Source organism: Mirounga angustirostris, unplaced genomic scaffold (genome assembly GCF_029215605.1).
Source record: "Mirounga angustirostris isolate CCGP_5_RB_7025 unplaced genomic scaffold, mMirAng1.0.hap1 SCAF_7, whole genome shotgun sequence".
NCBI lineage: Eukaryota > Metazoa > Chordata > Mammalia > Carnivora > Phocidae > Mirounga > Mirounga angustirostris.
The window spans coordinates 112,258,673-112,399,275 of NW_026991715.1; the positions used below are offsets into that span (position 1 = coordinate 112,258,673).

Genomic DNA, 140,603 nt, shown 5'->3' on the forward strand with positions numbered 1-140,603 from the left:
TTCAGGTATGTTGGCCATTTTCATTGGCTTTCTGTCTTTTTTTTAACTAGCTATAGGAGTTTAAAATATAGATATTAGTCCTCTGTCAGATATATGTTTGCAAATACTTTCTTCGAATCTACCTATTAAGTTTCCTAATGCGCAGATGATGACCAATTTTCTTGATGGTCAGAGATTTCTCATTTAATGAAGTCCAATTTATTGTCCAGCATACCAAAATTTGTATCAGTTTGCCAAGGCTGCTGTAACAAAGTATCATAAACTGGGTGGCTTAACCAACAGAAATGTAGCGTCTCCTCTTTCTGGAGGTTAGATATCCAAGATCAAGGTGTTGGCAGGGTTGATTCTTTTTAAGGCTGTGAGAATGTGTTCCGGGTCCCTCTCCTAGCTTCTGGTGTTTGCCGGCAAGCTTTGGCATTCCTTGGCTTATAGAAATATCACCCCCGTATCTGCCTTTGTTTCCACATGGTGTTCTCCCTGTGTATATGTCTCTGTTTCCAAATATCCCCTTTTATATCAGGACGCCAGTCAGATTGGATTCAAGCTCATCCCAGTGACTTCATTTCTTGTTTGTTGAAAAGATATTCCTTTATTAGGTCTTTTGCATTTCCATATACATTTTAAAATCAATCTGTCAATGTCTACAAAAACATAGGACTGTGATTGGGATTGCGTTGGATTTGTAGATCAGTTTGAGAAGAACTGACATCTTGACACTACTGAGTCCTCCAGTTTATGAGCATGGTATATGTCTCCATTGCACCAAGTCTTCTGTAATTTCTCTCAGCAGTATTTTATCCTTTCAGCATGCAGGTCTTGCATGACATTTGTTAACTATTGCTGAGAATTTTGTGATTTGTTCCTATTGTAAATGGAATTTTTAAAAAATGTACTTTCTAATTGTTGCAGCTAATATATAAAAATATAATGATTTTTGTGTATCCACCCTGTATCCTGTGACCTTGCGAATTCAGTTTTTCTAGTCCTTGCTTTATAGATTCTAGCAATAATACCATCTGCAGATAGAGACTATTTTACTTATTCATTCCCAATCTTTACGCCTTTTATTTCTTTTTCTTGCCTTGCTGAACTGGCTGGGACCTTGAATAATATATTAAACAGAACTGGTGAGAGTGGACATCTTTGTCTTGTTCCCAATCTTGGGGGGATACCTTCAGTATTTCAACATTAAGTAGGATATTAGCTATAGATTTTTTTTTTTTGTAGCTGCCTTTTATCAGACTGAAGAAGCTACCTTCCAAATTCTCTGAGAATTTTCACCATAAAATGGTGTTGAAGTTTGTCAGCACTTTTTTGGCCTCATATGGTTTTCTCTTTCACTATGTTAATGTGGCAAATTACATTGATTGATTTTTTTTTTAAGTTTTTATTTAAATTCTATTTAGTTAACATATAGTGTAATATTGATTTCTGGAGTAGAATTCAGAGATTTGTCACTTGAAACACCCAGTGCTCATCACAAGTGCCCTCCTTAATACCCATCACCCATCTAGCCCCTCCCCTACCCACTTCCCACCGGCGGCCCTCAGTTTGTTAAGAGTCTATAGTAAAGAGTCTCTTATGGTTTGCTTCCCTCTCTTTTTTTTTCCCCCTTCCCCTATGTTCATCTGTTTTGTTTCTTAAATTCCACATATGAGTGAAATCATATGGTATTTGTCTTTCTATGATACACTGATTTTTAAATGTCAAAGCAACCTTGCATTTCTGGGATAAGCCTAACTTAGTCATTTATTTCTTTTTAAAATTTTTTTATTGTATTTTTTCCACTCTTATTGAGATATAATTGGCACATAGCATTGGATTAGCTTAAGGTGTACAATGTGATTTGATACTTGTATGTATAGCAAAATAATTACAAAATAACTAGTTCACATCCATCACCTCACATAGTTACACTTTCCTCTTGTGATGAGAACTTTTAAGATCTATTCTCTTAACTTTCGAATATGTCATACAGTTTTGTTGACTGTAATCACCATACTGTACATTACATCCCTAGAACTTATTTATCTTACAGCAAGAAATTTGTGCCTTTTGACCACCTCCACCATTTGAAGCCTATCACCCAACACAGTCATAATGTATTTTATATATGTATTTATATATCATATATCTTTATATTTATGAATTACATATATATCACTTGGTTTTTTGTGTTTATGTTTATGAGAAGTATTGATCTTGAATTTTCTGTAACATCTTTGTGAGGTTTCTTCTGGCTTTATCAAATATCTTTGGAAATGTTACCTCTTCCTGTATATTCTGAAAGAGTTTGTGTAACATTGCTATTATTTTTTTCTTAAATATTTGATACAATTCACTGGTGAAGCCATCTGGGCCTGGAGTTTTCTTTGTGGGGATTGTTTTTTCTTTAGTTTTAAAACTTTATTTTGGAATAACTTGAGATTTACAAAAAAGTTGCACAGATGTACAGAGAGTTGTTACTGTTCACCCAGCTTTCCCAATGTTAACATCTAACATAGCCATGGTATTTTTGTCAAAACTAAGAAATTAACATTCATATAATACTATTAATTAAACAAAGTCTTTATTTGAATTTCGCCATTTTTTTCCCCCTCTGATATCCCTTTCTGTTCCAGAACCCAACACAGTCTACCACATTACCAACGAGTACTGGTAAGCTATTTTGTAGACTGTCTCTCGACTTGAATTTGTCTGATGTTTTCTCATGATTCGCCTGGGCTTATGGATTTGGGGAAAATATCTCAAAGGGCAGTGCCCTTCTTACCATGTTATGTCAGGGATCTGAATATCATTGATGATGTTAACCTTGATCCCTTGATGTCTTCCAGGTTTCTCCTTCATAAATTTACTGTTTTTCCCTTCCTGTGTTCTATTTTTTGGAAGCAAGTCAGTAAGGCCAATCTACAATCAATAGGATGGGAATTACATTTCATCTCCTGAAGAGGAAGTTTCTACATACATTATTTGGAAATCTTTTGTGAGGAAGAAAGAAGGTTTGTCTTTTCTCCCCCATTTATTTGTTTGTTCAATGATTTATTTACATCACTGTGAATTCATGGATATTTACTTTATTCTTTGAGTTATAATCTTTTATTCTGTAGATTGTCCTTTTGCTGTCTTGATCTTACACTGTTGGTGGGAATGCAAGCTAGTACAGCCACTCTGGTAAACAGTGTGGAGGTTCCTCAAGATGTTAAAAATAGAGCTACCCTATGACCCAGGAATTGCACTACTAGGTATTTACCCCAAAGATACAGACGTAGTGAAAAGAAGGGGCACATGCACCCCAGTGTTCATAGCAGCAATGTCCGCAATAACCAAACTGTGGAAAGAGCCGAGATGCCCTTCAACAGATGAATGGGTAAAGAAGATGTGGTTCATATATACAATGGAATATTACTCAGCCATCAGAAAGGATGAATACCCAACTTTTACATCAACATGGACAGAACTGGAGGGGATTATGCTAAGTGAAATAAGTCAAGCAGAGAAAGACAATTATATGGTTTCACTCATATGTGGAACATAAGGAATAGCGTGGAGGACCACAGGGGAAGGAGGGAAAGCTGAGGGGAAGAAATCAGAGAGGGAGACAAACCACGAGAGACTCTGGACTCCGGGAACCAAACTGAGGGTTACAGAAAGGAGGGAGGTGGGGGGATGGGGTAACCGGGTGATGGGTATTAAGGAGGGCACGTGTTGTGATGAGCACTTGGTGTTATATGCAACTAATGAATTGTTGAACACTCTATCAAAAACTGATGATGTACTATATGTTGACTAATTGAACATAATAAAAAAAAGGATCCTTTGATGCATAAAAGTTTTTAAATTTTTTTATTGTTGTTAATCACCATACATTACATCATTAGTTTTAGATGTAGTGTTCCATGATTCATTGTTTGTGATGCATAAAAGTTTTAAGTTTTGTGTGTTCATTTTATGAAGTGTTTCATAGTAGTTGAAAATAACGAGTATTCTCTAATTTGGTGGTGCAAGATTCCACATTTTCCTTTCATTGTACAAATTTCCTATATCCTTACTCTGATGACTGATCAGTAATTCAAAGAAATGTGTTAAATCTTCCACAATGACTATGGGCTTATCATTATGTTAGGATCCTCTTTATCACAATAATGCTTTTTGCCAGGAAGTCTCCTTGTCTGATGTTAATATAACTAGATCACATTTCTTCCGGACAACATCTAACTGCTTTATCCTTTTCCATTTCTTTAGTTTGCCTCCATGTCATATTTTTAGGAGTGCTATTTGTGAAAGGCATAGAGCTGGAATTACTTTTTACCCAAACTGTGAGTATCTTTAAATTGGTGAGTTGTATACATTTACATTTATTGTGATAACTGATATATTTAAATGTATTTATACTTTAATTCATGTCCCTTTAATTGCTTCTTTTTCATCCTTCCTGCTGTCTATTGAATTGATTGATCTCTGTGCTCACCATTGCTTCTTAGATTCTATACTTTTTTTCTGGATCCTTCCTAAAGTGTCTGACAGTACTAAAGCATGTTCTTTTGTTCTTTCCGGGGTTAGTGGGAAATTCTCATACTACTTATTTGTCTGAAAATGAGTTTATTTTGCTCTCACTTCTTGAAAATATTTTTGTGTTATTGCTGTCATTGTAAATGTCCATCTTTTGTAGATAATCTAGCTTTTTCATCTGGGTAATTTGTAGGTAATTTAAGCTTTCTTGAAATTTCTCTGTGACTTTGGAGTTCTGCAATTTCAATACAGTGGGTTTTTTTAAAAAGATTTTATTTGAGAGAGAGAGAAAGAGAACGTGAGTGCTCCACAAGTGGGGGAGGCGGGGGGAGAGGGAGGCGCAGACTCCCTGCTGAGCAGGGAGCCCTCAGGGCTTGATCCCAAGACCCTGAGATTATGATCTGAGCTGAAGGCTGATGCTCAACCGCTCAACCGGCTGAGCCACAGAGGCGCCCCTCAATACAGTGGTTCTTAAGTGTAGATTTAATATCCCTTCTCATGACAGGGTGAGGATGGTGTGAATTTATGTCTTTTATCAAATCTGGAGAAAACCCAGTCATTTTAAAGCATTTTCTGGAATTCCTATCAGTACTGTCAGACACTTCCATTTTATTCTCCGTGTCTTTTTAATTTTTCTCTCATACTCTCTGTCTTTTCACCTCTCTTTGAAACATTATGGGCACTTCTAGTTCACTAATTCTTTCATCAGGTACGTCTGATCTGTTACTGATTTGTCCATTCACTTTTTGAAAGAAGGAATTGTTTTGGTAAAATATAACACATGTACAGAACAAGTGCATAAAATACGGATGTACAACTAAATTTAATATTCTAGAGTGAACACTCGTGTAACGGTCACCTGAATCCAGCAACGGAAATTGTCCAGCTTTCCCCAGAAGCCTTTTATCCCTTCACAATCACCAGCCTTTCCTTCCTCCCAAAGTTAACCCCATCCCGACTTTCATATGAACACTTCCTTGCAAGAGCACACATACATGTTTGTATCCGCCTTCCTTTGCTTGCTAATTTGTGTCTGCGCCCACGCCCAAGGAACCCAGCTCCTCTCCACTCATCCCTGCCATAGCTCATGTCCACTTTCCCAATGTCCTGGCTGGTCTCAGTCCTTTTCATTTCCATATCACCGGATGATTTCATTTAGGTAAGGAATAGAACAGGCAAAAGCATAGAATTTTCTTTTCTTTTTTTTTTTTTTTAAAGATTTTATTTATTTATTTATTTGAGAGAGAGAGAGAGAGAGAAACAGCATGAGAGGGGAGAGGGTCAGAGGGAGAAGCAGGCTCCCCGCTGAGCCGGGAGCCCGATGTGGGACTCGATCCCAGGACTCTGGGACCAAAAAGCATAGAATTTTCTATGAACAGGCAAAGAATAGGATTTTATATGAAGGGCTCACTAAACCCACAAATTACATGAAAAGTTAATGGCCTGCTTTTTCAGGATCCAAATTTTACTTATTGTTGAATAAAGATGCAAAATACAAAATAGTACATACGGTATGATCCCATTAAACAAAGACATATTTTCGCCCCATGCACCTTTCCACACTACATATTTATCTAGTCAAATAATTCTAGAATTCTTGAAGGTCCAAACTGTTACTCATGGTTACCTCCAGTATGTGGGGATGAGGCAGAATGCAGGAGGCTGGGAAAGTCTATGAGCATGGGAGATACTATGAGCATGGGAGATGGGCCAGTCTTTCCACATTTTACTTATTTATTTAGATAATAAGCATTCCTTTTTTTTTTTTTTTTTTAAACAATGTCAGTGAAAGTCACATCATCAGAAGAAAGAATGCGGATTCGCTTTCGGGTGTAGCAGCCCCTCCTCTCCTGTAGCTAGGGGCAGCCATCACCATCCGGAACACAGCAGAGCTAAGCCAAGGTAGTCCAGATCCTCTCTTCTATGTGTCAGACACTTTCACGGTTGGTTTTCAGCTCACGCAGACATGGCCTTCAATAGCAGCCCCCCAATTCAAAACAACACATCAATGGCAGGCAAGTCTAATAGGCTGCTGGCCCCTCAAGATGGTGTGGGGTGCAGTGAAAGTCCAGAACAAAAGGAAAATGTAACCACTATCCCACACACCCTGGGAACTAGCTGGATTTCTCACCTTCTCATGTTCCCAAGAGAGGGAGTCAGGGAGGAGGCAGAGGGAGGTAATTCCATGTCCATGTCCATGTCCACAGGGAGCCCTACAGTAATCAGAGGCTCTCCTTCCAGCTTAAGCTTTGCTGACCCCAATGACATCTTGCAGCCAGCTTCTCAAGAACAAGAACGTCTCTTCTAGTCAAGAGCAGTAGCTTCATGAAATCTAATAATGACTGAGGGCTTCTTAAGTATGTGTCCATCACTGTGCTCACAACAGCCCTATCCAGGAGGTTCTGGCCTTGTCCTCGTCTTACAGGTATAGAGACAGAAAAATGACTTGCTCAAGTTCACACAGCCAGCAGTAGCTGTTAGAGCCCAACCCATCCATTCTGACTTCCCAACCTGCACTTTTCACCCCTAAGCCCGAAGGCAGGACACCATGCTTAGATGGTTCCAGAGTGAGTGGGCATTGGTCTGGCCACCCAGTGCAGTGAAAAGGGACAGCCAGTGGAATTAGACATTCTCATTTTGGCTCTGTACCTGGATAAGCCACTTCCTTTGAGCCTGGATATCCACATCTGTAAAATGGGACAATACCTTTCCCTTAGGGTTGAACTGCAAATAAGAAATAGGATATGTGGAGAATCTACTAGCAGCCCAAGCACTGACGCACCCAATAAAAAGCAGCCACCACCATCATCATTTTCATTGTCTTCCTCATCACCAGTTGAACTAAGAGGCATTCCTTTCTCTCCTTTTCCTAGTGAAAGGGATATAGCCTTGAATAGCCCTGGTGGAGACTAGGACGAGATTTACCCTGAGGCTTGCACAGGATGGTGAGTGGAAGGAGAAAAGAAAGAAGGGGGCCTTACAGGTACTCCACATTGTACCTGACCTGTAAGGTGCACAGAGGGGTGCCCCTTCATTCCATCCCCATGGCCATCTCCCTAGTCTAGACCTTGTTCCCTGCAGGATTCCTGGCTTCTGGCCTTAGTCCTTGCCACTCTGTGCCCCACATAGCAAGACCCATCACTCCTCAGCTTAAAAACTGCCCCCATCTCCTTAGTAAAGTCCCCCCAGTGCTGGCCCTCACTGACCCCTCTAGCACAGCGCCCTCCTTTTTCCAGAACACACCTCTTCCTGTGCACAATTCCACACTTCGCACATGCCGGTCCACTTGGCAGGAGTGCCCTCCCCATCACTCCCTCTGCCCTTGATGGCTCTCCGTCCTCCTCTGGGGTCCCACCCAAAGTCTCTGAGAAGCTTCATGGAATCCCGCCCCAGCCCCAGGGCTAGGGACCCCCTCTTCTGCCTCAAGCCCCCTTTCTTCCTCTGTTGTCAGTCAGTGTGCTGTAGGGAAAAGGAACATGATTTCCTGCTTTACAAATGTGTCTTCCCTACTGTCCTTTGTTCCTCTAGGCCAGGGCCTGGGCGTGTTCGCCACACACTCTCCCTGGGCTGGCAGAGGGTGTCTACACACAGTCGCCACTTAGCAGATGTTTAGAGCTGCGTCTCAATAAAAGGAAAAGCTTTCTGATTATCAGAGTTATCCGTAGGTAGATGGGCTGCTAGTGAGCTCCCTGCCAGGGGAGTGTAAGCTAGAGTCCACAGCAGGGAGGAGCGGAGGCGTGCATGTGAATTCACTGGTGGCTTGGATGTCTAAAGACGCAAACCATGAGCAAGTTTCCCTGGAATCAGCTCGGAGTGTTGGTTACTGATAGAAATTCCCCAGCTCAGGAGATCTGAATGCTGCGAGTCTGGGGCAGGCCCGAAATCCGTGTGCAAAACATCATCCCCAGGAAATTTGGGGACTACTGAACTCTGTGGCCTTCGAGGCCACTTGCAGTAAGGTGTTGTGTGTGAAGACCCTTCAGAAACTGTGACGTGCTGCCCGGAAGTCTTGACTGCAAGATGTTCCCCGAACACCAAGACGGGGGAACTGAATATTCAGGCTGGGGCTACAGCTCCTCGGACTCGGGGAGGTTGCGGACCCAGCCCTGGGCCACTCTGTTGAAGCTGGGTCTGAGACGAAGGAGCTCCAAGCCACTGATGAGCTCCGGGACACAGGGGGTGCCTGCCCTGGGAATGGTCTCTCCCACCAGGGGTCCTCCAAAGGGCACCGGGGTCCTGTGGAGAGAAGAGCAGCAGGAGAGGTGGGCTGTGTGGGAGACCACTGGATGGCAGAGCACTGATATGCGGGTCACCATGTAGGGCCCCCTCCCTGCCTCCCTCTGGGCCTCAGTGTCACCACCTGTACAGCAAGGCTTTGTATTATCCTTAACAGGTTTCTCCAGCTCTGCCCATCCCCCGATCTGCCTCTGGTGGGGATGGCTTGGTGCTTGGGAATAGGAATGAAATTTTCAAAGCTAGAATTGGCTTGTCCTAGGCAAAACTCTAGGTTCCCCTTAAGTAAGCTCCAGAGGCAGTGGAGCTGGAATGGGGTTTTTCCTTCCTCTGCTCATCTCTCCTCAGAACAATATACCCGCAGGCCAGAGAGGGAAGAGGGGTTAGAAAGAGCACCGAGAATCAGGAAATGCAAATGATAACAGAGACATGCCACTTCTCACCTGTAAAACTGGTGAAAAGAAATAATTTGATAATGGGGCAAAGTTGGTGAGATGGTGGGGCAAATTTTCACTCAGATACTGCTGGTTGGAGGGTAAATTATGCTGCTACCTTGGACAACTTGCAGGATCTTTTTAATTTAAAAATGTGCAAACTCTGTGAACCAGCAATTGCACCCGTAAGCATAGGGCTTAGGGGAGCACGTGCATGTACACACAAAGACACGGGTATGAGCAGCGAGTGGTGACAAACCAGAAACAGCCCAGATGTCCATTAGCAGAGACCCAGACAAGACAGATGTACTGTATTCGCATGGTGGAATACCATACAGCCGCTTAAAGGGAATGAAAAGATCTGTGTACAATAAGTAGGATAGATTTCAAAACGTCCAAAAGGCAAGCAAGTTACAGAATGAGATACAAAGTATCAAAACGCACACATACACCCCAAACAATGCCATCCACTATAGGACTGGAGTTGCTGGGAGAAAATGATCTGAAAACATACACACCAACCTGACCAGTGTTACCTTTGAGAATTTGGGAAGGGAACTGGGATTGGAGGATGCTGAACAAAGGGCTCTCTCTTTATTTGTAGTTGCCTCTGTGTGTGTGTGTGTGTGTGTGTGTGTATAAGAGAATATAAGTATGTTATTTTTAAACTATTTTTTCATCTTAAGAAAACTTAAAAAGCACCGCTCATGTAGTGTTTTCCTCGAAGCCTGGGAACAGTGGGAATGAGGGCGTGCTTGCCTCTGGGGTAGAAAGGCAGGCCTCGGGCCAGGGCCTGGGCTCCAGCCAGGAGAACGGGTCTGCCTGGACCACCCTGGCTGTGGCGGCAACAGCCAGGCCCTGCGGGAATAGGCTGGGCAATTTCCAAGCTGCACAGGCCTCACGATCCAGCCCTTGACTAGAAGCCCAGAGCCCTGGATCCTTAGCACAGCTTGGCCACTAACACTGCTGCTCACCCCCGCTTTGGCATCAGTTGGCTCTTGGGTCTCAACGGGGGCCTGGGCTTAGGGCCCCCTAAGGCCCTCCTCCAACAGTTGGTAGGAATGTGCTTCGTCCTGTCCTAGCTGCAGCGTGAGATGGATGGGGCCAGCCTGGAAGCCAGCGCTCAGGACTGAATGTCTACCGAGGGTCTGAACTAGCTGGGCGGGTAAGGGCTGAGGGCCCCAGGAGCAGAGAGAACACGGTCTGGCCTGGCAGAAACCCCAGAATGCCTGCCAATGGCTCGTGGCTCCCGTGGTGCCTGTTGGGCACAGTTCTTCCCGTCGGGGCCCTCCCTGGCTATCAGCTGTGTGAGGGAGGTCACCTCTCTTCTGAGCAGTCTCTTCTCAGGGCTGATCGCCCCCGGCTGTCAGACAGTCTCGCATGTGGTCTGAGCAGGTGCCAGAAGAGCTGGACCGTGGCCTCCTCCCGTGGACCCTCGTCTTTCTCACTTAATGCCGCCCAGGCCAGAGGAGCATTTTTCAGAAATCGCATCAGCCTGAGGAAGCCAACTGCAGTTGAAAGGCATCCCCTAGCCCAAGGCCTCCCTCCTGTGCCAGGCTCCTGTCTTGATGCCTGTGATTTGTCTTTGGGCCCCTGGGGCAGAACACTAAATTTATCCCTTTCCAGTTCTCTCTATTAGCTTTTCCAACCATTATTTCAGCCTGCAACTAATACTAGTACGAATACTAATACTAATAGCTACTGTTTATTGAGAGCTTATTACTTACTAGAAACTTTGCCTACAGCTTCTCATGCCACCCTCACAACAGTCTTACAAAGTAGATACTGTAATAGTCTCATTTTACAGATGGGGAAATAGAGGCTCAGAGAGGTTAAGTCACTTGCCCAAGGTCACACAGCGAAGCAAGGAGTCTGCATGTAAGCCCACGTTGAGGCCCCATGCTCTAAATAGTACAAGCCACTCCTCTGCGGCTCTCAACATCTGGCGTCCAACATTTCACTGCCACTCCCCACTTTGATACACCCCAAAGCCATCTCTAGGCCTCTTCCAGACCTTTGAGGAAAGTGAGGAAAAGGCTGAGCTGATCTAGGACTAGTGAGATTGGGGCCCCACCCAGGGAGGAACGTGCGTCAAAGGGATGGCACACAACAGGGAGGAAACAAGAAACCGGGCTCTGGAGTCAGACAAATGCAGACTTGGATCCCACACCCGCTGCTTCCTTGCTTTGTGACCTTGGGCAGGTTGTTGATGTTCCTGAGTGGGTCCCTTCACTCGCAGAATAGGAAAAACTGTAGCACCTCCCTGCCCTGTTGTGTGGAGAAACCAAGATGTGTGGCACATTCACCCATTCATTCCCTGTGCATTTCTTGAGCACCTACTATGGGCCGAGGCAAGAGTGTGGAAGTGCTCAGATAGAGCTTGGCCTGTGAGAGGGCTCAGGAACTGCCACCACGGGCACCTGCACACCCCAGCCATCTCTCCCCAAGCCGCCCCCCCGCCCCCGGCCTTACTTGTTGAAATTTCGATACTGGGCCACGCTGGGGGTGTCACTTCTGCCATCCCTCTGGTAGTCCCGGTAGCTGATGAACTCCTGCCAAGGACAGCGGTAGCCCTTGGGGATGGCTGTGTGGTTGAACTTCTCTGGCGGGACACCCTTCAGTGGCTCGGCATAGCCTGGAGATGGAGCAGGGCTCATGGGGGGCAGGCAGATGGGGGGGCAGCTCGGTTCTTTTCTCCCTCAGCTCCCACTCCTGCCCACCCCACAGATATGGTTGGGGGAGGGAAGCCTGGAGCTGGGATGGGGGGTGTGGGGGGAATATAACGCCAGAGTTGTTCCAGCAAAGGGGACCGATCCTTCCCCATCCCTGGAAGCAAGGAGGACTGGAGCAGGGGAATTGTGAGTTGGGGCGCAGACTCTGGCTCAGTGTGTGACCTTGGGTGCATTGCTGCACCTCTCTGGGCTTGTGTTAGGTCTGTGGAGGGGGATGGGGGATGTAGACCAGACACTCTCTGGGCGCTGGTTCCCGCCCCACAGTGGAGCATGGCCTGGGCTCTGGTCCCCCAGCCCTGGTCCCAGGACCCGGGGAGGCACTCACCGGGTGCCAGGGCGCTGGGGCTGCGGGCACGCACTGTGGGGAAGGCTGCAGAATGGGCATCCTCGGGGCCCTGGGATGAGGCTGGGAAGATGTGGAGCTCAGAGCGGCAGTTCTGCCCCTCGGGGCCATTGGCAACCTGGGCACAGGGGCGGGTGCTCAGAGGCCATGGACTGCCACACAGAGCTGCCTGGCCCCTTCCCCCAGCTTCCCCTCTTGCGGGGGTTCCCTGCATACTCACCGTCCCCAGCTCTGCTGTTCCTGTCACCTTCGATCCTGTTACCTTCCCCTTGGCACTTCCATCCACGATCTGTGGGGGCAAATAGACCACAGGGAGGCTCAGTGCAGCAAGGGGCCAGGGTTCTCCTTCCAACAAAAAAGGGGGGTGCATAATCTTAGTGCCTACATCCCAGGGATATTGGGGGGATGAATTAATAGCATAGGGTGCTAATCCCAGTTCCTGGAACAGAGAAATGCTCTCTGTATGTTAATTGCTATTCTAATATTGACCTTGGGCAGATAACCATCCCGAGTCTCAGTTTCCTTATCTATAAAATGGGAGTAGTGTTGATAATTTCTAGCTTATAGGGCTCTATGGGCATTAAATGAGATGATACACATGAAGTGCTTGGCTAGCAAAGGTAGGTGTTTTGTTGTCTTTACTATTCTGCATTCTGCCACATCATCGCCTCTTAGTCACCCCCTTTTTAGTCCAGACATTGAGTGGAGTATGAGTGGAATGACCCCAAGTTCATTCCAAGTAACTGAAACTGCCTGCTGACTTTCTGAAGCCTGAGGATAAGCCATTCTTGTCTCTACCAGCAGACTGTTTTCTGGCCTTTAAGTTCTTATAGGGGCAAGAAGAGAGAGTTTTGTGTTTTCTCACTTAGGTCAAGCTCAATGTCTAATCTAAATCCTGCTCACTGCAAAGTCAGCCAAGAGCACTTTTTGTAGGAGCTAGAATCCCTTCACCTACAGCTCGCCGTGCCCATTCCACTTTATGTTTTGTATCTGGGGAGAGATGCCTAAAGAGATACCACTTTTCTAAGATCACAGAGCAAGTCAGGGGCTCAATTTGATGGGAACATCACAGCCTTTCCAGCTGGAGCTAGAGGGATTCCCCAGGGGCCAGATGTCCTCATCTGGCTCACTGTTTGGCTTTAGGCTAACCACTGGCCCTCTCTGGGCCTCAATTCCCCTATAAGCACAATGGGACTAACTCACCACTCGTGGGCTGGCTGCAAACTCAAAGGTGAATCTCTGCACCCGGCGCTGTCTCTTCTGGAAGAGGAGGGATCCTCTGTTGTTTCGCAGCGAGAGCTCCTCCATCATCAAGTCCTGGGGCACGCTCAGCTTCTTGCCCAGGTCCAGCAAAGGGACTGCCCAGAGAGGCCAGAGTGAGCTCTTACCGCCAAACCCTCGGGGCCCTCGGGGCTGCCAGCTTCTAAGGGTGCCCGCCTCCGAGCACTCTCCAGGGTGTAGGAGAATGCCGCTTTCTCCCCACAGCTGCTGACACTGGGTGTCACCATTCTGTGGGATCTTTGCCTACCTGGTGGGCAGAAATGACACCTCCACCTAATTTGCATGTGTTTGTCACTCAGTGAAATTGAACTCCATTTCAGATGTTCTTTGGCCATTTGTATTTATTCCATGAATTTCCTCTGCAGTTCTTTGCCCATAGCGGTAGGAGTCGTGAGAAATGGTCAGATTCTAGATTAATCTTCTAACAGTGAGCCATGGGTGTGAGCCCTGCCACGGGAGGAGGGGAGGCTTTTGGCCTGAGCCACTCCGTCCTCGTCCTGGGAGCAGCCACTCACTGAGATAGGAAGGGCAGGAGGAGGTTGAGATGGGAAAGATCAGGAGCTCAGTGTTAGACATGTGTTCTTTCCATTTTAAAATAGCCTTTTCTTATAAAAATAGCATATATATATGTGCACTGAAGGAATTTAGAAAATACAGATATAAGGGGAAAAGAGAAAAATACCATTTCTATCTCCCAGAGGTTGCTACTTTTAACACCTTAGTGTATATCCGTTCATATCCTTTTCAAAGACTATATATTCCTGTATGAGGGGCGCCTGGGTGGCTCAGTCAGTTAAGTGTCTGACTCCTGATTTCAGCTCAGGTCATGATCTCAGCATCCTGGCGTTGAGCCCCACCAGGAATCTACGCACACCTGGGTGTCCGCTGGAGGATTCTCCCTCTCCCTCTCCCCCTGCTCATGTGCTCGCTCGCTCTCTCTCTTCTAAAATAAAATAAATAAATCTTATAAGAAAAAGACTATATATTCATTGGGGCGCCTGAGTGGCTCAGTTGTTAAGCGTCTGCCTTCGGCTCAGGTCATGATCCCAGGGTTCTGGGATCAAGCCCCGCATCGGGCTCCCTCCTTCGCGGGAAGCCTGCTTCTCCCTCTCCCACTCCTCCGGCTTGTGTTTGTTCTCTCGCTGTGTCTCTCTCTGTCAAATAAAATATTTAAAAAATAAAAGAAAAGAAAAGAAAAAAAAGAAAAAGACTATATATTCATGTAAGAGTTTTCAGCCAAAACGAAGTCATAGTTAATACATGCTTTGTGGGTGCCTGGGTGGCTCAGTTGGTTAAGCGACTGCCTTTGGCTCAGGTCATGATCCTGGAGTCCCGGGATCGAGTCCCACGTCGGGCTCCCTGCTCAGCAGGGAGTCTGCCTCTCTCTCTGACCCTCCCCCCTCTCATGCTCTCTATCTCATTCTCTCTCTCAAATAAATAAATAAAATCTTTAAAAAAAAATACATGCTTTGTAACTTGCTTTTTATCAAAGATCTCCACCTGTGCAAGTGGACACATTTTTTGTTTTGTTTTGTTTTATTCAATGCCTAATCCCTATTCAAATTCCCCTAATTGCCTGCAGAACTGGGCATATAAGGTTTGAAGAGCCTTGCAGATGTCTAAGTAGAGAAGCTGAGAAGGAGAGAGCCAGATATGGGAGCCTAGTGCTCATGGGAGAAACTGACCTGAGGTGAAAGTTGGGGCATCGTGAGCTGACAAATGGTGTTTGCTGTTGTTTGATGAAGACCATTACATTTCTTTCTTTTTTCAGAGTTAGGACTCATCGTGATAGCCACATAGAGGGTTTCCAGGGCTGATGGCTGTCCTTAATAGTCTGGAGCCCATCCATATCCTTTGTGTTTCCCCCACTGGCAAAACACCCTCTTTGACACACTTCCCAACAAGGAGAGGCTTTGGGAGGAAAGGGGTGACGGAGGGGTGAGGACACCGGTAGGAAAAGGATAAGTATGGACAGCATGGCCAGAGTTGTCCACCTCTAAAATTGGATACACGGAGGTTCATGTTCCAGCTCTATAAATGGTGTTTAGAGTCGGGAGGCTGGGTAAGATCACCAGGGGTGTGAGGGGGAAAGAGATCCAAAGCCTGAGCCCCGGACTGGCTGCTGGCATCCAGACCGAGGAGGTGAGGAACCAGTCACGGAGCCTGGGAAGGGGCGCCCCGTGAGGCAGGAGGAGAGCGTGGTGCCCTGGAAACCAAGGGATAACAGCGTTTCAGGGAAGATGGAGTGCTCACGGAGCCGAAAACTGACCATCCTCTTTAGTGTCGGGGCATTGTTATTGGTCATCTTCATAAAAGTAGTTTCTGTGGAGTGTTTGGGTGTGAAAACTGTATTGGAAAGTGTTAAGAGAAAATGGACAGAGGAGCATTTTAACCACACCTCGAGGAAGCAGTGAACCAAATTGAGAATGTGAGATATTTTATAGGGCAGCTGGCCTGGGTTCTTCAAAGGAGGGAATGACCTGGGAAAAAAACCCAAAACGATAGGGCAGGGCAGGAGTGGGGCTTATAGATTCAGGGAGATTGAAGAGCCGTGGCCACCAGATAAACAGTGGTCCTTCTTGGAGCCTCATTAACACAAACTGGAGAAAGTTGACTGTGGGACTGGTCATTAGGTGGTATTAAATCAAAGTTGCTAATTTTGTTCAGTGTGCTACCGTCTTTGTGGCGTGTAAGGAAATGTCTTCTTTGTTATTTTTGGTGCATCCTGAAGTATGGAGGGGATGAAATGACACGCTCTTTGGGTTTTGCCTTGGACTCCAGGAACAAAAGGAGGGCCATGAGGATTTGCACTCCCTATTTTTGTGTGTTTGGAAGTGAGCTTAATAAAAAGAGAGAGAGAGGAGGTGAGAAAGTATAGACAACAGCTTTGAGAGTTGTGCTCCATAGGACCCAAGCAGCAAGAGAATCAGGAGGTGTTTGTTTTTAAAAGGGAGAAATAAAAGCATGTTTTTTAGCTGACGGGAAATTTTGACAATACAGTAGAGAGGGAAGACTGCCTGGAAGAATGTCCTTGAGCAGGACAGAGGGGAGGGGAGGGGAGGGTGTGGACCGGAAGAGGTCATCCTCCACATGGGGAATGCGGACACAGATGCGAGCACAGGGCCAGGTATGGAGGAGGGAGCTGGCAGAGGTGCTCTTTTGGTTCCTTCACTGTCCTCAGTGCAACAGGAAGCAAGGTCATCAGCTGAGAAGGAGGACAGGGGAGGAGGCATCGGGAGTTTGGGGCCAGAGTTTGCCACCATCGTCTAAGCGAGTCCTATGGGACAGGGAGATGGACGGGGCTGCCAGGCAGCATCTGGGGACCATGCAGGTGCTGTGATTCATTCCAGTCAATGGAATCCAAACAGGCTTTTAAAAAAGGACGCTGATGGTTTTTTAATTCTTTCAGCAAATATAGAGAGAAGACCTCCTACATGTTAGGAATAGAAAGAGATACATTGTAGGTTAAGAGGGGAAAAAAGTAAGTTTCAGAAGAATCTGTATTCTAAGATCCCACTCATTTATTTAAAAAAGTAAGTACTATATGTTTATGCATGCATTGAAAAATCTGCACGGAGGCATGCCGAATATCAGTAGTGACTATAGGATATAGGAAGAGGAGGGCTGGAAATTGCACTGTTTTTTTTTTTTAACAAGAAAAGGTACTGCATACTAAAAGCATGAAAGACTATTTATATCTAAATACATAATAAAAAGTCCCCTGGCATCATATTATCAAATACTACCAGATGAATTGAGCTCAATATTTTTAAAAAAGTTATAGATAAAATCTATTTGATGAAACTTTTCTATTTCTAGGCATTCATTCTTAGGGAGAAAAGTTGAATAAACACACCTGAAGACAGACATACAAGGATGTTGAGTGCACTGAGGTTTCAGATTGTGAAAACCGGGCATCCATGTTGTGGGGGTGCTGCCCAGATGCCCTTCATCAGCGGCTCAGGGTCACAACTGCCCCATTTCTGCAGAGGGCTGCCCTGCTGAGCAGAAGCGTTCATGGCCTCCTCGCTGAAGACAGGGTGAATTCTGTGGAGCCATTCCTGCTCTGGAGCTCCCACGGGATCAGACTGAACCTGGGCTAACAGCTGAGCCCACATCCTTGCTTAGCAATTTCCCCTGCCCTATCCTGCTTCTGTCATTTCCCTCTTCCTGAGGGCGTGACCTCAATCAGTCACTTGTGTTGGTGACCAACCACTTGTGGTTGGTCCTAACGGTCCAACCTGAGATGAACCTTCCTGACCACCAATATGGTGTGTGTGTGTATCAATACACTTAATATATTACATGCTGGGGGAGCAGGGGGAGGGGCGGAGAGATACATCATACCAGGATGGAAAGAAGTCTGTGGTAGGCTGCTAAATGAAAAAAAAAGCAAGCTGAAGAACACAGCGTAGAGTACTTAGCCCACATATATATGGGTTTTTATAAATATGTTTATATATGAACGGAAGATGACTTTACACAAATATGTTAATAGTGGTTATCTCCAGATGGTCCCATTATGAGGAACTTTCACTTTCAAAGTCATTCATGTCTGTTTTGTCTGAATATCTTATAAAAGGGATGTATTATTTGTACAACCGTGTAGTAAAGAAGTAGCTCTGGAGACAAAGAGATCTGGAGTCCAATCTCAGCTCTACCAACAATTAGCTATGTGACCACCGAGCTCCTCTGAACCTCGGCTTTCTCGTCAACAAAACAGGGGCAACAATATCTAACTTAGAGAGTTGTTGTGAGGGTTATATAACATAAAGCACAGAAGCTCTTAGCACAGGATCTGACACCGATTAAGTACATAATAATGGTGTTTGTATTATTATTACAGTGGCTGTCTTTTCATGGTAAGACCATGAGAGTTTTTTTCTTTCTACTTTTCTTTAGTTTCAAAACTGTCTTGAGTTAATATCCTAGCAACAGCCAACAATTTATGTATTTCCAGTCTGGCATAAATGATATGTGCCCACATTTGGGGGACTGTAATTAATTAATTACTTAGCCAAGGGAAAAGAGAATGCATTGCCTGGTTCTTCTAGTTAGAGCATCAATATCTCACCAAGTTGTTGTATGTTAGCACCCAAAATCATGAAATTAAAAAAAAAAAAGAAACTTGACATCCACAAAAGGCGGCAAGAACACACAAAATAGGTTAGCACCACTCCCATATAAAGTCATACAAGAGGGTAAAATACTTAGAAGCTGCATGGGGCAAAACCTCAGTGGTGTCCTTACGGGATGGTTTGTCAGAGCTCGGGTCACGGTCCCTGTGCTCCAGAATCCCCCGGGACACTTGTCTCAAAGGCACATGTCCGGCCCCCTCTCCAGGTCCACTGAATTAGGATCCTGGGGGTGGAAGCTGGGAATCTGCATTTTTAGCCAACAGCACCTCTCACTATCATTTGCACTATAGGATGAGAGCCCTGACCTAGTTGAATTTGTTTTTTAAATACTTGAAATCCCCATTTCAAGTCTGAGTGGCTCAGTCAGTTAAGCGTCTGCCTTCAGCTCAGGTCATAATCTCGAGGTCCTGGGATCGAGCCCCACTCGGGCTCCACACTCAGTGGGGAATCTGCTTCTCCCTCTCCCTCTGTGTGCACACTCATTCTATCACCCTCTCAAATAAATAAATAACATCTTTTTTAAAAATAAAATACTTGCAATGCTCTGAAGTAGGCCAAATTAACAGACTCCAAAATTATGCCGAGAGTTCTGGAGGAGGTCTTATATGGTGATAAACATGTATTTTAGCTGATTTCTTCATTGGGTGAGCCTACTTTTAAGTGAAATGGTCTGAGTCACACTGGGGAGTCTGCTCTGGCCAGCCTGTCCCCACGCCCCCCCGACAATTGTCTCCTGCCACGGGGGCTCTGGGAGACCCACAGTGACAGGAAGCAAGGGCAAGTGTGGGAGGGAGCTTGAGGCCAGTTAGGGCTGGAACTGGGACCAGAGCCCTCAGTATTCAATCTGGGGCTGAGGTAAGGACTTAGTTAGGCCCAGGGCCCAGTGTAAGGCATTCAGTCTCAGCCTCTGGGTGTGTGGGCATCAGGGCAAGGCCCCTCGCAATCCTTCGGGAAGTGACCCAACCCAAGTGGCAGATTCCACAATGCTCCCTCAGGGCTGGCCTGGAACTCACACCTGTTTGCCCAGGCCTCAGGCCAACAGGCCCGAGTGGCTACACTTTGGGACCAGGAAAGGATGGGGTCTGAGGACCGCACAAGGGCTGAGTCCACCTTACCTGGTCCAGTGAGGTCCCCCATGGCAGCCATCACTGGCCCCTTCTGCTCCTCAGGGATCATCCTGTGGAAGAGAGATGCCTGCAAATAGCCAGCCCCCCTTCATCCCTCCCCAGATGTCCTCCCAGTCCCTGGTCCACCCAGCCTCAGCCCTGAACTGCCTTGGCCCACCCCAGTCTCAAGGAAGGGCTCTGAGCTGGACAGGGCTTTGGGGTCTCTTTGTACTGAGGAGGAGACTGAGGTCCAGGGAAGGCAAGGGAGGTGCTAGAAGCCACACAAATCTGCTTCCCATGTTGCCAGGGAGGCACTCTTTCTTCAGGGGGCAATCTCTGGGACACGGGGGGTAAGGGGGGTGGGGGTCTCAGACGACCGTCATCTGCTCACGCAGATGAACTCTAATCAGAGGCTGAAGGAGGTTTAAGTCAGGGAGAGGGGGATATGGATGGGTTGTTAGCCTGGGGCTACACTGGGGTCTACGAGGCTGATCCTGTCCTTCTGTCCCCAGTACTTGGCTCTGAGGCTTGAGGGCACAGGCTGGTCCAAGGAGGCCGAGAGACCCATCACCCCCTTCCCTATGCCCCATTCCCCAGCTGACTTGCAGGGTGCTCTCCTTCACCCTTCTCTACCTCCCCTTTTATCCCCCCTCCCCATTTGCACCCCACGGCACTTTCCAGCGATCTTGGAAGAGATTTACAAACAAAATGAGGTCCAGAGCCCCAGAGAATCCCTGTAGGTTCCAAATCCAGATTCCCTAACTTGCCCCCAGGAGAGAAGGCGGAGCTCTTGAGTCTCCTTACAGACTACCCCTGTGTTTTGCTTCCAGGTTTTCCGACACTCCTTCCTTTAGAAAAAACAGCCCACCTCCATCTATAGCCCACACCCACACATGGCCCCGCGTCAGTGGGCACTGAGATGGGCAACCTGGAGTCTAGTCCATGTCCTTGACTTCCTCTGTAACTGTGAGCAAGTAGCTCTCCCGCTTTGAGCCTCAGTTCCTCTCATGTGTCTCTGTTACATAAGGAGGTTGGGCCCCATCATGGGCTCCACAGATGGGCTTCAGGGCATCCACAGTCCCCCACCCGGCAAACCGTATCAGATCTGAGCATGTCTGCTCGCATTTGGGATGAGGGCCATGAATTGACGGAGAATGCTCCAACTGTGACCACTCAGGAGTCCACAGTGCATGGGTCTGTTCCGTGATAAACACTCCCCTTACAGACCTTTACAGACACTGGGAAGGGCTCTCATCTTACGGACAGGGGCCCTGCTTCCCTCTGCAGCCTAAAGACCTTGAAATCCTATGCAGAGCCATTACCTCTGCCCACCTTGAATCCCAGCCACCCCTTCCCATTTAACCGAGAGTGACCTAGAATTTAGAATCCCTCCCATCCCAAATCAGGCACCTGGCTTCCTTGAGGCCCCATGCTCCCCAGACCCTTGGCAGGGCCCTTCCTCTGCTTGGGGGCTGGGGCTCTGGCAGCTGGCTCATCTCCTCGGCCCCCACCCCATAGCTCCTCAAGCTCCCCTAGGATCCTGGTACCTGAGTGGCAGGACCACAGTGTGCAGGAGGGAGTGTCAGACCCTCAAAATTAACACCTCTGTCGGGAAGCTGAGAGCAGGGTAGTCGTGTAGGTGCTAGTGGTCCTTGGTCCAGTCTGAGCGGGTGCGTCCTTGCAGCCAGCTCTGGCCTCAGCTGACAAGAATCAAGAATCTTTCCTGCTTTGTCGTGGCTCACAGCCTTATTTTGGGCTGCAACAGGATCCAGGGACAGATGTTAAAAGCACCAGGCCCCAGGGAAGACAGGTGCCCCGGCAGCAGGCCCTTGCAGACAGAAGGGCTTACACACACACACACACACACACACACACACACAAGTCACCTGGAAATGCCGAGGGTCAGTTGCCAGTCATTTGAGCTTGCCGATTGTATCCTTAGTGCCTAAAACGGGGCCTGATAGGAATTCAATAGATATTTGTTGAATGAATGAATGGATGGATGCATGAATCAGTGAATTTTCCCCTGATATCCTTGTTTGGCTTATTCATTTCTTCTTTCCTCTTTTCTTTCCTGCCTTTCTTCCTTCTGCTCCCTCTCTCCCTCCCTTCCTCCACCTTCTCACACCGTCTGAGTCTCTATGGACAGAAGATAAATAAGGCAGGGCTCTGTCCTCAAGGAGCTCAGCCAGGCCCAAGTCAGACCCGTAAATAAGCCTTTGCGATGCATGATGGGAAATACTCTGGGCGTACCCAGGGGAGGGTGCCACCAGCTCTGCCTGGGGGTGGGGTGGGGGACGGGGAAGGCGCTTCCCAGAGGAGACATTTGATCTGGGCCTGGAAGGCTAGTAGGAGTTCACTGGGCAGAGAGGCATAGGCCTTGCGGGCAGAGGCCACGTTGGGTTTAACAGTGCCAGGGGTCCGCAAGCAGAGCCAGAACTTGCCCGCAGAGCTGAGAGATGGGGCCGGACAGGTGAGCCAGATCACAGCAGGCTCTCCCAGAGGGACGTATGCTTTAGAAAGGACTGTTGAAGCGTTTAAAGCGGTAGAATGGAGGGGTCACGTTGGCATTTTTCAAATATATCTCTGGGCTGCCAGGTGAAAAATGAGTTGGAGGGGGCCAGACTGGAGGCAGGAAGATTTGCTGGGTCAGGTGAGAGATGGAGAGCCCGCACAGGGGCAGGGGTAGAGGCCATGGAGAGCATGGAGAGGAGGAGGACCCGAGCAGCAGTAGCGGGGGGCTCACCAGGTCCTGCTCTGAGATTGGATGTGGGGAGTTCGGGAAAGGCCACTGTGCCCTGAGTGACTGAGGAAGGTAAAGGCGGAACAGCTTGGGGCGGGCACAGCTACTCAGCTCAGTTTGGAATGAACTTGATTTGCGGTGTCAGGGATGGGAATCACCAGTAGGCAGGGGGACGTTGTGCTCAGGAGGGGTTCTGGCTGGAGATAAAGACTGGGTCACTTGCAGGGAAGGGTGGGCTGGCAAGGACGCGCTGGGTCCAGGGCGGGCAGTACCTGTTCCCGTGTGCAGGGACAGAATGTCCAAGGGCGGGTTTCTGACATGCCCTTAGGAAGGAGCCGGGGCTCTGAGGACTCCAGGAGCTCCACGTTCTGCCCCTTAGGTTCCTGCCCCCAGCCTCTGCTGGGCCTGCGCTTTTAGAGAGGAAGGTGAGGGGTGTTCCCAAGGCAGGCTTGGCCTCACCTGGGAGTGGGGCCACAGTCCCCTTCTCTGGACAAAGGACACCGCCACCAGGTGAGGAGCACTCCTGATAGCCTGGGTCCCGAGCTCACTAGGGTTACCTGGACTCAGATGGGACCCTTATAGGGGCTTCTCCTGCTGCATGGAGCCCCAACCTGCCATGAGGAACCCGCCCCACAGCCCTGGGCCCTGACCCAGCTTGGCCCTACCTGCCCCAGTGATAGTGGCCTGTGGTGAGGGGCAATACCACCTCGCCCAGCTCACTCTGCACAGATAGGGAAGCTGAGGCTGGCTAAGCAGGGAGCTTACTCAGGGTCACCCAGCTGGTAGGAGACAGGATCAGGACCTCAACCCTGGGACCTCATCTATGGCCTGGAGTTGTCCCATTGTTCCCCGTCTCTCTCCATGGTTGCTACGCCCCAAGCTCCCATCCCACCTGTGTCAAACATTCTCGTCCCCGCAGAATCCCTCGGACTGTTCCATGGGGAGAAGGGAGGGGCTTTAGACGAAGCTTTTGAAAATGACACAGGAGGCAGAAGTATGCAGGAAGCATTTATTGAGGGCCAGAGATGAATTCTGCAGGAGGCAAGAGGCAGAACACAGGCAGTCTCTAGTGGGCTAGAGGGGAGGATGGGGGGAGAAGACAGTGACAGGAACAGCCAGGCAGAAACGCAGCTTTCCAGGGCTGCCTTCTGCTGGCTCTTTGGGGAAATGCAAGCAGAAGTGGATTTTCTATGGCACTGCATCAACCAGTGGCCTGAGAGCGTCTCTTCTGTGAAAGGGGCCCTTAGCCCCAGTCTCCCGTGCTACAAAGGAACCCTGAAGCAGATGGGGACTTCATCATCAACCATCATCGACCAAGCAGGAATACTCCCTTATCTTCCCTCTGTCAGGGCCTGTGTTCCCAATCCTTTGGCCCTAGGCACCCTCTGGGATCACTCCTTAATTTCAAAGACCCCCATCTGACTCTCTCCCACCCCGACCCCAGCTTTCCCTAGCCTTCTGTGGGGGTTTCAGGTCTAACATCACCTGATGTTACCCACCTGGGTGGGTAAGTCTACCCCTAACCCCAAATCACACTCAGTCCCTCACCGTTAGCAACATCCTGGTATCCTTTCTCTTAATCTTTTATCCTACATCTCTTTGATCCTCAGTCAAGTCCAGTGCCCCATCCCCACCCTCCTCTGTGCTTAGTATCCTGAAGCTGGTATTCTGAACCTCTAGAGGGCACCACCAGCCAACTTTGGAAGCTATAGAATTTAGCCGCATTCTTCCCATGTCCCTCCTGGGGATTGGAATGAGAACCACCCAGGTCTAAGGGACAGGCCAGAGTCTGCAGCCAGGCTCCTCAAGGTCACTGGGCACCAGGCACTAGCTAGGCCAGAGTGTAACAGGAAAGAGATGGGGCAGAACAGTGCCCACTCATCTGGGCATGATATGGATACTGAGGCCTAAAACTGAAGCATGGGGTATTTCCCAAGGAGCCAGAAACACAGGCGGACTAGTCTAACCCCTCCCTCACCCACCCATGCTCATCTGCCCCCAAATTCTGCCCAATCAGTCCTCCACCACCAACTGCCTCCCTTCCTAACCCCATGCAATGCATTTCAGGACTGGAAGAGCCCTCAGAGGTCATCTGAGCCAATCCACTTCCTACTAGAATCTCCTCTATGCATCCTGGCTACTGCTTGAATACCTCCCATAACAAGGAACTCTTGCCTCCCCTTTTCCAAGTGGCCAACCTCAAACTCAGGACCATTAGGTAAAGTCACAGGCGAGCAGATAGCTCCATATCAACTCTTCTCCCCCCAGCTCAGCGTTGAGCCTGGAACCTGCCATGAAAGGGCTGAGAAGAGATAGATGGGTTGGAGGCACCTACAGTATTCCTGGAGGCCCAAGTCCTGGGGCCGGGGCCATAAGTCATCACCTTCCAGCTTTCCCCTCTGGTGGCAGATAAGCGGCCCTGACACCCTAAGCCAGAGCTGGAAAAGCGTGAGAGGGACCTGGGAGGAGGAATCTTTCCACCTCTTGTCTCCCGAGGGGCCAGCAGGGCACCTTGAGCTGGCCTGGGAGACCTCTCTAAAGGTCACCATGGTAAAAATAGAGCTTGTCTGGGAAGGGGTGGCAAGCAGCTGCTCCTGCCTGGGACTTGGTGCCAGGGAGGCAGGCGGTCAAGCCAGGGCCCAGGCAGGGGACTGAGGCCTAGGATCTTGTGAACACACCCCTCATTTGCCAGACTCCAGAGAGCAGAGCCAGGAAGGGAGGGAGGACTGTGGAACCCTGAACCAGAGCGAGTCTAGGGGTCCATACACACAATACCCTGACTCTTTCAGGGCAGGTGTGTGTGGGTGCGTGTGTGCGTGTGTGTATTGATGGGGAGGGGAGGGGAAATTTAGACCTGTGAAGATGGCCTTGCTCCAAGTCTTATTAAACGGATGGGAAGGCTGAGGGTCGGACAGAGGAAGGGTCTTGCCCAGGGCCACACAATGACTGAATGAAAGAATAAGGGCTAGAACCCAAGCTTGGATCACTACCCCAGCCCCAAGCCCAGAGCACGCCTCCCCTTACCCCTTGTCCAAAGCGGCCAGACCTCACCGCCCCCCACCCCCACCCCTCCACCCCCCGGACGTGGTGCTGGGATCTACCAAGCCCCACAACTCTTCTTCTGGCTCAGCCCTCCCGGGGTGGGGACGGAGCGGGAGCGGGCGAGGCTTTAGGTGGTGCAGGAGGCCTCGGCGGGGAGGCTGCCACGCTTGAGCCTCAGGCTGCCGTTCCACCCGCGGGGACAGATGTTGTAGCCGAGGATGCCGGGCGACTTAGCCCCGGAGTCCTCGGAGTCGAGGGACACGTCGGAGTCCGTGGGCGACCGGCGGTAGGCGAAGGGCCTGGGCGTCGCGGGCAGCGGGCTCCGGGGGCTGGCGCAGGGCGAGGGGCCGGCGGGCAGCGGGCTCCGCGGGATCGGGGCGAACGTGGCCCCGGGGGCGGCGGCGGCGGCGGCGGCGGGGCCGGGCCGGGAGGGCTGCGGCGAGCGCAGGCGCGGCGGCGGCGGCGGCGGCGGCGGCGGCCCGGGCGGGGAGAAGGGCCGCAGGCTCTCGGCGCCCGCCGGCCGCGGGGAGGCGCTCTTGCGCCGGGCGGCGTTGATGATGTTTCGCGCCAGGAGGGCCTGCAGCTGACGGCTGGGAGGCCGCGCCTCGGCCTCGGGTCGCAGCGGGGATACGGAGCGCTCGCTCCACGAGGGAGACATGGGCGGCGGCGGCGGGAGCGGCGGGGGGCTGCTCATGCTGCTCCCCCGGCCCGGCTCCCACGGCCCCGGGCTCACCCAGCCGTCCAGGCTGCTGGGGGGCCGGGAGGCGCCCGGCGTCCAGGGCGGGGAGGTGGGCAGGCTCTCCCGGCGGTCCTGGGGAGAGAGCACAGAGGGCGGGGCAGGCGTTAGTGCTGGGGTCCTCCAGCCCGGGGCTCCGGGAGGGACTGGTCTGCTTTGTCCACCCGACTCAGCGAAGTATTGCCTGCGGTAAAACGCAGGGCGCCCCAGCTCTCAGCCCCCATCCTCGGATCAGCCCGAGCTGCCTGCTCCTGAGCTTAACAGGGAGGCAGGTGACTAGTGGTTAAGAACGCTCGCTTCGGGGAGAGCCGGCTGCTTACTGAACGAACTTGGGCAAGTTGTTGCAGCAACGGAAGCCTCTGGGCTTCAGTTTCCTCCTCTGTGAAATGGGGGTGTAATAGCAGCACCTACTCTTTGGGGGCTGTTGTGAGGATTAAATGAGATGACTCATGTAGAAGAACATTACGTGGATTGAAAGATTCCCTGGAGGAGAGTGGGTGCTCAGTAGATGTTAGTTACCATAAAGAAATACTGGAAGGATACACATGAAACTAGCCGAAGTGGGTCGCTGTTAGGAAATGGGGCCAACAGGGCAAGGTATGCAGCCACAGGAGTGGGAATGAAGCTTTCATGTATTAGTTTTTATATTAGTTTAGGTTTTTGAAAGATATGGACGTATTATCTATTTTAAAAATTTTAAACGAGGGGTCCCTGGGTGGCTCAGTCGGGTTGGCGTCTGCCTTCGGCTCAGGTCATGATCCTGGGGTCCTGGGATCCAGCCCAGTGTGGGGCTCCCTGCTCAGCAGGGAACCTGCTTCTCTTTCTCCCTCTGCTGCTCCCCCTGCTTGTGCTCCCTCTCTCTCTCTCAATAAATAAAATCTTTAAAAATAAATAAATAAAAATGTAAAACGATAATATTGATCATTATTACGAAGCACTTCGGGAAAGGCCCTCTTAGCCCCAACCCCCTTGCCATGTTGCCACGGTCACCTCCTAATTTTTGCTTGCATACCCTGAGCAGAGAGGAAGTTCCCACTGACAGGTGGGCACACAGAAGGAAGTTGGGTCCTTGTGCCTTAGGCAGCACACTCTCCGGACTGGACCTCTCGCCAGCAGGGGGTAGGGAGTGTGGCTTCGGTCAAGCCAAGTTGGTGAACGTCGTCGAGGTGATAAAGCACTGCTCTGCTCTACACTACTGTACCTGTTTCCTACCTATTTAGGGATTTTCCAGTCCACAAATTTCCGTGTCATCCTTTATGTCTCATTAGATCCTCACAACACACTGATGAGGTAGCTGGCATTATCACACCCATTTTACAAGGATGAACATGAAGTTCAGAGGTGTAAATAACTATCTGGTGTGTTCTACCCCACCAGGATGTGTGTGTGTGTGTGTGTGTGTGTGTGTGTGTGTGTGTGTGTGTGTGACTACCTCCTGCTCAAGGGCTACACCATGCTAAAGCAGTGTGGAGAACTGGTTTGAAAGTGCAGGGCTTGGGAATCATGGCCAGCCTGTATCTGCTAAACCGCCCAACTCTTCATCCAATCAGATCCCAGCAGTAAACCAGTCCACTCAGCCTTCAATTCAATACAGATTCACCAGCAGTCATTCCTCAGAGTCCAGAACTAGCCAGTCCATTCAGCGTCTTCTACCTAATCAACATCTAGAACCATTCATGAGATCCGTTCTTTCATCCAATCAGTAATCAGCCACAGTCAAGCCAGTCTGCCTCTCATCCAATGAGAATCTGATTTCTCCCAATCAAAAGGAAGTAGCAAAGTGTTATGCTTTCTCCCTACAAGGCAGCTAGCTACTAGATGAGCTGACTCAGAATGGGGTCCCTTAAACAGCAGTCCGGATAGGAGATTTTTCATGGGATGGTAATGCTGGAGGGACCCCTAGGGGCCTCCTGGGGACATCCAAGACCCCAATCATCCATTTGAAAAGTTAAAGCTCAGCATAGGATCCACCCCTTTCACTCCAGGATCAGAACTGTGTCTATGTGAGCCAGAGACCCTGGGAGCTACTCTGTGACACATCCCAGGAAGCTTTCAGTCAGCCCAGCTGTGGGAAATGGGGGCAAGAGTTCATGATCCCAGCCCATCAACAAGCATGGGCACACAAGGACCCGGGCTCTGCAGCCAGGAAAATGGCAGGCTGGGGCAGGAAGCGTTATGATACCTGTCTGAAATCTCTAAGGGTTATCTCTGCCCTTGGTGGCCACGAGGGGAAGGCTAGGGCCAGCCAGTTCCCAAGCCTGGGGTGGAATGTTAGGCAGTGGTAAGCAGTTCCTCATCATTTGGAGGTGGGCCAGAGCGTGACCTCATCGGAACTGCCATGTCTGGGTACTGACTCTGTGTGCAGTGAGGGAGGTGGGGTGCACAGTACAAAAAAGCTGTGAGAAATCAGGACTGTTCACTTTCTGACAAAGCTCTTAATGTCTTATATAAGCCAGAACTCCCTGGCAATGCACATGGGTGAAAATTCAGAAAGCAGCACCCACTTACCCCAGCACCAGCCCCATTGCAGGGCACGTGCGTGGGGTGAAGGCTTGGGCAGAACAGTCAGACAGGAACTGTCAAAGACCAAACGGAGCTAGCTCCCAGATGGCCTTCTGCAACCCTTCCCTTGTAGGGAAGAGAAACTGAGGCCCAGAGGTGAGAAGGGGTTGTCTAAGGTCACACAAGGAGTCAGGTGCAGATCTGGGACTACAACCCACTTGTGACACTTGATGGCAGTTTGTTCCTCTCCACCAGGGGCAGAAACTCTTTTCAGGAGCCCGGAGGTGACGAATATGGGAAATTGCCGGATGAAGATAACAGGGAGAGGGGGAGGGGGGCCTGAGGGAACCAGAAAGTATATGCTCTGGCTGAAGAGGCATTTACATTCCACTTTTAAAGAATTCAAACAAACCCGGACTGTAAGGGGCTGTGGGTTTTCCCCATGCTCTCTAGCCTTTTTGGCCAAAATCTGGAAGAAGGAGAAAACAGAAGAAGGATTTACGCAGGATTATGGATGGTTTCCTACGTGCTGACCCAGGGAAGAGCGAGGGCAGCCCTCACTTCCAGGCCACCACATCCCTGTACCCACGGCAGATCCAGACGCACAGAGGTCGCAAACAGCACGCAGGGACACGCCACACGTTCACACACAGTAACGGAGTTGTCCTCCCCCACTTCCCAGGCCAGAATCAGCAAGGAAGGCGGGGGAGAGCCTGGACCACCAACCAGGGAGCGAGGAAGAAAGAAAAAAGCAAGACAGATTTGAGGCTGAGTGTATTGAGAACAGGAGAGAAAACAAAGTTGGAGGACGAGTTCGGCCAGCCTGGCCACAGGAGCTGCAGGATGGAGGGTGGGCTCTTCTGTTGCTGGCCCTCAGGGGTCGAAGGGATCAGAGGTCTGGGGCAGGGGCCTCACTCTGTCCTGGGAGGGGCCTGGCATGAAGAAGCTGAGCTCACTTACGACTCCCCCACGCATGCCCCCAAGTTCCGGGCAGAATGAACTCACTAGGAAGGCACCCCCCGTTCCCATGGAGACGAGCCCAGAGCTCACGAAAACTGCAGGCTCAGCCCAGCATGGGCACCGCCTCCACCACCCCTCGCCCCGCTGGGGAGCCCAGAAATAGGGCTGGGGAAGAGAAAGTGGGTGGTGCTCGGCCCCCAGCCTTGGGAAGCTTCCATCTGAATTCTGCCTCTTGCGTCTGTATCCTCTCACACTCCCCCCCCCCCAAGCCTGGTTTGGGGGCTGCATCACATCACACATGTCAGAGGTGGTGAGGATCTCACACCACCTGACTCAACACCCTCACTGTATGGGGAAACTGAGAACCAAGGATACACATGGAATTAATCTGTTGGAATCCAGATCTCTTAAATCCCAGGCTCTTGCTCCAAACCTAAAGGTCTCCTCCTCTGTCCCACCAAGCTGCTGTGCTCCTGCCCTGGCTTCCTATGGTCTACGGTCTCCAGGCCCTCCCGGCCTGCAGCCTCCCAGCCTGGGCTCCTGAGCCTCTGGCCTCCTGCAGCAGCTCGTTCCAGCCACACCCTCCCAGGGACACCCTCACAGACCTCTCATCTCCAACAGTTCTATGGCAACAGCCTGTTGCCTCCCCCTTTTTCCCCCCAGGGGACTGTCTTATCACTTCCAAGGCCTTTCTCCCGAAGCTCCAGCCCTATCCCCTCAATCCTCACAGACGGTCACAGCTAGAAGGGCACTGACTGTTTAGATAAGAAAACCGAGGCCCAGAAAGGGAAAGTGACTTGGCCAGACTCACCCAGCAAAGGGGAGGCTGGGATGGGGCCACACACCCCTCTCCGGCCTCTCTCCCCGTGGCCCCCTCCATTGCACAGAGAGAGCTGCTTTCACGGGGCAGATCTCGGCTGAGGCTGAAGCCAAGCTAGCCGATGGATACACTGCCGGGGCCTCTCTCACTGCACGCCCGCACCTGCACCTCCTTCTACGGGGCCCCCCTCCTCTCGGGGACTCCCTGGGACCTCGCACGCCCCAGCACATGGAGGGCCAGCCAGGTGGAACCGGGACCGAGGTCTGGTCCCCAAAGTGCAGCCAGGTGTTTGGAGAGGACAGGGAGGCAGGGCAGCAGAGGGGCAGGAAGGAAAGCGTCAGACAGCCGTGGCGGGCTGAGTCCTCATCCAGCGGAAGAACCCGCGAGAGGAGAAAACGTGGCGGCCGAGGCGAAGCTCTCTGAAGCAGCGGAGAGGAAACGGTGTCCAGAAGGCAGAGGTGGAGGAGACAGACCAGTGCAGGTAAGAAGCCAGCGACAGGCGGAAGGATGCCAGGAGCTGGGGCGGCTGAGAAGGCGGACCCTTGGCTGGCTGGCTACACGGAGGCACTGGCCGGCTCTCTTTGTTCCAGAAGCCCATGTTGGGGTCCCCTTCTAGGCCATTCCCCAGCAAGACGCTGGCATCCCTACAGCTCACAAAGGCCCGAGGAAGCCCCCCAGCCTCACTTCGGCCTGCTGAGGGAGTTCTCGCTTCGTGACCCTCCCCCCGGCCCGGTATGGGACGGCAGATCCCTCAGACATGGAGTCTAATGACCCTTGCGCAGCCACAGCCCAGAGAGCGGAGGTGACTTGGCCAGAGTCACAAAGCTAGCTGGTGGCAGCATCACCCTTTGAGCCCCGAGGCCCCATACTCCTGACCCTCCTCAGCTCGGTGCCATTTCCAGCCACATCTGCTGTCCATCCAGCCCTCAGAGAGGGGGTCCTGCCAGGCAGTGGGATCCCTGCGGGGTCCTCTACTTGAAGCAGAAGGAAGGCTTCCACACCTGAGCCTCGATCCCAGCATTCCGGGTGGAGAAGGAGGGCCTGGGGGCCTGCCTGGCGCGGGGAGACCACGCCCTGGAGGGCGACACGGGGGAGATATCACTGCTGTAGGTCGGGCTCACGGCTGTGGGCTGGAGGCCGTCCTGGCCGGGGGAGCTGTAGAGGCCCGGTGAGGAGCGGGAGGGCCGAGGCAGGGCCGGGGATGCCGGGAGGGCCCCCTTGGGGAGGCTGGGCACCAGGTCCAGGGAGCTCGGCTTGGCAGGAGAGGCGGCTCTCGGTGAGGGCTTGACAGGCTCCTTGATGGGCGAGAGGACGAAGAGCGAGGGCCGCAGCTGGTAGGCCGGCTGCTTGGTGGGCTCAGGGCGCAGGACCCCGTTCTCAGGCAGGTAGCCGTGGTAGAGGGAGGCGGGCGGGGTCCGAGCTGGGCTCCGGGATGCCACTCGGAAGGCGCCAGGAGCATTGGTGGAATATTTCCAGGATGAAGGCAGGGACATGGTGGGCGAAGGGCAGCGGGCCAGTTCGGCGTGGCCCGAGGACTCGATGACATACTTCTCCATCCGGGACTGGCGGCGGGCGTAGAGCTCAGCCCCCTTCCCGGAGGCCTCGGACAGGTTCTGGTTGGGCTTGGGCTTGGGCTTGGCCTGGATGCGCGGTGACTTGAGGCACGAGGCCCACTCCGGGAGGATCTCCTCGGCCGCCGCAGGGCCGGCCCTGTCCCGGGGTGCTGACTCCTGCTGAAAGTTGGAGGCCTCGGCCCCCAGCGCGAAGGGCTCGTCCTCCACGCCTGCCTCCCCCTGGTCCCTCTGCCTCCGCTTCTCATCGGCCGTCTGTACCAGATCCAGCAGGTCTGGATTTGGGGTCACCTTGGGCTTCTCCACGAAGGTGAACATGGATTTCCGGCTGCCCCTGCGGGCCATCGACTCCTCCAAAATGCCCGTCTTGCTGGCAGGAACTGCCTGGCCCTTCAGAGGAGAAGGCTTGGGGTCAGAGCTGGGGTAAAGGGCAGAGTAGGACGGGGGAGACCTAACCCGGGAAGCCAGGGGGGCCGTGGACAAGGTCTCGGCATAGGTGGGGGGTGGGGTGAAGTTCCCCAAGGGGCGTCTCTCCAAGGCAGGGCTTCGCTGTGCCACAGACCTCCTTTCCACCATGGGGCTATGGGACATCACGTGTCTCTGTGGCCGAGGGCTCCTGTCTGCCATGCTGGAGGGCTGGGGAGCCAGGGCCTTCTCCCCGAGATGTCGTCTCTCTACCATGGGGCTCCGCTCCATCTGGCTGGTGCTCCCTGGCGCCTGGATCCCGAAGGGTCTGGCGGTCCTGTTGACCACTGATGGGGGCTTGGCCAGTGTGAAGTGGACCTCACTGTATAGCTTGGCGGGCGTGGGCGTGGCCGCCCACCCAGACGTCTCTTGTTCTGCTGACACCGCTGGGGCACTGGGCTGTATATCGATGAGCAGGGAGCTAGACATGAAATCTGGGGCTGGGGTCCCGGAGCTGGAGAGGGGAGTCGTTTCTTTGGAGAAGGTGCTGGTGGTGGTCGGTGGAGCTGACACCTTATCAATTAGGAGCGTGCTGCATCTCACCTCCGCAGCCGGCTCCGGGGGCTGCCCGCCGGAACACAGGGTGCCGGGTTTGGGATCTGACACCGTGCCATTGGGAGGGAGCTGTGCCTCCGAGGGCTGCTCGCTGTTTGGAAGCGGCAGGCTCTGTGGGGTGACAGGTGCCGGGGGGTTCTGGTTGTTGTCTGTGGCCGGCAGGCTGTGGGTGCTGTTAGAGGCTGGCACGATGAGGGTGGCACTGAGTGAGGAAACGTTTTTGTTGACATCTGCAGCCGGGCTGTGGACCTCAGCCGTCGGCGGGCTTGCTGGGCTCTGCTGGGCTTCTCGGTTCTGGGACAGGTGCAGTCCGTTGGCCGTCAGCAGGGCTGCGTTCTCCTTCAAATAAACCACCAGGGGTACCTCCTCCTCCTCGCTGGCCACCTTCTCCAGGTGCCGCAGCAAGTTGGCCTTCTCCGAGCATCCCTCCATGCTGTGAGCAGGGACCCCTACGTCAGGGCTCTGGCTGTCGGCGTTCCTCGGAGGGCCTGGTTCAGGGAGTGAGGTGGGACTCAAGCTGAGCCCTGAGGCATAGCCTGTGGGGCTGGCAGGGGGCACTCGGAGGGACTCCTGGCTGGGCTTCTGTCCCCTCCGGCCGTGGTTCTCCAAGGTGAACTCGTTCACCCTCTGCCGCCGCCTGTTGAAGAGCTGGACGCCGCGGGAGCTGGAGCTGGGAGGGGTGGTCAGCTGGGCTGCGATCTGCTGACTCCGGGCCTTCGCCTCTTTCAGATCTCTCTCAGTGAGGCTAGTGCTCGGGCCCAAGGCTGTAGGGAGGGACAGAGGTCCAGTTAGCAAATGGGAATGCTGAGCCACACGGGTACAGAGACAGACAGATGGCCACCGTGTCCCTCCTACCGATGATCTTTTCCTCTGGAATTTGATCTTTACTCACTGTTTCCTGGAATTCCCTCTCCTCATAAAGATCCCTGACCCAACAATCATGGCCCAACTCAAATGCCACCACCTGTGTAAAACCTCCCCTGATTACCCTTTCAGGATAAACTGGCCCCTCATTTGGCTTCCCCCTGAAGGTTGTCAATACTGCACTTTATCAAACTCAGCAAGCACACCTCATCCTAGCAGTAGAGGCCCACTATACCCTGACTCATCCCCTACCACCCTTCTCCACTCACTAGGCTCTGCCCTGCTGGCATCCTTTCAATTCCTTGAAAATGCCAAGTTTTTTTCCTGCCCCAGGACCTTTACACTTGCTCTTTTCTCTGGTTGGCATTCGATATTGGTTCCTTCTTGCCATATGGGACTCTCTGGAGGGATCTTCTTCTGTAATAAGTCCTCCCCCCTCCTATCCCACCATCTCTTTGTTATATTTTCTTCATGGCATTCACCATAATTTGGAATTATCGTTTCCTTGTTTATCATCAATCACCCCACCTAGAATATAAGCTCTAAGGGGGCAATAACCTTGTTTGACTGGTCATCCTGCTGTTCCTGGCCTCTAGAATAGTGCTTGGCATAAAGTGGGCACCCAGTAGGCATTACTGAAGGCATGAATGAACTCCCAGGACATTTTCTATGTGCCTGTCTTGGGGCCCTTTACACTTTCAAACTCACAGTGTGATCATTTGCTAATACTAACAGTAACACTTCCTCTTTTTAGAATAGGTCATGCATTCACATGGCCTAAAAATTCAAAAATTTAAAAAAGCAAAAAGTATTTACTAAAAAATGTCCCTGCACCCCTGAGCACCCCTACCACAAATCAGTAACAACTGTGACCAGTTTCTTCTCGCAGAGTTTCTTCTTACTTTTATTTAAATAATCGTTTTTAAATTCTCATATTTTAATATCATGACAGTAAGGCATTGGGCTAAATTCAGCAGCGACTATCCTAGAACATTGCATTACTTGATATTGTCCTCACAAGGACACTGGGAGACAAACATTGCCCGTCTCTGTTTTACAGAAGTGGAAAATGAGGTCCAGAGGCTTTTAAGTAACTCATCGACAGTCACACAACAAACAGCGGCAAGGCCGGGGTCAAAACCAGTTCTCTCTGGGTTCACAACCCAAGCTCAAGTTGCCCATTTGTCCCAAAAGGTCCCTTTGGGATGTACAGAAGACAGAATCAGTGGTGGGGGGCGGGTTCAGTCGAGGGCTGTGGAGTCTGGGGCCTGAGGTCGGTGATCAGGCTGGTGTCAGACCCCTGTTAATCTGTAAGTTCACTGTAGGCAACCACTTCTCTCTATATCCCCGGTGCCCAGCTGGTACACCGTTGGTGCTCAATTTATGCTTATTGAACAACGAATGAACGAAAGGACCAGTGGACAGATGGATGAGATAGCCTGTGTCCACGGCTAACAGCTCAGTCAGTGGCTGGGAAAATTCTTCCCTGTCATCCTCCCCCCGCCCCTCTCTACTGTGGGAAGCTAATTAGTTCTTGAGGAATCTGACCCTGCCCTCCCTCCTACCATGCCCTCATTAGCACTGGCCATGACATGCTGAATGGGTCTCCAGGGACAGTCTTTCCAGGCATCCTGCCAGCGAGGCTCAGAATTCATGGACTCCCAGAGCTGGAAGGGCCCTTACAAAGGAGCCATTTGAACACCACCCCCATTGTATAGATGAGGAAACTGAGGCCCAGAGAGTCACACTAGGGTCAGCAGGGAGGCCCACACATAGCAGAAGCTCTCTGGTCCCCACCTCCTCCTCCCATCCTCCCATCAAGATCTGGCTTCGCACCCCCATACACCTATGCCCACCTGTCCAGAAGAGCCTGCCCCGTGCACCCCGACACTTGTTCCCTCCTGGTAGGGCTCCTCTCCTGCCTGGATCCCCCCCCTCTGTAAAAGATGAAGGATTTGTGGGTTTGGCCAGGCTGCTGCCCAGGGGTGGGGTCTCAGGTAGGGGCGAACCGGCCACACAGGAGGGACCTGAGAGGTTTGCCGGGCTCATGCAATGCTTGCCTCCTCTGCTCTGCTTAGAAACCAGGACTCCTGGCCCGAATCTGGGCTCTGCTGTTTGCTGCTTGTGTGACCTTGGCAAGTCAGCACACCTCTCGAAGCCAGTTTCCTTAACTGAGGAGAAGTGATAAACGCACTGCCATTAGGGTTGAGAGGCTGCGATGAGGTCATGCATTGTCATGAAGCCCAGGGGACAGCGCAGAGGGCTCATGCTCCCCGGGGAGGAGCTGCTCAGTGGTGACCCTACTCTCGTCCCTGGAAGGGGTCAGAGCCTCTTCTGGCAAGGGAGATTCACTCCCAAGATCAGGATCCTGAGGGGGAATGTGACTCTCTTAAGGTCACACCTGCAGGGGATTCCAGCATCGTGGAGAGGCAGGGATTACTGCCCCCAACCACACAGCCTCAGAGTCTCGGGGATGGCTGCCACTGGGTCCGACTGCCCCCATAATTCCCGTGTCCCTAAGACCACGCCCCTGAGTTACAAGCCTCTGTTTACACACCCCACTGACAGGGAGCTCACGGCCCTAAAGAGCTGCCTTTCACTAATGAACGCTCCTTTGCTATAAAGTTACTCCTTACATTAACTCCCAACCTCTACTGCCACGTATATTGACACATAGATAAAAAGCTTTTTCTTTCCAACCTGAGAGCCCTGCAGAGATTCACAGACACAAATCACATCCCCCTGGGGCGTGGTCAGGATACACGTCCGTCGTCCCACCAGGGTTTCTTATGACACAATTGCTAACATTGATTAAACATATTGTCTTATTTAATTCCCACAACAACTCTACGGAACATGAACTATTATCCACTTTGTAGTGATGAGAAAACCAAGGCTCGGAGAGGTACAGTGAGTTGCCCAAGGTCACAGAGCCAGAAAGTAGTGGGGCTGGCTCCCCGCTGGCTCTGCACGACTCCGGAGAGCAACAGGCTTTCTGGGAAACACATTCCCACAGTGTAAGGCTCTCAGAAGGTCCCTCAAGGGTTGAATAATCCAGACCTTCCAATTCCCTGCACTTGCCTGTTTTTCTCCTTGCTTCTCTGCTTCCATCCTATCCCCAGACTGGTTCTAAAGGCCATGGGTTTTGAAAATGCTCAAAATGTCAGAGCATGAAGGGCTCTCGGGGGCTAAATGAGCCTGGGAGGCTGCGAGAGGGAAAGAGTGGCAGAGTAGGCCTCTGGGCCAGGACTCTGTCTGCTGACCCCCAGCTGGGCTTGGACCCCCCCCCAACCTCCCACTGCTGTTCTGAGACAAGAAGAGGGCAGGGGAAAAGGCCAAGGGGTGAGAGAGCCCTGCCTCCGAGGGAGCTCCTGGGCCCCCACCCCCAGCCCGCAGTGACTCCACGGAAAAGGAATCCGGCAGGAGGCTTGGGCAAGACCCTGCCAGCAATTCAGCCGATTTCTGCCACCCTCACAAACAAAGCTGAGAGAAGGGGGGCTGGGCCAGCCACAGGCAACCCACAGTCCCACACTTGAGGGCACCAGGGGAGGTGGTTCTGTCCAACATCCCCCAGACTCAGGAATTGGTGCCCCTGGCCATGCCCCAGCCAGCCAGGACCAAGATGGTGCTCCCTGATGCCGGTACCTCGACCGAGTCCCCCCTCTGCACGGCTGGGGCCTGTGCCTGTGTAAGCCAGAATGCCCCCTCTTTTCAGGGCGGGGTGCTGGCCCTTGAAAGATCTGCTCTGGACAATGGATCAGGAGCTCCGAAGACAGGCGTTCAAGAGAGGAAGAGGTGAGGGCAGACACAAGGAAGAGCTGCCCGGGCTCAGGAGACCTGGGTCCAACAGGGCTAACTCCCTAAGCAGGCAGGAAGACAAGAAGCCCCAAGTTCAGCTGGCAGAGTGAGGACTACATTGGATGCTGCAATCGGGCAGGGGCCGCGCTGTGCACTTTACACGCATCAGCCCCCTCAGTTCTTCCCCCAAACTCTGAGAGGTCAGCACTACTATTCTCCCCAGTTTGCAAATTAAAGGGGAGCTCAGAGAGACCTGTCCAAGGCCATACAACTTGCAAGTAGCAGAGCTGGGATGCAAAACTCTAAGTCTGGCTGCTGAGTCTCATTTCCTAACCATTTTGCCTTCTAGACCCAGACTTTGGAGGGACGGACACCAATAGAAATTCCAGAGCTCTTGGACGAGGCTCTGCAGAACAGCCTGTTTCTTTGTCTCATGGTCCATGTCCCCAGCAGTGCCCTCTCCCCTCTCAGCTGCCTAGAACAACCCATGCATTCTTTCCCTTCTTCCTCTCAGGAGAAGAACTGATAGAACTCATTCTTACTACGGTAGAAATGACTGCTAGGAGATGAAAGCCCAGTGGAGTGGAAAGAGCATGGTATCAGGAGTCACGATACCTGAGTTCCAGTTGTGCTTAGGCAAGGATAAGCCCTTTCTCCCACCCCGATTACCCCTGTAGGCAGTTGCCTGGTCTGCTGACCATCAGGCCTGTCTGGACGGAGGAACTGAAGGAAGGAGGTGGGGCAGGGGAAGGGAGGCCAGAGCAGAAGGTCAGGACAGGGAGAGAATTCAAGGAAATGCTTCTTCACACGGCTGCCGTCAATGGGAGTGCCCAGGCCCCATGTAGGATGGAGTGGGACAGGGAGCCAGAGGTGGGACTAGAGACTGGCTGGAGGCAGCCCATTGTGGCCGCCTGGGAGTCTTGGCAATGGGACAGGTAAACAGGCTGGGTAAACTGCCCCCCTGCCGGGGTCAGGAAGGAACCAATGGCTGGCCGCTGCATAACCTCTGGCTCGGCTGGGGGCAGGAAGATGAACTGGGCCTGAGTAATGGCCTGGCCGCCTTGCCATCCCCTGCCCCATATCCTCCCGGCTGCAAGGAGGAAATGACACAGCCTCCATTCCCTAGGGAGTTCTCCATCCACACCAAAGTCCCAGGGAGCGCAACCTGACTGAATCTCAGCAGGCTGCCAGCCCTCCTCTCAGGAGAATACTTCATACTAAGGTGAGGAGGACTGCCAGGACATGGGCGATGCATAAGGACAGAAATGGGGAGCCTCAGACCTAGCTCCAGCCTTGCCACTAACAGGCTGGCAGAAGGCATCACATGCTTCTTCTCTTGATGCCCAGAGGGGAACTGAGACCAGAGAGGGAGGCCATATGCCCTAAGTCACACACCCCAAACCACAAAGGCACTGCCGCGCTCTCCTCTTACTCACTGCAGCTGGGTCCTCCCTGCAGCCCAGCTTCCCCCTGGATGCTGAGCCGGCCTCGGTTTCAAAGCCTCCGGGAAAGGCAGCCAATTGCCGCGCCGACAAAGAGAGGAAAATCCCACTTCGAAGGCAACGGAGGAGCTGGACGAGACTGCTCTCCTCCACAGATGACTCAGCCCCGCTCTTTATCAGGAAAACCGATTTTGCAACAGTTTTTCTAAATGGCCCCTCCGCCCCCAGTCTCTCCTCCGCCAATCCACCCGCCCCATGCTGCCAGATTCATCTTCCTCGGCCTGGCTCCGCTCACTTCTCTCTCCTGCCTCCCCAGGACGTGGACGATCCAGCAGCTAGTCCTCAGCCTGGCATTCAGGGCCTCTGACACCACAGCCTGCCCGAGAGCTGGCTAACCCGCTCTCTGTGCCCTCACCAGCGGCCAGAGAAAACCCAATGGTTCGCGCTTCCCACACGCCCCCTGTGAGTTCCCGCCTCCCGTGTGGTCTGCCCCCGACCCCTCTCTGTGGAACCCGGCCCCCATCCTTTCTACATACCCCAGCCTGCCCACCTAACTTGAATGCCACTATTCCCTCCGAAAAGCCTCACCAGCATTTTATCTGCACCACTTCGTAATACCCTCATCGCTTTGCACATTCTTCATATGAGTGAGGATTACCCTTCAGGGCATGCTCACCACATGCCAGGTCCTTGCTTCATTTGTAACAACCCTTGTGGTCAGCAGTACCCTCATATCCATGTTAGAGGAGACACGAGCTCGGAGGGGTGAAGTGACTTGCTCAAGGCCGCACAGCTAGACGGAGGCAGAGCTGGAATTCAAACAGGGTCGCCCAGCGCCCGGTCCAGGGCCCATCCTATGGGCCACACTGCCTCCTCCCAAGGTCTTGTTCCGCAGCAATCACGGTCTAGGTCTTATTTCCCCCCCACCCACACGGCAGGAGCCCCCCCTCCCACCAGGGCAGGGGCCTCAAAGGCTTCCTTTCTGTATTCTCCCCTATCCCCAACACCTTCCACGCGTGCTTGCAGAATAACAATGAATTCAATGAGGATGACAATAGCCAACATGTGAGGAGCACCAGCTGCTGCTAAGCAAAGGGGTGAGCATGTATTTTCTCATTGAAACCTCACAGTAACTCATAAGGGAGGCTCCCTGGCCTGTGTTGAGGGAAAAGAGACCCACAGAATTAGAGAGCTCCCCCCAGGTCTCACAGCCAGCAGGGGGCAGGCAGAGCAGAGTTGGAGCTGGGAGTCTGATTCCAAGCCTGGGCCCCCTCCTTCTGAGGAGCTCATTTTCCCCAACCACTGTTCCAGGCCCAGCCCAACTGCCATTTCTTCCAGGAAGCCCTCATCAATCCATCCAGACTCCTAAGATCAATGCTCCACCCCTGCTCAAGCTGGCCCCGGGGCCTCAGAGCAGAAGGGGGTCAGAGGAAACAATGGGTTGAGAAAGTTTAGGAGCCAAGGCCTGAGGGGAAGCAGGCCTGGCCCAACTCCTGGTCTCTCTGCTGGAAGTGGGTTAGGATCAGGCAGGTGGGTGGGTTGGGGGGAACCTAAGAAGAGGGCTCTCAAGTCGGCGTGGGCCTTAGCGGGCAGCATCCCTTTAGGCCACAAGCCCTGCTCATCACTAGGCCTCTGCTGTAGGGTCCTTCTCTGCCAAGGACCAGGAGCCACCACCTCTCTCCTGCCTGCTCTGCTGGCCTAAACACTAATCTACAATTAGATTTCCAGGGACTTGAACATGGTGACCCAGAGAGAGGCAGGCTCAGCCCCAGGTGCACAGCAAACTGGAAAGGACTGGTTCACAGAGAACCACACTCAGACTTGGGCCTCCACTTCCCAGTCCAGCCCTGGTAAGCCAGGCCTGCCAGCCAAGTCCTCTCCTGTTGCACCAGCCTCCATCACCCCAGCCCTGGGAGCCTCGGGAGTACAGAAAGGACTGCCACACCCTGCCCTTCTAGACAGAATGTTTCATCCAGGAGACAAAAGGTGGGGAGCCAGTGTGGGGAGAGATGGCTTCCCCTAAACTGCCGCTGCCGGGGGTGTAGGTGGGCCTAGTCCATCTCTGGGGCTCGGGCTCCAGCACCCAGCCCAGGGCCTGGCACGCTGGGCCCTCCACAAAGATGCAGCCCTTTCTCTTGGCCAGGTCTCCATGCTCTCTAAATGCCCCCACACTCAGCAGAGGCCAGCACTCGCTCAGTAAGTGGGGAGGAAATTAATGACTGAAGGATGAGCCCTCCCACAATCCAAATCCACCTTCACACTTTGCCCCACCATTCGTCCTGGGAGACAACTTCTAGGTACCTCTAGATCTCAGATTCATCTAGATTCTAGATCAGAGATCTAGAGGATACTTCCTAGAAGAAGAGGGGAGAAGGAAGAAGGGAGGGAGCAACATGGGTCTGTGGGTGAAGAGGGAGATGAAACCTCAAATCACAGTGTTAGACCTAAGAGGCAGAATATTCCATTAAGCACCGAGAGAATAAAGGGCCTAAAAGAGAGATTAATTAGGATAAAGGAATCCTGGAAGGCTTCCTGGAGGGGGTGGCATCTACGCTAGGTCTTGAAAGATGGAGCTGTGGAGGCATTCCAAGCAACAGGGCCAGCCCAGCAGAGGCCAGAAGGCTCAAGGCAATCCCCACCCCATTCCCCTCCATCGCCCCTACCCCAAATCAAGACCAGCTGGAGAGGAAGGAACCTCTGAGAAGAACACAGCCCTTGGGCTGGCCCCGAGACTGAGGGTGAGTGGGGTGTTCCAGGGAGGGTGCCACCGGAGCTGTGTACATTACGTGGCACATGCCCGGGGACCAGTGGCACCGTGGTACCAGCCCGGGGCCTCCGGGTGGGTTACATAACCGTCCCACCGTCCCCGACTGGGCCGCGCACTCGGCCCGGACCCTCCTCCGCCTCCGCTCGGCCTCCTCAGCCATCTGTCTGGGCCGCTTCCCTCTTACAGAAGAGGCCGCTGCAGCGAAAGTGAAGGCCAGCGCCCTGTGGTAAATTCCCCACATTCCTTCCTCACAGAAAAATAAATAGCCCCGGAGAAAGAACGCAGGAGGAATGATAATGACGGCCGGCAGAGTCCTGGCGGGCCCGGGGTAAACAGCGCAGGCAGCCTGAGCGCCCGCAGAGTCCCTGGCCCTGGGGGACCACTGCCTGTCCCTGGAGGCTGCCGGACTCAGGAGGCTGCCTGACCCTGGAGGCTGCCTGTCCCCTGGAGGCTGCCTGTCCCCGAGGTTGCCTGACCCTGGAGGCTGCCTCTCCCTGGAGGCTGCCTGTCCCTGGAGGCTGCCTCACCCTGGAGGCTGCCGGTCCCCTGGAGGCTGCTGGTCCTCAGGAGGCTGCCTGTGCCCGGGAGGCTGCCTGTCCCTGGCGGCTCCCTGGGCCATGCCAACTCTCTCAGGTCTCAGGCTTGCTCACATCTGCCCAAGAAGGCTCTGGGAATCCCTTGGTCGGGGAGATGACTTCGGAGGGCAAACGTGTCAAGGGCGGGACACACTTCACTTCTATCACTCAAGCTGCTGTTTACTGGGAACTTCTTAAGTTCCAGGCATTCGGTTTAAGTATTATCATTATGTTATTATGTTGCTTCATTTTCTCTTTGCAAGCTGTGGCCTGGGGGTGCCGTTATACCCACTTGACAGATGAGAAAACAGGCTCAGGAAGGTTTGGGGGTTTTGCCAAGGTTATTTGGCCAGTTAGTGGTACGCGGTCTCCGCTCCTGCCTCTCACTCGCACGTCCGTTCAGCCCACCTGCCCTTCCCAGAAAGCCTTCCTCCACCAAGTCCAGCCCGAGGCGCCGCCTGTTCTCCTCCCATGCCCTGTTCAACCAGGCGTCCTGTACCACTTGCGGGCTACCTTTAGTAAATCACCTCACCTCTCCGGGCCTCGCCTTCCTTATCAGCGCAACTGGGAGGATAATACCTGCTTTGCAGAGTCACCGCAGGGTAAATGAGATGTGGAAATGGTTCCTACAGTATAAAGTACTATGCACGCCTGAGGGGGACTTAACTCAGCCGTTTGCACAAACCCACCTCTGCATAACTCTGCGGGGCTCAGGCTCTGTCTGTCTCTCTTCCTCCTTTCTCTGGCCCTCTCTGGGTCTGGTCTCGCTCTTGTGCTCAGCCAGGCACAGCCCAACTTCCCCTCACTCAGACCCCCCCTCCCCCAGCATCCTCTCTGCAAGGGCACCCCAGCGTCAATCTCTAGCCAACGTGCTGCAGCAGAGAGAACCAGGTTTGAACCCCAGGTCTGCCCCTTGCTAGATGTGAGTACCCAGGCCCCTCTGGTCCAAGAGTGCTAGGAGGCAAGGTGCCGCCCAGGCTGGCTCCCACCTCTCGGCGCACCGCCCTACAGGGTACCGCGGCCTGGGGCATTCTGGAGGCTGCCGACCCTGCCATGCCCCCAGGGACCAGGCCTATCTGGCTCCCCTCCAGCAGGACCACCCAGCCCCACCCGCCCCTTGTCCCTCACACTGCAAAAGAACAGAAGACTAGAGGCCAGGATATTTGGCCCCAGTATCTGTCCTGTCACAGTTTGGGTGAGACATTGGACTAGTTCCTGACCCTGTTTGGGCTTATTTGTCCATGTGTTGAAAGAAGGGATTGGACTGGAACAGTGATTCCTAGAGTATGGTGCCCCCACACCTCTAGTGGAAGCCAAAGGATTTAAGTGGGACCCTGAGACCTGAAATTGTAATAGGTAAGTTTCACACGTGTAGTGGCAAAGGAGTATAATGAACACATCAAACCTGTGAAGGGCATATTACTGCTTAGGGAAAAGTAGATATTTCAGTAATGAAAGTTAAACACTTTAAAGGAAATAAGGAAATATAGGTGGTGCATGGACTCATTCATTCACCCGATATTTATTGCACCCCAACTAAGGGCCAGGCACCGTTCACAGCCACGAAGAGTAACAAAGATCCCTGCTTGCATTCGAGTAGGGGGGCAAGATAATAAATATATGAGTAATGACACCAGTAAGTCAGAAGACAAATGTTAAAGAAAGAGATAAAGCAGGGACAAGACTTATACTGACTGCATGGGGTGGGGGTGGGGGGTCTGCAAAGTAAATACGGTAATCAAAGTCCCGAAGAAGTCACGCCTGAGTAAAGAAGCGAAGCAGGTGAGGGAGTGAGGCCTGTGCATGTCCAGGAAACGAGAAACCAGGCAGAGGGAAGAGCTGGTGTTAAGGTCCTGAGGCAGGCTCGCACCTGGCCCGTCTGAGGATGGTGCACGTAAGGTGGAGGTGGGGCACGGATGAAGAAACCGAGTTCTCTAACGGCCCTTCTCCTGCTGCCCTTCTGGATCTTAGGGATCCCCCTGCATCACAGCCATTTGCGCACGCGCACACCCACACGTGCACACGCACACACACCCTGCAACACACACACATTCTCAGTAGCTTCTCAGTGCTGCCCAGAGCCTCGCCTGCAGCAGCACCTCCTCCTCTGCGCGCACACCAACACACGAAGGTGTTGCTTGCTTCACACCTGCAGTACCCGGAGGCTGGCCTGCACACCCACAGAGGGGCAGAGCCTACGTGCGAATGTGTATGCCCTGAGCACATGCACGTACGCAAGCGAGACGCACAGGTCCTCGGGGGGCCGAGCGGCCCAGGCGCGCATGCAGCCGGCATACACCCTGTGGCAGGTGCATTTCTCGCCCGCCGGCCTGCCCTGTCTGCAGGGAACTAAGCGACCACACAGCCCTTGCCTGGAGGGCACATGCTACTGTAGAATGTTACATGTGCTGCGGGCGTGACTCCAAATTCGCCTCTCCAGCCTCTCTGCCCCTCGGCCATGGTTTCCTCTTTCCAGGGATACGTAAAAATCTACCGCCTGATACTCAAATGTGCCGGTGCGTCTTGTCCTTGTGGAGAATGTCCCCTTTTCTACCCATACTGTGATTAAATGGCAAAGCCGTGTAAAATGCCTTGCGCAGCACGTAAATGTTAACCAGCTGCCACCAGCATCACTGCATGTCATAATCCTCGCCCCCGGCTTCATCCCTTCAGGTTGCTGCGGGGAGAGGGGGGGTGGAGCAGCTGATGAGTAGGAGCAAAGGGCCAGACAGGGAGCAGGAGGTCTGGCTTTTAGTTTCAGTCTGGTCCCCAACTCATCGTGAGGCCTCGAGCAAGTCCCATCCCCTCTCTGGCCCAGAGCAGAAACCTGCAGGTGCTCTAGGATCCCTCAGGGAGTGTGTCCCAAATGCACATTCCTGGGCTCCACCCCGGCCCCGGACCACGATTACCCACCTTAACAGTCCCCCCTGAGGGGTTCTGGAGCACTGCCAAGCTGGGGACCCACTGGGCTTTAGAGCGCATGCTTTTATTAATGTGTTTATAAGTGAATTAACGTATGGGAAAATGCTGGAACATAGTGTGGTACATAGTAAGACCCCATAATGTTAACAAAAAATACACTTAAGAAAATATATTTATTTACGTAGTGAGCCATCCCTTGGTATGCATGCTTTTATAGTCTTACCAGCACCTTCACATCCATCAGAGAGAGAAGCAGGGCAGGGGTTGCTACACTAGATTACTGACTAAACAACCGAAGCAGAGAGAGACCAAGGAGCCTGGCCAGGATCTCCCAGGATGCAGCCAGAGACCTCGGCTCAGCTTCATGGGAGGTGCCACCCCGGGGCCTTGTCACCTCACCCCCAATGGCTCTGACTTCTGGCCCACAGAGTACCTGTCCTTCCCCTGTAGGCTTACAAAAACTCTGGACACACATGACTTCTCCAGTAACTCAGGGTTCACTGAGAACAGGACAACCGCAGTTAAGTTCCTGCTAGCCATAATATCCCTCTCACTGGGCAGTGCAGGGGCTCCCCAAATTCCTAACATTTCATGCTACCATTTGATCCAAAGTGATCCTTTGTTCCAGTCAACCTGGATTCAAACGCCAGCTGAGCAGATCACTACCTTGAGCGCGTCTTATAAATGCTATGCCCAGCTCCCCGCTTTGTAAAGGGTGATCCCTACTCTGCAGGGTGATTGTGAGGACTAGGTCTCAGATGTGCAAAGCACCCAGCATCAGGCCTGGCATGGATGCTCCTGCGAGGACACAGCACCATGAACTCACAGGCTCAAGTGGGAGATTCTGGAAGGCAGGGATTCTGTCTCATTCACCTGTGTACCCACACCTACTGCGTGTAATACGTGCTCAATAAATACGTGCTGAATGAACGCAGAAATGAAATGATATCTCCAAAGCAACTCTGTCCTAGTCCTAGCGTACCATTCTATTTCATGACCCATTTCCCAGCTTGGAGGCTGGAGGCTCTGAGCAGGAATGGTCAGGGCCAGAAGGGATGGGTTATGGGGAATGGGAAGTGCCCCCCCCCCCCCATCTGCCAAGGCAGTGACAATGACGGCCATCCAGGGAAGGTGGTGCTCTTGGAGCTTTGAGTGTAATCCTGTTGACTCAGAGCCATAAATAATGCACCAGCATGTTCTCTCCTCACTCTTCTGTCGCGCTGAGAATAGCCCTGGCTACCCTTGCAGGAATTCCACAGGGAAGAGAACAGGACACCAAGATGGGAACAAGCAGGGAACGAGGTTGCTAGGCTGCGGACGGTCAAGTGCCTTCCCTCCAAGGCCATCTTTCCAAACCCGTGAGACAAAGGACCCTGGATGTCAGAGCTGAAAATGCTTTTCGAGGCACCTGCCAGGAGCTCTCCAGGGAAAAGGAAGAAGGCTGAGAAGATGCGGCACCACCCCCACCCTCTTCCTGTTATCTTTTCCTCCTCCCTTCCGATGCCCATCCTAATACGCCCAGGCCTCAACCACCCCTCCACACTCCTCCCTCTCCCTATTCATGCGATGAATAAATATAGAGTGGGTGGTTCCCCTCTTATGCGTTTCGTATGTAAAACTTCAGAGAGAGAGGAAGCTTCTATAGCTTTTAATTTAAAAAAAATGTTTAAGTTTAAAAGTGGCCGACCTAGAACAGGGCCTCTCCAACTCTAACGTACACGTAATGTCATTGTTCGGGGATGTTGTTAAAATGCAGATTCAGATGCAGGAGGCTGAGGGTGAGGCCTGAGAGTCTGCCTTTCTAAGAAGCTTCCAGGGGATACTGATAGTGTATGCATGGGCCAGACACTGAGCACAGAAAACTAGAGTATTTCCCTACAAGACAGATGGAGAGGCTGAGGCCCAGAGAGGAGAAGGGATGTGCCCAAGAGCACACAGCGGACCTGGGCTCAGAATACAGGCCCCCCGACTCCTCCTAGGGTTTGGCCCTAAGGGGCTTTGGAGTTGAATGGTGCTGCTTGGTGTGGGGAGGGGACAGGTGACAGTGACAGGCAGTGGTAGGCAGTCCTGGGGCAGGCCTTCATTCAGCCACAGGCCAAACCTCCTTGGGTCCACAGGCTCTCACAGGAATAAAAGGAAGTAAGGACTATCCTGAACAGAGGCACTCAACCGAGTGAGTAGCTAAGAACATGCCCTCACCAGCCTGCATTTGAGGCCTGATGGACCACCAGAACCTCCTGGAAGGTGGGGTGCATCAAGTGGCCATTAAACTGCAAACAAAGATCCAGACGTTGGGTAAGGAGGCTGGGGGAGTGCGGAAGGACCCCGTGGCAGCTCTATCAGGGTGCAGATCCAAGGGAAAGAAGAGAGGAAGGCAAGACTGCCTCCCAGACCAGCCCTGGGAGCCACTCCTCCTTCCCAGGATGGATCTCAAACCCCTTCGCAGGCTCCAGGCCTTGCGTGACCAGCCCCACTGCCCGTGTTTCCCCGCTGCAGCCCCCCCTCCCCCACCACGGTGCCTCACCGCCCTACCCTCCAGCCTTGCTGGCCCTCCTTCAAGCGCTCAGACAGGGCCCAAGCACCTCCTAACCCCAGGGCCTTGGCATCGGCTGCTGCTTAGAAAGCCTAGAATGCTTTCTTCCTTACCCCCTGGGTTGTCCCTTTCTGACCACACTTCTCACCCTTCAGGTCTGTTTCTGGGTCTCAGGGAGGGCTGCCTGCCCTCGGAGGTCACATTCCTCTGCCTCTCCTCTAAACTCTCATTAGATCTGTAATTCCATCATATTTTTCTAAGCGTCAGTCTGCACTGACTGACGACAGTAAGCAGCCCTGAAGGGCAGGGACCTTGGCTGTCATTCCTCTGTTCTGTCCCTGCCTCTGTGCGTAGGCCATGGCTGGGGCTCAGTAAACCTTTGTCGACTGAATGAAGGAATAAATGGATAAAAACACGGCTCACATCAGTACTGCAAAGCCTCCTACCTCCGTGGTTTCTGGCCCTGCTCACCCTGAAGAAGTTGTACGGGACCGGGGTTTGCAAGATTCTCTGGGTCCAGTCCTCTGCTCCGCTACCCTCCAGCTGAGTGGGCTTCGCAGGGCACATCGCGCTCTGAGGTGGGTCTCCAGCGCGGGCCGCTGGGTTAAAAGGAGCCATGGAATCTGGCAAAGACTTTGGAAGCGGTCAAGAGCTTTCAGCGGTAGCATTACTCTGGTGTGTTTGAGGCCCAGAGAGGGAAAGAGCCTCACTCAAGATCACACAGCCAGCGTGTGCTGACACCAGCTCCCACGGGCACAGCTTAAACCTACGGCTGAGCTTCGGGCCCACCCAGGCTCAGTGAGAGCGCCATCTGCCTGGCGGCTGGGCAGGGGTGGAGGAGGGAGAGCATTCAGCCTCAGGCCCAGTGCCAGGGTGGGTGGGCGGAGCCCCCAGCGGGAGCCCTGAGTGGGGCCGGGCAGCCGGGCCTGGGGGAGCCAACTGGAGCCCGCTGGGTGGTGGCATACTTGTTCCCCATGCGCGTGACAGTCTATTTTTTGTCAGCGCCCTCCCCCCAACTCCATGTACCCTCCCAAAGGGCCCCGTATCAGGAATCATGTCCTGGCTGAGACCAGGGCCACCTTGGGGATCAGGGGGAGTGTCCCCAAGTCCCATTGCCTCACGGAGCCCACAAGTACTAAGCATCCCATAAGGCAGGGCAGGAGGGCTGGGGAGAAAGAGCACCTCCTACCTGTGTGAACTTGGGCTGGTCCCTGGACCCTCTGACCTCAGTTTCCCCCATCTGTACAGTGAGGGGAGGCATGCCAGACTCCATAGGAGTTCATTACAACTCAAGCTCTTGGGATCCGCTCAAGCTCTATGACACTAATGATACCACTCGCCAGGCCCTGGCAGAGCCTCCGTGCCCACAGCCCTCCCAGGGTACGCTTGATCCTCCCTGACCTACTCCCAGGGGAGGAGGGGGGTAGGGAGAAAAAAGGCTGAGCTGGCTCAGGGGCCAACCTCAGAACCGCAGACTCCAGACCTCAGGTTCCTCTTTCCAAGACCTGAGGGATAGAGGTGAAGAAGATCAAAGAGGAATGCTGTGTGTTCTTAAGCAGGTGGCCTGGCCTCTCTGAGCTTCTGGCACACCATCTAAAGTAGAAGAGATTGTGCAGAAGTTAAGCTCACAGGCTCTGGAGCCAAACTGCCTGGGTTTGAATCTAGCCACTTACCAGCTGTGTGACCTTGGGAAGCTCACTTAACCTCTCTGTGCCGAAGTTTCCCATCTGTAAAATGTTGATAATAACAGCACTTACTTCATGGAGTTGTTGACATGTAAAGAACTTAGGATACCCTTGGCACATAGTAAGTAACCATAAATATTAACTTTTTTTCAAGAACTTTGGTTTTTATCTCTCGAACACTCTTAGTCTCCAAGAGATTTTATTCCAGAAGATTAGATGTGTGAGTCTCAGGTCAGCCTACTCTCTTGTCTGTGGGGCTCATCTAGCCTGCCCTTTCCTAGCTGGCCCCAAGTTTTTAGTGTCTGCTGAGATCTTTCACTTCCATGATCCTCTCACATCCTTCCTACCCCATTTCATCGCAGCTCAGAACCGAAGCCTGAGCCCCAGAGGAAACAAATGATTTGTCCCAGACCACCAGCCAGTTAGCTAAGACTAGAGGTTCAAGTATTTGTTCCTGAAGTGCAGTCCAGGCCCTTTCCCACTGCGCTGTGCCCATCCTCCCGCCATCAAAACCTGTTCCTGGCCAAACATCAAAAAGCTCAAGATGTGAGTCTTGAGCTAGGGTCCATCTCCTCAAAGCCTTGCTATTTTAACAGATCAAAACACGACAATACTATTTAAGAAGTAAGAGTTATCTCTTTTAGCATTTATCATCATTTAACTTCAAAACAACAGTAAAGATAGGGTTTATTATTATTTCTATTTATAGATGAGGAAACGCAAGCCCAGAGAGGTTATATAATATGCTTCAGATCTCCCAGCTAGCCAGGAGGACCCAGGGGTCCAGCCACAGAATCTGCGGGTTAGCCACGCAGGAAGCTGGTCACACAGGAGTAGACTGAACTTTGCTTCACCTGCAGTGGGCCTGGGAGGCTGAGCGGGGGAGTAGAGGGTTGCCACAGACCTATACTATCCTGCCTCACCAAGTGGAAAAGATGAAGCTAGGATGGTGGAATTTCAGGCAGTGGCCAGTTGGTAAAGATTTCATTCTGGAGAGAGAGGGCTTTTGTAAGCCTCTGGAATTACAGGCCCTGGAGGCTGTCCCCACACTGATTCCTCCTCTGGCCACACTAGGTAGAGACTGAGCCCCAGTGTCCAGGGACAGTTCACAAAGGACTATGAGCTCACACACATACACGCAGGCCTAACTCAGCAAAGCCCAGCCACTCCTCTGACCAGATCACAGGCCTGGGGCTCCTTTGGGTCTGCAGCCTGAAGCCATGGGGGATGAAGGCATTTTCATAATCTATAGCCAATGGCCGCCCCCAACCGTACTCCCACCCCAGCTCCTAGTTTAAACCATTTATTGTCCTCTGAAATACCCTTCCTCCCAACCAAATCCCTCTCATTCTTCTAGACCCAGGTCCTGGACATGCCTCCTCCATGAAGCCAGCCATGACCACTCTTCCAAATAATATTCAGGTCTCCACTCCAATGGAGTAAGAGAGGCCTTCCTTAACCACCAACACAAAGTATCCCCTCCAAATTGTTCTCCATCTTAGCAGCATGGCATATATATATATTCTATCTGAAAATATTTTGTGTTTTTCTCTGCCCTCCTTTTTCTTGTCTATTTCTCCAATCAAAATGCAAGCTCCTTGAGGACAGGGATCCATCTCTCTTGTTCATTACTGTAACCCTAGTGCCTAAGGACCCACCTCATCCTGTAGCTAGCCAGGGACACTGAGGTCCATAAAGAGCAAGGGTTTCACCCAAGGTCACAGAGCAAGCAAGCAGCAGAGATCAGCTTAACACCCAGGTCCCTGCCCTGCAGCCGAGGGCACTTGGCCATCCTCATCCCCACCCCCGTTGACCCTCTGCTGGCCAAGCTTGTCCCTGCCTCCACACAACAGTGAGGGCCAGAGCCTACAAATCCTCCACAATGGAGGCACCTTTCCACTTCCCTGGGGGCCTGCAGTGCCCCGAGCTGGGCAGCCCTGCCTGCTTCCCGGCCTCGGTCCCTCCCTTCCTGGCATCAGCAGCTCTGATGAGCTCATGTCTGGAAGCCTGGGAGCTGCCCTGAAGGAAAAGGTGCCTCCCAGGCCAGGCCCATGGGACAGCAGCGCGGCAGGTGGAGGGACTCCTAGGCTCAGGGTGACATGTGTCAACCATGGAGATAGGGGGAAAAGGACACATAGAGACTGTTCCTCCTGTGCTTCTCCCATCTCTCCAGATGGTCCTCTGTCACTGGGCCCCCTCCCTTATCAAGGAGCTGCTCTGTCCTAAGGAGGGGGGGCTCTGCTGCCTTCTACTCACAGAACTACCCGGGGCAGAGCTCATCCCCTCCCCAGCCTCAGTCTCCCTGACTCTAGAATGGGGAGAGTAGATAAAATGCTGACTGAAGAAGCTGGGGATCAGCTAGGGAGTGGGCACCTGAATGCCACAGGGTTTTGTCCTTTTTTTCACCTTAGGGGAAGGGCAACAGCCAATAAGAGAGGGAAGGGGTTAAAGGTCTTATTTTTAACCATAAGTGCTGATTCCAACCACAGCTTAATTTAGGTGCTAGCTTGGGAGATGGGGGGAGCTAGCCCACAGCTTGCAAAGTGGGGGCCACCCTGAAAAAAGTGGGAGCTGGGGCAGCACGGCAGCAAAAACCTTGCCTTTCGGAAGTTCTCTGAATATCAAACTACAGTGATTCTAGTCCATTCCCCTTGTTGTACAGATGGGGAAATTGAGGACCAGAGAGGAGGAAGAGCCAAACCAAGATCTCACATAGAGACAGAAGGAGGGGACCCCACTCCAAAGGGTATTTTCAACTCCCTCAAGGAGCCCCATCCCACTGCCTGAGGTAATACCGAGGTTTGTTTGTGGCTCTGCCCCCCAGCACAGGATGGGGGGGGCAGGCATGGGGTTGGTGACAGGCTGGTGGGCACCAGCAAGACTTCCAGTCTCTTACCCCAGCATACCCTAGTCCCTCTGATCAGCATCTGCTCTCATCCTAGGCCTTGCATCATGACAGGGGCGGGGCACCCTCAGACTGCCCCCTTTACCCACCCAGTCCCTGCTGTCTCCAATGCAGTTGCCCCTCGGGGGTCCTCTGCCCACTCTGTCACTGGAAGCCAGCAAGGACAGGGCTTGCGTCCAGATCACACAGCAAGTTGGTTTATTCCAGTGTCACTTGTCACTCAGGATAGGGTGGGGAGTGGGGTGTCTGGTGCTTCCCTGCTCACTCTTGTTCCTTGTAGACAACCGAGACCAGGAACTCGGGGGTCCCTGTCCCAATCCAGAGTAAGCCCATAACTTGGGGGTGGCGGTAGGGAGAAAGGGAGACCCTTGCCCCAGAGTCCTCAGAGAGGTCTTGTCAGGGGTTGCTTAGAGCCCCTGATTCCGCAGTGTAGGGCTTCGGAAGGAGCCCCACCCTCCCCTCACTTCACCTCCATGGCTCTCACCTTGCAAACGGGGTAGCGGTCAGGGTGTTGTGCGACTCTGCTGTAGAGCCCTTAGGACAGTTCCTCCTCTGCCCCTAGGCGCTCAGGAAGGGCCTCGATCTGCCCAGGGGGCTCGGCCCGTGCTCCCCGCGGTCGGAAGGTGCCGCGTCCCGCATGCGTCGCCCGCCCCGCCAGAGCCCGGCGCCGCCGCCCCGCCCGCGGCAAGGGGGACGCGAGGCCAGCACACGCCGTTCTGCCACCCCACGGGCGCCCATGTTGGTCACCCCGGCGCGAGCCCGGCCCGCCTTTCCCGGAGCCGGCTAGCGGCCCGCAGAGCCCTCCGGCGGGTGCCCACCCGTCAGCCCGGGCTGCGCCGGCCCCCCGAGGCGCTCGCGGGTTGGGGCTCGAGCGCCGGGCCCCCCGCGCAGCCCCGGGAAGTAGCTTCCCCGCGTCGTGGCGTCCTCCCGCTCCGGGGCTGCTCGAGAGATTCCAGCTTTCCCCAGCACTTCCCCCCGCCCCCCCCCCCGCCACCGTACAGATGGGGAAACTGAGGTCCACCGTGTAGCAGCGACTCGGCCAAGGTCACCCTGTGCGCGGGGACCGGAGCCCAGATGTACCACCTCCACCTGGGCGGCGCGGGGAACAGCACAGGTGGGAAGGGGCGAGGCTCGCCGGGCGCCGGCACCCCTGCCCCGCCAGCGCCCCTCACTCACCTCCTGCCGCCGCGCGCGGTCCCCGAGCTCACCGGCGCCGCCGCCTCTGTGCACCTGGCCGCGTCGGTCAGTGCGCCCCGCCCCGAGACCCCCGCCGTCCCCGCTCCGCCCCGGGCGCCCCCTCCGCGTCGCCGCCGCCGCCGCCGCCACCACCTCCTAGCGGGCTGCTCGGGGACCCGGAGCCGGGAGCCGGGAGGGCTGGGCGGGCGAGAGGGCCAGCCGCGCTCCTGCCGCCCGCTCCCCGGGGCCCTAGCGCCGCCCCGCCCGCCGCCCCGCCCAGCTCCCCCCCCCACCCCCGTGGGGCGACTCCCTTCCCTGCGGGCTCGGCCCAGGGATCCCGGCGGTCCCCCTGTTCTCCCGCTTTCTTCCCTTGTGCCGCACTCTGCTACCTCGTTGTGCCTCTCTGTTTCCTCCTCCTTTTTTGTATCTCCAGGTCAGTCCCTAAAATCCTCTGCTTTCATTTCACCCAGTTCTTCCTGTCTCCCCATCTTTTTTCTCAATTCCCACCAACCACCCCTGTCTTAAATGTGTCTTTGTGATTCTGTCCCCAGAACTGATACCATCCCCACCTCCCCAGCCCCTTTCCTTTCTGACCCAGATGCAGTACCCCTCAGGCCCATCTTCCCTCCCCCTTCTCAGCCCTGGTGACTAGCATAACTGTCTACCTTGACAGGACTCAGACAGATGGGGACCGAGGAAGCTTGCCACCTCCCCGCTGGCCTGGGGCCATCCCCGGGCTTAACGGGTGGGTCAGGAGCAGCCAGGGCAGGGAGGCTGTGCGGCTCCTGGGTCTCAGTTCCCCATCTTTTCATTGAACTAAATGCCATTCAGATTGGGCTAGCAGAGCCCCATGGCAGTGGTCAGTGTGCCTCAGAGTCAAGTGCGGATGCTGGTACCGGTCGAGACGCCCACATTCTAGCACACCCTCCCAGTGGTGAGGAGCCAGTGGGCTTGGAAACAGTACTGATAACAAGCACCCTTCACACTCCCACCAGTTTTGAAAAAAAAAACTACACTTGGAAAAGCGTTGGCCTGGGTTTTCACCAAAGTTTCCCTGGGTTCCAAGTACCCCACCCCTTCAACCAGGGTGAAGGGTGGTTCCACTTTCATTTGTCTTTCATATCAAGGTTCTGTGTTTAGATTTCTGCTAGAGGAAGCTAGAAGTGTGCTGATGTGAGCCCACCCCAGCAGAGGACCTGTGAAACCCAGAGCTGCAGGTGGCCTGTGCTTGGGACATACCCTGTCCCCAGCGGGTGGGCTCAGCATGCAGGAGGTCAGGTGGGGGGGGGGCAAACCCTCCCTGGCTGCTCCCATCCCTCTGGTGGGCCTCAGGGTCTGCAGAGAATCCCTCTGGCCCTGTGCGGATCTTGCGCTGGGGCTGTCACAAGTGGAGGTGGGACACATGGAGGGGGTCCTGGGGATTGGCACCAGGTAAGCTACTGCCTGCCTGATGAGTACATGTGCTAGAAAAGTGGCTATAGCCCAGCCTGTGGGGAACCAGGAAACAAACTGTGTGGGTGAGAGAGAGAGAGGGAGGGAGGAGAGAAGCTAGAATTACTGTGTGGGTGGGTATGAAAGAGAAAGAGATGGGGAAGAGGAAGGAGGACAGAAAGTGGTTCCGTCTATACGTAGGTGTGTGACAGAGGGTGTGCAAGAGTGGATATGCCTGTAGGAGAGAATGTGTGCGTGCAGGAGAGATTTTAAAGTGTAGGTATGTGAGCAAAAGAAAATGGAGAAAAGAACATGCTTTTAACCTGTATGTAAGGAAGGGAATATGTGTGCTTGGATGTTTCCAGGTGGGACTGTAGCTCTGTGTGCAAATCTGATACATGTGTCCACATGTGAAAGGTAGGCACGCCCGAGTGAGGGGTGTGTGTGTGTGTGTGTGTGTGTGTGGAAGGGTGTACTGCTGTATGCCCCATGCATGGATATGTAGGTATCTGAGGGCATGCATATGTGTGCACGTGTGTGCGGATGTGTGATTATATCCATGTGCGTATTTGCGTAAGAACATGGTGTGGAGATACCATGTGCATATATCACCCCTTTGGGGGGGTGTGACCGTGCATGAGTGCATGTGTGAGGCACGTGTGAGCCTGTGTGTCTTGCTCCCACACCATTGCCCTCCTATGCTGGTCCCTGTGGAAGTGAGAGGGGGCGTGGATGGTATCCCGCCCAGCCTCCTGCTCTGTCTACCTTCTCCCACAGGCCTAAAGAGCAGGCATCTTGTCTTTGGTCCAGTGACCACTGTCAGCTCCTACAGTGGCCAGGGGTTCCTCTGCCTCAACGTTATAGACACGGCCAGGGGCAGGGTGCATCTGACAAGCCAGATTCACACCCTCATCCCCACCTTAGAGGCTCAGAGCGTGTTCATTAGAGTTGGAAAGGCCCCCGGTAGCAAATGGCCTGGGGAGGAGGGAAGGTAGCTCTCCCCAAGCCACAGATGCAGGAGGGGCTGGATCAGTAGTGGGTCCCAGGTCTCCCTAAGTGTACGGGAGGGGGTGAAATATGGCTTGGCAGAATCCTCCACCATCCTCCAGAGCTTGAACAACCTTTTTCCAGCCCTAGGTGGGTGGAAGAACACAGCCTGCTGCCTTGTTTCCATAGAGACAAGGCAGCACAGAAGGTGGTTGAAAGCATGAGCCCAGACCTCCTGGGGTTCAAACCTCGGCTCCTCCACCCACGGGCCTAAGACTGTGACAAGTCACTTAAACTCATTGTGCCTTAGTTTCCTCATCTGTGAAGCAGAGGTAAGGAAAGTATGAACTTCATAGGGTTGTTCAGAGGACGAAATGAAGTAACCCATACAAAACAGGACAGCGTGTGGCAGCTGTACTGGGGGGCAAAAGCCCTGGGTTCCAGCTCGAGCTTTGTACCAACGGGCTGTGTGACCTTGGACAAGCTGCTTGCCATCTCTGGGCTTCGGAGTCTCCACAAGATTATCGCCACAATAATCTCGACCGGCCCTGCTGGTTATGCGCAGCTGAGACCTTGTGGTGAGGACAGTGGCAGTAGCTCCGGGCTCTCTTGGTGAGTTGTGGACCAGCTATTGCTGGCGGAGTCCCAATCATGAGCCCTGCCCGACACTTTCCTGCCCATATATGTTCTCTCCTGATGGCAGGAAGCTTGAGCTGCCGGCCACTGCTCACCTCATCTCTCTGCCGAGGATGACACTTTGCCCTGCTCAGCTGGTACTCAGGCTTTAGAGAAATGGCACCAGTGCCCACCCACCCCAGATGGTGGGTGCCCAAGGCAGAAGATGCCATGACCCATCCTTAAAACTGCCGGGGGCACTCAAGAGAGGCGGTATAATTGCAGAAGGACGGGGGTAATTGTCTGAAGATGCTTATAATCCTTTGGCAGTACTAGGAGGAAGCTTTAAAAGGAAGCCCTAATCCACTAATAACCTGGCAGCTCCACAGGCCTCTTACCTCCAGATCTCCAGGCAGAGAGAAGGGACTCTGGCCGCTCCCTTTCCTGAGGGAGCAGAAAGACCAGAGTGGGCTCTGACCCAAGACCACCTGGATTTCAACTCTCCTGCAAGACCCAGCTTCCTTCCTGCCTCCACCTCCAAGAAGACTTCCCTGAGACATTCGTCCTAAGGTCACTCCTGCCCCCTCCATCCTTAGAAATGTTCAGGCCAGAACTGGAGGCCATTTGGCTGGACATTAAAGGAAGAAATGAGCCGGACTGTGAGGAAGAAAGACTGATCATAGTCTCAGCTCCCACACTGACAATGTGACTTTGGGCAAGGGACTTAGGTGTCTGAGCCTCTGCTGTGTCACCTATAAAATGGGGAGATTAATATCTGCCTTGGAAGTCCATATAGTGATATGGACGAGAATGGGATACCACAAAATGACCTAGCTCTGTGTAAGGACCAACAGGATTCATTAAAGGTGGCCCCTCTCCTGCCTTCACTCATGGTCTCTTCCACTTCAGGAGGTCACAGACGACACTGTCCCCTTGTAACTCCAGAATACAGTGGTGGCTAAGAACAAAGTCCTGTATTCAAAAAACCATGGTTGAATCATGGCATAGCAGCTTACGAGTCAGGAGTCTTAGACAAGTCACCTATGTTCTTTGAGCCTCAATCTTCGCATCCGTGTAATGGAGATAATCGTAGTATGTCCCTCATGGAGATTGCTATGAGGTTAAGTGAAACGATATAGGTAAAGCTCTTAGCACAGTGGGCTGGGCACATAAGGACTTACTTAAATAATAGCTTTCATACTGTTGAGTTGGTGATGATCATTTTAATTATTATTAATGTCCATCATGTGATCACTCTAAAATTTCCAAAACACTAACCCAATCTAAGAGCATTGCAACCTCACGATAGCTCTGTGAGGTAGAGAGGGCTCCTATTTTAATTTCATTTTCACGAATGAGGAAACTGAAATTCCCCAAGGGAAAGCAGTTTGCTGGGGTTTGGCCGGTTGGTATCAGGTCCAGAACCAGCACCATGGCTCCTGACCCTCAGCCAGGGTCTGTGAGAGGGAAGGGAGCAGGTCCTGGGGCTTGCAGGCTCTTGGGGACCTGAGTTTGGGCTAACTCTGGTATGAGGGCCCATCTCCAAGTTCAAGGCTGCTGGGCCCTCCTGGGTCCTCCTTCTTCTTGCCCTTGATGCATCGAAGGCATCTGCTGGAGATCCCGTCCAGCTCCCTGTGTGACCCAAGCGTGGGGGAGTGGGGCGGGGGGGGGGGGGGCGGGCAATGCTGGCCATGGAGGGGGATCAGAGCCTGGCGAGAATTATTTCAGAAAGGAGAGTGGGCGGGACGGCCGGTGGGATGTCAGCCAGGGCAGCAGCCTTGCCTGCAGAGAAACGAGGTGTTCCTCCAGTTTCCTGACGCATTAGCCCTCCCAGGCCTGTGTGGCCCACGTGCCCTGTGCTCCCAGCATCTGCTGGCTGCGGCTCCTGCCTCAGTAAGCATGGCTGGGCTCACGTCCTCCCCGTCTGGACCCACTTCAGCGCTTCCATGGGCCCAGGCAATGAAGGTGATCCAGTGTGGGTTTCCCTGTCCTGCCCTGCTCTGCTGTCTCCTGAGCCTGTGGGGAAATGATCTCTCTCCCTCCTTTCCTTCCTCCCCGTCTTCCTTCTTTACCCCCTCCCTCCCTGACTCCCTCCCTTCCATCCTTCCTTCCTTCCTCCCTCCCTGACTCCCTCCCTTCCATCCTTCCTTCCTTCCTTCCAGGCAGTGCACCCTGAACTCTTCCTTATACACTGTCCTTGGGTCCTCGCTGCAGCCCAGGTGACATAGATCCTGCCTCTGTCGTCTCTAATAGATGGGAAACGGGGGCCTGGGGGAGGAATGTGGCCCAGCTCAGCCACCAACAGGCCGAGAGACCTGGAGCAGTCTCTTGCTCACTCTGGGCCTCAGTTTTTCCACCTGCAAAATCAGGAGGTCAGATTGGATCCGAGGCTTTAGCCTATACCTCGAGAACTCCACGAGGGCAGCAAGCTCATCTGCTCTGCCAAGTGCTGTGTCCCCAGCACCCTCGAGCAGCCGGGGTACAGTATGTTCAGTGAGGCCGTCCTGCCCCATCATTGCCTGGAATCCAAGGCCATTTGTTGCCACGAATGACAAGAGGGAGAGATGGACCTCCGTTTAGCCGAGCATGCTCACAGGGCTTTCTCTCGCGGACTTGTCATGTGCCCCCTTTGGCAGAGAAAAGAGTGGGCATAGATGCTGCACAGCTGGGTCTGCATGAAACTCCCAGCCCCCCGCCTGTCTCCCCACAGCTGTTAATTGGGGCGTGGCCGTGGGACAGTGAGGCACTGTTACGTATCATGGGAAAGTATGGTTGGGAGACCTGTGGGGTGTCCGGTGGGCTCTGGCAGTCCAGGAGGAAAGGGGTGTGAGCTTACCTGGTTTCTGGGCAACCCTGGACCCAGGGCTGGGCCTGGAGCTGGAGCGGGCTGTCACCACCTGCTGAGCCTTCACCACGTCCCAGTCCTGGCTGGCCCTGTTAACATGCTGGGGCCCCCGTCGTGCTTCCCTGAAGCAGCTGGGTGGCTGGATGCCCAGGGCATTGGGCAGCTCTGGTGCTCCTTGGGTGGCTCTGCAAGCCGAGTTGTCCCCATTCCTGTCCTCCTCCAAGTTCACGAGCCCTGCCTCTCCCTGGAGGCCCTCCTCGCTGCTGCTCTCCTCAGCCTCCAAGGCCAGACACCTGTAGCTCCCATCAGGGATCCGGAAGGTGCAGGGGGTAGGCCTGTCTTCGCTGAGTCCACGGGGTGGAGGTGGGAGGTGGGGACCCAGCATGATGCTGCCTCTCCTTAGTGAGGCAGAGAAGCTGGGGCCAGGCCAGCTACCTGTGTGAACACCGGTCTTTGCTCCTCTTGGGGTCTCCTCTCTGGCTCTCTGCAGCTTTGTCTTCCTCAGCCAAGTCCCAGAGCTGGGGCAAGGTCCAACCGTGGGGCCCTCCTGGACTGGGTGGGGTGGTAGGCCCCCAAACCTTCCTCTCAACCTGTGTCTGGTCTGTGAGGCCCTCCTTCAAGATGATCTACCTGCCCAGGGAGAAAAGAAAGAGCAACATGAGACAGTCTGCTGGGTGTTCTGGGCTGAATGTCTGAGACCTGCCCACCTTGAGGGGGCCCTGAGAACTGGCTGGGGCTTGGGGTACAGGTCTCACACACCCATGGAAAAGTCCCAAACTTCAGTCATTCAACATCCCAAATTTTCACCATATCCTTATGCCACCTGACACCTTATTTGCTTAATATTTTTCCATAAATCAACTTTAAATAACTTACTTCTATTACTTCAGACTTATCTTAAGCAATAATTGCGGGAAAACCACAAGTATGTTGTGCTAAGTCGTTTCCCTCCTAATACACATTAAATAAGTATCTAGTTATTTAAAAATACTTAACCGCCTAGAAAGAATTCCCTCACACGCCTGCAAAGGTACATACACCATAGGCATCACAGGAACGATGGGGCGGAGGATGCAAGGCTGGGGCCAGGGACCCCCTGAGGGGGCTGTGCCCCAAGGGGGACGGAGGCGGCAGTGTGCTTTTGTGCCCAGGCTTTGAGCTAGACCCCGAGCCCTGCCACCTGTGGAGCTGGCAGCAAGTCACATGGCCTCTCTGAACCTCAGCTTTCCCATCTGTGAAATAGGAACTCTAATATTTCCAATGTAGTGTTGCGTGGAGAATTAAGTGAGAAAATGCGTGCCGAGGACTCAGTATGGTTTCTGAGATATAATTTAATACATGTTGGCTATTCTTTTATTACACAAAAATGTCTTGAGCTTCTGTTGATGGCAGACACCGTACAAGCTAGTGGGAATACAATGGGGATAAAGAAGATACGGTACTCTGGCTTCATGAAGCCTTAAAATCCGGTGGGGGGAGCTGTGAATGATAACAAGAACCATAATAATAACAGTATGATTATTTATAAATGTTAACAAAGTTGATGATTTCGGAGAGAGGGGATGAGGAGGCTTCTCATAGGGTATGCGGGATGCGGGGAGGGGATGCGTGGGAGAGGAACTTGGGCGGGAGAACTGGCTGGGCTGGGAGGCAGATGGAGAGTGGGTGTGGAGGAAGAGGGAGGAGTCTAGGCTGCAGGTTTGTCGCTCTGGTGACAGGGTGATTTTGTTAATAGAGATCAGGAGTACCTGGGAAGGAGCAGGTATCCAGAGGAGCAGGGAGATGAGTTTGATTTGGCTTCCAAGGGAGATGAGTGTGGTCAGCTCCACGTAGGGGCCTGGAAAGCAGGGGAGAGCTCCAGGCTGGAGACAAAGGCTTGAAAATCATTTGTGGAGGCACAGGGCGGAGGTAGACAAGATGCCCCAGGATGGACAGCTAGAGCTTAAAACAGGGCCAGTGGTTATGTACACTGGGAGGAAACCCTGGGATTTATAGATCTTGGTTAACAGATTCCACCACCGCTTAGCTATATAACTCTGGCAAGTATGCACTCTCTGAATCTCATCCTATTGGGAAATGGGGAGAGAAGAACCACCCCCCCAAGAAACACACACACACACACACACACACTGGCTGGCCATGAATAGTGGAGAATCCTGAGATGTGATGAAAGTCTGGGGACACTAGTGACCTCAGGGCTTACACTGACCTTGCCTGCTGTGGTCCTTGACCTGGAGGTCACTCCTCCGCCCTCCAGGTGGGGTCAGGCCCCCCCACCCCCCACCCCAGCAGGCTGGGCCAAGGCCTCGGCCTCTGGGGAGCTGTGCCAGGAGAGTGTGGTAGGCAAGGGGAAAGATAAGTGCATTACCAGGCCCTGGGGCAAATCAGCGCCAACCAGGGAAAGGCAAACAAGCGTCAGAATCAGAAAGATAACAGGCACCTGTTACGGCAGCCTCTGTGGCAGTGAAATGAGCACAAAGAAGCCAACCTTCTGCCCAGAGAAGAACTGAACACCTGTTCCACACTGGGTTATTCACTGAGGTTGTTGAAATAAATCATCACGACAACGCTTCGAGAGAGGTACTGCTGTTATCCCATTTCCGAAGTGAGGAAACTGAGGCTCAGACAGGCGAAGTGGCTTGTGCCTAAGTCACACAGCTAGTAAGCGGCAGGGCTCCATCTGAACCCAGCTCTGACACCTTGACCGTGGGGGTGGACACAGAGACGTGGAAGGGATAGCTCCGGCGCCTCTCTCCTCTCTGTGCCTTTTCTCACTCAGCTGCTGCCAGGTTTCCACACTAGAGGGTCACAGAATCTTCGAATCTCATGAAGAGCCAGTAGAATTCTGAAAAGACCTAACTGGCCATGGGACCTTGGGCAGGTGTCTTCTGTATCCCTGAGTCCGCTTGCCGCAAGGCACAATGGCTGGGGTTGAGCCGGATGATGCCGGAGGGTCCCTCCGACCCTGGCATCGCAGGATGCCGTGATTTTAAGCCCATGGAGCCCCGCTCCCCACCACCCGCCTCCACTACCACCCACACCGTCACAGAGCCAGATGGCAACAGGCGGGAGTGGGTGCGGGGGGCAGGGCTCCCTCTGACGCCCCACAGGGGCCTCGCCTTGCTCTCTCTCTGCTTCTGTTTTGCTGTATTTGACGGTGGCCACGGTTTCCAGGAAAGAAGAGAGAGGCGGAAGAGTTAACTTTCCGCCACCCACACAAATATTTTTGGCCGGCTTTGTCTTCACGTTGCCAAGCCAGGAGGGAGGGGTTGGCAGGAGCACTCCAATGCAAGTCTCCCTCCTGAGGAGGGAGGACTCCCAACCCAGCTGGGGGGCCTGGGCAGGCCCCTTGCGGCCTGAGTGCTGGAACACCCACTGAGCTCAGGAGCCTAGGGCAGGGGCAGGGTGGTCAGGACCCACAGCAGGAATGGCAGCTTCCCCTTACTGAGCAGCCTCTAGTGCACGGCCAAGCCTTTTGCCGAGCACTCCTGGGTGGCAGGTGTGTGTGCGCTGCCTACGGATGAGGAAACTGAGGCAAGCAGAGATGAAGTCCAAATCCAGAGGCACAGCAGTGCTGAGGGGTAGAGCAGGACGTGAGTCCAGCTGCTGGGCTCTGGGCTCTTACCCTCTGCTCCCAGTGGCTGGAGACTATCTCCGGCAACCCCCGCAGGGGACCTGTCTGTGTGGACACATCTCCAAGGTGGGCAGGAGAGAGCCTGCTCCAACCTCAGCAGAAACAGGAGGGGGGTCCTCTAATTCTGGCTCCCCCAGACCCACCTCCCTCATCAGGCCGCAGGCTCCAGGGGTACAGAGCCTCAGCAGGCAGGGCTGACACAGAAGGCACAAACCTGTTGCTCTTTTCTCAGAGAGGGCAACTCTGAGCCCAGAGCCAGGGAGGAGAAGCCCAGGTTACCCAGCAAATCAGATGCAAGCTTGGCACTAGGACCCAGGCGCCCAGGCACCTGCCTCCCACTAAGTCCCGCTCCACCCTGTGGGGTCAGCTTTCCCTCCTCCCTCTCCTGACCTCCGGCAGTCCAAACAGGGTACCCAGCTGAGCTGAGAGTCAGATGCTCTATACTCCCTGTCCATACAGTCTGAGGGCCTGCCCAGATCTCCTGAGGGTGGGCCCAGGGAACATGGCCTTGGGAGCCTCATGTTCCTCCTGCTGTTCGCTATGTGGTGGGGGAGACACTGGCTTTGGAATCAGATCTGGGTTCAAATTCTGACTCTACCATTTAGTGGCTGCCTGACCGTGGGCAAGTCTCTTCATATTTGTGAGCTTCAGCTTCCCCAGCTGCAAAATGGGTTAAAATAGGATGTACTTCAAAGGGTTGATGTAGGGATTCATTGAAAAACATAGGCTCATTCCTTCACTCCGAAGAGAATGAGGGAGCATTGTTGTATGCAGCTCAGCTGCTGGGCCCTGGGGATGAACGTATAGCCAGATGAGTGTACAGCACAGTCTGGCCTCCCCGGATTCCGCATCCCCAGTTCCCACAGCCTGCTTTGTGGCTGCAGGGGAGGGTAGGTAGAGGGAGTGAGGGGTGGTGAGGGTCAGGCTTAAGTAGGTGCATTGCAGGCAGGGGTCAGGGCCTGGGGTCCCAGTTTTGACTCTCCCACTGACTTAGTAAGTCATGTTGGGGAAAATCACAGGATCTGATTCTACAGTGGGGGGATGGAAGTAGGCAGAGAGGGGAGAAGCAGCCCAGAAAGACTAGACTCTCATTCCTCTGAAGGCCCTTTTGCCCCAGAAGTCTCCATACCTAGCCTCCCCGACCTGCAGTCCCTTCTTGTCTCCACCCTCTACAGGGTCTAGTCCATTCTTCTAAAGTGCAGCTTTGAATGTGTTGCTCACTTGCTCAAGGACCCTCCATGGCTCCCCATTGCTCACAGAATTAGAAAAAAAAACAGTTGTAAACAAAGGGAAATGCAGATTCAAAGGCAGATCTCATGATTCTTGGCTAAGGGGAAGGAAGGAGGGCTTCCTGGGGATGATGACGCTTCAGGTGGATTTGAAGGACCTTGACAGGAAGTGCTTGGCATTCTGATGGTTGGAAGGTACTCCATCCATTAAGGCCCAGGACCATTTGGGGATGAATCTGGAGAAACATGATGGCCTGGATAGGCTGAGGTTACATTTGTGGCAGGGCAGAGGGAGGTAAGGCTGAAAGACAAAATTGTGACAGGCTGCGGTTTCCTGGACCCTCTCTCCTCCTGGCTTGAGAAGAGATGCAGAGGGCAGCCCGATAGGACAAGGGGAGCCACTGCAAGGCCCAGTTCTTGGGGGTGGGGCCGGGAGGAGAAGGTGGGAGGCTGAAACGAGGGCTGGCTTGCAGGGATCCCTGCCAGAGGAACATTTTGGAGCAATTTCCTCAACACCTGGCACAGAGCCAGGCACATAATAACAATAACAATGATAATAGCTGATGTTTATGAAGTGTTTACTATGTCAGGTGCTGTTCCAGACACTTAGTGTGCAGTAACTCATTCGATCCTTGTCACAACACTCTAAGGAAGGTGCTATTATTATCCCATTCTACAGATAGGGAGGTCGGGCTTGTGTGACTCGCCAAGCTCACACAGCTTAAAGTAAGTGGCTGAGTCAGGGTTCGTATCCTGACAGTCTAGCTCCAAATAGCACTCTTATCCAAAAGGGATGTACTGCCTCAATAGTGTAACTAGTTACTGAATGAACGAATGAATGAATGAGAAAGAAGGATGGGAGGAGGGAAGGTTGGAAGAGAAAGAGAGAGGAGATTATCTCCAACACCTGGTACATTGCCTGGCACATAGTAGTTACTCAATAAATATTTATCAGGTGCAGTAATGAGTGCAGGGTGACTGAGGCATTAACTGTATACACAGCCTAGGGGAAAAAATGGAGTTCACGATTATCTTGCTATATGTTCTCGGAAGAGTCACTTTCTTACAGTGGGCCTCCATTTCTCCAGCTGAAAAAGGCCTTGGGCAGAATGGCTGGTGGGGGTAGAAGCTGCCAAGATTGAAACTATCCCTGATTCCTCCTTGGACTTGCCCTGTCCCGGCATTTTCCCGTGAGTGAAGTCAGCTCTAGAAGGATATGCAAGCGTGACCACACATTACTGACCCCTCCCTCCAGTGCTGCAGGACAGACTGACCAATCCTCCCCTCCTTCCTTCCTGCCTCAGCCTCCAGCCATCTCTGCTCTGGCTGCCCAGCCTGCTCTGACCTCTCCTCCTTCCTCCCTCCTTCTCTCATCTCCTCCATTCCCGTCCACCCCCTGGGGAGGAAGGAGCCAGTGTCGGGGGGCATCATGTGAAGCTGGAGGGAGCTCTGGAGGCGTCAGGAAACCATCCCTTGGTGAGAGGTGAAGGGCTGGGAAGAGCACCCCAAGCTGGGCATGCTGAGTGGTCTCAGGAGAGATGAGTGTCAGCCGGACCTCAGTTCAGCCTCACAATAGCTGGGTAACCGGACCAGTCACATCATCTCAACGGATTTCAGTTGCCTTCTTGGTAGAATGGCGACTCAGTCATTCATTTGTTCCTTCATTCATTCGACACGTACTCACTGAATGCCAGCTATGTGCCATCGGCTATTTTAAGCACTGGTGGTACACAGTGAACAAAAAAGAAAAAGGCCCTGCCCACGTGAAGCTCACATGTTAGCTGGGGTGGATGGATAATAAATAAATAAAGCATGTCAGATGGTGATAAGTACAACGGAAAAATAATTAAGCAGGAAAGGGAAGCAGGGAGTGCTGTGTATTAGGAGGACAGAGAAAACAGTGATATTAATATGAAAAACCTTGACAGATACCATTCTGTGTTTTTATGGCAGAAGTATTTCAAGTTCACAATTATGTTAAATTCTCATATGCAATTATAAATACATAAAATCAACATTAGGTGGCAAACTCGGGAACATAAGCCCCGCAAACCTCTGGGAGATTTATTTCTTATGCTAATATTCTGATTATGCAATTGTTCATTTCATCTTCCACTACAAACAAATCTACCATTTAGGATTGAGTATTTTTATAATCCTGGATATAAAAATATGATTTTGCATATTAGCATTATCTCTTTGAAAACATTCTTTTCCAAATTCATTAAATTGAGAGTGTCCCCTCGATGTAAAACATGAACTTGAGGATAACAATATTGATGTCATAGAGTTGTGAAGATTAAATCAGGTAACACGTGTAAGTACTTGATAAGATGCAGCTATTGAGATCATTATTATTTCTGTTCAGGGGTGACTGGGGATATAATCATACCATTTATTGCATATTGACTATGTACTGGGCACTGAATTCATACATTATATCAGTTATGATCTTATTTATTCCCCCCAATAACTTTATAAAGCAGGTACCTACTACTATCCCCATTTAACAGATGGGGGGAATGGAGGCCAGGAGGATGAGTCTGCCCATGGTTCCAGGGCAGGAAAACAACTAGCCAGGACTTGAGGGTGCCTGGGACCTGATCTGGCCACTTGGGGGCTCCCTAAGGGTCTGGCCTTGGCTCTGCCATGCCCTCTGTGACCTGGGCCACATCCCTCCACTCCGGGGCCTCGGTGCCCCCAAACCGCACAATTGCAGGGCTGAGCTTGGGGGATCTAAGTGGCTCTCCTGCTGCGGATTGCCCATGAATCCCAGCACCCAGGATGCTGGAGGACTCGAGCTTGTTCCAAATGGACTCGCCAAATCCAGCCTGCTCACAAAATCAGCCAAGTCCCATGCACGTCACATCTATTTCTGCCCTGCTGGGTTTATAAATATGTGGGCCAGGGAACCAGCTTCGGCAGAACCGGAGAGACTGAAGTCATGGGTATAAATATAGGGCCAGGCTGTCTGGGGTCAGGTGGGGGATGCCGCAGGGTCAAGGCCGGCCTGAAAAACCACACCCCAGGGGTCCTGCGTGCGGTCCAGTCTCCTGGAAACACAAGAGAACGGAGGCCCCAGGGGCAGAGACTTGCCCAAGTCCATATGGGCAGTGAGGGTCTGAGGTGGGCTTGGAGCACAAGGCTCCTGGCTCTGAGTAGAGGCTGCTCCTCGTGCCACCTACTGTCCTTGCTCATAAATGCCCCTCACCCCGCCCTGCGGCTCTCTCCAGTTGAACAAACGCGTGATATTAGGATTTAAGTTCATAAAATAAGCTTCTGCTAATCACATACTGCTTTTTATCTGTGTGATATATTGGGGTTCTCAAAAATTTCAGTTGAGAAAGAGTTCTATAATGAAAAAATCAGGAAATGACTAATCGTATCTACCCCCCCTCAATAGGACGCCCCCATGCAGCAGCGTGGCCCAGCTCTGAGCTGAAGCCTGCCATACTGACCCAACAGCCGACCCTGTGAATGTCTTCCCAAGTCTGCACTTGGTGACATGACTTTGATAGCTCAAAATTGGCCATGGTGGGAGTTGTTACGCCATAGAGATGGGCAGATGATACAAATCAGGCAGCTTCCCCCCCCGCCCCCCCCGCCCCCCCCGCCCCCGGAGAGCCAGTTGTTAACATTTATCAGCACACCACTGCTTATGACCATGGCTAGTGAATCCCTACTCTGCCTGTTTCCTGACCTCGGGCTAGTTCTCTATCTGACCTCTGTGAGCCCCCACTTTTCCATCTGTAAAGTGGGAACCATACCACACCTACAGCATGGCTACTGTAAGGCTAAATGAGCTTGTACCCCTAAAGGTTAGCACAGTGGGTTTCCAAACCTGTCTGCATGTTAGGATCCCCGGAGGACTTTTTACACACACCAAAGCCCCAGCCATCCCCCAGGCCAATTCAGTTATAGCCTAGGGAGGTAGAACCCGGGCACCAGTGTATTTGGAAATTTCCCAGGTGATTCCAATATGCAGACAGGGTTGGGAACCCCTGGCTCACATTGCCTGCCTCTTGGCAAGCACTCGGCCGCTGTCCAGGAACCAGGAGAGAGAAGGGGGCAGTGGTGGAGGATTTTGTTTGTTTGTTTGTTTGTTTGTTTGTTTGTTCTATTTAAAGGCCCAGTCTGCCTAAAGTGTGCAGGAGATGCTGCCTCGAGGGAGCATGGCAGGAGGGTCTTTGCCCTCTCCCTTCCAGATGTGCTCTTGGACACCCCACACGCTCCAGAGCAGATGGGCACAAGCTTATACACCCCAAGGAGGCCTCACTTCATTTGGTACTCCACTGGCCAGCTGGGAGATGAACAGGCCTCAGCCAGGCCTCTCCCTCCCCTCCTAGAGAGAGTCAGGCTGGCTCTTCTCAACGCACAGGCCAAGGATCCACGAAGCTTGGCTTAGCCTGGGAGACAACAAGCTGCCGACTTGGAAGACTCAGATTAAGAATAGAGATATCAGTGCTTATGCCAAGGGCTTGGGGCCTCAGCCCAGCTTTGCCCTGGACCACCACCAATGAAAATCAGTAGTAAAAATAAGCATAATAGAGGCCAATATGTATTGGATTCTTCCTGCACGCTAGGATATACCACATAAGCACCTTGACAGACAGTCTAGTATAGAGCTACGCTCTCCAATCCAGTGGTCACCAGCCCCCTGCACTACCGAGCCCTTGAGATGTGGCGAGTTCAGATTGAGATGTACTGTCAATGAAGGATACCACCAGATTTCAAAGATTTTGTACCCAAGGAAGAATGTAAAATGTCTTATTGATAACTTTTTAAGGATTTATTACGTGATAAAATGATGCTATCATGGACTTCAATAAATGTATTATTAAAATAAATTCCCTAAGTTCTTTTTTTTACCACCTGTTGATTTTTACTTGCGTAGCATGGCTGCTAGAAAATTTAAAATTACATATGTACTTGCATTATTTCAACAAACAGTGCTGGCATGGAGGTCAGGAGGACATACTCTATAGTGTCACGGTCCTGGGCTTTGAATCCTATTCTGTACTCTGCAGTTACCAGCTGGGAGACCTTGGACAAGTTATATAACTGTGCCTCGGTTTCCTTATCTGTCAAATTAGGATAATAATCGTAATTACCTCTTGTGACTTTGGTGTGGATTTAGCATCCTGGCACGGACAAAGAACCCTTAAAAATCAGCAATCAGGGGACCATCTGGCACTCGGCTAAGTGATTTCCTTGGATTATCTCACGCCTCATTAGGTGCCGAGCTCCCTGTCACTGGTGGTGACCAAGCAGAGGCTGGGAAACTCCTTGGCAGGCTGCTCTAGAGGTAGTGAGAAAATTGAATGTTGGGGCGGAGGGGGAACTGGATGAAATGGTCTTTGAAGGTGGCTCCCGGCACTGCTTTGTGCTGCTGTCTGAACCTTGTTTAGTGTTCCCATTAATCCCCTTCTCCACTATATCCTTTCCTTTCCCAAATTTTCATTCAACCCAACTGAATATAACAAACACTCATAGGTGCCCCGTGGGCCAGAGTCCCGCAGGACACTGTGGGGGAAAAACAAAGGTAAAGCAGACGTTGTTCTTTCTACAAGCAGTGCAGTGTGGGCAGAGGGCCTGAGGTAGCAGCTTGGATATTTATAATATGAGGTGGGAGGCGACAAAGGCCATGAGCAGCTACCTAACTGCTCCAAGCCTCAATTTCTCCATCTGTAAAATGGGGCCACTGACAGAACCACCTTCTAGGACTTGTTATGGGAGAAGCATTCAGCACCGTGCTGGGCACACAGACAAGCTCAGGAAGTGTTGGTCATCATTCCGGTATGAGAGAACATACCCAGCCCCCGCGGGACCCCTCATCTTCAGCACTCACTGTGGGAAGAGCCAAAGAGGGGAGACACTGGTGCACAGTGACCGAATATTGGGCCTGGAAGGGAGCTAAAGCCGCCATCTGATTCTTCAATTCCCTTTCCCTCAGGGCCCCGAGCCTCAGCTAGTTCACCTCCGGGGTTGGGGGCCTCACTCTCCCCAGGGGAAGTTCCTTCATTCCATCTTAAGTGCCCCTTTTCTATAGAGATGAAATCTCTCTTGTGGTAGCTCCCTCCACACCACCCCACTGATCGTAATCCCATCGTCTGAGCATGACAGAACAACTTCAGCCCTCTTTTCTATTCCTTCCTCCCTTTAACCATTCCATCCAGGAAAGAATTCTCTGATCTCTTCCCATCCCATCCACCCCCCTCTACCGTCAGCTCAGTCTGTCAGATTCTCAGAAGTGAACTGACCCCATCATTCCAGGAAAACCAAACCAATACAGACGATGGCAAGACCATCACCGCCTTCACTTCGGACATTCTATCATTATCGGTGCAGTCAAGCATCCATTAGCCTTTTTTTCCCTTTCTTTCAACAGCCGTATCTCTGCTAGGTCCTATTGTTCCCATGGATCACAAAGACCTCACTTTATAACTGCTATTATCATGCCACATCTCCCACACCCTGGACCTGCGCTGTTGGCATTGTGAGCCCAATGGAGGATTCTGATCTGTGCTTTAGTTAGTTGGACCCTCTATGGGAAGGATTCTCCATGAGTGGTTGAGTCAAGTTAAAAGAAAATAATAATCATCACCAACAAGCCCCCCCGCCCCCAGCCAGCACATACATGCACATACAGGATAAAATAAAATAATGGAAGGGAAACATGTTTTGTCAACAGTTATCCAAAGCTATTATTAAGGAAACTCAGAACACGCTCATCCAAGCAATGGCTGGCTGGCTGAACAAGCCTGAAACGTGGGGCACCGGACACACAGGTTTAGTGGGTAGAGCTACGTCTCAGGGGTCGGCGCAGCTGAGGGAAAGGGAGCTGCGGCGGAAGATGCCAAAGGAGGAGGCTGGAGGTGCCGAGTCTGACTCTGCCGATGTGGTAGTCTGTCCCTCCCTGACCCCCCGCTTCTCCTCTCCCCTGAAGCCTTGGCTCAGCACACACAAAGACATCCAGCCCCACTCCTACTCTCTGTGACCAAGGGCAGGGCACTTCCCTTCCCTGGGCCTGAGAAAGCTGCAACCTCAGCTTGCTGCTTCACATGGCATGGGCAGTGGGGGCCCAAGTGCTGAACAGAGCCGCAGTCTAGCGCCCCCAGAGACGGCGGGGGGCAGTGCTCAGCCAATGGGCCCCGTGCTCTGGGGGCCTGCCTCGGAGGCGGGGGTCACTGGACAAACTGTGTGACGTTGGCTGAGTTACTTTGCCTCTCTGTTTTCCCTTATGCAAACCAGGGCTAACTACAGTGCCCACCTCACTGGGCTGCTGTGAGGATTGAAACCGGTTCATATAAGTAAAGGGCTTTAAGCTCACCAGTAAGTACACGGTACGTGTTATTGTGGTTGTAGTGAAGGGCTGAGCCAGGGGTTCCAGAAACCCTCCATCTCAGCACCTGCCCTCCAGCTCAGAGCTGCTGCACCACGTGCGTGTATGCGTGCGTACGTCTGTCTCGTGTGCACGTGTGCGTGTCTCTCTGTGCGTGACTGTATGCGTGTGTGTGTCTCTGTGCATCTGCGTGTCCGCATGCCTGTGTTAGCTGTGCATGCGTGTGTGCGTGCGTGTGTGTGCGCGTGTGAGGGGTCCGTGTGCAATGCTGCTGGGAGTGGCCCAGGGGGCGGCTCTGCCAGACCGAACAACCCGGGTGCTCCAGGCTCCAGGCTTTTCTCTCTGTTTGCATGCTTCCTCTCCTTTCCGGTTCCCGTGTAACTGGTTCCTGCTCCCCGGGAGTGGAGCTGGAGGGAGGCCCTGGCAGGGTAGGCACAGGGCCCTCCCCGCACTCCCCCCCAAGCTCTCCTGGCCGCTGCTTTACCGCTACAACCCCACACAGGCCCCTTCCCTCTCTGAAGGGTTCTCGGGGTTCCCGGTCCCTCCCGGAGGAAGGCAGCCCGCAAGTCTGCGGATGATGCTCTGATGAGCCCCGTCATGCCTGCCCCCTGCCCGGGATGGGGCCCAGCATCCCCCCAGGAGTTAGTGTCTGTGGCTCTACCCGGGGCCAGTCCCCAGGGAGCAGCCGTCCTGGGGCCTCCCTGAACTTCCGGCCACCCAGAAAGCCTGGGGCCCCGCCCAGGGACTAGAGGGACTATTTGGGAACATTCTGAGGGGCGAGGGCCCTTGAGGCCAGCCAGGCCCCGGCCCCGGGCCTCCAGGTCCCCATTCAGCCAGGGCGGTGGTCACTGCCGGGTTGGCTCATTCAACCCCCACAGACGCCTTCCGAGGCGGGTGCTGCCCCCGCCCCAATTCTACAGACGAGGAAACGGAGACTCAGAGAGGTCCCTGGGCTGCTCGAAGTTACAGAGCCGGTGCGGACAGGGCTGGGCCTGGAGCCCGAGGCTTGGAAAGAGTGGGTGCTCTCCCCTCCTCCCCGGGCTACCACTCGCGGTCCCGTTCTCCCCTTCGTGAGGGGGTGGCGACCCGGTCCTCTGACATCAGCAGAGTCACTGACGGGCCCGATACGGGCGCTGGGCACAATGTGTGCAGGGCTTCTGCATCGTCATCTCAGGGGGCTTCATGACAACCCATTTTACAGATCAGGAAAGCAGAGCTAAGAGAGGAGCAGCGACCCGGCCAGTCCCTCAGCCTCAGCAGGAACAGGGCGCAGGTCCACCTGACCGCTTTTCTTCCTTCTCTTTTTTCCTACCCCCATAGCAAATGCCACCTTTTCCCTTTGCTTGAAGTCGATGTCATCACTGGTAGACCTGGCTGCAACTCTCCAGGGAAAGTGCCTTGCCGTCACACACAGTCTGTCTCTGGAAATCGAGGCAAAATCAAAGGAGGTGGAGTGCCCAGGGCATCCCCGTGGCTAGGTTTAACTAGAATCCTCTGCCTCCGTCGGAACCCACTGCTCAGCACAGCAAGGGTTACATGTTTATGTGGATGCTGGTCATATGAATAGTTTCGTCTTCTAAACGGCAATGTTACTTTAGGAAGGGTTGTTCTTTAAAGCAGGGCCACCTCCCGCTCCCTGGCCAGGCAGATCTCTCTATAACCATGCCCAGAAAGCTGCCCAGTGCATCGTAAAGTAGGCATCTGTGTGCCCTTGGCCTTGGGTGTAGCTGTTGGTAGTTCTGCAGGACCCACAAGGCCACTGAAGGCCATCTGGAAAGTGATAAGTTCTGAAAGCAGGGACTGTGCCCCTGACCCTGGTCAGCTGCTTCTGTGGGATTTGAAATAGCTGATCCCGGCCCCAAGGGAACCTGGTCCCAAGGAATGTGGACAACTCCATGTGGCCCACCCATGCTCCAAGGAGCCCAACCCTAAAACTCACAATCTTCTAGAGGAACAAGAACCCCCTAGAAGTAGATGGATGGATGTTGCTCCATCCTCAGACAGAGCTAGGGAATGACTGCAGCCTTGCTGAGAACAGTGCCTCCCGAGGCTGGTGTGGATACTGAGGCCCTGGGAGCGCGAGGAACATGCCCTGGGCTCCTTCCTCTGCACCTGCTGCCTCCCCAAGAAGGGATCCTGAGTCCATCCCCACCCAAAGATACTGTCCACATCCTTGAGCCAATGTGAGGTGCCCTCTGCCTGCTGCACGATGAGACAAGAAAGGACAGTCTCAGAAGCTGTGCCTGTAGCCGGGCAGGGTAGCGCTTGCCTAGAGTCAGTGATGAGACAAATCACCAATGAAGATCCATGGATAAACAGTCATTGTCATGAGTAACAGTAACTGCATCAGCAAGCCACTTAGTAAGGAGGGGATATATGGGGGCACATCCTTAAGGACACTAGCTCTAATCACCCCAGCCTGGAGAAGTGACTGAAGGACTCTACCCAGGGACTCCCCACACCCCCCTGCATCCTCCCAGGGCACCCCTCCCAGGGGAGGTCCTGGGTTGGCACATAAAACACAGCCAAGTAGCCAGGGAGCCAAGGCTGAATGGCAGGAAGGCTGAAGCCAGGGTGGCCCCTCGCCTAACCACCCAACCCAGTGATTCAAAGCAAGGCTGAGGCCGGATAAAACACTTGAGAATGTCAGTCAGGAAACAATCTCTTTCCCAAATTCTCCGCCTTTGACCTTGGGCACCCAGCCCCGACCTTGGGATGGGCTGATCTTTTTCCCAGCTCTGCCCATTTCATCCCTTGTCCCTCCTCAAACACACACACACACACACACACGCACACACAGAGTGTGTGTGACAACTGGGCTTTTCACTCTAATCACAGAATTATAAAACTGCTAATTTGTGGAGGCCAAAGGATGGTTTACAAGCAGATCACAGTGGATCCTAGACAGTCCAAACCAACATTCTTCTGGGCATTTAAAATGGGAGAAGCACCAAAAGTTGCCTAAATGGACAGGACCCTGGGGACCTTCTAGCAGTCCCCTGTCTTCATTCCTTTGAGGAGTTTATACTTTCATCTAATGTATTTTTATGTATTTTTCCCTCATGTAGGTGAAAACAACACACAAGCCTTGTGAAAACAAAAATTAGTAGTCCACGTGGCACCATGTCCTGAGCTGCCAGGGCGGCACATTCCACACTCGGAGAAATACTGTGTTGGCCCAAACCTGCCATTGCAGGGATGGGGAAACTGAGGCCCAGGGAAGAGAAGAGTCCTGTCCAACATCCACAGAAAGGAAGGGGTGGGACCACCACCAGAACCCAGAGCCCTGCTCCCAGTGAGTCTCACTCTTTAGGGAGAGAAGACCCAGGACTCAGGTCACTGGGGCCCCCAGGTGCCCTCGTTTGTCACAGCATCTGAGGTCAGCCTCTGGCCACTTCCCCGAGGCCTGGCCCTTGTCCCCGTTGTTCCTCTGACCCCTTCTGGAGCTGTCAGCCCCCACTACCGTCTCCCTGATGCTGTGGGAAAGCTGTCCCCTCTCTTGCTTTCCTCACCTTCCTTGGCGACAGTGAAGATGCCATGCTCTCGGAAGTGCGCCCTCTGAAAAAGATGACAACAGACGTGGGAGAAGAGGCCGTTATCGGCCCCTTGCTCTGTGCCTCAGCCTTTCTTTCTGGGAAATAGGCAGAGGTTTGCAGGTGTGAGAAAGCCTGAACTGGGCTGGAGGAAAAGAAAGGAAGGAGGATGGCGGCCAAAGGGGTGTCTCCACATAGAAGGACCAGCACCAACTCAGCTGGGGTGCCTGCTCACCCCAGAGGACCCCTCCAGGAGGCAGCCAGCACGCTCCCAGGCTCTGGGAGATGGGTAGGAGTCTGCTCAGGACTCTGGCCACAGGAGGCCAAGAGGGAGGCCAGTCTGACCCTGTGAACGGGGCCACACCGACCTACAGATATGCTCACACACACACTCATCTGTGTAACGTGCACATACACAGAACTCAGACATTCGCACACACTTCTCGACATGCTCTCATTTGTACAGATGCAAATGACCCCAACCATTCCTACCCCACCACCCACCCTGGGCACACAGCGGGGCCAGCCCGCCTCTTCCCTCGCACCCCCCCCACCCCCCCGCCTGCCCCAGTCCCCAGCCCCAGGCTTGGCGGCGTCTCTGTCCTGCTGCCTGGGAGACACATGTGGTTTCAGTTAGCAGCAGAGCGGGCATTTCCGTCCCAGACAGCCGGGCCCTGCCAGGGCCCCGGCCCCACAGGCGCCCACCAGAAGAGCCACCGCGACCCCCGCTCCTCCACTGGCCATCCCGGGGACCCCAGAGGGCCCTCTCCCCTGGAAGACCCCACTCTCCTCTCCCACGGTCTCCCCCTCACCTGGAGCCAGAATCCGCACCCACGCGTGCAGGCACCAGCTATGCCCGGGCCTCCGGCCACGACTGCCCGCCTGCCTCCTCGCTCTCGCTCTGTCTCGGAGCAGGCTGAGCGAGATAGAAGGAGGGCAGGGTGTCAGGGGGGCGGGCGGGAGGGAGGGGAGGGGGCGTGTGGAAATGAAACTTTAATAACAGAGCCCCTTTTGTTTCCGAGCATATGGGATATTTCATACATACTGAAGACATTAGCCGTCTATATTTTTAAGGGCTCCGGCTAAAGGACGAATAAATACAGCCCATATTCCACTCGGCAAACACGCACATGGAGTGCTGACTTCTGGAGCATTTCAAAACCCAAAGAGAAAGCCCCCAGTGACACAGGACACTTAAAAATAAATATGTTTCCAAAACCTCAGGCTCGCCTTGCCCCTCTTATAGCTACCTGGAGGCCTTGGGGCTCCTTTTCTCCCACCACCCTCCCTGCATCCCCTCTACCTTCTATTTCAGAGCAGGGAAGCAAGCCCCTGGAATCAAGCCTCCATCCCAGTTCTCTTTCCCAGTACCCCCTCCCCCCAACTCCCAACAAGACCCCAGAGTGTCAGAGTTCCAAAAAAGCTTAGAAATCTTTGCCTTGTCATTTCTGAGAAAGGGCACCAAGGCCCAGAAAGGGGCAGGGACTTGCCTGAGGTCACACAGCAAATCAGGATCTTGAGCCAAGGGGCAGTGCCTTCTTCTTTCAATAAAATGTATCCCCCACTTCCCTATCTCGGGTTGGGGGTGGGGAGACCCCAAGACCCCAGAAGGAGGGCCAAGGTATGGGCTGGGAGCAGGCCTGCCTGCCTTTCCCACTGGAGTGCTGCTCTGGGCACCCCCCCACACCCAGCCCCAACTCTGGGCATGCATCCAGTGAAGACGTCAGCAGGGCTGGGAACTGGGCCGGCCCCAGGAAATCCCCTTCAGGTCGGCAGATCCCAACAGGCCTGGAGGCCTCAGGTGAGGGAGACTCCCTCCCTGACAGCTCAGCTCCCGGTCCCTTGTGCCCTCCATCTGTTCTCCCTGAGGAAAAACAGAGGCTTAGAGAGGGCTGGGCCTTGGCCAGAGTCACATGGCAAGATGACAACCAAGTGGGAAATTGAATGGGGTTTTCAAACCCTGTGCTTGTTGGCATGCTTTGCTGGTGAGCTATTCCCCCGCTCCCCCCAGGTCAGGGCCCCTTCCTCCTGGCCTACAGTCCCCCACACTGATGTTTATTCACCCCTAGCAGTGGCCTCAGCTCCCCACTCCTGGTAGAGTTCAGTTCCTTCCCACCAATGGTCTCACCATCCATTTAGTCGAGACCTTTACACAGAGCTTGACACAGAGTAAGTGCCCATCATAAACGTGAACAATTGATTGTGATGACATTGACGGAGTTTCTATGGTGCTCCGAGCCCCGCGCCAGGCGTGGGGGCTGTGACATTCACTGTGAGACAAGTCTACTCCCTCCCCGGGCTCATGAAAGAGAAAGAGCATCCCCTGAGGCAGACAGCTCCACACTGAGGGGAAACTGAGGCCCAGAGAGGTTCAGATGCTTCTCCAGGCCACACTGCTGGTAAGTAATGGGGCTGAGCCTCCAACCAGGATTCCCTGCCTCCGGAGTCAGTGCTTGTAACCCTCTAGGGGCTCACTCATCGGACCCTACCCTGGTCCCAAGACTGCAGGGCTTTGTTGTTCTCAAAAGTCTCTGCATTTAATAAGCATAGGCAGACAGAGCCCCTCAAACCCTCCAGGAGGAAGGGGTATTGATGCAGGAGCTAGACGCCTGGGTTCTCGGCCTCACTATGCCACTAAAGCGGAGGCGAGGTCCCTTCTTTGGAGACATGACTTTTCTCCTCTGCAAAGTAGAGATAACAATTTTGCTGAATTATGAAGATCCTGTGATATAAAGGATGTGAAGGGGGGCTTTGCCAAGTACTTGGTGATTTTCCTGTCTGGAGTTTCATGCTGTGGATGGATCCTGGCATTAAATCTTGTCTGGGTTCCACCGGGCCCTGACTGGCCTCCTTGCCAGCTGGTGCCCCTTGCCGTAACCTGCGTTAGCCCCCAGTCAGCTTTCTGAAGAAAGCCTTGCATCTTGCCACCCCCCCAACAGTGACCCCACGGCAGTTCCCACTGCCCCAGGGCAGCCAATGAGTTAGACTCCTGGGAACCTGGTCCCTACCTCAGCCTCCCGACTCTTTCCCAATCCAGACCCTTTACCCATGTCAGCCTGGCATCCTCAGGCCTCAGGAAGCCTTCCTGTCCTCAAGTGATCTGAACTAGCTCCACCCTCACTTCTATCATCAGCTTATTGAGGAGGAAGGCCCCTGAGCTTCGGTGCACAAACTTGCTACTCTCGAGGTGATAGCTCAGAGGTCTTTTTTAAAAAGATTTTATTTATTTGAGAGAGAGAGAGAGCGAAAGCACTAGCGGGGGGAGCGGCAGAGGGAGAAGCAGACTCCCCACTGAGTAGGGAGCCCATCACCAGGCTTGATCCCAGGGCCCTGGGATCATGACCTGAGCCGAAGGCAGACGCTTAACCCACTGAGCCACCCAGGTGCCCCTCAGAGGTCTTTTTAGAAGGAAAGCTTCATATAAGTTCTTGGCTGGGTTCTGCAAGGTAGGAGGGTTTCCAGGTAAGTGAGAGGTTATTGTCTCAATGCTAATTATTTCATACAATGATAATAAAGCAGCTATTCGTGGAGCACTTTACTCTGGGTCAGGCACCATGCTGGTGTTGAGCATGCATTGCCTGCTTGTTCCTGACAACTGGACAACCATTTGAGGCTGGGAGGGAGGCTGAGCTGTTTGCCCAAAGCCCCCGCCCGGCTGTGGTAGAGCTGGTATTCAAGCCTGGCCTGCCCGGCCCCAGCTTCTGCTCCTAACTGGCTCTCAAGTCAGTGTTTTCTTTCCGCATCGACAGTGGGAGCCCCTGGGGGCGTGACATTTGGCCTCAGACGTTTCATTCTTCGCACAGCAGAGTTGAGCCCAGTGCTTTGTTCTTAATTGGCATTAGTGAATTTTTGCTGGCTTGAACACTGGAGCAGTCCTGGTGAGATTCAGGGATGGGAGGAGGTGGGGCGTGGGTGTGTGTGCGCATGTGTGCACTACTCCGCCAGCCTGGCAAGCCCAGCCCAGCTCATGCGGAGCCCATGACCATGGTGGGTCACCAGGAGGGCAGTAGGCACTCCTAGGCGGGATTCTGCTGCTGATCAGCGTGACTCACTCTGTTTCCAATCCTTCGGGCAATCTGGTGGCCCCCAACTCCCGGCAGGTTACTAAACTGATGGGCACAGCTCACTACAGCCCAGAACTCTTGGGCTCAGTGACCCTTCTGTGTATGTGGATGGTGAGGGGTGGGGAGGCTTGATGTCCAGGAACACAGTTCTCTAGCAATGGGCTCAGCATAAGAGGTTTTGAATGCAGACTTGAAGAAACAGGAAACCCCAAAGCCCATTGCTCCCCACTCACCAACTTAGCAGAAGCTGCAGGAAGACAGCAGGGATCACTTGAATTTCCCAAGGCGGTCATCCTATGACACAGCACTCCATCCCTGACCCTCACTACTGCAGCCTTGCAAGTAAGCACCAGTCTTTACCTTCCAGACTCCCTGCTAGGGATTGGAATGTAAGGAGAAGTCATAAGGGTTGCCACGTTCGCGGATTCCACGGCTGGGCACAGAGCCAGACCAGTTGGTCTAAGATTCAAACACCATCTTCCTTCACCTTCCAGACTCTATGTGCTGATTCAGGTCTTGAATGGACAGGGGGCCTGAGACACAGAGCAGGAAGTGGCAGCCCCTTCTGTGTCCCCAACCCCTGTTCATCAGGACACTGCTCACCAAGCCCTGTCCCCACAGGGGCCCCAAGAGGGCATCCCAGCCTGTGAGAAGGGTGGGCCACACATCCAGGAACCCTCATCTCTGGCAAAACAACCTTCCCCAGGGCCCCCTCTGACACATGAGCCGTCCTGATCAGATCACCGGTAATTGAGTTGCTTTGGGGGGTAAATTCCATCCAGATGTGGAGGGCGGGGCAGACTTCCTGAGCAGAGCAGGGGCGGGGTACTGATACATGGGGGCCATGTAGCCAACTTGCCAAGCACCCAGGAGGCCTGGGCTAGAACATCGTCTTGTAAAAAAGCCAGAAATAGAATTTCAGTGCCAGGATATGAATCTAACCCCCTCCCTTAGTCAGTATATGGGGAAACTGAGGCGTGGAAAGCCTATAGAGGAGAAGAGACTGGTCCAACAGTGGCTGGTTGGTCCCAGATCTCCTGTCTGGCCAGATTTCTTAAGTCTGGGAGTTTTTAGATGGATGGAAGGAGACAGAGCAGCCTCTTCTCCAGCCCTTGGATTAGGAGGTCAGGAACTGGGCTCATGGAGTAAGGAATCTGCAGGTGGGGGAAACTCTAATCACCTCCATCCTAAACCCCCAACCAGAGAGTTCTGTGTTTCATTTGCGGGGATTGGGGGCGGGGAGGAAGAATGCCCCAGGGACAAGCCTGTAAACAACATGCCTCCTACACCCCACCTAGCCCTTGCTGGTGGTGGGAGAGCCTGGGCCTCTTTTCCCAGGGGAAGCCCCTCCATACTTCTCCCTTTTAACCTCCTCTGGGCCGCATACCTTCCTGGCTCCTTTGGGCTGGCTTACTGGAAAGCAGGAAGAGGCTAGCCAGCAGGGTGGGTTGGGTTGGGGGGGGGGGGGCATGAGAACTTGCAGAGAATGAGAGGAAACGAGGGGGGTTAGTGGGTTGGGGGGGCAGATTAAGAAGGGAATTTTTTTCCTCCTGCCTCATGTTTTGGCTGCCTTAGTGTGAACATGTCTAGGCGCCTTATCGCAAAGGCCAGCATAGTCTGCACGAGAAAGAAAATAGTGTGCAGTGGGAAAAGTGACATCTTGATAAAATATCCCTTTGGAATGGCATTGTGGGTCTCTTATCAGCAGGCGGCTGGACCCCACATGTCTCTTGTCTGACTGTCCCCAGGCCCCTAGCCCCCTCTATTTCTTCCCCTTCCCTGGCCCTCTACCCCGTTGCCTCCCCAGAGTGGTCTGTGCTGAAACTGTGGGGGAAGTCAGGAGACCCAAGTTCTAGTCCTGTCTCTGCCACTGAGGCTGGGTAACCTGGACCAAATGCTTTCCTCTTTCTGGGCCTTAGTGTCCCTTCGGTAAAAGGCAGGGAGGCATGGATGGACCAGATGGTTTCTAAAGATCCTTCCATCACGAACACTTTGTGATACTAACATCTTCATACTTAGTGCGTTGTGAAAATTTCCAACTTCCACTCAAACACCATGACATGCTATAAATGTCTCTGAAAAAAAAAAAAAAGAACACACAAAAACGTTCAGGGAGGTTGGTGGGGGGATGGGATAACTGGGTGATGGGCATTTAAGAAGGCACTTGATGGAATGAGAACTGGGTGTTGTATGCAACTGATGAATCTCTAAATTCTACCTCTGAAACTAATAATACACTGTATGTTAATTTAATTGAATTTAAATAAAAATTAAAAAAAAAAACGTGCAAATCCCCTTCATTTCCATTAGACACGTGAAGCTCTTGCCTGAACGCCAGGTAAAGCTATGCAACCGAGAGCTCGTGCAGCTGAGAAGGGGTTCTTCTCAGCTCCCACCTGAGGAATCCAAGGAGAGCACAAGGCTTTCATTTCTCTTTAGATACAAATATTGTTCCCACGAAGTACTTCTTACATAGAAATCCATGTGGAAAACAGGCAAGGGAAACAATTGTGCCTGCTCTGACCCATGCTTTCATCCCCCCGCACTGCAGGAGTGTGCAAACCACCAGGGCGGTGGATGGAGGTCTGGACGCAGCCACGGGAGCCTGGCTCAGTCACTACCTCACGGTGTGAACTTGGAGGACCCCTTCTTCTCTCTGAGCCTTCGTTTTGTCATCTGAAAAAAATTGGAGGGAGAGCGCGCACCACGCCCCCCTCACTAACCACCAGGTTGTTGGGAGGAAAACTAAGCAGGAAATAGGAAAGTGCTCTGTGAACTGTAAGAGCTTCTTACTGTTGAGAACTTGGGAGTCTGCAAATGTGGGACCGGGAGGGCTCAACGAGACCATCTATCCCAGTCCTTCCTCACATGGCTGGGGAAACTGAGGCCCAGAGAGATGGGCAGGGACAAAGTCACCAGCGAGATAGCAGCAGAAACAAGGGACAAAGGAGAGAGCCGGGGAGGCGGCAGGACCCCCTTCTCTGGCCATCTGCCCTCTGTGACGACGGCTTGTCCGAAGGCTGGGGGGCCGACTTGTTGGTTTTTGGAGACCCTGCCCAGCTTGAAGATTCAATATGAGCCCTCTGAGCTTTCCCCTCACTCAGCCTCCCAGGCCTGAAGGTCAGGGACGGGGAGAAAGCCCCTTTGTGTAGTCATCAGGCCCCAGCTCTGACTCGTGTTTTTGTTTCCTAAAGACCTTCCCCCTGGCAGAGAAGGCCCATCTGCACCCCCAGCCCTGCCCAGCCAGTCTCGCCTGCTTCTACAGCAGCCTCAGGCCGGGACTCTTGGCCTGCTCACAGGACTCCACAGAGCACCTCTGTCCTCTGGCCGTCTGGGTGGCAGGGTGTGGGCTAACACACATGTGCAAGTCTGCAGGCTGGAGTAACACAGGGCCCGGGACCAGCTTACCCACGTGGGGACAGCCCCTCCCCCATACCTGACTTCACTGATCACCTTGTTTTGTCCTCTTTGTCACTCAGCCCAGAGCTGGTGGCCCCCTCAAGGCGCAGCTCCCAGACTGCCACCAGGTCATCCACACTGCCCATTGTCCCACTGAGCCCTGACACTGCCTAAAACCCTTCCCTCACAGTACCCAGGGGGCAGAGTACCAATCAATCAGAACAGGCACAAGCGTTTTTACCTATAAGAATAGATCAAGTATGCTCGTGGTTCATAAAGCAGAGCGAAGCCCAGGAAGGAGAGGGGGCTTGCCTGAGGCCACACAGCGAACTAGGGGCTGAGCAGGGACAGACCCCAGGTGTCCAGGGCTCTTCCTGCAATTCCTGCAAGCTGAGTCTCTGCAAGAAGGGAACTTCCCTCCCATCCCGGTTCTATCCTCACCTCTGCTCCCAGCATTCCCCACGGTCAACCTCTTCCCTGCTCCCTGACTAAGGATAGTACACAAGTCAGGGACACCCCAAGCACTGTCCCCATCCCAAGCCCTAAGCCTCTTCCCTGCAAATGAGGAAGTCAGAAATCAAGCCGTCAGAAGTAGAGTTCAAAGAAATGGGTCTGAATAGATTCGGAGGGCCTACTCTCACGACTGACAGATCTCTGAAGGACTGTCCTGGGCCAGAGGGGAGCACTTTGTTCAGAGGGCCAAAGTGAATCTACAGAGACTCTGTAGGAAGGCAGATTTCTGTTCAGGCTAAGGAAGGGCTTTCTCACCGTCAACACTGCCTAATGACAGAAAGAGATGCCCTCGGAGGTAGTGAGCACCCCGTCACTGGAGAAGTGCAAGTAAGTTTCAGATCCCCGCATGGGGCAGGCAGGGGCTGGGGGAGGTGTTGGAGGAGACTCCCTCAAAAGCCCTTTTGTGTCCTGAGAGGGTGTGATTTGAGCAAACACATACAGTCACTCATGCTCACAAGCCGCAGCTACTCAAACACATGCCTCTCTGTCGTCTGTGAGCAGGGTTAAGACTGCACCCCCGGGGAGTGTCCTCTGTTCCTCCAGCCCTGGGGGTCAATGGGGGAAGGGTGTGCAGAACTGCATTCACTGGTCGCTGATTAGGACCCAGACCCCACACCTCCCTCTCCCTCATGGAGCCTTTCAGAATTTCCCCCAAGTGCATTGCTCTTCCCGCCTCCAGATCCCCATGCTGGTGTGCTTGTTGCTTGCTCTCATTCCACCTGGAATCAGAGCAGTTTCTCAAGATTATTTTCGGTGGTGCAGGGATACTGCATGGAAACATCTAATCTCCTAGCAGTGAGAAAGTTATTCCTTCAAAAGCTGTCTTTCATTCATCAAGGAGAGAGTTGCCAAATTTAACAAATAAAAATACAGGATTCCCAGTTAAACTTGAATTTCAGATAAACAACACATTTTTTTCAGTATAAGTATAACCTATGCAACATTTTGGATATACTCATATGAAAATATTATTCATTGTTTATCTGAAATTTAAATTTAACTGGGCATTTTGTATTTTGTCTGACAGCTCTACTCAAGGAAGAAGTCTTAATTGGGTGCTAGCCTTTCTCTCACATTGGCTAATCTCGTTTGTTTCTATCAAAGACAGAGCAAGTCTCAGGCTAGCCAGAACTGAACAACATTGTTTTGCTTTTATTATATTTAATATGGTTATCTGCATGGCAAGTGATAGAAGTCTTGCATTTACAATAGCAATACAAAGTTCTTTTCTAAAGAAATGTATTCACATTTTAAAAAGGAGTCAATTGAAAGAAAAATGTTAGATAAGTGAAATCACAGGCTAAACACGGATATGACAAAAACCAGGAAGGTAGAGCCCAAGGGACTATCTGAGAAAGTGCTTACCCCCTTCCCCACCTGTGAGCTCCTAGGCAGGGTCCCTTCCTCCCTGACTTGGTCCCCTGTGCCCTGTCTTCTAGAAGTCTCCAGCCCCTGGGGCAGGCCCTCAGGAGACGCAGAGGCTCAGTGGAGGGGGCATGTGTTGTAATTCTTGGGGAGAGGCTTCAGCCTGTCCTCCATCACTGAGGTCCCCCGAGCCCCTTTATATAAAACAGCCTCCCCAGCCTGGGCTCAACTTCAGAGAGGCTGTTTCTGAGGAGGCAGCCGCCAGGGACTTCTCAATGTGTTTCCAAGTCGAATCCAAAGCTTTTCAGCTTTGCCAGGAAACCACCCCCCCTTTCCCACCCTGGCTGCCTCCGGGAGTGAGGGCTGTAAGGCCACATCCTCCCAGACGCGCCTCTCCTGCCTCTTGAGCCTCCTGGCCCAGACCCCATCGGTGCCCCACCCCACGCCTGGCACGGTGTTTCCATCCGCCCTCACACCCTCCAGCTGAGGCTCAGAAGAAGAGGCTTGGTATCAGAGATGGGGAGTGAGGGGAGGAGCATAGAAGGATCTCGTTCCCTGGAGGCAGTGATGGCCCCAGCCCCTGCTTTGAGCCCGGCTGGACAGGGGTGGGGCCCTGTATGAGCAGAGATACTCCACATGAGCCCCCTCGGCTTAGAAACCCCTCCCCCCCTTGTTTATCCCCATCACCAATAACAACCATGGTAGGAGCTATTCTTTTTAAGACTCTGCATCAAACATTATGCTAAATACTTGCAGGAATCTTTTCAATTCCCCCTCGCAAGGACCCTCTGAGGTGGGAATGTCATCACCCTGTTGAAGCTCAGAAGTGTTAAGTAACTTGATCAAGGTCACACAGCTCAAACGAACAGAGCCCAGGATTTGAACCCTCCCAGAGGAACTGCCCCTCCTGCCTCAGTTGCAGTGTGTTGGCACCAGGAGGGTTCTAGGAAACCAGGTGGGGAAGCTGAGAGATCAACAAGGATGCCAGGTTCGCTCAATCACAGTAGAAATCCCCTTCGTGGCCTCCCCCAGAGACTGGACAGCATCTGAGAGGGGCCACTTCACCAATTCGTTGTGTGGTCTGGGGTAGCCCCTTGCCCCCTCTGGGCCTCTGGTTCCCTCCTGGGCTCTTTCACAGGGGCCTGGGCCAGGCAACGATGGTCTCTCCACGCCCCCTCCAGGAGGAGCCTGCGGTCCCCGCAGGAGTGGGGCCAGGGAAGCACATCAGGTGGGGAAGGCCTGGGGACCATCTCAGCTTGACTCCTCCCTTGATCCTTAGCAAAGATGCTTCTCCCCGAGGCAGAGGCAGGCTCAGCCCAGACATCAAAGGGCCTGCACGGCTGGCGCTTTGATGGGAGTCTTGTAAAGTAATAGGAAACATGAGGATGACACTGTGCCCCAGCCCAAAGCACAAGACTTGGAGAAATGAAAAGAAGAAACTCTTGGCAGCCCTCTGCACGGGTTTTGGCTGAACTCGGGCCCCTCACAGCTGCCGACAGCCTGTCCTCTCTCCACGAGGCTGCTTGCGGGCCCCCGTGGGGGATGCGAGTCCTGGGCCTGGCCATGGGCCTGCGGGCCTCCCCGACAGCAAAGGAACACATCCACAGGGGCCCCTTCCTCCCAGGCTCCATGAGGCATTGCAGGGAGCCCCCGAGCCCGAGTTCACAGGGGCCCCAAGGGAACCCTCACCTGAGGATCCTTTAGCCCCCGTCAACCTTGAGACTGTGTGGCTCAAAATCATGTAGCCTGCTCTTTCCACCCCCTCCCTCAGAAACAACCGGACCTTGGAAGCCTGTCATCCCCTGTTCAAAACTTGCTGGGGGCATCTTGGTGCTATCGACTGAGTGCTGAGGGATGGTTCCCTTCGACCCAGCACAACCGCTTCTAGGAATGTAGGTGGCGTGTACCAGCCCGTGTGCTTAAAGCTGGATGCACAAGGATCTGTTCATCCCAGGATTGTTTGTGGAACCAAAAGCCTTGGAAAAAATGTCACTGTTCATTAGTAGGGACTGGGTAATGAAGTGCAGTGTCCACACAGCAAAGCAGCACCCAGCAGTAAACTCCACGCTCAGAGACAACCTGCAATGCATACGTTGCAACAGAATGGTGGGTCCGATAGGCTTCCATTGGGTCAAAAGGAGGGATGGCCACATTGCATAAATACAGCGTAGAGTATCTCTTGGAGGATAGAAAAGACCTAGCAATAAGGGTCATTTCTAGGGAGGGAACTTGGGGGAGGGGGAAGGGAAATGTGGATTTTACTGAACATTCAGATGTACGTTTGCTTTTTTTTTTTTTTTTTTTACAATGAACATGCAACATGAATTTTTTTTAGTGTAAAAAAAAAAAATGTGACAGCCTTAACCCTGCTTTCTAGAGGATAAAGTCCAAAGGCTCAGCCTGACTTTATGGCCCCAGGAGTCCCTGTGAGTGCCACCCAGCATCTTCCTCTGTCCTTGGTCCCCCTCCTGCACCCCACCCCATACCGCTGCCATGGGGCTGTCACCTATCTCTATCTCAGTCTCTGATACCCACCCACACACACACACACACCCACACACACACCAGAATCCCCTCCTCTTCTGACCTCCACAGTCCTGTGTCTGGGGCCTCTGAGTACACTTAACCCCTACTGTCTTCCAGGGCCACCACAAAGCCCCCTTCCTTGCCAACATGTAGAACCCCTTTTTCTTGAGACTGGGACCAATAGCCCAAGGCTGCTCTGAGGCGGTTCTCCCCGACTAAACACACCCCTCTCCAGCTTCAGGGGCTGGGATTACAGGTGTCCAGGCAGGTGACCAAGTTCCAGCCAAGGGATGTGGATCCAGAAACTCACTGAGGGACCCTACAGTCCCCTCCCTGGGGTACACCCGAGAGTGCAAAATCAGGCCCAGAGATACAGTCAAGGGCCAGGCTGGCTCATGAGGGAGATGGACGCTGGTGTCCCCACTCCAGATCTGGAGCCTTACCTGCCCTCCACCCCAGGGGCCTGGCGTCCACTCTGACAGTTCTACTGGGCTTTGAGAAAGGGGTGGGGGGATATCTGTACCCAGATCTGGCAAAGCTCAGGGAGGCTGGCCTTCCCAAGAACACAAAGAAAACCCTAGATTTTATAACTTTTCCTTCTAAAGAGGAAATGGAGGCCCAGTGACTTGTCCCGGGTCACACAGAAACCACGGGAGAGACAGGACTGGAACACGGGACTTTGACCCCTTCCCCAGAGGCTGCTTTGCACAATGGTTAGGAAATAGGGATTGGGGGTCATCTAATTTGCCTGGTCGTCTTGGACAAATCTACATCACTTTTATGAGTCTGTCTGCTCACCTCTTGTAAGAGGGAGCTGAGCTCTGTAATTGCCCCTTCTAATTATGATGCTGAGCTGTTCTATTCTAACAGGATAATGCAATTTTTAAAAGTAGGATTTCAGCAACCCAGAGTTTCATGATTATTAACATTCTTATAGTCTAACGTTCCAAAGTTCTACCCAGCCATTCTTTCACTCGTGCCCCTGTCCCCCACCGACCCATCCATCTTCCTTACCCATCCAGCACCCATTCATGAACACCTTCCATTCACTCAGCCTTCTACTCACCTACCCATCTGTCCATCCACACCCACACACACACCTACACACACGCCCCCCACCTGCCCACTCACTCTTTTGTTCAACAAATGGCTCTTACTATATGCGGGGGGACACTGGTGACCGTGAATGACTCATCTCCCGCCCTCTCAGAGCACACAGCTAGAAGGGGCCCAATAGCCATCAAATAATCCCACAAATGAGAACATAATTACAAACTACGCTAGGCGAAGCCCCAGTTCTAGAAGGGCCATTCCAAAGGAGTTCGACCGCACCTCCAGTGTGTGGTAGGAGCTGGAGGGTAGATATCAGGGGCGGCTCCCCGCAAAGACAGGTCACCTGAGCTGAGAACGGCAGGAAGAGGCGGCGGTGAACCAGAAAGCAGGGTGGAAAGGGAAGAGTTGTGTGTTCGGAGGTTCCTGACATAATCATTCCCTGCTTCTGCTACAGTGCGCTGGATTCTAACTCCTGTGATTTGGGATTTGACTGACAGGTCATAGGGCTGGTCTCAGCTGCCTTGCCTACCCTAGACAGAGACAAGTGGCAGAAGTAGGGTTCCCCTTCTCCCTCTTCCATTTGCCAGCCTCCTCCCGGCACTCACCTCGGCCAGCCGGGCATACTGGCCTGCACTTGCCCCATGCGCCAGGGAGCCGGATGCCCATGGGTCCCGAGGACCTTCGGGGTCTGCTTCCTGCATCCGCCCTGGCGGTGTCTTTCTCCGGGGCTGGCACAGTCACTAGGGGCCTCTTGGCTCCTCCTTCCATAACACCTGGTTAGTGACGCCAGGGAGAACTTTGCCTGGCTCAAGGTTTCCTATGGCTTCTCTGGGGCCAACCCTGCACAGTCGTCAAGAGCACTCCAGACCAGAGCACCAGGGCCAGGGTCACCCATTAGTCCCTCCTTCAAGAAAGGATCAGAGGGATTTCAAGAGCTTGCCCGGCTCCTTGGTGAGTTTGCCGCTCCTTGGGTGACCTTGAGCAAGCTGGGCCTCTGGGCCTCATAGGACCTGCTGAGCTGTCAGTTCCTCAAGGATGGAAGCCTGGGCTACTCTCCCCGCCAAGGCCCAGTGTTAACCTCAGTGCCAGGCACCCGGAAGTAGGTCTTCCAGGTCGGCTTGAGAGGACAAAGGAGGAGAAAGAGGGGAGATGAAGGGGTGGGGAGGGGCGTTCGAGGAAGGGAGGGGGCTGTCCTTTCCAGTGCAGAAGCTCCTGTCTGGGGAAAGCTCTTTAAAGCCCATGAGAAAACAAGACGGTGGTTTACATCCTGGATTTACTGTGTCTCCAGCTGCCTGAGTCTGGACAAGCCTGGTCTGTTCAACTGTGTACCAAGGGCTGGGTGAGGCTTGGAGGGACTCAGGCAGCAAGCGCTCCCTCGGCGGCCCCCGGCAGCCTGGACAGGAAGGCAGAGCGCGAGCACGAGTGTGGGCGAGGGGCCCCCTGTGTGCCCAGGGCGGGGCTCCTCTGCTTACCACCTCTGTGACCCTAGGCAAGTGACCTCACCTCCTCTGGGCCACGGATCTCACGATCAGGTCTGCTCCTGGGGGCATTAAATGGTGCGTGGGAAAGGCCCAGCCTAGGAAATGCTCAATAAATGTGCTCTTACAGTTATTGTTATCCTATTATTAGTACTGCCTATCTGAGTGTGACCAAGTGTTGTGAGGCCAAGTGCAGGCTTCAGTTTGTGTGTGTGTGTGGGTGGGGGGGGTGTGGTGTGAAAGGGAAGAGAATGCTGGAATGTTGTCAGGAGTAGCTAGCTGATGGACCAGTTTGCGTGTGAAGTTGAATGAGCGTGTACACGTGAATGCCATGAAAGGTGCTGGTTCCAAGCAGTTCGCAGGATTCTCGGGGGCCAGGAACCCTTGAGAGGTCACCTCCAAGTCCATTCCCCTCCCCCAACACTTCTCCCAGAGGTCACAACTCGGGCTGCATGGTCACACATCCTTCTCCCCAGGGACCCCCAGCCAGGGATCTTCCGGCGGCTGCCCAGTGGTAAGCAGGCCTGCCCCTGCACGGAACTGTGCCTGCCGCCGTCCCCGCGCCGGTCGCCAAAGTCCCTGCCTGCTAGAGGTGGGATTATAGAAGAGGCGCTATCTTTCATGGTCCCATGAACTGGAGAGAACTGTGAGGCTGGCTCCCCCAGGTTACAGATGGGCAAACTGAGGACCAGACAGGATTTATCCAAGTTCTCCTCAGTTCCAATCCAGGGCTTCCCCACTCCTTGGTGTCCACTAGAGAACATCAGGGAAAGATGTGTCCCTGGGCCCGTAGTCCCAGCCAGGGGTCCCTGTGGGGACCAAACACCTTCCTCCAAAAGTGGGGCCAGGGCAGGGTGGCCATGGAAGGCAGCCTCCAGGGTGAAGCGCATGAGCGGAACTGGGGAGATGGGGGCTCACGTGTGCAAGTTAAATTGGTTCAGGCTCTCAGAGGGTCAGTTTGGTCCTAAGTCCCTCAAAGTCCCCATACAACATACTCTTCAACCCACGGATTTTACTTCTTGGAAGGTATCCTAAGGAAATCATCTATATGTGTACAAAGGTAGACGTACAGAGAGATTCGGTGCTGCATTGTCCATTTTAGGGAAAGTCTGAAAATTGCCCCAAAGGCAATGACACGGGACAGCTGCGGACTGGAAAGGCCCCAACAAGGTTGACGTGGGTCTACATTTCTGAATGTGGGCAGATGTTCACAGCGTGCTGCCGAGTGGAGGAAGGCAGGTTACAAAGCTAGATGTGCATGGTGAGCCCACTTATTTGAAAAATATGCATACATAAATATTTATATCCATAGATTCAGAATACAAATAAAGACGAATTTATACCATGTTAGCAGTTAATCTGTCACACATGGTGAATCTTGGGGTAATGTTTAGTTCTCTCTTTTTTAGTTGTTCCTTATCTATATATTTTTCTTGCTTTCTTTTCATTATTATGTATTTAATACTAAAAGCATTAGAAGGCCAAAGATGATGTAGTGCTCTTTGTTACAATCATGGTTCTTTAGAAGAGTCTATGAGGCAATAAACCTTGGGTGGATCTTAGCATCTGCTGGTGGAGCACCACCTTCTTACCCAGAATCTGTCTTCAGATCTACTCCCCAGACCACAAATCCAGGGGCCTCTCTTGGATCCTCCCACCCTGTGGAGGGCCCAGGCCCTGGTCACACCGCTGCCTATGGCTCTGGCCAGAATAACACAAGAGCCTTAGGCAGGTGAGACATTTTCCTCTTTGGAGCCTAAAGCTCTTTTCTGGGCAGCTACGTGCCTCGCCCCGCAGGACAGGATGGGTGAAGACCACCAGCCCCAACTCTAAACAGAGTCAAGGCCCAGAGAGACATGGCCACTGGCCAAAGGTCAACAACGGAACCAAAGCCACCTGAGCCCAGCTGTGGAGGAAAAAGAGGTAGAGGCTCAACATCTGGGTGGCTGCCCCCTGGCCCACTGCCGGTCTTCCCTGCCCCCATCCCGGCTCCCCAAAGGCCAGGAACATCTGGCTGCTGGCCTTCTTCCAGGAGGGGTGAGTGGCGGCGGCAGAGGGGCCTCCTTCCACCAGGCCCTGCTGCTGTGGTGCAAAGGCACATCAATCAAGCTGCAGGGCTGGCTGGTGCTAGGAGGGGAGCTGATTCCTTCCCCACCCCCTCCCCAGACATTCCTGCGTAATGGAATCTCCTTTCCTGTCTATTTATTACCGACCCACAGAGCTCCGCCAAGCTCAGTCTGCAGATGGAAAACCCACCAGCCCTGACTTTTCCTGGGGAAAGGGGTTCCCCAGGGGACACCTGGGAGGAGCACCAGACCCTAACCCTCACCCGTATGTCCCACCTTGCTCTTCCATCCTGCCCTTGCGTTTGCACGAGGGGCCAGGTCTGAATTAAGCACTTCACGTAGGGGCTTTGTGTGTCCGGATCTGGGAAATGAGTGCCGTCTCATTATCTTCATGTTAACAAATGAAAAAACTCAGGCTCAGAGAGGTCAACTCACTTGCGCAGAATCACACAGCAAGGCAGAGTTTGCCTGATCTCCAGACCCAAGCTCTTTCCTGGCTCTTCTCTTCCTGCTGAAAATACTACTCTTTCTCCATTAAATGGCCTTGGCACCCTTGTTGAAAATCAGTTGACCACAGAGATACGAATTTAATCCTGGACTGTCCATTCTATTCCACTGATCTAAATGGTTAGCTTTGTGCTTTTACCACACTGTCTTGCTTACTGTTGCTCTGCAGTGAGTTTTGAAATTGGGAAATGTGAGCCCTCCTAACTTATTCTTCTTTTTCAGGGTTGTTTTGTCCATTCTGGATCTCTTGAAATTCCATATGAACTTTGGAATTAGCTTGTCCGTTTGTACAAAGAAGTCAGTTGGGGTTTTGATAGAGATTGTGTTGAATCTGTAGATCAGTTTGGGGAATATTGTCATCTTAGTAATATTACTGGAGTCTTCCAATTCATGAATATATGATGTTTTTCCATTTATTTAGATTTTCCCCAGTCTATTTCAACAATGTTTTGTAGTTGTCAGAGATAAGTTTTGCACTTCTTTTGACAAATTTATTTGTATGTATGTTATTCTTTTTGATGCTATTGTGAAAGAATTGTTTTTTCGATATGGGATGATGGGGCTGCCCATGCTGGGGTCTTGGGAAGGGACTTGTCCTTGCTGCTTGGATCCCTTAGGAGTCATGGAAGAAACCAACATGACTTCTGCTCCCATAGTGTTTGCCAAGGGCTTACTATGTCCAGGCCCACTGCTAGGGACTTCCCAGAGAAGATGACAATAATAATGATCATTATTCTTATTTCAGCTTCCTATATGTATCTGTCAGGGTTCAGCGAGAGAAAGAGGATCAGTAGGAGGAACACATTAAGAGATTTATTGCAAGGAACTGGCTTATACAATGGTAGGGGCTCGCTAGGCAAGTTGGAAATCTGTATGTGATGGTTCATTTTATGTCAATTTATCTGGGCCATGGGATGTCCAGATATCTGGGTATTTCCCTGAGGATGTTTTTGCATGAGATTAACATTTGAATCAGGAGACTGAGCAAAGCAGATTCCCTTCCCTGATGTGGGTGGGCCTCATCCTAGCAGTTGAAGGGCTAATAGAACAAAAAGGCTGACCCTCCTGGGCGTAAGGGAGCATTCTTTCTGCCTGACTGCCTTTGAACTGACACATTTGTTTTTCCTGCCCTTGGACTTGAACTGAAACATTAGCTGTCCTGGATCTCAGGCCTTGGGACTAGAATTGGAACTACTCCGACAGTTTACCAACTCACCAAGTATATATATATCCATATATAATCAGTAGAATGTATATACATGCACACATATACGTTCTATTGGTTGTGTTTTCTGGAGAACCCTGCCGCATACAGTAGGGCAGACTGTCAGGAAGGACACACTCTGAAACTGTCAGGTGGAATCTCTTCTTCAGGGACACGTGGGTCTGCTCTGAAGACCTCCGACCTGATTCTATCAGGCCCATCCAGATTACCTAGGATAATCCCCCTCACTAAAAGCCAACTGATTATGGACTACAATCACATCTGTAAGATACCTTCCCAGTAACACCTGGATGAGCACTTGACGGGGTCACTGGGCACTGCAGCCTAGCCAAGCTGACACATACATCTGACCAACACAGATGGGCCAAATGGGATGCCAAGCCCATGGCTACGTGTCAGCTCATTTGTTTCTCCAACAGTCCCACGAGGAAGATTTTTTAAAACTCTTTTTTCTAGAAGAAAGTGACTTGGGGAGCCTGGGTGGCGCAGTTGGTTGAGCATCTGACTCTTCGTTTCAGCTCAGGTCGAGATCTCAGGGTCGTGAGATTGAGCCCCGAGTCCGGCTTTGCTTGAGATTCTCTCTCCCTCTCCCTCCTTACCTCCCATTCATGCTCTCTCTCTTGCTCTCTAAAATAATAAATAAATAAATCTAAAAAGAAAAGAAAAGAAAGGAAGAAAGCGACATGCCCAAGGTCACACAGCAAAGAGGGAAGGAGCTGGGGTTTGAAGCTGGGTTGCTCCCAGCGCAGGCTCTTCACCACCGCCGGGTTCTGCATCACCACCTGATCATCCTCAGCCCTCACACAGCCCTCTGCGGGCTTCTTCTGTCTGCTTTAGAAGCACGTGGAGGCTCACAGGGGGCAGGTGGCCGCCCTGCTCGCTCAGCCAGGAAGTGGAGGGCTGTTCCATATCCGCTCAGACTCCTCTCAGCAGCCACCTTCTCACTGCTCTTACCTCAGCTGTCCACTCCCAAGGAAAACGCTGACCTTCTGCACCCGAATGCTCTGTGTGTCACAGGCACCCTCTTCCTCCTGGTTTCAGCATTGTCCTGTGTAAGGAGGGGCAAGAGTCTTTTGGGTTTGACACTGGAGGGTCTGGATGCCTTGGAGCGCAGGGTGGAGCCCAGCCAGGGACGCCTGTCTCCAGGGAGCTCCTATTCTGGGGCTAGTCCCACCCTTGGGGATGTCCCAAGGCCATCCTGTGGGAGACACCCAGCCAGGACCGAATGCCCTCAAAGTATCTCTGTCACCAGCCTCAGGCTGGACAAGGCCCGAGTTGCCCAGTAGAAAGCACATTCCTTGGGAAACCAGAGTGCCTTCTGGGACACCAGGCCCCTGAAGGGTCCTGACTCAGCCAAGACTGCGGTCAGTGCTGGCCACGGCCTGGCCTGCACACCCCTTCCTGTGGGGGCCTCAGTGCCAGGGAGGCGGCCCTGTGAACAATGCCCTGCTCTGTTCTTGGCCTAGGAGGGGGTGGTTAGTTCAGCGGCACCTCACACCAGCTGGGGATCCAATGCTCCCCTGCTCACCTCTACTAACTGGAGCCTTCGGGCCTCAGCGGAAACACAGACACCCCACGCTTGGCACCCTCCCAACTCCCAGACAGGCCACGGTTCAGAGGTCAGGAGTTAGGGCCAGAATGACTTTAGGAGCCCTAGAGATGGCACCTCAGCAGAACCAGCCATGAACCCCCAAAACCCCACCCCAACCGATGTCTTTGCTCAGACCCTCTGACCAGGCCTTGGTCCTCATTTGGTGAATGAGAAGGGCTCAGAGAGGCTAAGCAACTTGCCTCTGGTCACACAGCTAGGAAGCAGCAGAAGTGGAGCTCAAACCTAGGTCTGTGAGCCTCCAGAGCCTACGGTCTTAATCACTGCACCAAACTACCCTTCAGAAATCCCCAAGTGACAATGAGTCCCAGGGCTCAGGGTGCCCTGCATAGATTTCAGCACACACACACACACACACACACACACACACACACACACACCCCTTCCTTAGTAGCCAACCCTGCCAAGGATAGCCTTGGAAAGGGCCTGAGACTATCCAGGCCCAGATCCTCCCCCTGACCTGGAAAGGGCCTCTCTGCCTCCCGAGTCCCCAGTATGGGCCCAGGGGTCAGGGTCCCCTTGGTGTGTGCGCCGGTGGGGGAGGTCAGTCCTGCCCTGGAGCTCCCCTCAGCCCGGCAGGCCTGTAGGTCGGTTGGCCCTCCTCCCCCAGTCCTCCCAGGGCCCACAGGCCCCGGGCCAGGCTTGGCTTCCGGAGCTGCCGCCACCTTGGCCGGCTGCACCACACATGGTTTCCATCAGCAGCCCGCGGGATGAATGGTGCCTTGTGAGAGCTCCGCGGGGCTCACCTCGGAGAGGAGGAAGGCCAGGTGGGACAGCCTCTGGGAGGCGGCCATGCGAGGGGACCTTGGGTGAGGGATGAGCTAGGGGCACGGGACAGCACAGCACTTAGGAGCCAGGGCCTGTGGTCAGACAGGGAAGAGCGGGGTTCCAGGCCTGCCGCCCATAACTCACCAGCCATCTCCAGGCCTCGGCTCCGGGGTGAGGGGAGGAATGAGGCCCCTCCGAGGGGGTTTGAGGATTCCGTGAGGATGCCCAGCACGCCGAAAGGGCCTGGCACCCAGTAGGCACTTTGTTACCTAGAATCCAGCCCAACCTGTCAGGGAGCCCTGGGGCAGGAGGCCCACAAACTCGATTTAATGGGGAAGGGAGAGGACCCCGCTTAGAGCAGGCGACTTCATATGCGAAGGGGGAAGGCTGCAACCAACTGCTTCCGTCAGCTCCCTCCACACTTCGAAGGGGCCTTCCAAAGGGAGCTTTAGAAGCAGGCCTCGGCTCCACGAGGGGGGCAGAACTGGCGCCCCACCTTTCTTGCAGAGGAGAGCTTCAGGGTAACCAGCCCAGGCAGAAGTCATGTTCACTGAGCACTTACTGGGTGCTGAGCTCTGCGGGTCACGTGCATCGTCTTATTTCGTCCTCCGCCTCCTTCTATTAATGTTTCCACTTCACACATAATAAAACTATGACTCAGAAAGGGAAAGCAACCAGGCTGCAGCCACACAGCTGGGGAGGAGCTGAGCTGGGGTGTGAGGCCACATGATTCTGCTTCAGAGGCCAGGCTCTTGCCTTCTCCCCCACCTGCTGCCTGGGTGGCCGGCACAGGACACCCGTCCACAGAGCTGAGAGCTGCTTTTCTTTCTTTCTTTTTTTTTTTTAAAGATTTTATTTGTTTATTTGACAGAGAGAGACACAGCGAGAGAAGGAACACAAGCAGGGCGAGTGGGAGAGGGAGAAGCAGGCTTCCTGCGGAGCAGGGAGCCCGATGTGGGGCTCGATCCCAGGACCCTGGGATCATGACCTGAGCCGAAGGCAGACGCTTAACAACTGAGCCACCCAGGCGCCCCGAGAGCTGCTTTTCTGACGGTCTCCAGTGGACAGGGCTGGTGGGGGCAGTGCTCCCTGGTGTCCCTGCTCAGCCTCCTTCCCCGCCCACAGAGCTTCCAAAGACCCAGTCCAAAGGGCCCAAGGACCCATGTCCTCCTCCCCACCTCTCTCCCACCAGCAGGCTGAGCCTGGCACAGAGAAGAGGCCTCTGGGCATTTGAGAACAGAGGGGAGGGAAGGAGGAAGTGTCAGGGAGAGGCAAAAAACTCATCATGTTTCTTTGTACTGGACCAGTATGCGGGTCCTACCACCAGACTGTCACGTGCAGACTCCTTACACCTTGGACAAAGGTCCATGGACCCTGTGAAAGCCTCCAGCTTCGTCACCCCTCCTTCTTTAAACTGCCACTCCCCCCCCCCCCACCCGCCGTCCCCATTCTCCACTCTCCAGGCTAAGGCCCCTCAGGTCCTCAGCAGCCGTTGGTTCTCCATTTCTCACCTCCATGCTTTGCCCATGATTTTACCTGCCTGAACCCTCTCGTCCCCGGCCCTAGCTAGCTAGTCCTCCAAAACCCAGCCAAGCACTCTGTGCACCAGGATGCCCAATCTGTCCCACTGGGCTCCAGAGCATCCTCCCAGGTGTTTCTGGGAGCAGAGACCTAGGGCCTCGTGGACTTTCTCTGGAATTGGGCCCAAATTCAGAATCTAATCTATCTCTGTGGAGGAAGGAGATGCTTCCTCTCCTTTCTGTTGGAGATGGGATGCCACCTTTTCAGACTGGTTTCTCTTGTTCCTTTTCTTATTCAACTGTCTATGAAGTCAAGGGAGATGCACTCATGTGGCTACGTGTGGGTCATTCGCTGGGCAGCTCATTTCTAGCTCTTAACCTTTTAGTGGTTCCACTGAGAAACCATCTTCGGAGCACAGTTTAAAGAACAAGACATTTCTGCTGTCTTCTGTATAGACAGACCGTCCCTCTCAAGCAGCACCAGCTCAGCCAGGAGCTGGGAATGCCTGGGCGTCCCCCCACCCAACCCCGTCACACTTTCCTCCTTGCCCTTTGGTGTGATGGGTCAGGGAGGGCCGTTAGAGAAAGCAGCCCTGTGGAAATAACTGTGGACATCCTCAGGAGTTGCGTGGCAAAAATGTTCAGTGTGGCTTTGTTTAGGAGACTACAAATCTAAAATAATGCATGTATTCAACTATTAAATAAAATGTGGTACATTCACAAACTAAAGCCTATGAAGAAGAATTTTTAATGACACCAGAAGATGGTCATCATTTATCACTAAGCAGAAAAAAAAAGCAGATTATGAAACATTATGTTGGAAGAGGAAAACCAGCCGCCAGGCAGATATGTAAACGGAGCAGGGTTGTGGGGTAAGATGCAGACTCGGAAACTAGAAGGCCCAGGGCCAAACGCAGACTTTGTAGCCTGTAGCCGGGAGACAACTGATGAGTCTCCAAACCTAAAAGCTGGACTCGCAGCATCTGTCAAGTGGGGAGGACCTGGTCCTCTGGTACATACTAGGTACTTAGCGCAGTGAGACCGGCACAGTCCAAGCATCCGATAAACATGAGCTTTGATGATTACTTACAGCAGTGCTTATGGCTGTGTTGAGTGATTTTCATTTTCTTAGTTTGGCTTATTTGTATTTTTAAAAATTTCTGCTATAAATGCAAATTACTTGTATTAATTAAAAAATATATAAACAAACATGACTGCACAAGGAAGAAGCCCCACGGAACTCCTTCCTGAGTTTTCCAGCATGTTACTGAGGACGTCACTCACTGTGATGCACTGATGAGATTTTCCTGGGAGAAACTGATCTGCTTTGGGTATCAGGAGGTTCCCTGGAACACACTGGCTGCCTGTGGACTTCAAGCCACGGCGGGGTGCCTAACCTCAATGTCCAGTGCCAGGGGAGCATTAAATAACTTAGGACCCAGGCTCTACAGCGTGCCCAGGACAACGTGTGAAGGCGTCCCACCAAAGAGTTAGAAGTGTTACCCCAGGGACCAGATCAAGAGGGACACTCCCACGTCAGAGTTTGTGCACCTACTGGCGATTCCAATTCTTTCACAACAATCTTGTATCACAATAAAAATGGAAATGACATCATTTGATGTAGTAGAAAAATGTTTAGTAAGACGCAAAAATGTTGACAACTTACTATGATTTAAAAGGGGTTTGCAAAACAGAATGTCAGGATATTCCCATTTCTACAGAAACAACTTTACACATCAGACAGAAGGGCAAAGTCCTAAAATATGAGCAGCGGTGGGATACAGTTTCAAAAATTTTCTTCTCATTTGTATGTTCTCAATTTTCCACAATGGACATCTATCATTTTTGTGATTTTCTTTTAAAAAAGTGTATTTTCGGGGCACCTGGGTGGCTCAGTCTTTAAGCGTCTGCCTTTGGCTCAGGTCATGATCCCAGGGTCCTGGGATCGAGCCCCACATTGGGCTCCCTGCTCAGCAGGGAGTCTGCTTCTCCCTCTCCCACTCCCCCTGCTTGTGTTCCCTCTCTCGCTGTCTCTCTTTCTGTCAAATAAATAAAAATAAATAAATACAAATAAAAAAATAAAAAATAAAAAGTGTATTTTCTTGAAAGGAAGGATTTGGCCCCAAATTTTTGCCTGCATTTCTTAGCCTTTGTCTAGCCTTTTCCCCTCCCCCATGTGCCTGTTCTCTCACCTGATTTTAATTGACGCCATCTTTCTGTCCCTTGTGTGTCCTTGAAAAGGGCCCAAAATCTTTGTTGGAGCGAGGCAAGGCAGAAGCCAGGGCACAGGTCCAGCCCGCTGCTCCCCGTCAGTGGTCCCCCACCACCCCGGGCCGCCTCCTGGAGTATTGTTCTAATTAGTGGGGACGCAAAGCAGACCCGAAGGCGGAACTATAAACACCAGAGGCAAAGACCCATAAACAGCTGGGTAACTGACTCCAGCTTGTGCAGATGGCCCTGGCCCTCCTTCACGCTAGGGGCTGGGTGGGGGCTGGGCTGGCCACTGAGGACTTCCCTCTGCCTCCCCTCTCTAGACCACAAGCTGCTATGAGCCAGGTGGTTAGAGACTTGGGGTTCAGTCATGGGTGAGCTTATAGTTTCATGAATAGGTGGTATGGGGACCAAGGATCTTCAAGTTCACCAGAGCCCCATTATCTGCCCTGGGGCCTCAATTTACCTATCTGTAAAATGGGAAAGAGAAGAACCAAGAGACTAAGTGGGCCTTTTTTTTGTTTTAAATTTAATTAATTAATTAATTTATTTATTTGAGAGAGAGGAGAGCGTGAGCAGGGGAAGGACACACAGAGGGAGAGCGACAAGCAGACTCCACGCTTAGTATGAAGCCCAATGTGGGGCTCAATGTGGAGCTCAACATGGAGCTCAATCCCACGACTCTGAGATCATGACCTGAGCCAAAATCAAGAGACGGATGCTCAACCGACTGAGCCACCCAGGCGCCCCCTAAATGGGCCTTCTTAGCTCTACCACATCAGGCCTAAAGGTATGCCCTGGGATGAAATGCCTATCATCTACCTAACTGTAGTATAATAACAATATATGCCATTTGATAATATAATCATATGCTGTAATAAAATTATCTGCAATATAACCCATACTTCATATTCTGTATTATTGTATTCCCTTTTTTTTAATGACCATCTATGGATATCTGTGATCAGAGAGTATGTAGAGGCAAGCCAGGATGACTTCCTGTACGAAGGGAGATTTACGGGCTGCGGATTTGACAGGCAGAGGAAATAAGCCTCCAAAAATGTCATAATGGAGGGGAAGGGGGAAGTCTTGAAGGAGAGGGAATTTATGGTGCTTCTTGGGAGGTTGTCTGGGGCAGGGATCCGTGTCTATGTTCTACCTCGGAAGCACACGGCCTAGCGCTATAGAAGGCAGGAAGAAAACATGCTGGATTGAAGTGACCGAGACTTGCCAGCCTCTGGTTACATGACAGAACACCTGGGGAACTTGGTAAAATACAGATTCTGGGTCCTTCCCAGAGTTCCACACGGCAGCAGAATCTGGAGCAACACGGCCAGGTAGTTGAATTTAAAAATCTGCTCAGTTGATTCTGAGGCAAGAAGTGTCCATGTCTGGCGCTGGTGGGTGTTTGGGAACCCAGGGTCCAGAGTTCCCAGTGGTTGGAGATAGAACATGCGGGAGGGTAGATTCTCCTATCCTGCTCCATGCCCGATCACCTGCGCAGTACAGCCCCGTGTGCTTCGGGCTGTGGAGTCTCCCAGACCAAGGACTCCTAGCTGTGTGATCCTGGCAGAGTTACTTAACCTTTCTGAACCTCAGATCCCATGGGAATGATACTAACATTTAACCTCAGAGAGTTGTTGCAAGGATTAAAAGACGTAGTCCTTGGCAAGCAGAGGGCCGGCCTGACAGTGAGAAATGCTTTTTAGTATTCATATGATATAACTGATTGATATTATTACTTGTAATATTATTACCCCCCCAACCCCACCATTAACCACCAGCCCAATCTTCTGTGTAGAGGTTCACAGGGACTCTAGCTGTGAGAAGCTGGGGTCACACTGCCCCTTGCTGGACGAGTCCTAGACTGCACAGGATAAGCCCAAATTCAAGCTCTATTTCCTCGCTTTTACCCGTAAATACTTCAGCGTGACCTTCTTAAGAAAAATTCTATATTCTTAAATAACAGTATAATTATTAAAATGAGGAAATTTAACACCGATACAACACCATACCCAATCCACACAGTCCGTTTCCACATTTTGCCAGTGTTCCCTCTGGCGTCCTTTATAGCTGATTGTTTCCTGGCCCAGGACCCCTTCCAGGGTCACACAGGACATGTGATTGCCAGATGTCTTCACTTTCCTTTAATTCGGAACCATTTCTCAGCCTTTATCTTTCATGACTGTGATATTCTTAGAGTTCAGGCCAGTTATTTTGCAAACTGTCTCTCAACAGAGATGTACCTGCTGGCTGGATTCATGTTACGCTTTTATCGGAAACTTCACAGGCGTTCAGCGGAATCCGTCTCATGCCATGTCAGGTTGTCCAGTTCTGATGATGTGGGCTCTAACTCCCCCATCTGTTAGCATGTGGGAGCTGGGCTCTGCAGGCCAGAGAGGGAGGGGAGACTTGCCTACGGTCTCACAGCAAGTCAGGATCCTCAGCTCAGGATCTTGATGAGTGCTCAGGATAGCTATGGCAAGGCAAGAACACCCCCCCCCCCCCCCCCCCCCGCTGCACTTCACGGCCCCAAGCTCTGATGGGAGCCCAAGGGCTGGGTCAAGGACACCTGTGCTGCCTTCATGGCATCATCCCTACACGAGTCCGAGCGCCTGGAGCTCCCTTTCTGCATCACCCATTTCTAGTTATTTTTTATTAAGACTTTCATTCCACAAGTGATGTACAAATATCCTATCTTTGTTTTTTAAAAAGTGTTGCAACCAAAGCTGAAGTGCCCTTTGAACCTTTGCCCTCTTCCCAGTCTCTTCTCCCTCCTCCAGAAGTGACCAGTTATCAGTTTGGTATGAGAGGTATGTATCTACACTCCCAGGAGGAATACACACTATGTAGCACTCCTTCCAAAAATGGTCACACTGTAGGTCAGTCTCATAGAAATCTCCCTGGGAGGACTTGAAGGCTGAGCTCATTATTTTCAACTGCATTATCCTGTACCTCCGTGTCGCTCTGCTAGCAGCTATGTAGCTGATCCCCCATGGATGGACATCTAGGTTGTTTCCAGCATTTTGCTATTATGGAACACACTGCCCTATGCCCATAACCCACAGCTTCTCTGAGGGAGATGTCTACTTCTAGGAGCCTAGACTGCTCCTGGAGTACCAGATTCCTTGAGTAGACGCCTCAGTTAGGGGATGAAGAGAGTCTAATGTGCCTTTATTCACACAACCTATTAGAAATGCAGACTCTTAGGGCGCCTGGGTGGCTCAGTCGGTTAAGCGTCTGCCTTCGGCTCAGGTCATGATCCCACAGTCCCGGGATCGAATCCTGCACTGGGCTCCCTGCTCAGTGGGGAGTCTGCTTCTCCCTCTGCCTTTCCCCCTGACTTGCGTGCGCTCTCTCTCTGTCTGTCTCAAATAAATAAAATATTAAAAAAAAAAAAAAAAGAAATGCAGACTCTTGGGACCTCTGAGAGCAGCTGGGCTGGAATTTCACACAATGTTTCAAGGAGTTTTAGGGTTCCAAGATAATATGGGGGATAGAGAGGAGGAATTAGTTGGTGAGAGTCCAGACGCTGACCCCACTCCAACTGGAGTACCCCTACCTTCACCTGGTTTTCAATTTTTCTCTTTTAAAAACAAATACCGGCTATTTTAAAACTCAAAAATCTCTGATGTGGCCAGACCCCCTAACTGGCACAGAAACCCTTCTGTATCACAACTTCTGGAGCTGCTCCCATTACTGCAGCCTCCAGCCATGTAGTGTTGGTGATGTCACATGACCCGTCCCAAGCTCCCAGGTGACAAACTGTAAAGGTCTCTGCAAGTGCATGCATTGGGGCTGGCATGTTGGTGTTCCCAGCTGTGTCCTCGCACGCCCCTCAGCAGCTGTCCACGTTCCTCTGGGCCTTCTGTGCCTTGCGCTCAGTGGCCTGGTTCAGCGTTCCCAGATCTTCCTGTGTATCAGGGAGTTTGTTAAAATGCACTTTGCGGGGTCCCACTCCCACAGGTTCTGAAAGAGTGCATTTCGGAGAGCCCAGGGATGCACATTGTTTTAAAGCTTTGCAGGGGGTCCCGAGGGCGCAGGTCCAAAGGCCTGTGTTGCAGACAGCGGACTGGGCCTCTCTGCTCTGCTCCTCCCAGGCAAATCTCAAGCTCAGCCCTCAATTAGGCTGGGAGGGCTAGAGAGACACATGTTTTAACCAAAGTTTTGGTTCCTCGGATAGTGGGACTCTCTGAGTTAATGAGAATCCATAGGACTCCTCAATCAAAGCCCAGGTTTCCCAAAGTGGGGTGTCTCAGCACGAAGAGGTTAAAATGCAGATGGCTGGGCCCTACCTCACACCTGCCAGAGATGACTCTCTGGACGTGCAGCCTGGGGATCTGCATTTTAAGCAAATTCTCCAGGAACGGCCACTGAGTCCAAATTCCTCCATACCCCTCAAAGACGAGGGAAACTGAGGATCCAAGAGTGAGATGACTTATCCCCACCATATACAGGGGTGGCCACACTGGCTGTGCTGAGAACCTCCCTCTCCCCACCCTCCCCTGCAGGCCTTTCTTAAAGTTCAGAGACAGACAGACATGACCAGTGCGTACAAATAGAACCCCACTTTATTAGCAGTTAGTTCGAGATTGTACATTAATGGAGGAAGGTTCCCACTTTTAACACAACCCAAAACGGCTGGTTCGAGAGCCCTGATCAGGTGAGCTGGGTAGCACCCCCTCTCCCCCCTCTCCCCACCCCCACAAGGGAAGGAAACCTGTCTGCTCCCCTAGCGTGCCCCCCACCCTCTCCAGTCAGCCCTCTCCTCTCCCCAGGAAATGACATGAATTTCATGCACAAATTACAAAAGGAGCCCTCTTGCTGATAATAAAAGCTAGCACAGTCATAGAAAACTCTCTCCTTCTTCATTCTCCTCAAGAGCCAGAGAGAGGAAGGAAAGAGGGAGGGATGAACTTATTAGGATAAAACACAGCCAGAGTCTCCCCAGGCCCTTAACATTGACCCCTCACAAAGCCCATTCCGCCCCCCCCCCCCGCCCCCGCCAAATCTCTGGCTGTCCAAGCTGGCAAGGGCGAGGTCTGGTTGGGGGGCAGCTGGCCGGGGGTTGCAAACCAGGCACCCAGCACTGCCCTGAGGGCAGGGGTCTGGGCCCTCCATCTGCTCACTTCAACTAGAGCAGACCCGCTTTCTTCTTTGACATTTGAAAACCTCTGCCATTGCCCCATCTGCTCATCCTATAAATGGGGAAGTTGAGGCCCTGGGGGAAAACCGTGGCATTAGCTACTAAATGTACCCAGTTGGGACGAAATTTCACATCTCCTGCCTCCAGCCCTGGGCTCTTCTCCTCACACCACAGCTTGGGAGGGGGGGCAGTACCCCAGTTAGGCCCTTCCCTGGTGCATCCCAGGGGCCCGGCTCTGTTCCAGTGCACACAGACCACGGGCCTCCAGGAAGTAAAAACCAGGAGGCCACAAAACAGAGAGAGAGAGGGAGAGGGGGAGAGAGAGAGAGAGAGAGATGTTATTCGGTGCCCTGTGGTCCATCGTCAGGATCAGAGGGGGCAGCACAGGCTCTTCTGAACCAGAGGCACCTCCTTCCCAGCAGGCCCAGCACTGCCAGGCCCAGCTGCAAGGCTGCCTTCCTTGCCCTTCCCTGAGCTCCTGGAGCGCCACCTAGCCCTTCTGCTGGTTTGGCACTTGGTACAGGGATGGTAGAGGGCATCTCAGGCTGGAGTGAAGTTGTCAAGTCAGCACAAAAGGCAGAAATCCATACAGCCTAAATCACCCTTGACAAGACGGGGGCTAGAGGAACATATTCCATGACACCATGAAGAAATGATCACACAGATCCAGAATGTGGGACTTCAACAGCACAGCAGGCCTGCTCTCCTCAGAAATAACATCATTTAAAAAACCAAAGCGAGCAGAGAGAGGACTTTTCAGCACTTAAGAGACTGAACAAAAACTGCAGTTACAAGATGTCATGTATGCACCTTGACTGGATCCTGATTCCAAAACCAGGTGTAAAAGTTATCTGGGGGAAGAGCCAACATAGATTGAATAGCAGATGTTTTTAGGAAATGATTGTTGTCTTGGGTGTGATACAGGCCAATACGTAGGAGATGTCCTAACTCTTAGGGGATGCAGGTGGAGGCACATTGGTCAAGTCTCACGGTATTTGCAACTTACTTTTAAACTAATTTGGAAAAAATATATACATAAAGAGTGAGAAATCAAATGTGGCAAAATGTTCATTTTAACTCTAGATGGAGGGTAGTAGGTGTTCATCATAAAATAATTGGTACAACGTCTTTTCACTTGCTCTTTCACTAACAAACTGGTGGGGACCGCTCCCTACTGAGCCTGCCAACGTCTGTGGGTCAGCCGAGTCGTCCTCCATTGGGAACAGATGGCTGCTCCCTCAGCTGGGCCTCAGAGGCGCTGGCTGCTTCTCCTCACAGGCCCGCAAGAGGCCCATCTTTAAACTTCGAACTCATCCTCCAAGTGCCGGATGCCTGAGCTACAGGTGACCATCCCGCCTGTGCCCGCCCCAGGCAAAGGCTCATGGGAGGGATGAGAGAATGGATGGCGGCGTCCACTACATGATTTAAACTGTTTCTCTCTGTCTCTCTCTCTCTCTGGCCAAACACAGTGAATCAGTGAACACTTAAGATGCAGAGATGCTGTACCCACTGCCCTCTGGTTTGCTCTCTCATGAGGAGGATCTGTGTGCTCAGTAGCTGAGAGCCCCTAGACGGATTTGTCCAACCCCCTCCCCAATATCTACAGGTCCTGGCAGTGGGTCCACAAGCAAGATTCACCAGTGGGGAGGGAAGAAGTAGTAGTGGCCAGACAGACTCGGAACATGTGGCAGGTCAAGTCCCCAGCCTTCCAGAAGGGCCTGGACAACATTTCCCACTATTTCCTCTGCTCCCACAAGCTCCCATGGGGTCTCCAACCTGCCTGCTCCTTCCTCAGGCCAGAGGCAGAGAGAAATGGAGCTGCCTGCCCACCGGCCATTCTGAGCTCCCAGAGATGGGGGCAGGCGTCCAGACGCAGAGGGTAGATCTCAGCAGTGGGAGCTGTAAAGGTCTGCACACGCCATGGAGCCCGAGCCCCTCGCCACAAGATGGGAGACGAGGCCTGGGGTTTGCCCTATGGAAGTCGCCGCCCCCTTCTGCGAGTCTGGCCCCACGGCACTGGCAAGTCTTCACGAGCGTACAAGCAGGCACGCCACCCTGTCCCCACTCTGTTCCTCATCCCCTGCGGGCTTGACACTGGGTTCCCAGGCTCAAAGGCCCTGATGAGAAGCATGATGGGAAGGCTTCTGTCGGAAGACAGTGAACCCACATGCAGTTGTCCCGCTGAGTATCTGCCTTTCTTCTCCACTGCCGGTGAAGAACTTGAGAAAAGGGGTCAGGTTCAGAGGTCAGACAGACCCGCCCCCCCACCCCCACCCGCAGATGGCGGGAGGACCTCTCAGGGAGAGCAAGGCAGGACTGCACGTGCAGACCAGGAACGGAGAAGGCTCAAAGGCACCCTGGCTGGGAAGGAGTGGTTTCCCCTATCCTGGAATGACCACGGGTGTGACTGAGGGAGGGACAGGAAGCTGGCACAGAGGAGGGTCCCCAGGATGGGCTCAGAGGCAGTGTGGCATTGGAAGAAGAGCACTGGACTCAGAATCAGGAGCCTCAGGTTTAATTCTCGGCCCTGCTTGCACGCAGTTCTGAGACGTCAGCCAAGGAGGCCGCCTCGCCTTTCTGGACCTGTTTCCAAACCCACTGAAAGACCCTTCCAGCCCCCAAGATGCTAGAGTCTTCTGAACGAGACAAGGCTCTCCAGAAAGGGTTTTCTGGATGTCAGTTGGAAGCTGAACTGGCAGTGGGAGGGGCTGGGGAGAGGCGCCCAGCCTTAGTCACTTCACATTGTTAAAGAAGGGGGTAGGAGCAGACCCTAACCAGAAAACAGCCCCAAGATCCTGTGGTCTACAGGGGGCCTGGAGACAGTTCTGTGGGTCCCGGCGGGCAGCCCAGCTCCCAGGGCAGCTCCCAACCTAGCACCATGTGAGGGGGGAGGGGACAGGCTGGCCTTCAGCCCCATGGCCTCCCACCCCAGCCTTGCTGTTTCCTTTGGCCAAAATTCCTCCAGGGTCACTGCACTTCATGAAACCAGGTGTCCTGGAGAGAGTAGGTCCTCCCTGTGCCTCTCACATCTCTGTCCAGCTGCAGTAGCCCCAGGGCAGCCGCGACACTTGGGGAGGGAACAGAGACCTCTCCAAGGGGCACCTCCACACTGTCTCCCCGAGGCCCGGACACACGAAGACATGCCCTCCCCTCCCTTCCACCTCATTCTCTAGCACTGAGATAGGACACTGGGGCTTGCCACCATTTTGTACGACTGAATTAAAAACAAACCCAACCAAAAAAAATATAATATATATATATACACATTACATATATATATAACACAGTGCAACCCCAGCACCCAGGGTATAAACTCTGGCACCAAGAAAAAAAAACAAAATATTAAAATACTTTAGCTTCTTAGTATTTGGGGGGTGGGGCTAAGGGGGTCTCTAGGAGCCCTTGGCCACAGGTAGCTGGGGCAAAGCTGTGGATGGCAGTCTTACCCATGCTGCCCAGTGTCTGCCAGGGGCGAAGGTTGGGGCTGGGCGTGGGGACAACATATGTACATTGGGACATGTATACTGGCAGACTCCTGAACCGCCTCAGTCTTTTACCACAGGAAATACCACATGTCATATCCCAGGGTGAGGAGCAGGGGGAGGGAGGCCTGGGTCTCTGGGTCCAAATGGCATGACAGTGCCCCAGGGTCCTGACGGAGGCCCTGAGGACTGGGTGGATATTGTAGGAATCAGCGATTCTTTCCCCAAAAGGGAAAGTGAGATGTGAAGGTATTAACCAGAATGTGTGTAGAGATTCAGAGTTCTCTTGAGGTGGCCACCCCCACATCCAGCCCAGTGACTCTGGGTACCCAGCTAACCCCTCTGAAGTGCCTGGCTCAAATCAGTGAGGGAAGCATCCAGTCTCTCTCCCCTGTTTGGCAAAAGGCCCTGCTGGGCTCTTCTCCCTATTGTCTGGAGGACAGGGAAAATATGGCAGCTAATACTGAGGGGAGACCCTGCCGTCGCAGGGAGTGATGGGATGAAGGGGAGGGCATGGTTGGTAGAACACAGTGAGGGACAGAAGAGGAAGTCTCACGGACTCCCTCTCACCAGGAAGTGGCCTTCCACCAACAGGGAGTGGCCTCCCCACGGAAGGCCGTGACCAGAATGGACCTCTGGTGGCTAGGGAGGTCCTGGAGGCCACAGACCCAGCACTGGACGCTCCGAGGCGCTTGCGGACCTGCCTGGGCTCTTCTCCCGGTCCTGCCTGGGCCTCAGCTGAGTATTGCTCAGATGTGCCTGGCCAGCCCAGGCCCAGCTCCCCACTCTGCAGGTCAGTCTGGCTCAGCATGCGGCAGGCCGTCCAGGCCATCACATACGTTCAGTCTGGCTGTGGTGGCCGTGGCTACCTGGTGTTCTGGAGGTCCTCTCGGAGCCAGGTGGGCAGTGTCTGGCCCATCTTGTACAGCAGTTTGGAGAGCTCGATGTTGTGGTCCCGATAATAGTCCTTTAGGAAGGCGCGGGACTGGAACAGGAAGGAGAGTTCAGAGCTCAGGGATGTGCTGATTCCAGAGGGACCCCTCCCCTCTGTAAACCCACCACTCGGTCAGTGTCAACCCACACTCCTATCATTTATTCACCATCTTCCTTGGTAGCCTCCAAAAGAAAGCTAGATGGCAGGACACCAAAACATAGTACACAAGGTCAAAATTCTTGTGACTGGGAGAAAAGAAGGAATTAATTAAAATCAGGACGACTGAAAGTCACGGCGTGTGACCTTTGCCCTTCGTCCTTTGGACGTGCCATTCTCTGCCACAAGAACGCCTATCCGTCCATGCGTCGGGCCAAATGCTGCCTGCTCCCCGCAGGCCCAGCCCCAGAGCCCATCCCCTCCGGGGTCCCTTTCAGTAGCATCTCTGGTTCCGAAATCCCCTAGCACTTGTGTGCAGCTCTCTGACTGCATGAAGCGCGTCCTGCCTCGTATTCTTACTGGGGTGTGTGGGACTTATTTCCCTCCCAGACTAGGAGTCCCTTGAAGGCAAAGAACACGTCTCATCCATCCTCAAAGCCCACAGAGCTCAGCCCTAGGCAGAAGGTTATAAATTCTCGCTGGACTAAATCTATTCTAACCCACCATGTCCCAGCTTCGACTTCCTCCTTGTAAGAACACCACCCAAGAAAGGCCAAGGCCGTTAAGGTGCTGAGTGCAGGGTAAAGGGGAGAGGGGACCCCCGCCAGCCAGGGACCCCCGCAGTGACCCAGCCGCCACAGGCAGCGTGCCCACTTACATCCAGGTCCATCTCTGGGTATTTCCGGCCCTTGCTTTTGCCCAGACACTTGGTTTTTCCTCCTTCGAGCAGTTGGCACCAAAATCCTTTCTTTGGATCAAACCTGTGGAGGTGGGGAAAGCCTATGGATGGGAGCTGGCCCAGCCCATCCCCTTCCCACCTTAAGGCAATGGTCACAGACCCCAGGAGTGGCAGAGCCTAGGCCATGAAACCCACTCACCTAAGCACACTCTGGAACCCACAGATAGACAGATGTGTGGGGCTGGGGTTTGCTTCTGCTGGCCCTGGGCTACAATGAACACGCCTGCCCCCTTCTTCCCAGCAGAAAGCAGCTCACGTGCTCTGAGTCCAGGCGGGGCGGCCCAAGTCCCTCCAGCAAGCAACCCAGAGCAGGATCACGTGCCGTCCTTCAGGACGTGGGGAAACCTTTCCTAAGCACTCTCCTCCTCAGGGCTGAGCAACTTTTTTTACCCAAGAACCCAACAGGGAAGAAAAAGTTTAGTGGGGGTTTTTGGGTGTGTGTCTTTATAAATTGTCTATTTTTCAAGAAATGCAGTATCTGCAGTTGTGCTTAAGCATGTCCATCACTGGAAAGTTTTGGCTTTTGGAGTAAACTTCAGGAATGACAGAGCACGACTGCCTTCAGGATTTGAAGTCATGCTGGGCCTTCAAAGGTTTCTGGTGGGGGAGGGAGATGATATCTGAAGCTGCCAAGGGGAGGGGAGGCACGCTGGCATCAGAACTCAACCCCAGATCTGGAACCATTAGGAGCTGCTTCGGCATGAGGACAGCCGGAAAACGGAATTCACATTTGGCAGGTGTGGGAGACAGGGACTTCTGAAGGGTAGGCATAAAGGAAGAAGAAGAGGAGGATGATGATGATGATGAAGACGATCTTTGAGCATCAGTACGTGCCAGGTGCTGAGCTAAGAGCTCCACATGCATGCTTCATGCAACACAGTGACCCTCGGGAGGTCTAGGAGTCAAAACCTTTATTCCCAATTTACAGATGAGGAAAGTGAGGCGCTAAGACTCTTGTCCAAGGTCACACAGCTAAAGAAGTAATGGGTCTCCTAACCCAGGCATCTCTGATGCCAACAGCACAACATCCTTAGGTGCTGCTCCTGTCTGCCTCAAGGTAAAGGACCGCTTCTCTTCTTCACCTTCAACCTCCAAGACAGTGAGAAGGGAACATTCTTGCTGCATGACTTTCCCAAGTAGGTAACCAGGGAAGGTGACTTTATCCCTCCCTCTCTTGAGACCCACCCCCACCCCATACAGGTGCAGGAGTCACTTGTCTGTAACATGGTTAACACGCAACCACTCCCCAGCCCTGAGCGCCGGCCACACAGGCCGGCCTCTACCTGTCTTGGGAGGCCATTCTCAGTGCACCTGTACCAGGCTCTGAGTGAGTGGGATTATAAGCCATTGGCAATATCTGAAGTTTCCTTTTCCGGAAATTATATCCAAATCATGATCATTATAATGCTAAGAAACCTTTGTGGGAACTAGGGCTGCTTAATGTTAGTCTAACTTACTTTAATAAAATGTTCTGAAAATGTTCAGCACAGACTGAAAAGAAAAGCCCAGGGGTGGGACTGACCACAGTAGGACATATTCACCACCTCCTTTTTTCTTGAGTTGATAACCTTTATTAATATGATTCCAATCATATAAATATCAGCGTTTCTGCTAAACGGCCATCCGGAATATGCACACTTTCTAATTCTAATGTGTCTGTGTCTCTTCCATAATCATTCAAGCCTTTGGCTTTTTGGTCCAGGTGCCTGCTCAGAAAATCACCCTGCTGAAAAGCCAAGGCAACACTCACGCCAAGGTTTTGTGGTAGTCAATAGTGTTGGTCACCCCAAGGAACTTCTGCACCGTGTCCATCACTTTGGCAGGTTCTGTTCGCAGCAGTTTGCCATCCAAGACCAGAATCTGAAGGAAAGAGAAAAGGGAGAAGGATGATCTGAACCTGTGTTTCCTCCAGGGGCAAACAGGTTCCCAGTCTCCTGGTCACCAGCCATGGTTACAAACCGGGCACTCTTCATGGTATAGTCTCCACCTCCTCTTCCACTTCCGAGTGGCAGGTGTCCCTGTGCCTCAGGCTTCTGCAGTCCAACTCCCTGCCCTCTACCAGCTTCCCTCTCCTAGAGATGAAGCTATCGCTCCACTCCTGCCTGCCCCTCACAACCCTACCATATCCCTCTCTGCCTCCCTCTAAGCCTCTGGCCCAACATTACTCTCCTGCCTCAACCCTCCAAGGGTTTCCCTAAATGCCTCATGTGATCTGGCCCTGCTTACCTCTCTGACCAGGCTCTCCCTACATCACCACACCCCTCCCAGGAAGATAGGCTACCCCAGGACTTTTGGGATCCCCTTAGGGACACAGAGCCTGATGACAGGACAAGGGCTTAGGGAATTTTCACACATCAGCCTTGGGATAAACAAGAATGAAACTTTCGAAGCCCCCAAAGGTCTAGCTCGCCAATGAGGACCTTTCGGGCCCCACGGCTGACGAAAGAGATTCAAGGCTCTCTGCTAGCTGCCCCAAGCCAGAACTGTGAGTGCCCTCCCAAGGGCCAGGGACCGGCAGCTACCTGGTTGGCGTGAAAGGCGCTGAGCCAGCGCTCAATGTGGGTGGCGTACCAGCCGGGGACCAGGCAGCGGTTCTGAAGGGCCCGCAGCTTCAAGGACACGTCGGGCCCAGCCGTGATCACCTCGTGGAAGGTGTACTTCAGGGCCACTGGGTCATCATGGGCTCGCTGGTGCTGCAGGCAAGGGGAGAGGGTCAGTGCGCCCCATGGGGGGCACAAAGGAAGAGGCTCTCTTCAGCAGCTGTGAAGTGGCCCGAAGACCCTGGCTGCGACCAGCAGCCCTGGGTTCAAGTCCCGGCTCTGCCTCCCACTGCTCTTTGACTTTGGGGAGTCATGGCCTCTCAGAGCCCTAGTTTTTCCATCTTTGCAAGACAGGAGTGAGACTAGATCAGAGTTTCCAAATGTTGGTCATCTGCCTGTCATCTCTCCGATGTCTCCCATATCCACAAGCCACCTGTATGTGCCGAGGTCCACACACTTTGATTTACATTGACTCGTCTTTCTTATTCACATAAAACTATTTCAAAATAAAACTCACTATTGCCTCCGTAAGCAGAAGACCTGAGTCAGTTGTCACATACAAAAGGTAATCATTCATAAATGCAATAAAAACAAAGCAATGTTCTCAAATGCCAGCCAGATACAATGTCTGGCTATAGGCCCTGAGCCCAAAGCTTGCACTCTCTTTGTTGAAAACAGAGCTTAGCAATGTTAGAAAGGACTTAAGAGCCATTTACACTAAACTGAGAATTTGTCCTTTATAGAAATCAGGTGTTATGGGCTGAGTGTTTGTGTCCCCTCCCCAAAATTCCTATGTTGAAGTCCTAACCCACAATATGATGGTATTTGGAGGTGGGGCCTTGGGGAGGTAATTGTGGGGTCACAATTACAAAAGATGAGGTCAGGAGGGTGGGGCCACCATGATGAGGTTAGTGCCCTTATAAGAAATGACACCAGAGAGAGTGGGTGCTCCCGCTCTCGCTCACTCTCTTCCTCTCTGCTTTGTGAGGACACAGTGAGAAGGTGACTGTTTAAAAGCCAGGAAGAGTGATCTCATCAGGAACCAAATCTGTTGGCATCTTGATCCTGTACTTCTAGCCTCCAGCACTATAAGAAATAAACTCCTGTTGTTTAAGCCCCAGTCCATGAATACTGTGTTACAGCTCCTCGAGCAGACTAAGACAGGACAGGAAAAGAATCAGAAAGGGGGAAATGCCATGTTTGAACCACCTAGAACAATGCCATGGGCCATCAGCATCCAGACACCAGGAACCTGCCCGCCAGGGGTCACACTCTCTTGAGCCTCCACATCCGCACTGAGGCTCACACACAGCTCAGGGTGGGCAGGGAGAGAAGGGGCAGTCTGTGAGGATCAGAGAGCAAGTAGGGTCTTTACCCAGCAGCCCCCCCGGCATTGCAGAGGCAGTGAGGCCCCAGAGAGGAAGTGACAGGCTCAGAGGGTGGCAGGGAGCTGCTGAAAGTGGCCAGACCCGAGGAGGTCTTCCTAGACCAGCTAGTGGACAAGCTACCCCCCATACCCTGGCACTGGATCTGAATCCCAGGAAGACTGGGAGGCAGGGGAGGAAACCTCCCAAAAGGCCTGAGTCTAGGCTGTTCTGTAAGCCTAGTGCTCAGAAGAAATTAAGTCAGGCCACTGAAGTTAAAGAAAGTTCTAGTTCTTACATAGTCGAGTGGGGATTAGGAGTCATACCTTCTCTACCATAGACGACAGTCAGGTAACTTCTTTACCTGATCAGGTGTTTGCACCCTCTACTATGAATGCGGAGTTTTGTATCTTATCCTTCTCTGAATACCCACCCCCCACCCCACCCAGTGTCCAGCGAGGAGACCAATTAGTATGATCACTGTTCACCAAATCTCCCTTTCATCCAGGTGGAACCACCTTCCACCTCTTGTTGGTGTCAGAATCAGAGGCGGGACCCCCAGTGAAGCTAGCAGGGTGGGCAGGTAATTGTTGGCTGGGATGCAATGTCGATTTCTGCCTGTCTCCTCCAATAAGCTAGAAGCCCTGTGGAGCTGAGACTCTATTCTTACCCACCACCGCATTCCAGAAGCCTAGCTTAGGGCCGGCACATAGTAGGTGCTTAGTAAATATCTGTCGAATGAACGTATGAGTAGCTGAGTGATGGACAGAGCCCCATGCCCCTACCCAGGGCTCCACCCCAGCCGTGGCTCACCTGGTACCAGGAATAGGCCCGGTCCGCTGGGTTGATGAGGATGGTCAGGACCTTGGCCTTGGGTAACAGAGCAGCTGCCCGCCGGGGTGCCACTTCCGAATCAAAGTAGTTGGCGCTTTTCTCAAAGTAAAAGTCAGAGGTGGTGTTGGAGGGGATAGGGAAGAACTCCATGTACCTGCAGGAAGCCCAGAGAGAAGAGCTCACAGGCAAGACTCATGAGAAGGGGTCCTGAGGAATGCAGCGTGAGAGGGTGAGGGTCACTGGGGGTAGAACTTCAGAAAGCAAGCAGGCACACTGATCCCAAGGACCTGCTTCTGGCAAGGATTCTAGATGGATGGATGGCCACCAGGCAGTCTCCCTTTGTTGAATCATTCCTTTTCAGGGGGGACCTTGGAGTCAGGAGGATAGGAAGACTTATGGAAGTGATATGGGTTATAAGGCATGGGATGGGGGTGTGTGTCTTTGAACCCTAAATAAGATGTTCCCAGTTAAAGTGACAGGGCCTTAACTCACTGCCTCTAGGAGGAGAACTGGGACACCTTCGACCCGGGAAGAAACAGCATGGACCCGAGGGACGCCCTCTCCTGCCTCCCAAGTACAGGGTTTCTTTCCTGGCCTAGGATGGCACTTTCTAGGATGTCACCATGGACCAGGAGACAAAGAGAGGGGGAGTGTGTCACTGCCTGCCAGCCACACCCCTCCCAGGTTTCACATGGGTCAGTTGATGGCTTTCCAGAGGAACCTCCCATGTTCCACCCAGAGGGACGTCCATGCCAGCCCTCTGGGACCAGCTCTGGATGGAGGACACCTCAGGAAGCTAAATGAACGCTCCAGAGCCTCCCACAGGCACCTACTCATACAAAATAGAGGTACAGGGACGCCTGGGTGGCTCAGTCAGTTAAGCGTCTGCCTTCGGCTCAGGTCATGATCCCAGGGTCCTGGAATCGAGTCCCGCATCGGGCTCCCTGCTCCGCAGGGAGCCTGCTTCTCCCTCTGCCTCTGTCTCTCTCTCTGTCTCTCATGAATAAATAAATAAAATCTTTAAAAAAAAAAATAGAGGTACAACTTCAGGGGCTCATGGGAATCAAAGCCCATAGGCCCACCTTAGGTGAGGGTGTAGGATCTCTACTATATCCTGGGAGACAGGGTTACTCCAGGGAGGTGGGGCTTCTGAGATTCCTCACCCCACCCTACACCTACCTACAAAATCAAAATCTTGGGAATGGGGCTGAGGAATTGCTAGCTCTCTCCTATTTCTGAATTTTATTCATTTTTTTCTTATTTATTAGATTTTAAATTCTAGTTAGTCAACATACAGTGTTATATTAGTTTCAAGTGTATTTCTGAATTTTCTTTGTGAAATAGTATCTATACACCCACAGGCCATTGTTTCTAACACCTAAATGGAGAAAGCTCTGAAAATAGAAGCTTTTCCCCTCAAGTTTATAGCAAAGCCATTTGGCAGCAAAACCCGACTTATTAATCTTAGTGTAAATATTCACAGACTTTGCTAGAGACATATTAACGCATGTATTTGCTACTGGGGTACTTGCTGATGGGGTGCTGCCCCAGGCCCTGCTGGAAGTATTGTTAAATGTATGGTGTCGCACCATATTACCTCCCTAAAACCTGAGAGAAGGTGACTTCCAGTGACACATCTGGCTACAGTGAGTTTTAGACAAGAGATAGTACACATATTAGAGATAGAGACAGGTGGGCAGCGAGGGGTAGGCAGACAATAGACAGACAAAAGAGAAAGAAAAAAAGTACGGAAAGAAAACAAATAAACAGAAGACTGGCCATAATCTCTCCACCCAGGTAAACCACTGACATGAAAATAATAAACAAGAGTAATACATGTATAGGGAAAGAAAAGGCAAATAGTAGAGAAAGATGCCAATTGACATAATTGGAGCATAAAACTATCCCCACGGGGCGCCTGGGTGGCTCAGTTGGTTAAGCGACTGCCTTCGGCTCAGGTCATGATCCTGGAGTCCTGGGATCGAGTCCCACATCGGGCTCCCTGCTTGGCGGGGGGTCTGCTTCTCCCTCTGACCCTCCTCCCTCTCATGCTCTCTGTCTCTCATTCTCTCTCTCAAATAAATAAATAAAAATCTTTAAAAAAAAAAAAAAACTATCCCCACGAAGGCCACCCCACTCCCCCTGCCACCGCCTTAACGTCTGGTGACAGGTTCTGGAGAGAAGCTGCAATTTCCACCACCTCCCCAGGCAAGTCCCCAAAGGCCAGCAAGCCGCCTCTGAAGGGCTCGCAAGAACACCTCCTGCTCCACAATCAGGCAAGCAAAGTTCAGCAGCTCTCGGGGTCAGAACACTTGGAGTTTAGCCCCTGCTCTGTCCCCAATTCTTGGGACCTTGGGCAAGTCCCTGTGCTCCTCTGAGACTCAGGTGGTTTTCCTGCAAGCAAGGGCGGTGCTGGCTCCCACTTCTAGCAGTCTCTGACCCCAGGTGGTGACGAAAAGGGGCAAAGGGCTTCCTCTTCAAGTGTCCCGCCTGTGATAAGGCTCCAACATCATGATGCAAGGGTCACTGAGCTTTGTCTCTGTTTACAGGAACTTCAGCTGTGTGTGAGCAAGGGCCAGCTGCTTCCTACTGTGAGCAGAGCAGACCTCCTCTGGGGCAGACTCCATGAGAGCAAGCTCCCATCCAGCTCTGGACAGAAAGGGCCACTCACCAGTCGATGCCTTTGTGATAGTTGTGGCCATTAAAGAACTGGATCTCCTCAAAGGTCTCTGAGCTGGGGTAGTTGCTGCTGAGGTCCGGGTGCATGCCCAGGAACAGGTAGAGGGCCGTGGTGCCTGCAGGGATGGAAGGTAGCTGAGACCAGGGCCCAGCCCCGAACACAAACATGGAGTCTGGGATTCTGGGTTCTGACTCCAGCTCTCCATGACTCACTGGGAGATCCTGGGCAAGTCCCTTGCCTTCTCTGGGGCTTAGTTTCTGTATCTGTGCAATCCAAAGAATTTTATGAAGGCCAGGACAGCAAATACAGGGCATGCGTGTGGGCACCCCAATTCCTGCATCCACTGTAGACATCACTAACCTATCATGGCATCCTAAATACAAAACAAGAACTTGGCCTCGGAATCCTTCCCACCCATGTACTGTACTCTAGCAGGCCATGCCCAGTTCACTGGTGTCTTCTCATAATCCCAGAACTAGATGGTTTCCAGGTCTGGGCCTCTGTCCTCTGACACATGGGAGGAACTCAAAGAAAAGGGAGCTCCAGACCCTGCAGTCTATTGATGTGAAATTCACGAAGGGCTAAGAGATTTGGCTCAAGGGCGCCTGGGTGGCTCAGTTGGTTAAGCGACTGCCTTCGGCTCAGGTCATGATCCCGGAGTCCCGGGATCGAGTCCCACATCGGGCTCCCTGCTCAGCAGGGGGTCTGCTTCTCCCTCTGCCCTCTTCCCTCTCGTGCTCTCTGTCTCTCATTCTCTCCCTCTCAAATAAATAAATAAAATCTTTTAAAAAAATAATAATTAATAAATAAATAAATAAAAAGAGATTTGGCTCAAATGCCTTCTCCTTCTGGTCACCCTCCCCCACTCACACTCTGTCCTACTTGACAGTACAGGACCTAGCCCCTCCTTTAGAGAGTTCATTCCTTTCCTGTGTGTGAGTTTATGGTTTGTATGCTATAATGAGACGTCTTGGAAGAGAAGGAGACTATAGAGTTTAGTTTCCTGAAGAGTATAATATAAGCTTTGGGGGTCAGAGAGATAAGGGTTCAAGACCTAGACCTGTCATTTCCTAACTGAATGTGTCAGGGGAGGTCACTTCACTTCTCTGAGCCTCAAGTTTTTTATCTGTAAAATGTGCATAGCCGTTCGTGGTTCACAGTGTGTGTGGATGGCAAACACTTAGCAAGCTTATCACCGCTCCTCCCTCTTGTACCCCTGGCAAACATGACTCATTGATTGCAGTCCCCTTTGCACTGAACCCGTTTTACCTGGCACTGCTCAAATGTGCAGAATAGCTGATCTGGGCTTCTCTGCCTTAGACTCAGAGACCCCCAGAAAAAGAGCTCCCTGAGGTGTGGTTCAGGACAGATAGGAAAATTCTACACCCACCCTCCACCCCCTCCCCACTTCCATACTGATAGGCAGTTCATCCCAACTTCACTCTCACTTCCTGGGAAAGAGGGGGGCAGATTACTGGGGAGTGGAGCCAGGGCAAGGTGGTCCCCAGAATTCCATGGCTGAGACACCGAATTCCGTGGCAGTGGGGGATGCTGGCCAAGAGTGGAAAGACCTGCCTGTTTTCTGGGGGCCAATGATGAGGAGCTTTGGGAAGCGGTCACACGTCTTCTCCTTGGACCAGATGTCTTTGTGGCGTTTGTCCTCACACGGGTCCTAAAACAACAGTGGAAGGAATGTTAGGGGGTGGCCCAAAACCCAATGAACAGACTCTCATTGCACATGGATATGCAGCTCTTACAGCCCTGCCAGGTACAGTAACTACGTGTGTCCTTGTCACATCCCCACCTCAGGACACCGAGCTGCTAGCAGGCAGCGACCACTTGCAATTAGTCCTAGCAAAACACTCAGCCCAGGGCTTGGCACTCAATAGCAGCTCACGAGCACTTGTTGAATTAACTGGATGAGCTGTGTCGGAACCAGGGGCCAGCAAGCTTTCTCTGGAGAGGTTAGTAAATCTTCGGTAAGTGCTCAGTGACTGTTTTAGGCTGGAGTACTACCTGGTCTCTGTCACAACTACTCAACTCTGTTGTCGTAGCATGAAAGCAGCCCTAAACAGTACATACAAGAGTGAGTGTGGATGGGTTTCAGTAAAACTTTATTTACAAAAACAGACTGCAGGCCAGATTTGGCCCATGAGCTGGGGCTTGTGGACCCCTGGTCTGAACTATGAGACTGCTTCCATTCCAGCTTAGCTTCTGTTTCCAGATTTTGACAGCCCCCAGGGGAAGACTTCCCCAAGAACTGCCCCCCAAGACCTCCCATCAGTCCCCTCTCCGGTGGTACAGAGCCTTCTAGCATGAGAAGGGGTATAAAGGACTAAGAGTCCAACCAGGCCAGGCAGTTGCATGGATCTGCACTTGACCTACACTCTGCTCACTTACAGTCTTGTAATGCTTTTTCGGAAGGTGTGTGTGAGCGTGCATGCGTGCACATCTGCGTGGGCGGTGTGTACATACATGCGCGTGCGACAAGCGAGTGTGCCCGTGCTGGTTTGCACTCAAGAGGGACAATGAGGGTGTGAGGGCCAAGCCCACATCCGCCGTGTGTCTGGGACATCCCATGTCTGCACCACGGCACCCACCCACCCACCTGCCAGAGCGGGTCCTTCTCCTCGGAGAAGATCTGGAAGTACTTCTGGGCCAGCTGCACGGGGGGCAGCGTCTGCAGCCGCAGGTTGGTCCAGGAATGCAGGAAGCGCGCCAGGTGCTTGAAGGTGTACAGGCCCAGGCGGTCGTTCCCATAGTTGGACAGGTGCGTCATGAAGATGCTAATCTGCTCCAGGGGAGGGAGGCGGGGGGTGGGGCCGGTCAGCATCTGAGCCCTCACCCTCCACCCCGCTTTGGACCCTTCTGGTCTTGTCGCAGCTTTGCAGAGTCACTCTATGACCCGTCCAATGTTCACTGGGGCCGTCAGCAAACTTGCTGTGTGACTTGGCCTAGGCACAGTCAGGTGAAGCCACGTCTGACTGACCACCAACTATCACAACCCTGAAATGGGAGGCTGACCTACTGCACAGTCGTTTGGGTGTTCTGTATTTTCTTGGTGGGGTGTTCATGGAAGACAAGGAGGGCTCGATTGTCCCATAAAGCTGAATACCACCACCACTGGATATCTACTTAATGGTATTAAAGCATGGTGATAATTGCCATTTTACAGATAAGGAAAGAGAGGGCCAGAAAGCTCAGATGAATAGTTGAAAATATATGTATTTCAAAATATATGTATATAGACATATATAGCTTATAGATTAATGATTTACTCTGTATGTTAGTACATAACATCCATATATCTACACACACACCCAAAGACTGGAAAGAGAACACAGACCAAAATGCTCACACCATTGCACTGAAGTACAAGATTCTGAAAGGAAAAAGGAAAGACAGCTCGGATTCTTTTCGCAAGGTCACAGAGCAGAGCAGGGCCAGAGCCAGGGGGGCACAGCGGGTTGCCCCGCTCCCGGCCCTCATGCCGGCGGCCGCCCCCTCCTCCCCAGGACCAGGAAAGCCAGCCCTGGCCGCCGACAGGCTGTCCGGCAGCGGCCCCTCTGCCCCAGCCCAGGGCTATGAGCACTCACAGGATTGAGGAGCACAGTGAGGAAGAGCTCGCCGCCATTGATGATCTTGTCCAGCTCGCTGGAGCCACCAGGGTACTCATTGTAGAAGATGGTGTGCGTGAAGAGGCCGCAGGTCTGCCGCGGGAGGACCTGGGGATGGGGCAGGGGAGAGCTATGGCATCTCCAGGCACGGACGGCGGTAGAAGACCCTCCCTCAGGAGAACAGCCAGGGTGTCTCCTCAGAAGGGCAGCCTCTTGTGGGACTACACCGCCCCCACTCTTGGGGGTCTTCTCCCCTTGTGACCTTCTGCAGCCTGAGACATTCCCTCAAGTGAGCCCACGGGCCCTTGCCATTTCACAAACTTTACCGCTATTGCCTGTAACAAAATGAGCAGGCCCCAAAGCAACAGAGATAGGCAAGTGAGAATGTTTGCCCAGCAAAGGTCCCTGACCTTCTGCAAAGCAGTCCTCCAAGTCACCCTCGCAACCCCCTCACAGTGTTAGAACCTGCCTGGGAGTTCTCCCAGTCACCTGCTGGTTTAACTGTTGATTCTCGGTCTCCTTTCATAAAACTGCACTCCAAGAGAGCAGGGAACTTGCTTTTCTGGTTACCACCTCATCCCCAGAGAGAATATGAATGCCTGGTATAGAGGAGGCCAGTGGAGGGAGGGAGGGAAGGAGAAAGGAGGGAAGGATGGATGGATGGATGGATGGTTGGATGGACAGATGAAAGCATAAATCTGGCCTTCCCACACATGCCCCATCTGGACTGTCAACAATTTATCCTTCCAGTGGCTCAGGCCAAAAACCCGGGAGTCATCCTGACTCATCTCTCTCCCCCACACACTACCCTCCAATCACTAGTTGATCCTGTTGGCTTGACCTTCTAAGTAAGTCCAGAATCTGATCATATCCCAAAAATTGCACCCTGATGGAACCACCACTCTCTCATCTGGAATATTGAAGTGGGCTCCCAACTGGTCTCCCTGCCTCCCCCTTTGTCCCCAGCAGTCTCTGCAACTCACAGCAGCCAGAACAAGAGAAATCTTTTTAAAAATATGAGTCTGATCCTAACAGCACTCCATGCAAAAACTTCCCATCTCAGAGAAAAGCTAACATCCATCCAGTGGCTTTCTGTGGCCCACATGATCTGGCCCATCACCCCCTGACCTCATGTCCCCCTCACTTGCTCCCCTCCAGCCAGACTGGCCTCCTAGTTGGTCCTCAAACACACCTAGCACGAAGTCTGCCTACCACAGGGCCTTTGCACTTGCTTTCTCTGCTGCTTTAAAGCTTTTCCTCATATAGCAGCATGGCTCTTTCCTAGGAAGGCCCTTCTTAATCACCTTATTTAAAATAGCTTCTCCTCTCCTCTGGCACTCCCAATCTCCCTTCCTTGCTTGACTCTTCTCCACGGCCCCATCACCACACCATCTGGCCATATGTTACGTATGTCACACATTTGTGAGCACACGTCTCCTGCCACTAGAATGTCAGGTCTACAAGGGCAAGGACCCTCGTTGGTTCTGTATACTTCTGTCCCCAGTGCCTAGAACAGGGGCAGACACACTGTAGAAGCTCATTAAAAATGTTTCAATAAGCAAATGAATGAGACAGAGGCCTCACCTTCCCAGTCCTCACCAGAGGCCCCTTTAAAAAAAATGTTCAGCCCCTGATCCCATCACGAACGCTAGAAAGGAGCTCCGGAAAGGGCCGGACCAGCAGCCTACCTTCCCTGGGATGGAGAGGCTGGATGCCAGAGGGGGGCAGCAGAGCCTGGCCTGCAGCCCCTGGCCCGAGCACGCAAGCCACGCTTCCCCACACGGTGTGTGCATATCCACCTCACAGGCTGTGGGGCCCGCTCACCATGATGCCGTTGTGGATAAAGCCGCGGCGGTAGCGGGCTGGCTTCAGGTGGGGGTACTCCTCCGTGCTGGTCACGCGGATGCTCCACACCTGCTTCCAGGCCTCGTACAGCTGCACATGCACGGGATACACACCCGAGTGGTGGGGGGCCACGGCGTAGCCCATGTCTGTGGGGATGCCGTGCTCCTGGGGAGAAGAGGACCAGGCCTGGGTGAGCACGGGGTTCCTTCCCCACGAGGTCTCATTTCCCCTTTGTAGAACGGGAGAGAGAAATCAAGAGGCTAGAATAGCAGGGCAGTGGGTCCACGCCCTCATGGTACAAATGGGAAAGCTGAGGCCCAGGGAGGGAAAGGGATGGGCCCCAAGTCTCGAGTCTTGGAGTGCGGGACTGACCAAGCTGGGGGACTCCTAACTCTCAGCCCGGAGTTCATGCCCTCCTGCACCCTGGAGTGAGGAGCAAGGACAGGGGCTCTTCCTGCCTGTCTCGGCCTCTGATTGGCTGGTGGGCCCAGGCTGAGCCCGTACCTGGGCCTCATCCCCTCTTCCCCAAGTACCAGCTCCAGCTTTCCTGAGCCTCCCACTCCGACCTGAAGATAGAGCTTGGGCTCAGGAAATAAACTGGCCTGGATTTAAGTCCTGGCTGGACCTCCTCCTAGCTGCCGTGGGCTCCCTGCGCTTCGGTGTCTTATCTAAAAGGGAGAGTATCGATAACCACCTCCTGGAGTCTTTGCGAGCCTTCAGAGAGACAGTGGCTATAAAGATACTAATAAAATGCTGTCAGAACTGCAAAACAGCAGTGAGAGGCCAGCAGGCCGGACCCGCCCAGCCCCCGGCCCCCCAGCTCCGCCCTGTAGGGAATCTTACTCACGACAGCGAACTTCTTGTTCAGAGCCATCTGCTCGGCCAACACCGACTGGTTGTGGAAAAGGTGGGGCTGCATGTGGCTCCACATGTGGGGGAACCACCAGAACTCCTTCACGTACGACAGCAGGAGATCATCCCCAGCGTCCTCAGCATCAGTACCTGCAGCCAGAGTGCAGGCCCGCTCAGCCCAGCCACGATGAGGCTCTCCAACGGGGGCTGGTGCCCGGGGGTGGGAGCGCGCAGCCACAGCCCACCCAGGAGCTGCTCGGAGAGTCACCAGAGCCACCGGGTGGGAGCAGACAGTGCCCCGGGCCAGGGCCCTGCCTTCTAGTCCAGAGTGGGGCCTTCACTCAAGCAGTGACTTTGGCCAAGTCCTTCTCCTCTCTGGGCCCTTGGGCCCCATGTGTGCAATCCACGGTCCCAAGGGTTTCTCCCAGCTCTGACAGGCCTGCTCTGATCTGTTTCCTGTTTGCGTATTGGACCATTTGTCATTTGTCTTTTACTTAATGATCTGAGAAGCTCTTGGTATATATACAGGATGTCTTCTCCTGTCTCACACTATGACTCAAACTACCCCTGAAATGCTGAGGGCCGAGAATATGAAAAATGCATTCAGACGGCCCAGTATTGCTCCTATTTGGCTTTGGGACCATGCTGCAGACTTTCCCCCCAGAATTGCAGAGTATTAGGGTTTTTCCTAGAATTCAAGAGAGGCTCTCCACACTGTAGCCCAAGCAGAAGGCACCTACAGGGAACCTTGACTACGGATGATGGCTCAGGGGTCTTTCCCTCTTGCTTGGTCCAGAAGGGCAGCATTTGAGGAACTTGGGAGAGCCCAAAAGAGGAGGGAAGGCATGAACCATGCAACCTACACCCTCAACCTCGACCCTTAAGACTTGAAAATGAAATGGCAATGGCCATCTCCGGGGCAGGAACAATTGGAGAGCATTCTCACTTTCTATGCTATATATTTCTATGATGTTCTTAAGATTCAACCAATTACTTTTTTAAGCAGACATAGGACAAATAATTTTAAAAGATAGAGGAGAGGGGGAGACAAGAGGGAGAGGATGTCCCCAAAGACAGCACAGCCTGAAGGACAGGGAGGGATGAGTGAGGGATGTTGTCGTCTTATTGCTGCCCCCAAATGCCCTCCGCCTGGGGCTGACTGCTCTGTGGGCTGCTGGATCAGCGGGGAGGCCACCCGGGTGAAATGTGGCCCTACTGTGGGCCCATCAGCCCACCTGCTGCCCCCGTGGCACAGCTCTCCACGGATCCAGATGCCGAGGGCCCCTGGAAGTTGCTCGTGGGGGCAGAGCCAAGCCCACTTACCTGTGTGGAAGAATTTCCCTGAGTAGCCCAGGTTGAAGGTGAAGTTTGGGATGTGTGTGCGTAGTTCATTTTGCGTATCAAACAGGGCCTAGGATAGGCAGAGGAGGAAGAAGCGGGTGAGGGGGAAGCTGGGAACTCCCTGTTCTTCCCACTGAGGGCCCAGAAAGATCATACTGTTGCAGGACCAGCTGCAAAGCTTGTAGGGCCCAGCAAAAAATGAAAATGTGGGACCCTTGCTCCAAAATTATTTAAAATATCAAGAAGGCCATGGCAGAGCACTAACCTTGTACAGGCCCCTTCTGAGCACAGGGTCCCACACCCACGAAGCCAGCCCTGAGCTGCCACCTGCCCTGGGCCTCTGGCCAGAGAAGACCTGATGTCAGCCCGGCTCTGCTATGTGCCCTCGAGAAAGCTTTGTGACTGCCCTAGGCCTCAGGGTCCCCAAGTGTGAGATGGAGATAATAATTTCTCCTGGGATGACTGAATGAGACCCTGCATGTCAAAGTGCCCGACATTTTGGTAAGCAATGTAAAATGGTGGCAGGGCTGTGTCTGTGGTCACTGCCACTGTGAGCCTCGGATCTTTGTCTGTCAAATGTGGAGGGCCTCTCCCGCTGAGTGCAAGGCTGATGTCACAGGATCATGATTTTTCCAAAGACGTACTGCGTCCCCAGCCATGCGATGTCCCCGTGCATGGCACACCCCATGCTGGGCAAGCCAACAAAGGGAGGCTAACGCTTGCAGAACAAACACACGCTTGTGCTCTGGAGTCAGGATCCCAAAAGGTCCCCCTGCCCCACACACCGCCCGCACTCAGCACAGAGGGCTGCTAAGACACCTGCAGGAGCCTGCTGTCAGACCACTTTGCAAACAGACAGTCCTGGCCCTCCTGGGGCCACCCCCAGCATCTCACCAGGCCAGGCACTACCTGACAGACACGCTTGCTCTATAGCTGTGTGGCCTTGGGCAAGTTACGTCACCTCTCTGAGCCTCAGTGGCCTCCTCTGTGAAATGGGACTTACGATGACAGCCGCCTCATGGGGCTGCTACGAGGATCCGCCGAGGCCATACGCAGAAAGGGCTAAGCGCAGAGGCTGGATTTGCCACGCCCTGAATAAGCAGCTGCCGTCCGACAGCTGGCACTGTCCGAGTGAACGAGGCGACATTCGTGTCTCAGAAGGGCTCAGCTGTAGCCTGTGCTCGGGATGAAGGGACGGGGAGGGAGAAAACCCCTGCCCCTTCAGACTCACAAGGGTGTTTAAGGCCAGGGGGACCCTGCCCGGCGAAGCACTGGGCAGTGTGCACGGAGCTGAGTGCGCGGAAGAGGGTGTCGCTATTACTGTTCTTCGACAGAAACAGCCCCGAACTGCTCTCATCCCTCTCGCTGTAGAAGTGGGGAAAATAAGAAGCAAGCAGGGCAACCTCAGGGCTCATGAGGGGACACGGTGAGCCTGGTAGCCTGGTCTCCCTGCGGGATCAACCCTGAACCAGTCTCAGGGACTCACCTGGACAGGCAGCCAACACTAAGGTTAGAGCAGGAGAGAGCGGAGGAGCGCCCTCAGTAGAAAACAGAGCGATCTGCTTTGTCAGAGGTAGGTTATGGCCTCAGAGCTGGAAAGCCTCAACAGGAATCATCTTAACACTTGCTTTCAACAGGACAGCCCTTGAGGAGGTGAAATCTCAGGAGCAAACACAATGCGTAAAGCAGATCCAAGCAACACAGCCCTGCCCCATGAGATGGGAGCTGGGGGGGCTCAAAGCCTGGCCCCTCTGTAATCCACCCCCTGGGGGGTGGGGGCACCTGTAAACTTCCCATCCGCCCCTCTTGTCAGTTCACCCCTGAGGCTCAGACGTGGGAAGGGACTTGCCCACGGGTTCCGGTCAATTTAGGGTCAAATGGGTCTGGACTCCCCACACGGTGCCCGCCCTCCAGCGCCATCTGCTGTGCTCTTCTCCTCTGGCGGTGTAAGGAAGAGTAGAGTGTTCACTCCTGCCCCACGGCCTCCCTCCCAGGCCCCAGGGCCAACCCCAACAGTAACTTCAGGAGGACAGGGAACACAGCGCCCACAACCGGACTCATTTGGGAGGAAAGCACTCCTCTTAGAAGTCTCTTTTGCCATCTGAACATCAAAGCGAAGTCTGGATTTGGTGCTAATATGTTCTAACGCTTGCTAATCTCCTAAGGGAGAACGGGGTCATCAGGCAGCAAGATCTCTGTAGAATTTAATCCCCTGGTTTTGTTTTCCTTGGATCCACTGTTGTGCCTGCCCTCTATTTATGGCAACCAGCACTGATTTCCCCACTTACACTAGTGATGCCGTTTGCTTTGCAAAGAACTTTGAGTAAAATAGAGACTAGATGAAAAGCGCATTTTAAAGCTTGCTTAATGGTCTTCTCTTTAGTAGTGATGCATGTGTGTAAAATTTCATGGTCTGCAAAATGCTGTTATATACAGTTTAGTTTGGTAAACACTTTTTGAAATAAACACATGCATTCCACTATTTATACAGACCTCAGTGAAAATATGCCTGTGTATGATTCAAGCTCTAATTCTCGCTTTAAAAGTTTTGCGGGAGCTCTGGTACTGACATAAACATTTCCGAGAGTGAAAAATCACGTCTGGATTAAAGGCAGATATGTAACCCTGCAGAGCTCCCATCCCTGGGCTTCAATGACGGAGTCTCTCCCTCCACAGATATATTTCTGAGTTCCACACACCAAAATTCTTCTATATCCAATGCTCCAATATAATCTCCAGTGATACTTTTGTCTAGTAAAACAATCACTCAAGCCACCTGGCCGAGGTAGGGGGACATGCACAGCACCGGAGAGAGGCACGAAGAGAGAGCGAAGTCATGAAGGGGCACCCCAAGGTTCGAAGGTGGCGAGGCCTCGCCCAACCTGTCTGGCACCGCCCCCCCGCCCCGGCCATACCTTCACGTCCTCCACCTTCATGCGTGTGCCCTCCTTGCCCACAAAGATGTCATCGATGTCCACCAGGATGTAGCGGTCCAGAGGCAGCGAGAGGCGCTTGCCCGTGAGGAAGGCCACGGCGTCGACGAAGACGAGCTTGTGCAGCCAGAAGTTGAGGTTGTTGCCAAACAGCACGCGCTGGATGCCGTCGTGAAGGCCCAGGTCCTGGACCACGGTGGCGTGCAGCGCAGCGTGCAGGCCGGCATCCGCACCCAGGTGCGGGATGGACTCCGAGGAGCGCGTCTTGGCCAGCAGCACGGGCTCGTAGGTGGAGTGGTTTGACTGGAACACCGTCCAGTCCTCGCCGGGTAGCACGCCCTTCTCCACCTCGCTGGGCCGGGTCACGTAGAGCAGTGGGGACTTGGGGTTGATGCTGCAGTCCTTCAGGCCCAGGTTTGAGTGCAGGAACAGGGGGAAACCTTTGAGCTGCGCACTCAGCAGGCTGTTCTCGTTGGCCTGTAGCCGGGGCGGGGAGAGGGCAGCAGAGTTGTCAGATCCAGAAGCCCCAAGGGAACGCTCAACCTCAGGTGGGGACTGGTAACAGTAGTGTTAACAGTATTCTCTAAGGTTCGCAGAGGCCTTACACATCCCTGGCCCTGTGCTAACCTAGCTGCGCAGACCCCGATCCGCCTGTCCCAACAATATACCAGCAAACGCGCACCATGCGCTTACCAAAGCCAGGAACCCAGGTCACGCACTTGGCACGCAGGGATGCTGTTAATCCTCCTAATGACCCCACGACGGAGGCATCACTATCATTCGCATCTTACAGATGAGGAAACTAAGGCCCAGAGAGGTTATGTAACTTGTCCAAAATCACACAGAGAAAAGTCTAGCAGCTGCGAGCCCAGACTCTGTCATCAGACTGCCTGGCCTTGGGCAAGTTATGTAACCTCCCTGTGCCTCCGTTTCCTCTCCTGTAAAATGTTCCTCACCGGGTGGTAGAGGATGATGAGTATTCATCCCGGTAAAGTGCTCGGGACGGGGCGGCGGCATCACAGTTGCTCATTCAGTCCCCATACCAGCGTCAGGACAGAGTTCCTGTGTTATCCCACTTCATGGGGTGGGGGGAAGCTGAGGCTGCCCTTGGCCACACAGGGTCAGGAGGAGCCACAGTGACTAGCCAGACCATCTGCCCCTGGGGCCCACACACCTGGCCACCAGGCTCCTCTGCCTGGCTTTCCCAACTGGCTCTTGCCACACCATCCTTTCCTCAGGAGAAATCTTAGGTGGATGCCAATGTAGAAGAGATCAGAGAGTGGGTGTCTGCTGGGCATCCCCAACCCCCCAAATGCACCTAGCACCCCGAGGCCACCCCCTCACAGGAGCCCAGCTCCCTGGGATCGGCAGACAGTACCCACAGCACCCCTTCTCCTCTTCCCTAGACGCATAGCCCCTGCTCCTTCGTACCATCCCTCCCCTTCCCAGCCACCTGATTCTGGATATGGTACAACTGGCCTTTGTCCTTGTGCCAGTTCCATTCTGTTTTCTTTGCCTGACAAACTCTTGTTCATCCTTCAAAACCCAATGCAAATACCCTCTTCTTTGCACTGGCCTCCCTGGAATCAGGTTAGAGCCTCATCTACAGCACTTTTCACCTTGGCCTCTGCATTATCAGCTCAGGGTCTCTCTCCCACCAGTCAGCCCTCTTGAAGGCAGGAGCTATATCATTTCCACCTTTGGGTCCCCAGTGCCCTAAACAGGCTTGATACCCAGGGAGAAAACACATGTTTGATGAGCTAACTGGATTTTAATTTTTTTTAATTTTTATTTATTTTTTTAATTTTATTATTTTAGTCACCTTACATCATTACTTTTTTTTTTTTAAGATTTTATTTATTTATTTGAGAGAGAGAGAATGAGAGAGAGCACATGAGAGGGGGGAGGGGCAGAGGGAGAAGCAGACTCCCTGCCGAGCAGGGAGCCCAATGCGGGACTCAATCCTGGGACTCCAGGATCATGACCTGAGCCAAAGGCAGTCGCTTAACCAATTGAGCCACCCAGGCGCCCACATCGTTACTTTTTGATATGGTGATCCATGATCCATTGTTTTCGTATAACACGCAGTGCTCCATGCAGTACGTGCCCTCCTTAATACCCATCACCGGGGTAACCAATCCCCCCTCCCCCCTCCCCTCTAAAACTCTGTTTGTTTCTCAGAGTCCATAGTCTCTCATGGTTCATCTCTCCCTCCAATTCCCCTCCCTTTTCCCTTCCTTCTCCTAATGTCCTCCATGCTATTCCTTATGTTCCACAAATAAGTGAAACCATATGATAATTGACTTTCTCTACTTGACTTATTTCACTTGCATAATCTCCTCCAGTCCCATCCATGTTGATGTAAAAGTAGGGTATTCATCCTTTCTGATGGCTGAGTAATATTCCATTGGATATATGGACCACATCTTCTTTATCCATTCATCTGGTGAAGGGCATCTCGGCTCTTTCCACAGTTTGGCTATTGTGGACATTGCTGCTATGAACATTGGGTGCATATGGCCCTTCTTTTCACTATATCTGTGTCTTTGGGGTAAATACCCAGGAGTGCAATTGCTGGGTCATAGGGTAGCTCTATTTTTAATTTTTTGAGGCACCTCCACGCTGTTTTCCAAAGTGGCTGCACTAACTTGCATTCCCACCAACAGTGCAAGAGGGTTCCCCTTTCTCCACAACCTCTCCAACATTTGTTGTTTCTTTCCCTGTCCATTTTTGCCATTCTACCCGGTGTAAGGTAGTATCTCAATGTGGTTTTGATTTGAATTTCCCTGATGGCTAATGATGATGAACATTTTTTCATGTGTCTGTTAACCATTTGTATGTCTTCTTCAGAGAAGTGTCTTTTCATATCTTCTGCCCATGTTTTGACTTGATTGTTTGTTTTTTTGGGTGTTCAGTTTGAGAAGTTCTTTATAGATCTTGGATACCAGCCTTTTATCTATAGTGTCATTTGCAAATATCTTCTCCCATTCTGTGGGTTGCCTCTTTGTTTTGTTGACTGTTTCCTTTGCTGTGCAGAAGCTTTTTATCTTGATTAAGTCCCAAAAGTTCATTTTTGCTTTTGTTTCACTAGCTTTTGGAGATGTATCTTGAAATAAGTTGCTGTGGCCAATGTCAAAGAGGTTACTGCCTATGTTCTCCTCTAGGATTTTGATGGATTCCTGTCTCACATTGAGGTCTTTCATCCATTTTGAGTTTATCTTTGTGTATGGTGTTAGAGAATGGTCGAGCTTCATTCTTCTGCATGTGGCTGTCCAATTTTCCCAGCACCATTCATTGAAGAGACTTTTTTCCATTGCATGTTTTGTCCTGCTTTGTCGAAGATTATTTGACCATAGAGTTGAGGGTCCATATCTGGGTTCTCTATTCTGTTCCATTGGTCTATATGTCTGTTTTTGTGCCAGTACCATGATGTCTTGGTGATCACAGCTTTGTAATATAGCTTGAAATCGGGCAACGTGATGCCCCCAGCTTTTTCTTTTTCAACATTTCCTTGGCGATTCGGGGTCTTTTCTGATTCCATACAAATTTTAGGATTGTTTGTTCCAGCACTTTGAAAAACGTCATTGGAATTTTGATCGGGATGGCACTGAAGGTATAGATTGCTCTGGGTAACATAGACTATTTTAACATGTTTATTCTTCCGATCCATGAGCATGGAATATTTTTCCTTCTTTTTGTGTCTTCTTCAATTTCTTTCATGAGTGTTCTGTAGTTCCTAGAGTATAGATCCTTTACCTCTTTGGTCAGGTTTATTCTGAGGTATCTTACAGTTTTTGGTGCTATTGTAAATGGAATCAGTTCTCTAATTTCTCTTTCTACAGTTGTGTTGTTAGTGTATAAGAAAGCAACTGATTTCTGTGCATTGATTTTGTATCCTGCCACATTACTGAATTGCTGGATGAGTTCTAGTAATTTGGGGTGGAGTCTTTTGGGTTTTCCACATAAAATATCATGTCATCTGCGAAAAGAGAGAGTTTGACTTCTTCTTTGCCGATTTGAATACCTTTTATTTCTTTTTGTTGTCTGACTGCTGTTGCTAGGACTTCTAGTACTATGTTGAACAATAGTGGCGAGTGGGCATCCTTGACATGTTCCTGATCTTAAGGGAAAGGCTCTCAGCTTTTCCCCACTGAGGATGATATTCACTGTGGGTTTTTCATAGATGGATTTTATGAACTTGAGGAATGTTCCCTCTATCCCTATACTCTGGAGAGTTTTAATCAGGAAAGGATGTTGTATTTTGTCAAATGCTTTTTCTGCATCAATTGAGAGGACCATATGGTTCTTCTCCCTCCTCTTATTAATGTGATCTTATCACACTGATTGATTTTTGAATGTTGAACCACCCTTGCATCCCAGGGATAAATCCCACTTGGTCGTGGTGGATGATCCTTTTAATGTATTGTTGGATCCTATTAGCTAGGATTTTGTTGAGGATTTTGGAATCCATATTCATCAGGGATATCAGTCTGAAATTCTCCTTTTTGATGGGGTCTTTGCCTGATTTGGGGATTAGGGTAATGCTGGCCTCATAGAATGAGTTTGGAAGTTTTCCTTCTGTTTCTATTTTTTGAAACAGCTTCGGTAGAATACATATTATTTCTTCTTTGAATGTTTGGTAGAATTCCCCAGGGAATCCATCAGGCCCTGGACTCTTGTTTTTTGGGAGGTTTTTGATCACTGCTTCAATCTCGTTACTGGTTATTGGCCTATTCGGGTTGTCAACTTCTTCCTGTTTCAGTCTTGGCAGCTTATAGGTTTCCAGGAAGGCATCCATTTCATCCAGATTGCTCAGTTTTTTGGCATATAGTTGTTGATAATAATTTCTAATAATTGTTTCTATTTCCTTGGTGTTAGTTGTGATCTCTCCCCTTTCATTCATAATTTTATTAATTTGGGTCCTTTCTCTTTTCTTTTGGATAGATCTGGCCAGTGGTTTATCGATCTTATTAATTCTTTCAAAGAACCACTTCTGGTTTCATTGATCTGATCTACTGTGTTTCTGGTTTATAATTCATTGATCTCTGCTCTAATCTTAATTATTTCTCTTCTAATGCGTGACTTAGGCATCGTTTGTTGCTTTTTCTCTAGTTCTTAATTTTTTTCTTTTAAAGATTTCTTTTATTTATTTATTTGACAGAGAGAGACACAGCGAGAGAGGGAACACAAGCAGGGGGAGTGGGAGAGGGAGAAGCAGGCTTCCCGCTGAGCAGGGAGCCTGATGCGGGGCTCAATCCCAGGACCCTGGGATCATGACCTGAGCTGAAGGCAGTCACCTAACGGCTGAGCCACCCAGGCGCCCCTCTCTAGTTCTTTAAAGTGTAGAGTTAGTTGGTAAATTCGGGATTTTTCTATTTTTTTGAGTGAGGCTTGGATGGCTCTGTATTTCCCCCTTAGGACCGCCTTTGCAGTATCCCATAGGTTTTGGACCAATGTGTTTTTGTTCTCATTGATTTCCATGAATTGTTTAAGTTCTTCTTTGATTTCCTGGTTGACCCAAACATTTCTGAGCAGAGTGGTCTTTAGCTTCCAAGTGTTTGAATTTCTGCCAAATTTTTTCTTGTGATTGAGTTCCAGTTTTAAAGCATTGTGGTCTGAGAATATGCAGGGAATAATCTCAATCTTTTGGTATCAGTTGAGGCCTGATTTGTGACCTAGTATGTGGTCTATTCTGGAGAAAGTTCCATGTGTGCTCGAGAAGAATGAGTATTCTGTTGTTTTAGGGTGGAATGTTCTGTATATATCTATGAGGTCCATCTGGTCCATTGTATCATTCAAAGCTCTTGTTTCCTTGTTGATTTTCTGCTTAGATGATCTGTCTATTGCTGAGGGTAGAGTGTGGAGGTCTCATACAATTAACATATTGTTATCAATATGACTCTTTATTTTGGTTAACAGTTGGCTTATGTAGATCGCTGCTCCCATGTTGGGGGCACAGATATTTACAATTGTTAGATCTGGATTTTGATTTTTATTTGTTTTTGAGAGGGGGCGGGAGAGGGGCAGAGGGAGAGGGAGAGAGGCGGGGCTCGATCTCACGACCCTGAGATCATGACCTGAGTGGAAATCAAGAGTCAGATGCCTAACGGACTGAGCCACGAGTTAACTGGATTTTTAAAAAGAATAAAAAGGAACAGACAGATCCCTAGTACCTGGCACCTGACAGGTACTCAGTATGGGTTTCATTTGTTCATTCCACAACTATTCATTATGTTAAGTGCCAGGGATGCAGCGAGGAGAAACAGACATGGCTCCTGCCTCCATGAACCTTAAAGTCAAGCAGGGGAGAGAGACAGCAATCAAAGTTACAGAGATAAATATAAAACTTCAATGGGGTGCATGCCACACAGAGCAAGTTCATCGTTCTAGAAGAGTCAATAACCGACCATAGACAGCTGGCTCAAGGAAGACTTCCCAGAGAAGGAACTTTTGAACTAAGATTTAAAGAATGCCTAAATATCAACTGGAGAAAAGCCCTAAGGAAGGAGAGGGCTCAAGGAATAGCAAGAGGCCAGCAGAGTGATCAAGAGGCAGAGGAGGAGATGAGGCATAAAGGTCAGCTGGGGCCAGACCTGGGACCCTGGAGGCTTGAAGTGGCAGGGGAAGCCATCAAAGACTCTATCAAAGGGTTTCAAACAGAGGGATGACAGGTTCCAATTTGCATTTTAAAAAAGATCCATCTGGCTGCCCAGTGGAGAATGAGTCGGGTGGGGCAAAGCAAAGGGCACCAAATGAGGGCACCCAATGAGTCTGGAGAGGCAGATAGGGGGTTACACAGGGCCACCCAGGAGAGCTGGCCAGGTGAGCACTGCACAAGGACACTCAGCTTAGGACTGAGCCATGTGCCCCAAGTGGAGCTGCCTCTGCCCAGAGGGTGTCTTTTGCTAATAGCCGCCAGGCAGGAATGCTTGTTGCTAATTCCCACAAAGGCTCTGCAGGGCTCTGGCCCAGGAAAATGCAATAAGGGACCTGCATTCACTTCTCCACGCACCAGTACCTGCCAATGCCCCACCCTGTCCTGAGCCAGCCTCCAGTGTTGAGACCCAAGGCAGAGCCCCGGCCTGAGAGGCCACCCTGCCCAGCACTGGCCAAGGATGGAAACTGTTTGGGCTACGTGGGGGCAAAGGCAGTGGGGCCCGGTGACATCTCAGGCCCTGTCCATCACCTGCTGTGGCCTGGGAGGCCACACTGGACCGCAGGCACTGGGGGATCCCATTTCAAAGCCCTGTTCCTGAGCTGACTGCCAGGTGCTGGCAGCTCAGCCAGCTACCCAGCTGGGGGACATGGAGGAAGAGGGAAAGCCAGTCGGCAATGAAAAGGAGCCAGCTGGGGAAGGGAATGGAGAGCAAGCCTCAGCATTGCACAGACTGACTCCTCCTGTAGGCCTCAGCCCACCAGAGGGGAACCCCTCCGGTTCCTCAGCACTGAGGACCCACTTAGGAGACACCAAATCTCCCAAGAGAGTCATGCAGGTAGAGGGAGGAAGGGCCCTGATCCGAGAATCAGGAGGCCTAATACAGACTCTGATAGTAACTAGCTGGATGACTTTGGGACCCCCCAGGTTCCCAAGGTATCCTTTCTGTCCGTCGGTTTGTGCTGACATGCTCACGTGTGGCTGGGCTGGAAGGCACGAGGGTGGTTGTCCATCCTCGGCCCCAACTTACTGGCCATGTTACTCCAGACAGCCATTCCACTTTGGAGCCTCAGTTTCCTCCCTGAAAACAAAGTGCCCACTTCACCGGGTGGTCGTGAGAATTACACATGATAAAGCCTACAAAGTAATGAGTTCGGTGTCTGGCACACAGTGTGTAATAAAAGTAGTTGGGTAGCCCTTGTCAGTCCCCTGCCGGGATGTGGTCAGCCCCAGGGCCCCTGGAGTCATGAGGCTGAGACACAACAACGGCAGGAAGCGGGGCTACCGATGAAGATCCGCCCCCCTCATAGGGGCGCCTATTGGTCAGAGCCACAAGACAGACAAAGGTGACCACCAGCTGTGTTTGCTGAACCCGGAGATGACAAAGCAAGATAGCTGCCATTTGTTGGGTGGCTCAGGGTGCCACCCACTGTCATCTTCAACATGACACCAGATGGGTTGAAGATCCCGCCGAAGGTCACTCTGCTTATAAATGATGGAAAGATGTGAACCAGGGCCTGGATTTTTCAGCCCCTGCTCTTACACTGATCTGGGAATCCAGCACCCATGGGAATTGGAAAGTGAGTGTCTCCAGACCTCTGGAGTCCACCAACCCTCTGGGTTTGAGAAACCCAATGCACAGCACTGACGCAGGCCTTGTGGAAAGAGCCAAAAGATGGAGTTTGACCACCAGAGGGCTCTGTTTGAGCAGAAAGTCACAGGGCCCTGCTCAAGACCAAGGAGGGTCTTATCTTAAGCAATATGGTAGGAAGAGCACGAAGACTAGAATTTCCACTGACCCCGCAGTGAGATGGTGAGCCTGTCCTTGCTCCCCGGGGCCTCATGTCCACCCTCTGTAGAGCCAAGAATTGCGGCTAGAAGGATCCAAGCTCTGGTGTGCCAACTGTGCCTGCTGCCTGGTCCGCAGAGACTACGGGAGTTCTTTGCGCTGATGTAAATTCTACTACATAAGCGGCAGTTGAGACCCTGGACTCACCACACAGTGGTTACGACTAAAGCCTCTGCAGCCAGACTGCCTGGGTTCAAATCCTGGATCTGTGCTTATTACAGAGATGAGTGGAGGCACATTTCTTCACGCTTCTTTGCCTCAGTTTCCTTTTCTCTTAAATCAGGATGATATCCACCTGCCTTAGAGGATGGCTGGTGGGTGTTAGGTGAGTTCATTCTTCACACAAAGCACAGGGACAGTGCACAGTGCTGGGCGAGCACTCAGTAAATGTCAGCCATTGCAATGTTCTTCAGGACAGAGGCTCGGAATCAAACTTAATGTAGTTCATGGCAGGGAATGGAAGAGTCCAGAACAAAAGAAAAAACAGACAACGGAGGCAGTCTGAAGTTATGCCACTGAAAAGCCATAAACCAGGCCAGCGTTTCCCAGAGGGTGCTCTGTGAAGTAAAGGGCTTTGTGATCAAGCCAGCTGGGGAACAAATCTCACCAGGTTGTTCTACTGCGGGACTTCTAAGGGCCTTCAATTTCTTGGCCCATAAAACCTTCTTTTAGTGGCAGAGCATCCTGCTGCATTAATGCGTGAAAGCACACACACTGGGAACCCCTCATCTGGACCAGGCTCCTCCCTACACCGAGCACAGGGCCCAGGGCACCAGAGGGCCCCCGAATGCCTGGGGACACATGGGCCCCCGCCAGCGGACATGGGCCCCTTCTGACCCACTCCTGCTCCTCTCCCAGCTCATGCCAAAAAAGAATCTGCTTTAGGATCTGTGCACTGTCACCTCTGCCTGGAAGGCCCTTTGCACGGAGAGCTATGTGTCTCCTGGTCTCCCTTCCTCCCAGTCACTCTGTCAAAGTGGCCATTGTATCAAAAATGGCATCAACTGCCCATACCCATCATTCCCCGTGCCCTTTCCCGGCTTCATTCCTTCTTGTACTTATCACCACTTGGTACATGATGTGTCTACTTGTTCGTTGCCTGTCACCCACCCCACCCCACTGCACTGAAATGTCAGCTCCGTGACAGCAGTGACTGCACACTCCGATTACCACCGTGTCCCCAGTGCCTAGCAGAGGACCTGGAACACAGTCAGCACGTAGGACATGTTTGCTGAATGAAGAAGCAAATGACCCCAAGCACCTACCTAGTCCCTACCACCCATCTTGAAGCCAGAGCCTCTAGAGGCCCCCATCCAGCTGCTCCCCACAGACAGCTTCCCCACGACACTTTCAGCAAAGACTCTGACCCCAGCAGTAGTTCTGGGTGCCCCGTGGAGCCCAGAGCAGCTCACCTGCCCGTTGGGATTTCTTTCTCCTCTTTCCTCCAATGCACAATGGCTCTGTTCAGGAGGTGCATAAATGCCGCGGCCCACCAGAGCCAGAGGAAAGAGCACAGGATCCAGAGCCCAGACTGCCTCAATCTGAGCTCAAATCCCAGCTCTCCCACTTCCAGGCTACCTAGCCTCAGATACATAACCCTCCTAAGGCCTTGGTTTGCCCATCTGCAAAATGAGGGCACACCCCGTCCCTTAGGGAAGACTGCCATGACGTTCGAGGGGCCAAGCCTCTCCTACCTCACACCTGTTCCCGGGGCTTCCCTTAGGCAAGCGCCTGCGGTGTGCCAGGCAATGCCCCTGCCATGTGCTCCTAATAACAACTAATATTTATTTCTTTAAAGATTTTATTTATTTGAGAGCGCGCGAGAGCACAAGTGGGGGGGGAGGGGCAGAGGAAGAAGCAGGCTCCCCGCTGAGGGGCTCGATCCCAGGACCCCGGGATCATGACCTGAGCTGAAGGCAGACGCTTAACCCACAGAGCCACCCAGGTGCCCCTCACGGCTAATACTTAAAAAGCACTTATTAGACACCAGGCACTGTGTCCTCCAAGTGCTTTACATATAGCCACTCACTTCTCCTTCACGACAATCCTAGGAGGTAGGTGCTACCACTCTACCCATTTTACAGATGAGGAAAGTCAGACACTCAGCTATGGAGTGTAGAAATGGGACTCAGACTCAGCCAGAGTATGCACTGCTTGGGGACCCCAGCTCCGCGTACCTTGAAGAAGCCGATGATGCCCACGCCGTAGGCCACACAGTACTTGTCCAACAGCTCCCGGTTCCAGGCATCCAGGTTGACATACTTGAGGATGTTCTCATAAATGATGAGGGCGAAGCGGCCACGGCCCTTGTCGGTGAGCGTGGGCATGTCCCCCTTGCCCGGTGCGATCTCCGTGCGGTACTTGAAGCGGCTGGACTCCAGGATGGCCACGACCTCCTGGCCCAGTTGGGAGTAGAGGCTCTCCACAAACACCAGCACCAGTGGGTCCGTGCGGGCGGGCGCGGCTGCCTGCATGGGCTTGAGCGGCAGCAGGCGGCTGGGGGCCACGGGGGGCGGGTCCCCACAGTCAGGCTCAGGGGCATCCGCCGAGGGCTCCAGGCCCCGCTTCCAGCCATACAGGTAGTAGGCCGAGACAAAAACGCTGAACAGGCAGAAGACGAACAGCAGGAAAAGGACCGCCTGCGGGGACACGTGCCGACACAGCCTCCGGAGGCGCGCCAGGGCGGGCATCCTGGCCCCCGAGACCTCGGCCGCCGGAGGCCCGTGTGCCCTGGCCGCCCCCAGGCCCCACGCAGGAGATGCCAGAGTCATCCACTGACCAACAATTTCACAGACGCTTAGCAAGCGCGGCCCTCGGTGGGCAGCAGGAGTGGAGGATCCGGGCCCCCGGCCCTTCCTCCCAGCCAGGGGCACAGTCCGCAGGCCGGTCGCGCTCCTTCCTTCCTCTGCGCCCCTTTATGTCACCATGGCAAACCCCCACGTGGTCCTGTGCACAGCAGAAGTGCCCCCAGGGCGTCAGGGTCTCCTGGGGGGGCTGGGCAGCGGGCCGAAGGACACTGGGCAGGCCTGGGGGCGCCACATGCCGCTCGCTCGGTGGGGCCCCCGGGGCCAAGGCTGTGGAGAGAAGAGGAGAGCCAGAGGTGAAAAGCCAGAGCGTGCGCTTTGCGGGGGGGTCCGCTGACTGTGGACACACAGGACCTGACCTCGGTGGGCCCAAGCTCAAGTACTGCTGCCCACCCTGGCTGCATGATTTCACACGAGCTTTGTAATCGCTCCGAGCCTCAGTTTCCCTACTTGTGAAACAGGGCTGCCAACAGTACCTGCCTCACAAGAGGCTCAGGGAGTAAGTCCCTAATCCTAATGTGTATAATGTGTATAATATGGTGTCTGCAACCGCGCTTGCTATTTTTTTATAATTATCAGAGTCCAAGACCAGACCAAGCGAACTCCAGGTGCAGGAAGGACAAAGTGAACAAAATATCTGCAAGGCCTGGGAGCTAGACATGGAATTCTAAATCGCAGCTGAACACCCCAACCTCACCGTCTCCTCCTCACCCACAGTGCCTCCCCCCACCATTTCTCTCTCTCTGAATGGGCTGAGCAGCCTCATCAGGCAGCCAGAACTTAGGGTTCCTGGGTCCCCTTCAGCCCCACCATCCCCGCCCAGAGCAGGTCACCTGTATTGGTCTCCCTGGAAAGTAAATGAAGACCACACACCCACACCCACTGAACCAAGGCCCCAGTTTCCCCACCCCAGATAGCAGCCCCCAGGCCCCCATACACATGAGTGGAAGCAGCCGCTGAAAGCTAGCAGGAGAGAGATGGGGATGGGGACAGGGACAGAAGGTGTGAGGGTCTGGGCGGGCACAGCCAGGGGGTGAATAGAAGCCTCAGACCCAGACTTGGGGGTGAAGATCTT

The 140,603-nt window shown here is 52.7% G+C and overlaps 3 protein-coding genes across 10 annotated transcripts in view; all 3 read right to left on the reverse strand.

The window, feature by feature from the left end:
• Window positions 1-5,696: 5,696 nt before the first annotated feature.
• Window positions 5,697-23,363, reverse strand: MYOZ3 (myozenin 3). 3 transcript variants are annotated; one of them, XM_045902642.3, is made up of 8 exons: window positions 21,663-23,363; window positions 21,324-21,476; window positions 19,786-19,847; window positions 13,455-13,609; window positions 12,472-12,540; window positions 12,234-12,369; window positions 11,649-11,811; window positions 5,697-8,745 (listed from the first exon to the last, which is right to left on the reverse strand). In XM_045902642.3, the coding sequence occupies exons 3-8, from the start codon at window positions 19,844-19,846 to the stop codon at window positions 8,577-8,579; spliced, it is 753 nt and encodes a 250-aa protein (XP_045758598.1). In that variant the 5' UTR covers window position 19,847; window positions 21,324-21,476; window positions 21,663-23,363; the 3' UTR covers window positions 5,697-8,576. The 3 variants fall into 3 exon arrangements, with proteins under 3 accessions (XP_045758598.1, XP_045758588.1, XP_045758603.1); XM_045902632.3 differs by having other exon boundaries at window positions 21,324-21,532; XM_045902647.3 differs by lacking the exon at window positions 21,324-21,476.
• Window positions 23,364-23,514: 151 nt separating this feature from the next.
• On the reverse strand, window positions 23,515-60,115 carry SYNPO (synaptopodin). Of its 3 annotated transcripts, none has more exons than XM_064596655.1 (3): window positions 59,707-60,115; window positions 31,581-33,934; window positions 23,515-26,372 (listed from the first exon to the last, which is right to left on the reverse strand). In XM_064596655.1, exons 1-3 carry the CDS (start codon window positions 60,098-60,100, stop codon window positions 25,689-25,691), a joined length of 3,432 nt encoding a protein of 1,143 aa, XP_064452725.1. In that variant the 5' UTR covers window positions 60,101-60,115; the 3' UTR covers window positions 23,515-25,688. The 3 variants fall into 3 exon arrangements, with proteins under 3 accessions (XP_064452725.1, XP_045758622.1, XP_064452726.1); XM_045902666.3 differs by lacking the exon at window positions 59,707-60,115 and adding an exon at window positions 53,838-54,021; XM_064596656.1 differs by lacking the exon at window positions 59,707-60,115 and adding an exon at window positions 39,265-39,446.
• Window positions 60,116-104,310: 44,195 nt separating this feature from the next.
• Window positions 104,311-140,603, reverse strand: part of NDST1 (N-deacetylase and N-sulfotransferase 1) — a 64,712-nt gene continuing 28,419 nt past the window's right edge. For all 4 annotated transcript variants that reach the window (XM_045902675.3, XM_064596658.1, XM_045902681.3 and 1 more), the window contains exons 2-15: window positions 138,902-139,798; window positions 128,203-128,697; window positions 125,270-125,357; window positions 123,942-124,096; window positions 123,074-123,259; window positions 121,229-121,357; window positions 120,241-120,423; window positions 119,208-119,304; window positions 117,624-117,747; window positions 114,932-115,106; window positions 112,737-112,907; window positions 111,965-112,074; window positions 110,134-110,236; window positions 104,311-109,370 (exon numbers count right to left, since the gene is read on the reverse strand). In XM_045902675.3, the coding sequence (XP_045758631.1) occupies window positions 109,251-109,370; window positions 110,134-110,236; window positions 111,965-112,074; window positions 112,737-112,907; window positions 114,932-115,106; window positions 117,624-117,747; window positions 119,208-119,304; window positions 120,241-120,423; window positions 121,229-121,357; window positions 123,074-123,259; window positions 123,942-124,096; window positions 125,270-125,357; window positions 128,203-128,697; window positions 138,902-139,495 (2,730 nt within the window). In that variant the 5' untranslated portion in view covers window positions 139,496-139,798 and the 3' untranslated portion in view covers window positions 104,311-109,250. The remainder of the gene's footprint in view (window positions 109,371-110,133; window positions 110,237-111,964; window positions 112,075-112,736; window positions 112,908-114,931; window positions 115,107-117,623; window positions 117,748-119,207; window positions 119,305-120,240; window positions 120,424-121,228; window positions 121,358-123,073; window positions 123,260-123,941; window positions 124,097-125,269; window positions 125,358-128,202; window positions 128,698-138,901; window positions 139,799-140,603) is intronic.

What these genes read in the sequence shown, in the direction of transcription:
- MYOZ3 (XM_045902647.3), bottom strand. Translation starts at nt 19,846, where the DNA reads ATGATCCCTGAGGAGCAGAAGGGGCCAGTGATGGCTGCCATGGGGGAC. An exon ending in GGGGGACCTCACTGGACCAG is followed by an intron (nt 13,610 to 19,785) that starts GTAAGGTGGACT and finishes CTCTCTGGGCAG; the next exon opens with TCCCTTTGCTGGACCTGGGC. An exon ending in CAGTATCGAAATTTCAACAA is followed by an intron (nt 8,746 to 11,648) that starts GTAAGGCCGGGG and finishes TTCTCTCCACAG; the next exon opens with GACCCCGGTGCCCTTTGGAG.
- SYNPO (XM_064596655.1), bottom strand. Translation starts at nt 60,100, where the DNA reads ATGCTGGGTCCCCACCTCCCACCTCCACCCCGTGGACTCAGCGAAGAC. An exon ending in CAGGGTTGCCCAGAAACCAG is followed by an intron (nt 33,935 to 59,706) that starts GTAAGCTCACAC and finishes CCCTCCCTACAG; the next exon opens with CCTTGGGCCCGAGCACTAGC. An exon ending in ATGCTGGGATCGAGGCTCAG is followed by an intron (nt 26,373 to 31,580) that starts GTGTGGAAGCCT and finishes CTCTCTCCCCAG; the next exon opens with GACCGCCGGGAGAGCCTGCC.